General features: G+C 34.7%; 1 protein-coding gene, 1 long non-coding RNA gene and 1 pseudogene across 4 annotated transcripts; 1 reads left to right on the top strand and 2 right to left on the bottom strand.

Annotated features, from left to right (window-relative positions):
• Positions 1 to 53,769: 53,769 nt before the first annotated feature.
• LOC143255008 (histone-lysine N-methyltransferase SETMAR pseudogene) lies at positions 53,770 to 126,891 on the bottom strand (annotated as a pseudogene). 2 transcript variants are annotated; one of them, XR_013030408.1, is made up of 3 exons: positions 126,412 to 126,891; positions 105,719 to 105,864; positions 53,770 to 54,569 (listed from the first exon to the last, which is right to left on the bottom strand). The product of XR_013030408.1 is annotated as a histone-lysine N-methyltransferase SETMAR pseudogene, transcript variant X2 (transcript). The 2 variants fall into 2 exon arrangements; XR_013030407.1 differs by lacking the exon at positions 53,770 to 54,569 and adding an exon at positions 103,500 to 104,021.
• Positions 93,603 to 112,300, top strand: LOC143255006 (beta-1,3-galactosyltransferase 5-like). The gene is made up of 2 exons (XM_076509994.1): positions 93,603 to 93,727; positions 110,682 to 112,300. The coding sequence occupies exons 1-2, from the start codon at positions 93,707 to 93,709 to the stop codon at positions 111,762 to 111,764; spliced, it is 1,104 nt and encodes a 367-aa protein (XP_076366109.1). The 5' UTR covers positions 93,603 to 93,706; the 3' UTR covers positions 111,765 to 112,300.
• On the bottom strand, positions 119,412 to 125,999 carry LOC143255005 (uncharacterized). Its single transcript, XR_013030406.1, has 3 exons — positions 125,867 to 125,999; positions 124,498 to 124,559; positions 119,412 to 124,226 (listed from the first exon to the last, which is right to left on the bottom strand). It is a non-coding gene; the product is annotated as an uncharacterized LOC143255005 (long non-coding RNA).
• Positions 126,892 to 128,439: the final 1,548 nt, after the last annotated feature.

The following is a 128,439-nucleotide window of genomic DNA, read 5'->3' as shown; positions in this document are numbered from 1 at the left end:
CGATCAATCACTTCGGTCTCAGCTCGTCTTACTATAATATTTCATTTGCATTTATTTTTCATAACATATCTTCATTTATACAGAAATCTATATAATGAAATATCTTAATATATACATATATATAATGAAATACCTTAATATGTATATATAATTTCTCTCATTACTCGCTTCGTAACGTTTTTTTTACTTCATAAACCTTGATTCTAGTTATTCGTATTAAACAAAATTAAAAGAAGAGAAAAACGATTTTTTTTTATTATTAGTTCTTGTCAATGCTATTAAGTTATAATGTAAACTACCTGTTGTCGTAGCTTCCAAAAGCGTTAGATAGTTCATCTTTCGGACATGATACACACGTAGATGTTGAATTAATTAGCAGTAACATGGTGCTTTAACCCACAACGTTTCGACTCCTACTTCCTTTCGATGTTAGGTACTTTAACCCACATCGTTTCGACTCCTACTTTCTTTCGATGTTAGGAGTCGGGTACTTTAACCCACAACGTTTCGACTCCTACTTCCTTTCGATGTTAGGAGTCGGGTACTTTAACCCACAACGTTTCGACTCCTACTTCTTTTCGCTGTCTACAGCCAGTTAGGAATAGGCAGCCACTCCTATCTTAAGGCATATAAAAATAACCTTGTATTAAAAATAAACCACTCTCTATTTCTGTACTGTCATACTCCCTACCTGTATTACACATTACAAAATGATATCAAATTAGACAGCCATTTCAATATTTAGGTATAAAAATAGCCACTCAGCGGAAGTAAACCACCCTATTTATATTTTTGTAAGATTACCTTTCTTCACCCTCGTGTTACGTTTGATTTATTAATATACGGGCGAACAGCACTAATCGAATAATTATTTATTTCAAATAACTATTCTTTTATTTCCATCACACAAGTGATAGAAAAGAACAGATTTCCATAACTTTGAGAGAAGAAATCATCTTATTTCTACAACAAATTTCATTATACTTTTTATAAACCAAAGTTCACTCGTTATTAATTAGCATATCAAACAAATATCTTTCGCCTTTAACACAAATTCTTAAATTACAATGATGAAACTGCTTCTATTTCATTATTCTTCCTCTAACAGTGGTTAATCTGACAGTTTCCTTGCTACAGTTTACCGTCCATTAGGCAATCAATATTTGTAGATTTGGTAATTTGTTCCAGGTGCATGATCACCGATCCCGAAGAGAACCATTAACAAGTATAACGTCTCATATTTATTATACCAGAAATAAAAGAATTAGGGGGACCAGATGTTCTATCTCCTTCTGGTCTCCTTAAATTGACTTTACGACATGCACGTTTTTTTGTTGTAAGATAACGAAACATACAAAATTAAAATAAATATAATGTTTACTTAACATATATGGCAAATTGCAACAGTTCAGGCAGATCTGCAGACAAACCATAAAAAGAGCAAAACAGTGAAGCGAAAATAGACATGTTGTAAAACTAGTAATAATGACATGTTGATATTATACATGGGTCATCAGGAGCGTATTCAAATGTGTTTACTTCTGCTTTATTTTATAACAGAAACAAGGTTTCGTCCTAGCTCTCAATAAGGCAACGCATAATTTTACTTAGCTCTCACTAAAATGTAAGGCGACCCAAATTGGTCTTCCAAGAGAGAAATAAACAATTCAAGTCGGTCTTCGAGGTGGAACGAGGCAATTTAAATAGGCCTTCCAAGAAAGAATGAGACGATTAAAACAGGCCTTCCAAGAAAGAAGAAAATGGTTCAAATACGCCTTTCAAGAAAGAATGAGACGATTCAAATAGGCCTTTCAGAAAATTATAAGGCAATTCAAACAGGCCTTCCAAGAAAGAAATCCTTCTTCATAGAAAAGTCAAAAATATTCAAGTAGGTCTTTAAGGAAATAGTGAGACGATTAAAATAGACTTTTCCAGAAAGGGACGATCCAAATAGGTCTTCAAAGAAAGGAAGAGACGATTCAAATAGGCCATTATAGAAAAACAAGACGACTTAAATCGGCCTTCCAGGAGATCGAGGAAATTCAACTCACCTCAGGCCTGTCATGGCTTGATGGTTAGAGCATTCAACTCGCAACCTGAAGGTTGTGCGAATACTGTGAAAGGTGTTGAAAAGCAACCTTCCGTCTGGAAGGACAGCATAGATATTTCTCGAATAGTTTTTCTCAAAGTTAAAAATCAAAATAAATCAACTCAGCTAGAACGAAACTATTCAAATCGACCTTACAATAAAGCGACAGACGAATAAAAATAAATTACGTTGAAACTTGTTGATCGATAAGTACTTTAAACAAATTATTGTTTTGAAATGGAATATATATAAAATATAGGCCAAACGATTGTGACGTTTAATGACGCTCGTAACAAGGGTATCTTTGCCTACGTCCTGTACAAGGGTAGATCTGCTTAGTGAATGATACACACGCACGCCGGCCTGTCATTTCCACGAAGTTACTATAATTAATAATGCGCAAAGCGGGGGTGCACTTACTAATCACAACTTAGTGTCCTCCAAGTGGTTCAGCGAAGAATCTGAAGGCTTATAACGCTAAAACCCGGGTTGAATCCCCGTGACTGGCACACTACAGATAACCCATTGGGTAGGTCTGTGCTTAACAGCGAACAAACAAATAAACAAAAATAAGATAATACACTTAGTGTGCGTGTTTTCTTATAGCAAAGCCACATCGGGCAATCTGCTGTATCTACCAAGGGGGATCGGACCCCTGATTTTAGCGTTGTAAATCCTCAGACTTACCGCTGTCCCAGCAAAAAGCACACTTAATGATAACTATGGAAACCAAAGTTAAGCCAAATAAAAAAGGCATACAGCAACCTGTCAGAAAACCAGTAATCCATATTGAACTAAAAACCTTTCACTTAAATAATAAAGTTAGTTTCTTACGTGTAGTAATTCAGGCAAGATTTTGTTTAATCAACGTTAATCTTCGATCGACGAATGCAAGTCTTGTCAAGTTTATTTTATGCGATATTCCAAATAGTTTGATGGCGTGCGCGTGAGTCGGTGTGCCAATGTTGAGTTTTTGTTTGTTTTTTTACACTATATATATTTGAAGACAACTGTTTCACCAATACTGTTTGAAATTCCTGAGATTGTAACATTACAAACTCTTCATTTCTCTGGCTGTGAAGAGCAGAGTCGTTTTGGGTTAATTATTATTAGAAGTATCGAAAAATAATGTCGCTTTTTTCGTATTTTTTTTTCAATCAACGATCTGTTATTAATGGCAATGCGCCATCTTTCAATCAAATATCAATTCTTCGGTAATAGAAGGAGGCATTCCTTGAGACAAAGAATTATATAATAGCAAATTTGATGCATTAATATTTTTGAACATGTTATCGCTGAGGAAATACTGCATGTATCCGAGCAACTGATAATCTGAAGAGGTAATGTCAGGAGAATGTGGAGGGTTAGGCAGGATTTTTTAATCAAAATACCTGATCTTGTTATGAGTCATTCTTGTAGAATGTGGTCTCATATTGTCATGGTGCAGAATGATCCATTTTATGTTCACCAACGTTGGATGTTTTTATTCAAAGCCTGGTGCAAACGGTACAGCTGTTAACAATAAGGGTCTGCAACTATTGTCTTATTCGTTTCAATAACTTAAAGTGAATTATGTCGACTCTGTTCCCCAAACAGACAACAAAGAGTTCCTGCGGATATATATTTGATTTGACTGTCGGAATTTGGTTCAAGCCAGAGATAAGCACTTGGTGTTGACATAAAGAACCCAGTTCTGATTTCCTGTAACAGTCCGCGAACAAATTTTTTTCTTCTCCTGTATAGTTATCAATGAATTGCAAATTGTTACTCGCTGGGCTTTTTTGCCATCTGACAGTTTACGTGGAACCCACACTCCTTGTCTATTGATCTTGAACGCTAGACCAAGAATAATTAGGTTTTTCTGACAACTGTCAACTTGAATGGTTAGACTTAAATCTAACCCAACCTCTGATTTCTGGAGCTTATTGTCCAACTCTACTGGTCTCTCTAAACAATGGTAATTTGAGAGATCAAAATCACCTGACCTAAATTTTCCGAAACACTGCTGGCGTTTGCGAACACTCAAAGAGTCTTTATAAACCATACAAATGTTTTTATTGCCTCCCTTACCTTGTTACCTTTACAAAACTCATAAAGCATGCAGCGTCAGATGTGATTCTCGTTAGGTTTGTTTGTTTGTTTTGAATTTCGCGCAAAGCTACTCAAGGGCTATCTGCACTAGCCGTCCCTAATTTCCCAGTGTAAAACTAGAGGGAAGGCAGCTAGTCATCACCACCCACCGCCAACTCTTGAGCTACTCTTTTATCAACGAATAATTGGATTGACCGTAACTTTATAACGCCTGCACGACCGAAAGGGCGAGCATGTTTGGTGCGACGGGAATTCCAACCCGCGACCCTCGGATTACGAGTCGGACGCCTTAACCCCCCTGGCCATCCCAGGCCTTCTCATTAGGAATGTGGTCAACCATTTTTTTTTTTTTTGGCTAAAAGAAAACTTTTTTGTTAATGAAAATTAATGAACAAGAGGAGTTAGTTTAGCTACTAAATCAAATTCACTTGAAAATAAAGGAAAACACATAATTAGAAACGTTCGAATTTAGGGTAACAAAAACGAAATTATTCTCCAACAACCCTAATATTAAGCACAAACTTGCACAAAAAGGGCTATCTTTGCTCTTCTCACCAAGAGTATCGAAAACCGATTTTTAGCGTTGTAAGCCTGAAGACTTGCCACTGAACCATTAGGACGTATAAGAGATGATGACCTTCGAATGAATGCCCAAACACTTTACAGCGACTTTATTGAATATAGTATTAAAAAACTACTAAATGTCTTGGTAGTAAATTGTTCAGAACATAGCTCAGTCTTTACAATGTATTATTTCCTACGTTTAAACAAACTGCTACATAAATTAATGGTTGTTCTGCCTCAAAATTAATAGCAGTTAACTTTCCTTTTTTTATATACACGTATGAACAAAGCACCCAAGACTGTTTACCGCTGAAGAAACGTGTACTGAGAAATGAATGAATTTGAATGTTCACATACTGAGAGCCAGCAATAGATTACCTGGCGCCCTAGGGAGAAATTAAGGATGTGCCCCTACTAACGTTGGAACTCCCGAGTACTTGGCGATTTAAGCAGCCGTCTCTGTTGTCTCTCGTTAACGTCTGGTCTGCAGATGTTGTGTTAGAGACACAATGAGTAGACTACAGAACATAACGAGCTATGATAAAATATGATCCTCATAGTTTTGTAAGTTTGACTTGCACAAAAAAAAATGATTACAGAGTACATATGAAAAGCGTCATACAACATTAGCTACTTTTAACATTGATCACGTGATGTAATAACATTGACGTTTCTGATGATAAAATAACTCCAAAGCAGCAATACCAAACGATCATGCAATCCTAGTCGATAGTTGATCAAGTGACGTAATAACATTGAAGTTTCTGATGATAAAATAACTCCAAAGCAGCAATACCTAAAGGTCATGCAATCCTAGTTGATAGTTGCTCAAGTGACGTAATAACATTGAAGTTTCTGATGATAAAATAACTCCAAAGCAGCAATACCAAACGATCATGCAATCTTAGTCGATAGTTGATCAAGTGACGTAATAACGTTAAAGTTTCTGATATAAAATAACTCCAGAGCAGCAATACCAAAAATCATGCAATCTTAGTCGATAGTTGATCATGTGACGTAGTAAAATTGAAGTTTCTGATAATAGAATAACTCCAGAGCAGCAACACCAAACGATCATGCAATCTTAGTCAATAGTTGATCAAGTGACGTAATGACATTGAAGATTCTGATGATAAAATAACTCTAACAGAGTAAGACCAGAGATTTCTAAGGAATTAATTACCCGCCTCATTGTTCCTAGTAAACTTGTGTTACAGGTAATGACATTAGGAAAGGAAATGTAGAGATAACTTTCTTCTTCCTTCATTTATCACAGATAAAACTGTTTGATACATAATGTAAGAAACAGTGTTGACTGAACGTACTTCATAACTTATTGTAACATTCTAATAAAAGTACTGATTACACAGGCCTACAATGGTTTTATTAGCTCACATTTTTACATGTTCTATACTTACTCCCGTACGCTGAGTCTGAAAATAATATCCAGTTATCTTCATCATGTACATATGTTTCACAAAACGTTACATGTACTTTTACATACGTGAACCATATCCACAGAAATCAGATCACATTTTGTTCTGCTTAACATGTTTACAACCACTGTCTATAGATTTCCCTAGACCAGTCGCGACGTCAGAGTCTTGTAGAAGCTCTAGAACTCAAACATAAGAAAGTAATAATAAAAAATGTCAAATGTTGTAAAAGAAATAACGACTGGATCTTAGTAAGAGTTTTTCTTTCCGATCTGTTAAAAAATCCTTGCGTAGCTAAATTATGGAAAATCAGTTAGTGAAAAAAAAAACGTTTATGAAGTTTAAATTCGCAGGTGCGTTATTAGCAAGAATAATTAGGACAATTTATTCACTTATTATTGTGATACTTGTATGTATATTATATAACACATCAGAATGTTTGGTAAGCACGTATCGTAAATACTTTGCATCTACAATTAATCTTAATGCCAAACTTGTACCTGTAAAATTAAAATAATTTAGTAAAATAATTTTATCATTAAAATATTAATAAAGTTTACATTTTAACACAAACAGTGCTTCTCCATTAACCCCTTTTTTTAAAGACAAGTGAAATTATTTAGCTAGTGAACTGAAAGTCCGTAAAGTTGTCACTCGTGTGTTGACCTTATACTGTTTCTATTTGATATTTCTATGTGATTAATGTTATATCTCCACTAATAAAAACATGAAGCATTTTAAGTCTGCTCTTGGCTCGAAAACACGAATAAAATACTGTTGTCGCTCGTTGCATATGCACGTGACTTGTGTGAAATTCAGGCATGAGTAATGAAGCATACCTTTTCTAGTCGCTAATGTCACCATACCGCGTTTACATGAAAATAAAACCCTCTAATAAATAATACTGGCCGAAATAAAAAAGAATAAAACCCACTTTTTCTCTTTTTCCAAATGTTTCAAAGACCACAAATATATGGATAAGTTTTTGTTAATTACAAGTATTATCTGACTGAGAATTTTTTTGGTATCTTAAATAAACCGTAGAAGTTTTTGCGAAATTGTTTGAAGTTAAGCATAAAGATACACAAAGGGCTACCTGTGTTCTGCCAACCACGAGTATTGAAACCCGGTTTCTAGCGTTGTAAGTCCGTAGACATACCACTATGCCACTGAAGAAGGGGGTGGAAATAATGCTTTTTCAGTACAAAGCTTAACAACGGGACAGTGAGCTATCTCGCTGTGTCCTTGACGAGGACTGAATCCAAATTTTTAACATTATAAGTCCTCGGGTTTGCTGCTGAGCCACCATGGGTCAGTTGTTAATTAGTTCACGTGGCTGAGATAGTCTCACTTTCCTTCGCCCATTCCAAAAGTGAAACGCTTGACTGGTATAACAGGTCACCCCCAGCTCTTACATTTTGGTCACTCAAACAGAAAGGTGATTTGTAGCTGTCGTTGTTGTTTTTTCTTCAGAGAAAAACGAAGATAAAATTTACACCCCAAGAAAAGCTATAACCTTGAGAGGAAAACTGCCTCTGTCTAGTCTACCTTGAAATGTTTCTCTCAGCGTTAAGATTAAGTGTTGTTAATAACACCATTTACTTTCATACACGAAGCACAATAAGCTAAGGAATTATATATATATATATTTGTTTTTTTGTACGAATGTTTCTTAGGTTTCTGGTCAAGCAACAATAAACGTGAGAAATTCCCAGACTGGATTTATAACGGGTCGTTCGCCTTAACTTTATTCGAGCAGTTGCTATTCTATTTCATTCTTTTGAAAACTCACAGTTTACACTGAAAATAAAGATGAAAAAAATAAACAGATTTCTCTATTTCCAAATCAGTCCCCCGGTGGGACAGCGGTAAGTCTTCTGGTTTACAATGCTAAAATTAGGGATTCGATTGTCATTTATGGACAAAGCAGATAGATATAAGAAAACACACATCTACAAATAATAAAGTTTAATCGATTGATGAGCGTGTCGTAATGAAAACTGAAAGCTATCTTAATGATACTTGTCCAGATCTTAATCGACGAAATTAGAACATGACCCTATCTTAATCAATGAAAACCATGATTTCACTCAATCTTAGTCAGTTGATCTGAATGCAAGATATCTGGAACCTGTTTCGATCTCAATCAACGAAAACTGGAACCTGTCCTGGTCTTAATCAGCGAAAACTGAAACTTGCCTCTATCACAGTTTGTGACAACTGTAATTTGTTTCTATTTTAGTCAACGAACACTTGAACTTGTCCCTATCATATGTTGTAACAACTGGAATTTGTTCCCATTTTAGTCAACTAAAACTGGAACTTGTCTACTGGATATAAGACTCGAACTTGTCCTGATCTTAATTAGATGTTTTCAGTAATAATTATTGATTTTTCTATTTTTATCATTCTTGTTTTTTAATATCATGAATGCAATAATAAATATTTTGTATCTCAGAACGGCTGGTGTGGGTATTAACATAATACTTTACTAACAAAGCAGAGAACACGTTTTGACCCTCCTAAGTCATCTTCAGTTTAACCTGAAGATACATTTTCATTTCAAGTGGGTTTTTCGTCATCAAAGATAAATACTTTATTAATAAAACATGATTCCCTAATGTCTTTTTTTAGTCTCTACTCTTAGAATTAAGCAAACCATACTGACAACTAAAAAAATGTTGAGGCTTCAAAACTCTGTCTTAATATTAGTGTTATTAACAGATAGCGGCTTTATAGATACTTCAACCCTGTCCCAACTTCACTCATAGGGTCCCTTTAAGTAGCTCAGAACACCTGAGCCAGTTTCTCGTGTATCTGACACGTGTATCACACATATATATATTCATATTTTTAGTGTTATTATATGACTCAACCAGGTGTTTAGCTTTGCATTTTCTCGTCAAAAATAATCGCCTTTCTTTAACGAAAAAAGTTTATTCTCTTTAAACTCAAACGTTTCCCAGTCTTTTACGTTAGCACAATGATTACACTTCAGTCCTGGTGGTATTTTTTGTTTCTGTTTGACTTCAGATTTCTTTTGAACGAGTGTTTATTACCATATAAGATTTAGAAAAGTATAATGATACACTGGGCACTTGTATTTTGCATTCGAAATATCTAGCTATTTTTATTTAAATATATATACATTAAAAAAGTAGTACACCATCAACTTAGGAAGCCGATCATGTTAACAGCAACTCTGTGAAACAAAAATAAAATAATTTTAATATGCAAGTCAACGAATTGCAGTCACAGTCCATATAGAATTGCAGTGAAATGTAATTTATCAGAACTACTTTTTGACAATGTTTGACATTTGTAGATAGTATGTCGCCACAGTAAATTGATCGCTTTTGGGAAGGGTGTGTCACACCTCTTTCCGATAGAGAATAATCGCACCCTTAAGCAATAAAGATATGTTCAAATGGTTATTTAGAATTTCCAAGCCAATGTATCCCTAGTACTTAACGGCATTATAAAATAAAATAATATGAATTAACTTGAGAACCTTAAACATCCAGAAAGAAACCTGCAACAAGTCGTATCCAAGCCGTGGTAAACAAATTATGGCATCTTGTAACAAGTGACAATCCACGAGCATACAAAGGTCAATGGAAAAAAAAGACATCCACGTGCTCCAGACAACGGTACGTAACACAATCAAAGAGGACTTTCGTGTGGCAAATCAACCCAATTCATTATACAAAAGTTGCTTCCACGAATATTCCTTCAACTGGAAAATAAAATAAGTTTTCATACTGATTCACGTAAAGACATACAGGTCAAATGGTCTGTGGATTTTTGTGCGATTCGACTGTTGAACTAAATGCTGGAAAACTGTTGTCCGCGTACACTGGATTGATAACGAAAAACAGAAAGGGAGTAGCAATGTGCTTTGGATATAAGAGCCTTGCAACAAAACCTTTTGAAATGGCAAACACACTCCAGAACTATTGTCAAGATGGACGGTCATCAAACAGAACATCATCAGACGTGGCAACATGAACTATAACTGGCTCGGTGATGACCCACATTTGTTTCAACAGTTCCTTCCACATCATAATATTCCTCCAGAGTATAGCAAAACAATACTGTACCATTCAATTGAAAGCAAATTTAGCTCATAATAGGGTTCGTCTTTCTCCCAAGTTGAAAAAGATGATTTTCGTACAAAAAATATATGTTACTGAGAATACCTGGTTTATCACCTATACCCTAGGGCATCATTACAGTAATAGAAACGTCTCGATTTTCATGTCAGGCTAATATAAAAGTTTTGAAGCTCGCAGAGTCGGTCAGCCTTTAGATTTAAAGTTTGTGGTCCTCCAAATTTCCTTATATATCTTAGCTCTTATTAGGCATAACATAATTTTAAAAATTATTTCTCGCTTTTATTTTCTCTACCACTTACTCTGGGACAGATGAGTACGTTATATTAAAATAATTTTGGAGCCTCATGTCACCACGTCGGGACTTATTCTATCTTACGATCTTGCATCTTGAAAAATCCTGCAACTTAGCTTCCACTACAAAATGCTCTCCTTATAATAAAATCAGCTTCAGTTCATAATTTAATCCACTGATGAAGTTGACAGTGAAGAAATCTGTGGACCACTGATCTTCATAAAGAAGTAAAATTAGCAATAAAGGAACCGCCGAACCAATAAATCTACTGATGAAATTAAGTTGACGGTTAAAGGAGCCGATGGACTGTTTAATCAACTGACTATGTTACATTGAGAATAAAAGTACTTATGGACTATTGAATTTACTGATGAATTTATTAAGTTAGTAACAAAAGAGCTGATAGACCGCTGATGCTACTGATGAAGGTGATAGTAGTTGAACTGATGAAGTTAACATAACAACAAAGGAACTACTGGACCACTGAAGCTACTAATTAAGTTAAGTAGACAGTAAAGGATATGGTAAACCACTGAATCAACTGATGAAGTTAAGTGGACAATAAAGGAGGTGACGGACTGCTGAACATGAGTGTCCCCATAAAGAGAGCAGCTCCATGACAGTTGTCATTCTCACACTGTTCATGATGAGCTCTCTTGACAGAAACAACTCCAGTAAATTTCTTTTTATTTGTTTTCTTTTTTTCTTCTGTAATCGGGATATTCAGTGATAAGAAAAATTGCCTGGGCTCAAATTTCTTCGTCAGGAACAAGTTACTACGACTGTATTATTCCAGAATTACAGTAAACATCAATTGGTCGAAAATAACTGAACTATATAGAGATTAATAAATAATGTTTAAACTTAAAAATTCTAATCGTTAAAAAAGAAACAAATCTAGAATTTCGTGGAATTCGCAGTTCTAATATAAAAGACCCTAGTACCACAGCGATACGTGAGCAGACTTACAATGCTAGAACCCGGGTTTCGATATTAGCACAGATAGTCCATTGTGTTGCTTTGAGCTTAAATCCACACAAACTGATTTTAAAATAATAAACGCACCTCTTGATATGCAAAAATTTTCGTACACTAAATAAAGTTACGAAACAATCCGAAAGAACTTACGACAATCGCCATCTGTGATTGGTTATCAATAATAATAAATGTCTAAAAAAATCCAAATATATATTAAATACCCTCAAAACTTGTAGTGCTTACTGCAGGAACGTAACTTGAAGATAACCTAAGTAGGTCGAAACGCTGTCCTCTGCTTTATTAATAAAAGTATTAATACCCATATCAGCCGTCCTGAGATACATTTTACTTCAAGTGAGTTTCTCGTCATCACAAGTGTAAAGATCGTTTTTCTTTCTAACATTATATATTAACTATTATTATTAATTCCCAAGGCTACGCTTGATTAGGTAATACTGTAAAATAATATCTTCCACATTTGGATATTTACGAGGGAACCTTGTGTTTTTGCTATCACAATGGGTAAATATATATGTGTGTGTATGTATAAAGAGAGAGATAGAAGTGGAATCTTCAAGAAATTGCGAAGTAGGCTTGCATGGTGTTGAACGTGGCTTGCCGTCACAGTAAGCCACTATTAAACTAAACCAATTACACTAACAAATACACTTCATTAGTAGTGGTGGAACAAAGGAAAACTACTCGTAAAACTTAGTATGGGTGAAGAAAAAATAAGAAATCCACGGGAAGAAAATATTCGATAAATTCCTGTTAGCTTTATTCTGCTATCCTTACCTATAGGGTTGTAGTGGGTGGAGAAAGGGAGAGAGTGAAATTCTTTTGTATGACCTACAAGACTTAGTGTAAAGTCATGCGATACCACACTTTGACAATACAGATGTTTCTGAGTCAAAATGAGTTACGTTTAGTTTATAGCCTACAGGATATTTAGACTATCCCAATTATCCAATTGCTGGGTAGTCTGTTTGAAGGGAATAGATCAATGTATGCTTTAATGGAGATTGGCAATTCTTCTAACTCGCAATTTATTTGAATACATAAGATATATACACGCATACATGGATAATCTAATAATACTGTGTTAATTAATAGACATAATTTTAGTAAAAAACTAAAATAATTCATTTTTAACTCATAATTTAGTTCTATTTCCTATCGCCTTACTTCCAAGTTTACATATTGGTTATAAAACGAAAACTATCTTTTTTACCGCTCTTAACTTGGTGATAAGACGTTTGTCTATATTTGTAAGGGGTATGGTGATTTCTTTTCCTCATTTAAATCAGTAACAACTTACAAAACTTTCAGTTACCTACAGAGGTTAACATGCATTGTATAATCTTCCGACTAGTCGTATTTCGTGTAGAATAAATCATTCCTTTGTCTTGTATGACCCTCCGGCTAAGCACTTTTAACATATACTAAACTAGTGCCTAACCTCAGATGACCATGTAAACAGGCACATTTCGTACCAGCTAAAGGAATTTCTTACTCTTTTAACCTTTCTACTGTGGTTGTTTCATATAGTCTAAGCTAATGTCTTACTTTCATGACCTTCAGTCTGGGCTTACTTAAAGTAGGATAAACCAGTGTTTTGTCCTATATAACCTTACTGCTGGAATTCTTTGTCGTAGGATAAACTAGTTCCTTATATTGCATAACCATCCTGCTAGAATTATTAGCTGTAGGATAAGCCAGGCGTTACCTTGTATAAGTTTCTTGTTGGGAGTATGTTTATATATAATAAACTAGCGATTTACCTTGTTTGACACTTTGGCTTCCGTTCGATCACGGTTTACAAAAATAAGTTTTGAATATACCTTATAAAGCTAATGATATCCTTAAGTTATAGATGTATGATATTACGATGAGATAAATCGAAGATAAAGGAGAAGTGTCAAAGTAGGTTGATATTTTTCTATAAAGTCTCTCTCTCTGCTTTACTCAACTTTTTCGTGAAACACTAAATAGAGTTAAAACATAATTATCAGCAAGGCTTCAGTGATTTGTTATCGTGTTGTTTACGGCATAGTAAAAGCTACGTAAGCCGTAACTTTCAGAAGATAAGAATGTAACGCCAGTTGCTGGTTTTGACAGGCCTCACGGACTATAAGATTAAGTCAAGTGTAATTGACATTCCCACTCGAAACGTGATACTGACGTCAAATAGCGATATCAAATTAAACGAAAAGAAGCAATGGAGAGGAGGTTAAGTCTTGTTTAATCTAATCAGAGAAAAGTCTTATTCTATGAGGTTTTAGTTTCATTACTTGTATGTAAAATATCATAAGCTAAGATGGAATTCCAGAGGAAATGTTACAGTAAACACACTGAACTGACGGAATTCCAGAGGAAATGTTACAGTAAACACACTGAACTGGCGGAATTCCAGAGGAAATGTTACAGTAAACACACTGAACTGAGGAGTTCCAGAGGAAATGTTGCAGTAAACACACTGAACTGACGTAATTCCAGAAGAAATGTTACAGTAAACACACTGAACTGCCATACAAGCAATCACACTGTAACAGATTAAATGTCACATGAATGATATCAAAATTTTCACACCTAACTTTTTATTATCAGATTCGTACTCTTAAAATGTCCCATCTATATTGAGCACACTGATCTTCGCTCTTCAGTGGAGATTTATGTTAATTATCTTTCAAAAGGTTATCAAGTCTCAAGACAGTATAACCACTACATTATTATTTTATAGCATTTCGTTCAAACCCTTAAGAAAGAAAAAAACAAAGTGCAGATATACGGAAAGTCAGATATACAGACATACAGATGAAATTAATAATAAAAATAAAGAAATTAAGAAACATTAAATTTAAACCTAAAATAAAAAAGAAATATTGAACAGTTTCCAGTAGTTAAAGTAAAGAAACTTACTTCTTGTATCTCAGAACGGCTGGTATGGGTTTAACACTTAAACTGATATGGGGTTAAACTGAAGATGACCAAGGAAGGTCGAAACGTTATTCTCTCCTTATCAATAAAAGTGTTAATACTCATACCAGCCGCTAAAAACGGGGTTTCGATACCCGTTGTGGGCAGAGCACGTATAGCCCATCGTGTAGCTTTGTGCTTAATTCTAAACTAACTAACAAAACAAAATCAAAGGGTAAATTAAGACGTTTGGTAATGTCATGTGCCAGCTTCCTCTTTACACATCATGTAGAGCAGATATTAAAAAAAATCGAATTGAGAAAAATAAACTAAGGGCATGAAAATAAAAGAAGAAGATATCTCTATTTCTATGTCTATATTTGCTGCTTGTATATCATGTAAGTGTTTTGTCTAAAGTTTTTGATACCATTATCTGACGTATTACTTTGGTTCCATAAAATGCTGAAAGAATAATAAATTACCGCAGTTTTATCATAAATATACTTCTAGAAATCTTTCAGGGTGACTTACAAACATAAGTTACCTTTTTTTAAATCTTAAACTTGTGTGTAGTTTCGGTAAAGACGGTGAACAAATCATGTGCTTTTAGTTTCCTAAAAAACTGGCAAAGACTATGCTCTGATGAACATGTCAAACCAACACTGAATTTGAAAAACTGTTTGTTGTTGTTTACCACAAAGTAATACAATGGTCTGTCTATCTGTGATGCGCCCACCGAGGGTACAGAAATCCGATTTTCAGCGCTGTAAGCACTCAGGTTTACCGCTGAGCCACGGGATCGAATTTGTGTTGTGTTTTTTCGTGAAATTTCACCTACTTTAGTATCATATTACTAATTCTGAATATTATATCTCTTTTAGTCACTATGTTAAAAATAAATAGAGTCAATAAAACGGCTTGACTTAGTGAATTATGAAAAAGTGATGTTTTCTAATGGAATTTGCTATCCGATATTTGTGTAAGGAAAATTTTTATATTGATTTTTTAACTTATTGTCCTCTCGATGGCTCAGCAGTAAGAACGAGGGCTCATAACACGCTTATAATTAGAAATCGATTAGGGAACATAGCGTAGATAGCCAGCCCTCTGTATAGCTCTACGCTTAATAAATAAACATTTTAATTACAAATAACAATCCAATGAAACTACAACAGTGAATTTTAGGTGGTAATAATGTAAAAAGTTAAATAAATCAGTAACCGATTTAAATAGACTAAAATGTCCTCTCGAAAACGTAGTAGTTGTTAGAAATTATAATTTTCAAGTGTTTATTCTACAAGTTTACCTACATACCTCTGTTCTTAACCAGCGAAGCTAATGAGTCCTTGTAAGCCGGGGAAACACCCTATAGTAGTTTCCTTGTAAACCGGGTAATACCGGATAATAATACCCTGTAATGATTATCGATTTTGACCAATGATATAACAACTCTCGGAATGTGAAACTAGAAATATGTTTGCCAAAAAAGGTTGTTGTTCTGTTTCATTCATTAAATGATATAAACTATTCTGAGAAAAGTTAGTAATGCTTCTGTTCTTTAAATTTCTGGACTTAGGAAACAAAAATTGATAATTATACACTCTAAGTGATTCTCTAACATTCTTTTTATTTTTTGTCTGGAATGGACTATGTCCCCCGATAAATAAAACTGGCACAAAAGTACAAGAGATATCCCATCACAATAGCAAATATAACAGTGAAGAAATATCACTTCACAGTAACTACCTAGCAAAACACGGTTTAACTCTCAGTGTAGGTTTAGTAAATGTACTACTTGATAACGACTACGAGTTCTAGTTGTGATAAATGAAGGGCGAGCTGCGTATATTTTGTATGCAAAATAATATTTCATGGCACTTCGTGATGTGGATAACAAACTACACCTTTTTAAAATTAATGTATTTATTTAGGAAATTCTTGCTACTTGAAAACTTTTAATATTTTTTGTAGAGTTGTGCATGTGGAAAGATACTTATTAAGGATCGCGTGTTTGTAATTTTGAGTAGCTTGGGCATAGAATTGAGGTCAGCGTGCTTGGCTGTGGATCGGAAGGTCCAATCCTGAGTTTGTGAAATGTTGCTGAATATACTGTCCACTTTCAGCTATGGGGGAATTGTAAAATTAAGAGTTAACCTGAACATTAGTTTAAGTGTAAATGTGTAGGCGGTGGATACTGCTGGTTTATTGTCCTCCTTCTGTTGAGCTGTTTCTAGAGGCGGTTTCGCCAGAACATTGAGGCCTTTGACCTAGCTGTTTAGCATAACCGTTGTATAAAAACCCGTTGAAGTATCTACAGTTCTAGGTTGACAGAGGTTCTAAATATTTTACAGTCACAAAATTATCAAAATACTTATCTGTAATTTTTAAACTGTTCAAATACAAATGTCGTTAGTGCGAACAAAAGTCAACTTTGAACATTTACTCAAAATCTCCTTTAAGTAAAGTAATAATATTTAGAAACTGAAACAACACTTCTTCGTGCTAAGTGAAACAAAGTGTTTCTTTGAACGAAATGAATGAGGCTATTTTTATATGTTCGATATTTTATCATAGTGATGAGTATAATTGTCTACAAATTATCATTATATAATTAACAGGTTTGAAACAAAATTAGTTTCGTTGTAAAAGAAACTCCCATTCTGAAAGCAGAGCTTACAGTGACAACGTCAGGTGAGCGTTTGTTTGTTTTTGAATTTCGCACAAAGCTACTCGAGGGCTATCTGTGCTAGCCGTCCCTAATTTAGCAGTGTAAGACTAGAGGGAAGACAGCTAGTGATCACCACCCACCGCCAACTCTTGGGCTACCCTTATACCAACGAATAGTTAGATTGACCGTCACATTATAACGCCCACACGGCTGAAAGGGCGAGCATGTTTGGTGCGACGGGGACGCGAACCCGCGACCCTCGGATTACGAGTCGCACGCCTTAACACGCTTGGCCATGCCGGGCCGTGAACGTTTATATAGGCTTGGTATTGTTTCAGACGTTTCGTTGTTTCTTCGATTTTAGTTTTTGGTCACGTTCATTATTCGGAATATTCTACTAAAAACAAAGAAACCAGTATCAGAAGGCGGGAAAGCTTCTATTAAATTTAGAAATAATAGCTGCCTTTCTAGTTTTAAAAAAATGCAAAGATGATAAAAAAAGAAATTATGTTTTGGAAATGATTCATCTTAAAACTATTTCGTTTGATTTATTTTCTAAACCAAAAACAAACCCAATGGTTTGTGACAAACTAAGTTAGAACGCTCTAAATAGAATACAATGCACGAGAAAAAAAAATGTTACGATAAAAGAAACGTCATCAAGAAAATGAAATAAAATAATTTATGAGGTGATTTATCTCCACAATTCTAATTTATGTATATATAATTACCTATCTATTTCTAAACATTACCAAGATAACCCTCTGATTTAAAAGTACGAAGCAGATTGTTATTTGTTTGTTCCATGTAAAGCATAAAACTACAGTGTGGACTATTTGTGCTGTGTCCACCACGAGTATTAAAACCTGTTCTTTTGGGTTTTTTTTACAGCGTGAGCCATCTAACTTGCTGGTGAGACACTGGGAGACACAAAACAGGCACTTAAAGGACTTCACACAGTATGTGATTTTATTAACTCGAATATTAACCAATCAAAGAGAAGCTTAAAGTAAATTAGATAACTAAGAAGTAACGAGTTTATTAAATCACCCTGACTATTAAAGTTTTTTAATAGTGAATTATAATAAATTATAGTGGTTTAGAGCAAAACAAATTTCATAAGTATCCAAAGCATCTGAGATAATTACCTTCTATTTTAAACTACAAACGAATATTCTGACAAAACCAAAACCTAAACATCTGAAGTTAATCAGAAGCTAAGATGTTCAACTAAACGTTTAGAAGAACCTGAGGAATTTCTATGTTGTTTAAGTATACCGTTAATTAGAAAAACATTAGAATTAAATGTCTTGGTAAGTTGTTTTTTATTTTGGTATCAAGTTACTTGGAAATGAAATGTAAGAAAATTACCATACTAAAGCGTTTTCTAGCACTTTAGCTACAGACTTATCAAGATTGGTAAAGAACCTACACAAAATCTCGTAACTTATCAAATAACTTTCCTTTTGATAATTTTGATTGGGAGACAGTTACCTACATGTTAACAGTGTGTACGTGAACCTCAATGAAATAACTTGTGGAAAGGTCCCTCAAGGAAAAGCAACGTTATTAAAAGTGACAACATATTCAATACATCAGAACGTATAATGAGGGGTACACCCTCTGTAAACGGGGTTTTGAAAACATTTCTGATGACTTAAAGGTCAGTAAAACATATCTGAATATTTGTTCGGCTTCTATTCAGTAAAAAAGAAAGATGAATACATTTTCAAGAAAAGTATAAGGTCGTACAAAAAGAAAAACGTCAGTGTATAGATAAATGTTAGTTCTCGTGAATAAATTTATAACGCTGACAAATAAATCGTTGTACACGTGTGTGGCAGCAAATAGGAAGTTGAATTCCAATAACGTATTGCATACCAATGACTTTAGTACTGGTTTAACGAGTTTGATATTTTTAAAACTCGTCCATGTGCATTATCATGACTTGTTTAACCATCGAAATAAATAAACATTCCTTATATCTTCACAACATACCCTTTTCGTTCGAAACTAACAGTGACTTGTCTAGAACAACAATAAGTTAAAGTATTCACTGTTGCCTGTAATAAGTGTCTACCCAGAACAACAATAAGTATCATACAAGTGTTTATTGGTGTCTGTGACAAGCGTTTACCTAGAACAACAATACGTATCATACAAGTGTTCATTAGTGTCTATGACAAGTGTTTACCTAAAACAATACGTATCATACAAGTGTTCATTGTGTCTGTGAAGTGTTTACCTTGAACAACAATACACATCATACAAATGTTCATTAGTGTCTGTGAGTGTTTACCCAGAACAACAATACGTATCATACAAGTGTTTATCGCTGTCTAGGACAAGTGTTTACCTAGAACAACAACATTTATCATGTATGTGACTATTATAGAACTATACTAGTAAAATTCAGTTCATGATCAATTACCATGAAGTTTGACATTAACGTCTTCCAGACGTTCCAGTCTTCTTTCTGCCGAAATCGCAAGAACTGTAACAGTAAAACTACATTTCTTTATTTGATTTACAGCAAAGCCAAACTAAGCTATCTGCTGTGTCCATTGCAAAGAATCGAACCTCGGATCTTAGCGTTAGAAGCCTATAAACTTACCGCTTTCCCACTGGGAGCCAATTAAAGTTATCATATTGCTCAATATAAATGTCTACCAGGTCACCAATCTTGTTTCTGCTGGAAATTGCATGGCTGTTGTAAAACAAATTACATTTAAATGCTACATAAAATATAATGTAAAAAAGCAAAAACAAACTATGTTTTTTTAAATTGAATTACCTAAAAGTCTGACTAATTTCTCAACTTTAACCTTAGACATCCGTTCTCCTATATTTCTTCAGTTTTCTCTTATTTATATCAGTTACACATTTTTTTAATTCAATGAGTATAGGAACTGTGTCTGTTATTTTATTTCACCACATACTCTTGAAAGCAGTGTGATCAGAAATTTCGATAATTTAGGTTTGGTTTTTGTTTTGCTGAATGGATAATAACTTGTATCACTTTTATTATAAACATACTCAAGGCCCGGCATGGCCAGGGGTTTAAGGCATTCGACTCGTAATCCTAGGATCGCGGGTTCGAGTTCCCATCACACCAAAAATGTTCGCCCTTTCAATCGTAGGGGCGTTATAATGTTCGGTCAATCCCATTATTCGTTGGTAAAAGAGTAACCCAAGATTTGACGGCGGGTATTGATGACTAGTTTTACACTGCTAAATTAGAGATGGCTAGCACAAATAGCCCTCATATAACTTTACGCCAAACTCAAAAACAAACAAACATACTTCTCGAAACCGTTTAGGGTAGCTCGTAAATTATCTTTTGAAACCTTAAATTTTGTTCAATTTCTGGAAAGGATATGTCATAAATAAAAGATCCTGAAATTAATTGTTTGTTTATTTGTTTTGACTTTCGCGCAAAGTTACACGAGAGATATCTGCGCTAGCCGTCCCTAATTTAGCAGTGTAAGACTAGAGGGAAGGCAGCTAGTCATCACCACCCATCGTCAACTCTTGGATTACTATTTTACCAACGAATAGAGGGATTGACCGAAACGTATAACGCCCCCACGACTGAAAGGGCGAGCATGTTTGACGTGACGGGAATTCGAACCCGCGACCCTCGGATTACGAGTCAAGTGCCTTAGCCATCTAGTCATGCCGGACCAGACTAGAGGGAAAGCAGTTAGTCATCACCACCCACTGCCAACTCTAGAACTACTCTTTTACCAACGAATAGTGGGGTTTACCGTCACATTATAATGCCCCCACGGCTGAAGAGGCAGTATGTTTGTTGTGAAGAGGATTCAAACTCACGACCCTCGGATTGCGAGTAGTGCCTTATCCACCTGGCCGTGCCAGGTCAAAATTAAATAGAATTTAGAAACTTTGTTTTTTATTTCTCTCAAAGCTACTAAATGGGCAATCTGTCCTTGATCCACCGGAGGTATCAAAACTTAGGTTTCAGCGTTATCAGCCTTTGCCTTACCGCTGAGCCACTTGAAGACCAAACATTCAAAAAACAAAACATAATTATATAAAAACAAACAAAATAAAAATATATAATACTCTGCTACTTGTTGTACATGTATTTAATTTTCAATATTTTATTCTAAACACTAACTGGGATGGACAACGTGTCTTTTCATATGACTACTAAAATGGGTGGGACTCATTTCTCAGGTAACTTGTTCTGCAAGGTGTCAAAACGAATTTGCCGTTCGTCGTATCATACTTTCGTAATTTGTAAATGTCCCTCTTTGATGTTTGAAAACAAATGCAAGTCCGTTATGCACACACACACATCTATATATATACATATATGTAAATGTATATAATAATTTCAGTTAGACAGTGTAGTTACAAAGTTATTTCTAAGTGTCTTACATATATGAAGTCATAAATATTTATTAAAAGAAGAGTTCACGACCTACTGCAGTACTTTGAAGCCGTAGGTGCATTATAGGAGTGATGGTAAAATCCCACTATTCGATCAGACAAAAGTAGCCAAACAGTTGGCGGTGTGCACTGTCCCTTATCTATTTTCCTTTTAATCTACAAGTTCAAAATTAGAGGCTAAAATATAGCTCTTGTGTATCTTTGCATGAAATTCGGAAAAATACAATAAAAAATTTAAAAGATTTTGTTTCGTAGAATTGAATACAGTTATATTAGGAGGGCAAAAAAGAAATTAATATTAAATTTTGTAAGTTGCATTTTAATACTTGTTATGTTTTCTGTTCAACCACTTTCTCGCCGTATTAATTTGTTTCTTTGTTTGTTTTTGGAATTTCGCGCAAAGCTGTGAGTCACTCCCCTCCACTTATGAATTGCGAGGAGTTCGAAAAAAGATAGCAAAAGAGTTGATTTCGTTTTGAACCTCGCGCAAAACCAAGACACGAGGGCTATCTGCGTTAGTTAGTTTGTTTGTTTTTGAATTTCGCGTAAAGCTATTCGAGGGGTATCTACGCTAGCCGTCCCTAATTTAGCAGTGTAAGACTAGAGGGAAGGCAACTAGTCATCACCACCCATCGCCAACTCTTGGGCTACTTTTTTTTACCAACGAATAGTTAGATTGACCGTCACATTATAACGCCCACACGGCTGAAAGGGCGAGCATGTTTGGTGCGACGAGGATTCGAAACCGTGACCCTCAGATTACGAGTCGAGCGACTAAACCACCTGACCATGCTGGGCCTCTTTGTAACTTCAATGAGACGGCGTTTTGCTGAAGAAAAACAAAATAGATTTAATAATTGCGTAGCATATTCCTTTGGTGAATTTTGATGAAGATCATAGTTGGCCATTACTTTGATATAACACCATTTCACTTAAGCAGAATTTTAATAAGGATTTATTAAAATATAGTTCAGTTTACCTGAAATAGAAGCTAGTTTTCACTTATAAACAAAAATTAAAAAGTTATTCAATTTTCAATCAAATATACAAGTATTTCAAATAGAAACAATTGTCATAATTTCTCCTTATGGTAACCTATATTCTTTTAACTGACTGACTTCATTCCGTTCATTAATACAAACAATCACTCTTGTTTCAAAGACGACCACGTGTTAAAAAGAATCTTTAACAGGTCTTTAGCAGTTCTTTGGCGAACTGGTATCCAGGTTGTTTTTAGTTAAACATTCCTTACAATTTATCTTCATATTGTGTCAGAAAAAATAAAAAGATGATATTAGAGAATGAAAGCATTTGTTATAAAAGGATTAGTAAACAAGACGCCGTTTGAGTTCGTAAAGAATAAGCAGACAACATTCTTGAAAAGTGACGCATGTAGCAGCTGGAAATGTTTTATGTTATTTATTCTGTTTATCAGGCAGGATTTTTGTAAATAACAGATGATAGGCATACGTGTGGGAACAAAGGTATACAATAAAAAACTAGACCAACTTCATAAACGCGTTCTTCAATACGTAAGCCTTAAGTTTGAGGAAAGGCCAAGTCGTTGATCAGACAGAGGTTTAGGCTGGAAAGATATGTGTGAAAATTATGAGACTAGTAAAGATATGTGTGGAAATTATGAGACTAGTAAATTTTCATTGATCGACTTTTGTAAAGCCAGTTAGTTTAATAAATTTCTATTGATTTTGGTAATAACGTCAAGGGAAAAGTCATCTAATGGTAAACACTAGTGAGTGAGAAAAATTAAATGATACGTGCAGAGGATGTTGTTCTTACTTTTGTTTGGGTTGGCCTTGTGGTAGAACTATATATATCAGAGGTGATGTGCCGGTGTCCAGTCTGAGCAATACCATAAAATTTTATTCGCTCTTTAAGCCGTGGGTGTATATCATAAGGGTCACAGTCAATCTCTTAGCACAGTTGATGAGTGGTACCGTGCTGCTGACATACTGCCATCTCTCTGGGCAGTAATTAAAAATTGGGGACGCGATAAACAACCTCAGTTGGCTTATCGGACAATGACCATTAAAATAAGAACACTGTCTGTGGTACCCCGCTTGTACAGAGCAAGTCTACGGATTTATAACGCTCAAAATCAGGGGTTCGATTCCCCTCGATGAACTCAGGAGATAGTCGGATGTGGCTTTGATATAAGAAAATACACATACTGTCGGTGCTTGTTGTTTTTTTTCTTATTATAATATTAAGTTTTTACAAGTAATTTTTCACTTACTTTTGAAAACGTTGTGTAAATTATTTTTATAAACTTCTTGACATATTATAATAGTGTGTGTTTCGTTCTTTTTATTATATTTTACTAGTTCCGTGACATTTCGTGTTAGCATTATAACTTTATTTTCTAGTCATAGATGGAACTCAAAAGTTGCCAACTAGTACCGCCTTCTAAACGAGTTCTTGCTTTATGAAACAAACCTTTTCGGTCTGAATGTTTAATTGATTCTTTCTGATTCGTTTGCATCATTCGTAATTTCATAACTTTTATAATAATAATAATAATAAGACCTAGGCGATCGTTTACGTCACTAATTATACCAACAATTGATATTCGATCGCCAACAACTTACCTATAAGTACTCTGTTTCTTTTGATCTTCCGTTAACTCGTAGATAAGCAATATCCCGAAATTGTTTCTGTAAGGTTCATAACAGATAAATGAATATGTAACATCATGATACACCGATCTTTCTCCACGATAAAATACTTTTATTTACGAGCTTTCGGCACTCTTGCCTGAGCCTTTATCAGACAACAATGTATTGGGTTGAGGAATAATTCGTGAGCGTTTTTTCAAGTTAAAAAAATATATTCATAAATGAAACGCTTTCGCAAAATATTTCATGTCATTTGGTAGATATTTTTTTGCTCTAATAGATGGTGTGTTTGATTTTCATATGTCTTTAATTTTTGCTTTCATTTTCAGCTCATTAAATGGAATGTCAAGTGGACAAAATCGAGCATTTTCGACACCATCTGCTTTTCGCATTTAATTTCTTGCAATTTCGTTTAAAACAATGCATACTATATACCTAGGTATTACATGAAATAAAGTATCATAATAAATGTTTTGGGTGTAATGTGTTCATGCATTGAAGTATTGTATAGTCTTGCATGTAATGCTTGAATGAAATTATTTAAAACCCTCACGAATTATTCCTCAACCTAATATATAACATTATTGCCCGATAAATGCTCCAATTAGATGACCCGAAAGCTCGCAAGTATAAGAAAAGTATTTTAACGTAGTAAAAAATCCGTGTATAATTCTACAAAGTATTCCGAAATGTTATATTAGTAGACTAAACATTCCACATATTTTATGATGCTGTTTATTTTTGAGTTTTTTTCGCTTAACACTTTTATTACTTGCACTTGGCACGTTCTTTTCTGCACGAATGCTAATAAAATTACATATAGTAATAGAGTTGTGCTACCAGCCAAGTTTACCGTAAATTAAACTACAGATGTTCTTTTATTTGCTCACGTTTAAGCAAAAAGTTACACAATGGGCTGACTGCACCATGGCCACCTCAGACTTCTAACCGCCTTTCTTTTGGAGTATAAATGTTCCAGCTTACCGCTAAACCACCGAGAGACTACAAACGTTCTAATTAATCAGATCGTAAGAAAACACTTAACATCGTCGTAAGGAGACACAGAAGTAAAGCACACATTCGGGCACATATTTCTCTAACATTGTCATATACTTTCTTGTTTTTCTCTTTTCAGCAGACTTCAGTTTTGGTTTTTTCATGTTTCCAACAGAAGTTGCAAAATCTTTTCGCGTGCAAAGTAGAGAAAAACCTATCTGTGACAGATAAGAACGTAGAGGTATTGTTTGTTTTAAATTTCTCCCAAAGATACATGAAGCTATTTGCCATACCTAATTTATTGGTATAAAACTAGAGGGAAGTCAGCCAGTCATCATCAATTCTTGGGCTACTCTTTTACCAAGGGATAATAATGGGATTGACTAACACACAATAACAATCCTACGGGTGAAAAGACGAACATGTTTGGAAGTGGGGTGATGGGGATTCAAACTGGTGACTTTCATACTCGGTGAGAAGTGCCCTAACTACCTAGCGTCAGGGGCCTCTAAACGGTGAGTAAAGAAAGCTGTAATAATCTAAGGCAGCCATACATAAAAAAGCATTACTTCAAACTAGTCTTATAAAAACCGAAACTTCAGATAAGTTTGTAATCGGTACTAGATTCATGTTGGCATCAGGTTTTTAATCCTTCAACTGCGGTTAACATCATATGATGCAAGCATTTCACGAGCAAAATTTTGAACGACCAGCCGCAAAAAATTCGCGAATATTTCTCGTGGGGTGTTAGGCAGATTTACACAAGCTACAAAAGAAGGGTTACCGTTGCATGAAAACAGCTTAGAACGTAACCCGTTTCTACTCACGAAGTTTAATAAACAGATAAATTCGATTGTAATGATAACTCAAAGAGGTTCTATGATTATTCAGGTATATTATACTAATCGCCCTTATATGAAAGAATAAACTAAAACTCTTCCGAATTAAAATATACGGCATAAGAATAGCGGTCTGGAATTAATATTTAAACTTCTTTTAGGTTAAAAACCAAAGGTAATTTCTTACTATGAAACTAATATGCATTAGTGTCGAGCCTACGTTTCGGCTTACTAACAGACTATGATGCAATAGTGTTAAGCCCATATTCGGTCTCGGTGAAAAAATGTGATGCAGTAGTATTAAACCTATATTCTAGCTTAGAGAGAGACTATAGCGAATATTACCTACATTATTGGTATTCCAACTTTGGTTTGGTTTGTTTTGAATTTCGCACAAAGCTACACAAAGGCTATCTTCGCTAGCCGTCGCTAATTTAGCAGTGTAAGACTAAAGGGAAGGTAGGTCGTCATCACCACCCACTGCCAACTCTTTTATCAACGAATAGTGGGATTGACCGTCACATTATAACACCCCCACGGCTGAAAGGGCGAGCATATTTGGTGCGACGGGGATTCAAACCCGCGACCTTCAGATTATGAGTCAAGCGCCTTAACCACCTGGCCATGTTGGGCACAACCCGATGTGTATATTGTTCTTGAGAATGATCACACTTATGACCAAAACGTTGCATCTGTTTTAAATAATAATCTTAACCACCTGGCCATGTCGGGCCTTGATGATACGCATAAACCTGAAATCAGGATGCCAGGACACAGATACTTTAATTATCCCCAGGGTATGTCAAAACATGAGCATAATATTATTCAATTCATATAAATATGGCTTTAGAATGGCACGAAAACCCAAACGAAATTCTAGGATAAATATTTTTAAAATGAATCTGTGTCTGTCGTTAACAAATCAACATCAAGTCACAAACTTGAAGTTTTCTCGACAATAAAGCTCAATTTATTATTTTAAAACTTAATGTTGTGTTAATTAATTACACAATCAGTTTGAACTTTTCAATATTTTTCTAAGTATTATTACTTTTAATAAACACATTGGGATAAAGTCGAACCCTGAATGTACTAAAATTTTGTCAGAGAGTCTGCATTTAATAAATTATTAAAACATCAGATTTCAACAAATTAATCGTAAACATTTTAGGCATGTGAGAAAACGTCCTGCAAAAAAGAAAAAATACGTCACGGTGTGTTTGTGTTTTCATATTGCAAAGCCACATCGAGCTATCTACTGAACACACCGAGGGGTATCGAACCCCTAATTTTAGCGTTGTAAATCCGTAGATTTACTTCTGTACTATCGGGGGACTACGTCACGGTATAAATAAATAATACCAAAAACAATGGTCCTCCATGGCCAGGTAATTAAGGCACTCGACTTGTTATCTGAAGGTTGGGGACTCGAATCCCCGTCACACCAAACATGCCCGCCCTTTCAGCCGTGGAAGCATAATAATATGACAGTCAATCCCGCTATTCGTTGGTAAAAGAACAGCCCAAGAGTAGCGGTGGATGGTGAGGACTAGCTACCTTCCCTCTAGTCTTACACTGCTAACTTAGGGAGAACTAAAACAGATAGCCCTCATGTAGCTTTGCTCCAAGTTCAAAATCAAACAAACAAACATGTAAAGAAGACTCTCCTAGGAAATGTTATAAATTATGTTATGAAATAATAAATAAATACGTAAGAGAAAGCACGCTAATACCTATATATCTTTTAAGTTAAAAGAAAAATTGTGGAAAATAAATCCGCATCAGAAAATATTAATTAAATCGTTTAAAGTAAACCTACACCAAAAAAAAATATTACGTGAAACATGGGACATCTTGAAAGGTTGATAATGGTGCATTCACTCTAAAAGACGTCTTGTGCGCATATGGGTTAAAGGTGTAGGCCAGTCTCCTAAGGGTCAAACTTAGCTGTCCCTAATTCTGAGTTATTGTCTATAGGAAATTCCATCCTAACGACTTTGTACAAGTTGAAACCGAGCAACGATGTTGTCAGTTCTTCTTCTTATGCTCCATAACCGAAAATATAGAAATTATCCGATGGCGTACCTTAAACAAAACGAAACTAAAAGTTAGTTTCTGGCATATGCTAATGGTTAGGGCACTCAGCACGTTGCGAGTATGAAACCTGTCACTGAACATGCTCGTTCTTATAGATATTGAAGATATATAATGTGACAGTAAAAGCCTATCTGAAAGTATTCGAGGCTCGGCATGGCCAAATGTTTAAGGTACGCGATTCGTAATCCGAGGGTCGCGGGTTCGAATCCCCGTCGCACCAAACATGCTCGCTCTTTCAGTCGTGGGGGCGTTATAATGTTACGGTCAATTCCACTATTCGTTGGTAAAAGAGTAGCCCAAGAGTTGGCAGTGGGTGGTGATGACTAGCAATACCACTATTCGTTGGTAAAAGAGTAGCCCAAGAGTTGGCGGTGGGTGGTGATGACTAGCTGCCTTCCCTCTAGTCTTACACTGTTAAATTAGGAAGACTAACGCAGATAGCTCTTCTGTAGCTTTGCGCAAAATTCAAAACCAAATCAACTCCTTTTGCTATCCTTTTTCGAACTCCCAGCAATTCATCAGAGGAGGGGAGCGACTCACAATTTAAGAACATTCGTATAATATGAATTTAAATAAGATATATACATAGCAATAAAAACAGGGGAATTTTATTTAACGTTTTAGCAGAGAATTCCAGCTTTGCTCATTAAACATGGTATATAAAATTGATTTTACGGGTTCCATTTAGTACCATTAACTGTCTACAAAAACCATTGAAAAAAATAATTATTGTACAAAGATTTTTTGCATGTTCATTTTATTCTCAATATGTCTGTTTACAAAGACAGTTACGATACCAGAACAAAAGGGTGTGTGTGTGTCTTTTCTTTCAGCAAAGCCACATCGGGCTATATGCTGAGCCCACCGAGGGGAATCGAATTCCTGATTTTAGCGTTATAAATCCGTAGACTTACCGCTGTACTAGCGGGGTGGCGAACAAAAGGGCCAACAATGTGTAATAATAATATGCTGGTTAACGTATAATTATGCTACTAGAACAAAAGGGTCAACAATATGAAACACAATAGAAGAATAAATCCACTCATCAGCAATTCTACCAAATTAACACATTTAAAAAAATAATATGAATTACTTAATAACACAAAGAATGTAAAAAGGCAAATCGTTTAACGTTATTAAGTGTAATAAAGCATAACAATAGAGAAAAATAATTATTTTATTCATATTGATAGAATATACACATACCCTTAGACTGGACGTAGACTAGTTGTTAGCTTGCTTGAACTCTGAATACGAGATTTCCTGGTCCTTGTTCCTTACCTTACAAATGCGCATTGCGGTCAGACAAGTGTAGCTCAAGTGTTGGCGGTGGTTGCTGTTGTCTTGATTTTGTACATCTTCTTAGGAGAAACAGAGCGATATGTCTGCGGACTCATACCGCTAGAGACCGAATTTCGAAACCCGTGATGGGCAGAGCACAGACAACTCATTGTGTAGCTTTGTGCTTAACTATAAACAAACAAGCCTTCAATCTAGTCTATCGATTCAATAATAGAGACAGCTATGCTTTGTTTAGCTTTGCGCAAAATTTATGAAACAAAAACACGTGCCTTTAAACAGAGGTAATGAGAGCATGAAGTCAGAGGTTTAACGAATGGCTTTAGCTGTAGGTTTAGAGTGTTTAATGTTGTCCCAAAAGATAGATAGAACATGTTATAACAAAACATTTTTCAGAACACAGTGACCTAATATTTCACTTTGATAACCCTTTAACATTATTTCCAGGAATTGGACAAAAGTAGGACTCCAGATCCAACTTTACAAAAAGATACTTTAACTTTCAACCTGGACCCTGAGGGGTTTTAACATTAAGAGAGATTAACAAATAAATTTATGAACAAAGAGACTCACAGAGGTATGGTATTAAGCAAAGTTTCCTGTTGATTGTTTTTATGATCTTGTTATGAAATTTTTGTCGCTTTACAAACTTTTACGAAACCTTAATATGGATTATCATTTTCATAGTTAAAAACTTATTATTTTATCAGTTTATGGGAACGTAGCTAACCTTGAACTTCAGAATTGCTATCAATAAGTTAGGGATTTCTTTAATGTAACAAGAACTCCGCAATACGTGGGTTTTTTACGCAAATCGTTGAAAATTTTTCTATGTAGGTGTTCTCGTATAAATTCGTTATGTCCTCCGCTGTTACGAATTTGCAACGCTATAATCAGGGATTTGATTCCTCTTGGTGGGCTCAGTAGATAGCCCGATGTGGCTTTGCTATAAAAAAATACACACACAAATTCGTTATGACAATTTTCTTCAGTGATATAAACGTATTTGCTCTTCTACTAATAATTGTAACAAAATTAAAAATAAAGGTATATATATATATATATATATATATATATACAAGTAACAATCTTAAAGCAAGATAGAAGTATGCCTCACTAACCATTTGTAAAGTTAATGTTACAAACTGCTGATTTTTAAACAGATGAAACTCTCTAAGGCCTTGCGTGATATCTTCCCGCTCACCGGTCTACTTACTAACGTTATTTTCTCAGGTCATTTATAGATACTATACAAGTTTGTGTACTGATCTAACATAAACACAGATTATTCAATATCTTGAAACTTTCCTAAAATTACTACTGCATAATAAAAGATATTGAGAGACACTTCTTGCATCTGTGTTGCCGAGACAACGTATTTGATAATCAAAGTATTATATACATACATGACAATGTAAAACATCATTTCTGAAACAAATATATGGAATGCGATGTATTTGAGTATGCTATCCGCGCATTTACACTAATCGCGTATTATAAATTACTAGAAGACACTCGAAAAACGTTTGCTGTCAAATTAACATTTTTATCGCAACAGTATATTTTTAAATACAAGATTTAGAGAATAATGCAAAAGAAATGTAATTTTATACACTTGAATGTGTAAGTCAACTTGTGTTTATGTCGAATTTTATAAAAGCTCAATTAATTTTAGGCCTAAGTTCGATAAAGAGACAAATGTATATTTGTACCGTGTACGTTTTTTTACCTTAGCTTAGTTAGGACTAAAATATAATGACTATACTATAATTAATACTATCTATAAATTTATAATGTTATTCTGGGGCCTACTCTCAGGCGTTTGCCTTTTTAAAACCTTCAAGTTCTTAATATTATTGTACTACATGGTTAATAAAGTATTTACATTCACCTTTTGTTGTTGTTGTTATTCCTTCATTCGTAGAGCAGTTGCAGTGACGTTTTCATTGAACTTTCTAGTTCTCTAACGCAGGCAGGCGCTTGCACTGTTTTTCTGGGTAAACTTATTGCAGTGCATGCTTATAAGGTGTACCGAAAGCAGTATTGTTGTATGAAAAGATCCAGATGTTTGCAATTACAATTATATTGTATTATTCTAAGAATCCTATATTTAAAGGAGTACTGTTGCAATTAAATACTAACCTGAATACAAATGTATTGCGGTTCTCTGTTAGTATATTATAGTAATAGTTTTTTGTCTGTAATTGATAATGTGCGCACTTTACAAACTAATTACGCATTTGCGTAAACGTCATTTCCGTAACACACACACACACAAACAAGCGTATTATCGTATAGACAGAAACATTTTATTACGAAAGGAAACAGTTACTTACCAAAAAATTAGCAGTTTGAAATCAATGTATAACGTATGATATTACTATATATAACATACACTCCACCACTGTATGAAACATAATCTTGATCTAACAATGGGTGGAACTCTCTGAAACCTGTACAATTCACTGAAAAGTTATGAAATGAATGACACATGGGGCTTCGTATTTACTTTCATATTTTAAACAGTTTGTTTGTTTTTTGAATTTCGCGCAAAGCTACTCGAGGGCTATCTGCGCTAACTGTCCCTGATTTAGCAGTGTAAGACTAGAGGGAAGGCAGCTAGTCATCACCACCCACCGCCAACTCTTGGGCTACTCTTTTACCAACGAATAGTGGGATTGACCATCACCTTATAACCGCCCCCACGGCTGAAAGGGCGAGCATGTTTGGCGCGACCGGGATGCGAACCCGCGACCCTCAGATTACGAGTCGCACGCCTTAACCCACCTGGCCATGCCGGGCCATTTTAAACAGACTGTTTGATAAATGATTCAGGAGAATCGATTAGTAACAGCAATGTTACTATATGAATATAGGCTCACTGTAGTAAGTAAAAGACCAACCCAAACCAACTACTGCAGTCAATACTCTGCTTGCCTCTTGGCCGAAGAGAGGGCATAACCCACTGATGGCCTCCCAGTCTCTCCTGGAATGAAATAAAATGACAGAAAAAGTCATCCCTCTGCTGGGCTGTTAGCCCCATGAACTGGAATGAAATTACGTTGGAAAAAAAAATCCTTCAAAGAACCCACCTCTCGTACTCCATTGTTACAAGACCTCCTTCGTCCTTGTGCTACCTGTGGCTATACTTCATGGTTATCAGTCTCTTCTTCTTTACACGAAAGACTTATGGTGCTAAAACACCAAAGATCTCCAAGATGAGTGATCACGTTTCCCAACATTCCTTACCGTCTTCTGAAGTTTCGTATCACATATATCACACGCTGCTTTCGGACTAATGATATCATTCTTGTCAACCTGCTAAACTGCCTGGTTCCTCCTCCACGAAAGGTGTTTCCTCCGGCTGATGTGTGACAGGTCTCTTGATATTTGCTTTAAACATTTTTTGTTTGTTTGTTTTTAAGCGTGGTGTTAAATTATTATACCTCGTTTATTTCTAGGTGTATTATACATTTCAAACATATACATTATTACTTCGGGTGGAACTTTAAATATTTTTGGTAAACCACATATAATGCAAGCGATTTATTTTGATACCCACAAATATTCGAAAAGTTTCACAAAAGAAATCGTTTAGCTCAATTAACGCATTACGTGATTCTGGAACGATTGTGAATTGTATTCAAGTTGTAGTTATTATTTCGCATTCATGTGTATGGGCTTTGATATTAAGAAACCACTAAAACATCTATGATCTTAACAGTAAACACTGCCCTGCTTTAAATTTTTAAGTGAAGTAAATCTATGCAAGTGCATAAGCATAAACTTACAACACACTACTGTAAGAAATATTTTAACAAGTCTTTTATGATAATACTCATATTCTGTCTGTACTGAAAATGCACCAGCGACTTACTATTAAATGCGCATACGCGCGTACCTCATTTCAGCGTATGTAAACGAAAGACGGATATAAATATACTTTATTAAATATTTTCTACATGTTAAAAGTTTAACAAACACTTAACGTTTGTTTATTTTGTAGTTAAGCACAAAGCAACACAATGGGCTATCTGTGTTCTTCTCATCACGGGTATCGAAACCCGGATTCTACTGTTATAAGTCCGCAGACATTCCGCTGTGCCACTGGGGGACTTTTGTTTATATCTTTGTGGAATATAGGTCGTACTTAATTAATGTTAGGCCTAAGGCAAGTGGGCTTGCAGACGTCAGTGTCTGCGATTATAATTTTTTTGCATAATTCAGGATTAGAGGAAAAATCATATTAGTTCCAAATGTTTCGCGGGGTTTCGGCGTTTACGCTGTTAATTGTAAAATATTCCAGAAAGATCGATATTGCGAATCTCTTCAGTCCATACTAATTCTCTCTCTCAACGAGTAACAAGCCAAATTTATCGTAATAAATAAAGAAACTTGAATGTGGTCGACTCAAGTATTAGAACTTTCATCAAAGTAACGCGAAAATTTTCTCCAAACGTTTCAATAAATAACAAAAAAACATAGTAAGTTACATCCTTAAGTTATAAAGATTAAAAAAACAAGAATGAATTAAAAAAGAAATAAAATTACCAGAACTTCGTACTCCTATTCTGCCCCACCGTCCCAAAATCAACACATTTGTTGTTTTTAACAACACACGCACGTGAATATAAGTTTCAAGGACGAGAGTCGTGACGTATCTCTTTCACAACCTGACAAATATTATGATTTAACATGCTGACACAGAGATGGTGTTGCTGCAGTTTCACAGAAGAACATCTAAATTCAAGAAACGGCCAGACAGCTCAATGACTCCTACCTCAACAATAACGATCCCGCTTCCTGTTGAAAGACTCGTCAGAAATAAACCAACTACCCAGGCTACTGAACATTCGAAAACTCGGTTACCTGGATCTACCTGTCGTTTCGCTTTTTAATTATCATACTGAACACATACTAGATTACTCATTTATAATCTGAGGGTCAAGGGTTCGAATTCCCGTTAAACCAAACATGCTCGTCCTTTCAGCCGTGGGGGTGTTATAATGTCACGATCAATTCCATTATTCGTTGTTAAAAGAGTAGTCCAAGAGTTGGCGGTGGATGGTGATGACTAGCTGCCTTCACTCTAGTCTTACACTGCTAAATTAGGGAAGACTGGCGCAGATAGCCTTCATGTAGGTTTGCGCGAAATTCAAAACAAACGAATCCTTTATAAGATTTTTCAGTTACTGGTTAAGTGTATTTTTACGATTATTTAATATAATGTTCACATATTATATTATACATTAGGAAAATAAAATCTGAAGATGAGAAAGCATTAAATCATCAAGTTAATATCATCTAGGTTATTGACACTTGCTGCCATTATCCTAATAAATCACACTTCCACCTTTTAACCACAGCGTCGTGGAACGCTGTCAAATATTCTTCAAAACAAAAGAAACTACACATGGTCATTCAGAGACAAAACCTCTAGGTCAAACAATCATGTATACACGTAGACATAATTGCTTCAAGTGGAAGTAATGTTCCTGTGGGAAGTAATTTTCATTACTTCCGTTCTTATGAAAACAAGAATACCAATCCAGGGGAACATTAATTCCAGTTAGGATAACTATGCTCTCACGTTCAATTGAAATACAAGCCAAGAAAAGGGATAGTTTCTTTAAGATACAATACAACTATCTTGATGCCTAATATAAATACAGGTGGATTTATTGTGCGTTGGTTATAGTTGTGGGTTCAAAAAATTCATATTTATTCTGCTGGTGAGAGATTAATCATCTTCGAAATATTCCCTCAAAATCTTTTTTTCAACTTCCCATTTGCTTAATGAAATCGCAAAAGTCAGTTTGTTTCCTTGTAAGATTATATTACAGAAAGTATTCCATTAGAACCGATAAATCAAAATACATTAGAAGAAAATATAAAGTATATCTTTACACCCGACACCAACTATTCACGGGATAATTTTTTTGTATACCTAACGTAAATGTATCTGTGCCTCACAATGTATAGCATATTCTTATACCATATTCATGTGATGAATGTTATAGAGAAATACCTTCACGAAGTTCGTATTTTATAAAAGAAATCCCGATAAGGGCCTTCTTCTTGTCCTAAAATCCATTAAATACTGAGAAAACAAACAGTACTGTCGGTAATCCTGGTACAGCCTTGGCTACCAGCAAATCAACATAAAAACTTCTGTAGAGTATTTGTAAGTATTGAGTGCATATAACAAAGTTGTTCGCCAAAATCAATCATGTACATGCAAGTGGACTCGATTTTGACATTGAACACATGTATATGCAACTGTAATGTTTGCACAGTATGTGTAAGGGGACAAAAGATGTATATGAAAAGAAGAAGATGTGTCCCCGCGCTCTCAACGTTAGGGACAATAAATATGTCATCACGTACGCTGAAAGGTCAGTAACCGTTATACCTAATATTCATATGTCACTGTGACATCGTGTATTCTCTGACATTTATAACATTGTGGCACCTAACAACCACACACACACATATATATACTATGACATTATATATTAAGATATACTTTTACAATAACAATATTACAACATCGTATGTTTACTGTCATTCATAATATTCTGACATCTAATATTCGCACATACTATGACATCATATATTCTTTGACACGTATAATATTGTGGAACCTAACATCCATATACAATGACCCCTAGTGACACAATGGTATTGTCTGCGAACTTATACTACTAGCAACAGGGTTTCGATACCTGTGGTGTGTAGAGCACAGATAGCCCTTTGTGGAGCTTTGTGTATCCTTAATAACAAACAAACTATATATACCGTGACATCATATGTTCACCGACATTCATAATATCGTGATATCTAATATTCATACATACCGTGGTATGGTATATTCTCTCCGTTCATAAATTCTCTGTATTCATAATAATGTGAAATATAATAATATTTTTTTAAGTTGACCAACAGACATATTTAAATATGACACATCGATCCATCAGCACACATATGGTTTCTGGACACTATTAAGATCACGCCACTTATGCAGCAGTAGTTCTGATGACATGACCGACTTAAGTTCAAGAGACGTCGCAACATGGATATTGTGGATTTGAAAAATACACGTTTTATATGTACTATTCAACGTCACATCCGTGCTCTATGCTCGCCACAACTGTGCTTTCTGTGATCTACAGGAAAAATATTGCATTTCTTTCTCAGTTTTTTCCTTTGTAATACCCTGATAAAGTAACAAAAGCGTTTTTATGTGAAACATGCCAAGCTATTATGAGTCTTCCAACGACTGAAGTTTTTCAAAACATGAGTACATTATACTTGTGGTGTTTTATGTTTCTTTATAGTTAAGCACAAAGCTACGCAATGAGTTATTTGTGCTCTGCGCACCACGAGTATCGAAACTCAGTTTTTAGCAGTCCACAGACATGCTGCTGTGCCAAGGGAGGGGGCAAGAGCACGTTACATGAAAACACTTCTGAAGCCTCATCACGTCGCTATAGTCCACATTAACACGTTCGATCGTGCTTTATCTGACGACAGTGCACCTTGACAATAGCCCTGCAGCGTAATTTTTATTACATAAAAAACTCCATTGTAAGGCTGTTACTTCTAAAGAAGTCCCAAACGGATATCTCGATTAAATTGCGCACTGTAGCCTAAGCTACGTGGACAGTTTAGCCGTTTATATTTTATTTTTATCTTCATGGATTATCATATGTTACAAGACGCTGCACGTTTCTTATTATGGCTGGGTCACGACTTCTAGCGAGAATGTTTCTGGATCATTCTGATTTCCGAACCTGATCCATATTTCTTTTTCTAAGTCCTTGAGTACAAGTAATACCCCACGCCTTAGAAACTCTAAAGTGTATGGATCTTTTGCGTTGTTAAAGCGAACAATTTTCAGTGGCATCACACTATCCAGAAGGCCCGGCATGGCCAGGTGGTTAAGGCACTCGACTCGTTATCCGAGGGTTGCGAGTTTGAATCCCCGTCACTTCAAACATGCTTGCCCTTTCAGCCGTGGGGGTGTTATAATGTGACGGTCAATTCTACTATTCGTTGGTAAAAGAGTAGCCCAAGAGGTGGCGGTAGGTGGTGTTAACTAGCTGTTTTCCCTCTAGTCTACCACTGGTAAATTAGAGACGGCTAACGCAGGTAGTCCTGGTGTAGCTTTGCGTGAAATTTAAAAAGAAATTAAACTTAAACTTTCACTTGTGTGTCTGTCAGCAATATTTCTGGAAAACGGTCGAACGGATTGGGATGAAAGTTGGTATCCATTGGAAATATGGCCCAACTTAGAAATGTTTAGTTTTGAGAGCTCAAGGGCAAGGACCAAGCTCACGAAAATAAGAACAAAATCTCCATCTCTAAATATGAAGACCAATTTTTCACACTAATTTTGCTCTGTTACTTAGTCGAAAGTGATCAGATTTTGAAGAAAATTGGTGGACATATGTAGAATATTATTTGTCATTGTCCTACCAAATATGGTTCATGCCTATTAAAAACTACGGACATACGAACACATGTTCTTATTTTTTGAGGACCAAATATGATCGATTCTGCGTGGTGGCGGTTTGCGCTTTACTGTATGCCCCCTCTAGTTTGTCTTAAGTTTCCAAAGAAACAACCTAAGGACACTCATGACAAATAAAAATATGAAATATCTGTAAAATAGAATAGTTATGCTCAACAGTTTTTACAAAAACACAGTGAGTGATCTAGATATACATATTAGCATCACCAGGTAATAGTTGACCCATCCTTGCCTTAGTACTATTTGGCACTAAGATGTCATAAGAACGTTTGTTTGTTTGTTTTGAATTTCGCGCAAAGCTACACGAGGGCTATCTGCGCTAGCCGTCTCTAATTTAGTAGTGTAAGACTAGAGGGAAGGCAACTAGTCATCACCACCCACCGCCAACTCTTAAGCTACTCTTTTACCAACGAATAGTGGGATTGACCGTCACATTATAACATCCCCACGGCTGAATGGGCGAACATGTTTGATGCGATGCCATAAGAAAGGGAGCTCACAGCCCTTCAAGTATTTCTACCTTCATATTCTTGTCCATGTCAACTGTGAAAAGTGTAGTGACGTGAGATTGGACGTGCTAATATGAAATTTAGTCTAAATATAATTAGTCCTTGGCACATGCAGAATTAGAAATATGCGGTGCTATTAAAAAAAGTGTAATATGAAAAAATGACAATAAATTATGAAAATGTGGAATATACAAAATGTGCTACGATTTAAAAAAGGATATCATATGATAACACTATTATTATTCGTAATTTCATAAGAAGTGTTTTTCTAAATTATGTTTTCATTACATTAAGTGTACAAAACTTGTTTGCTTGTTTTTAAGCACAAATTTGTAGAATGGATTATTTAAGCTTGTATTTGTTGCAGGAATCAAATGCCAAACCCTATCGTTATAAACGCTCAAGCCTGCCGCTGAGCTACGGAAGTGGACATGAAGAAAGCCACTACATTTAAGATTTTTAGAACCTTCGACGTGAAGTTTACCCGAACGGTTTTTCAGAAGTGAGAAAAATGTTCAATCATAATATTTTTTATCGTTTCCAATTTTTCTTTATTCCATACTTTGTTAACCTCTAAGTTCTACACTACAGTTAAGTAGCTGAGTTCTCTTGTTAGATGAGTGAGAATTCAATCCTCATAATAACAAGTGTTAATATAACACTTACTAGCCATTACAGATACAACACTTATTACAGAAGCGTTACTAGCCATTACTCATCTGGTTGCTTGGTATCTGTAATGTTTAGACGTCTAGAAAAAGGTTTTTAAACATAGAGCTTTGTAGATCTATTGATATTTGGCTGTAATAAGGCCGCATTTGAACATCAGTGGCACAGCGGTATGTCTGCGGATTCACACCGCTAAAAACCGGGTTTCGATACCCGTCGTGGGAAAATACACATATCCCATTGTGCTCAGTTCTAAACAAACAAGCAAAAGCCACATTTGACAAACGCCACGTGGAATTTAACCGTAGGTTTTAGACATACAAGGACTAAACGATTCTTAGGAATGTTACTACGGTAAGTGTGTAAAATATCATAATTTCAACATATTGTACTTCACGTGGTGAAACAGTTTGTGAGGTACATAAAACACTTTGACAGGCTAAAAAAATGCAATGTTCAGCAAAACGTCTAACTGATATTAAATAATGTACGTTCCTTTTTATTTAATGAAAAATGTTGTGTTCTGCAAACACGTGTAAATGTGTTTAACGATATAGAATCATTCATTATTTTCTTTGCAGCTTAAAAAAAGACAAATTTTATATAAATAAATAGTTTTGTCGCTTACTTTAATAAATAAGTAATTACTTTCGTCACCCACTTTAAAAGTATTGTTTAAAGTTGCTCACCTAGATTATTGTACATTCGGAACGTGTGAATATTTGAGCGCGAAGAAGAAGGTTTAAAATAAGATACGTTTATATGAATGATTGACAGATGAAAAAAGTCAGACTTTTTATAATATACCTTCACCACAAAAACGAACTTACAATTACTGAGGTCTCCAGCCACATTACAGTCTAGAGTTAAAATGAGGGGTAACATATGTTAGAATGGCAGGCTTACTTGACAATTGTTAACACCTGGAATATACTTAGTATCGAAATGTAGGCAGTGTTGGCATGGCCAGTTGGTTAGAGCACTCGATTCGTAATCTGAGAATCTCTGTCACATCAAACATGCTCACCATTTCAGTCGTGGAGGCGTTATAATGTGACGGTCAATTCCACTATTCGTTGGTAAAAGAGTAGCCCAAGAGTTGGCGGTGGGTGGTGATGACTAGCTGCCTTCTCTCTAGTCTTACACTGCTAAAATAGGGACGGCTAGCGCAGATAGCGCTCGTGTAGCTTTGCGCGAAAATTCAAAAACAATCAGTGAAAGAAAACGTTGGCTTCATGTCGGTAAAGTAACACGCTATCATTTTATGAAGCCTCCTCCTATAAGTCGAATAATAAAAAATGTTTCGCTAAAGTTCATCTCAGCTATAAATTCTATTAATAGAGTAATACAATCTGTCGTTTTGCTGGGAAGCATGTCGTTAAATTAAAGATCATTCATTTTGGTATAAAGTGTTATCCTACTGGGAGTCATCTGAGTAAAATGATAACAACGTTGTTTGCTAGGAGATATATCAGTAAAGTAATAATTTAAAAAATCGTCATTCTTCTTGGAGTCATATCAGTAAAGAAAGAAAAACCGCCCTTTTTTTCTGAGGGTCTTCTCAATAGGGACGTAAAACTATTATTTTCCTGAACTGTCAGCTGAAGGTCATCTGAATATTGCTTTAAATGTCGCAAAGTTATCGTTTTCCAAAAATCCTATGCATATAACATTAAAAACTATCGCTTTGCTGACAGCTATGTCGGAAAAGTAATAAAAATATATAATTTCATCAAGCATCTTATCAGTAAGGTAATTAAAATATACGGGTTTGCTAAGAAACGTTTCAGTGTAGTAATAGAAATCGCCATATGGCTGGTAGTTATAGTAGTAAAAGTGAAAAAAAAACTGTTGCCTGCCAGGTTCATGTCGATAAAGTAATAAAAACTTTGTATTATTTACTATCAATGTATAGTAATAAATGAAGTTGTCTGATTGTGTGTGTGCGTGCGTATGATCTCCAAAAGGAAAGGACCTAAAGATGTGAAACTTTGTACGCTTACTGAGGAGATTTTGAGAGCGTGCACCTGGTTTGTGTTTCTTTTAAATTGAAGTCTTAAAATATTTGATCGATGTTTTGCCATATTTCCCTCAAACCCATGATAGAAAACAATCAAGTTTTTTTTTTTCTAATTCTTGCTTACAAGGTAATTAAGAAGGAGGTTTTTCTGCTAAATACCGTTTTTCAACACAAACATGGGAAGACAAATATAAATATGACAACTAAAAAAAAAGTTGAATTGAACTAAGTTTGGGACGCGATAATAAACAACGGGAGAAAAAATGAATTAGAGAATACTGTAGAATTTGGAAAATAAAAATAATTCAATTAAAACAGAGTAAGAAAAAACGAATCTGAGAAACTATATTAGAACTGTTTGCTTTTAAAATCAGTTGAATTAGGTTCAGAAAATGGCAACAGATAAATCAGCTAAGGAAATGACTCACTGGGGTAGATATAGAAGCTTTTAAGATAATGGAAATGTTGGACCTATAACTTAGGTTTACGTGAATCATATGAGGACCTTACAATCTCGTAGTGTAGCGTAGGTATTTTATTGTAGTAAATTAGTAAAAACTGCCATTTCGCGAAAGATTATGTCACTAAAACTGTAAAAACTTAGTTTAAATAAAAATCATCTCACTAAAAGAAAGAAACTTGATTTCACTGAAAATCATCTCACTAAAACCGTAAAAACTGTCGTTCTGCGAGAAGTCGTGTCAGTAAAATTACATAAGTTACATTTTGCTAATATAGAAGTAAAGTTGGGCCTGGCATGGCTAGATGGTAAAGGCACTCGACTCGTAATTCGAGGGTCGCGGATTTGAATCCCCATCACATCAAACATGCTCACCATTTCAGCCGTGGGGGCGTCAATCCTACTATTCATTGGCAAAAGAGTAGCCCAAGAGTTGGCGGTGAGTGGTGATAACTAGCTGCCTTCCCTATCGTCTTACACTGCAAAATTAGTAAAGTTGTAAAATCAGGCATTTTGCTTGATATATAACCATAAAAATATAGTTTTTTGTAAAAATATTTTCGTAAGGGTCATAGAGCACGAGAAACATAATTTTTCTAAAGATCGTTTCGTAATAGTCACTGAACGTAAAAAAAACATTATTTTTCTAGAGATCATTTCGTAAATCATAGAACAAAAATAAAAAGAGATATCATTTTCCTGAAGATCTTTTTCCTGAAGATCTTTTAATAGAGTTATCGGTTATTTCAGGATCATCTCAATAAACATGGTAATACAAGTTTTACGTGTTGCTAATAATTGTATATTACACAAATGTCTTTTTACCTCTTTGGTTCGTCATTACAGCTGCGAAATTTGTATTGAAAACCATTTTCACAAATAAAAAATATGAATTTTTTATGATTTTCTAAGAAAACAAAGTGAAATAGTTATTATGTAGTAAATTTTTACAATGTCCTAAATACCATTAATAAAGTGTTTGTAAATTGTTTGCTGAAGCAGACGTCTCATCAAGCATTCTTGAAGCCTCTTATAGGGGACATGACGCTATTCACAACAGCTTAATAAAAGTAATAGAAAAGTACCCATTGTTCATGTGGTTAGGCGATATTAGAACGAATTGAAAGAAAAAAAGAATATATATCTTGTGTTATGTTGCTCGAGAGCTGAGGAATCGATCAATTCGATAATAGTTCTAGTACGTAAGTTTGTTACTAGGACAGAAAGATCCAACATGTTAAAAACAAAACAAAAGCAAGCACGTGAAGTATTAAAATACAGATATTTCTTTTTCCAGAAGTAATTATTTATATTGACTCCGAATCCTCTTTGTTTACTCTTACAGTTATCGTAAAACGTTATAGGATTCCAATGGTAAGAACGATAAGGTGACAAGATATATTTCATCAAAACTGGAGATGTTGTGTAAAACGAGGTTAAAGTTTAAGTTAAAACATGTTTCCCTAATTCAAATTTCGAAACATATATTATTGAGTTGAATTAGTCTAAGCACACTAAGTAAAAACAATACAGAGAGAAGATAATATGCTCAGTGAGAACAATGGAGAGAGAAGATGATATGCTAAGACAGAACTATATAGAGAGAAGATAAGATATATAGTTGGCTTGAATTTCATGTTATATTACACTACCTCTTAACAAGAAAAAGTTAAAATAAGCAAACAGTGAGGAATGATGAAACTGCAAACACTTATCTAAGTTTTAGTAATAGTGTACTATTACAGCTAACAAACGTACACTTTGAATTTTTTTTCACAACATAAAAAAGATTATTTTCAACTTAATTTGGCCTCACCGAGAACAGTTTCACAAATAGTTTCTTTTGAGAACACTGTTATTTTAAAACCAAGTTGCTACTCCCCGAAGAAAAAAAAAAGTCATATCATGTATTCGTTGATATCCAAAGTATTCAAATTTTATTTGCCAGAGAAAGTACTATATTTAAAAATATTTAAAATTCTGCGATGAACAGATCTGACTAAACATGCTTTACCTTATGTGGATAGCCAACCACTGTTCTGTCTCTTTTCTGTACACGGGGGCCATCTCTTCAAGTTTCAGCACATTCAGAAAATACTTTTGATACTATCCAATGAAATTCGCTCCCAGAGATTTCTTTTTTGTAAAATATCTTATAGCCAAAGTCTTTGTTTCTGAATAATAACAAAATATCTTTTTGTCTGGAAATCAATTTTGTTATCGCTATCGATGTATAATGATCCTCGTGCAGTATTTTAACGGATTGCACAAATGTGACGCTCCTGGCATGTTATTGTCATAGGTCATCATAACTATATATATTTTCAGCGCGAAAAACATTCGATAACTTGCTGCGTGTGACAGATTAAAATCTTCAGGTTGTAATTGCTGAGTTACACTGACTGCTTTCAACAACGACGATTTCCCAAAGCGAACTGTTCACAAGTTTTACTGGTCGCTGGTAAACTAAGTCACGGTTTGTATTCCTAAATGATCATTATATATCAAACAACAAAGATTTAATTATTGATTATGTATGTAATTGTAAAACCTGTAGGACATCGAGACCTTTATACCTAATGAATGGGTTACGCTTTCACTTTTTCTTTTTTTTTTCAACAGTGTAACGTACTTTTGTTTCGCGGTTTTTAGAGGAAGATAATCGTTTATGATGTCACGATCACATGAATATTGGTGTAACATTGAGTAATGACACAGAACAACTGTGATATATGTCAATGTTAACACGAGAATAAGGGCACAGTTTGACGTCTCTTAAACGTTGATTAAAGGTATTGTTCTGGTCATGATTTTCTTCTAACTTCAACATAAGAGTAGGGAATCATTCCAGTACATCTTTGAACGATCCTTTTGAAATGTTGAAGTTGAATAACAAGAAGCACCTAATAATGTGATCACGATTCTTCGATCCATTATCCATTTTTCGATCATCCGAGACGTTCAATTAAGAACCGATTTTAACTAATTAATCAAATCTATTATCTGTTGTGTTAAGTTGAGGTATAGAAAGTTAAAACAGAAAATAGCAATGCACACCCAAGGGGCATCGTGGAGCACGGCCTGAGTTATCACTGATTTGTATAAAAATATAAAAAACAACAACAACACCCTGAAACAATTGCAATACCACTTAGAATTTTGTTTAGATAGACTTTCTTGTATTCCAGTGGTAACTGCGCTGTAAACTATCACGACAAGGCCCCAAGTAAGATCTTATAGTTCACACGTGTTTTGTGTTAAGGACTATATTCCAAACATTTTTTCAACATCAATAGCATCACTTTATGCATCGTTGTTAGATTACCGTATTTTCGTACCACTAAAAGAACTTTGGATATGTTTAGTTTGGTGTGTTTGGAATTAAACAAAAAGCTACACAATGGACTATCTGTGCTCTGCCCTCCACGGGTAACAAAACCCGGTTTCTGGCAGTGTGAGTCCGCAGACATACCGCTATGCCACTAGAAAGGTCGGAGAGTATAATATGGGACTAAGGTTACATGGATGAGAATAAGGTAAAACTAATATTTTTTTTTAGTCTACATTTCGGTAGCGTTTGTTGCTAAGTCATGGACCACATACATAATTACCTGATAAAGTATCGTGAACTCTGAAGGGAACAAAAAGGCAACATAATTAAAAACTGTCACTCATATTTATTCAAAAATTAAAACGAAAATAATAATTTTTACTATCTACACAAATATTCCCAAGCTCAAAAAATTACCATTGTGTAATATAATTTATATAATCACGGGATGTTTGTTATAGGGCATAGCAGCACAATGGCCTGACTGTGTTGTGTCAACTGCATGGATAGAACCCAGAATTTTAGCTATAAGCCTTCACTCTAGGTATAAATCCCTTCTCTAATGTATAGTAATTAAATGTGTTCAAGATAAATGGTATAGTTTTGTTGCTCAGCTATAAATTATAACCTTACAATTCGGGTTTCGATACATGCGGCTAACAAAACCAACTAGCTTAATGTGTAGCTTTGTGTTTAATAACACAGAAACAAACAAGTTACAGACGTTAACTGAAAACAAACGAAACATATTACAACATCAATCAACACAAAATTAATGCAATCATCCAGGTGTGGTTTGAATTTCGCGCAATGCTACACGAGGGCTATCTGCGCTAGCCGTCCCTAGTTTAGCAATGTAAGACTAGAGGTAAAGCAGCTACCGCTAACTCTTGGGCTACTCTTTTACTAACGAATAGTGGGATTGACCGCCCCATTATAATGTCCCCACGACTTAAAGGGCGAGCACGTTTAGTGTGAATGGTATTCGAACCCGCGACCCTCTGATTACTAGTCGAGTGCCTTAACCACCTGGCTATGCCGGGCCTAATCATCCAGGCAGAATGTCACCAAATAATCACCATCGTTTCTACGCAAACACAAAAATTAAATGATAAAAAAGCTAAGAAGAAAATAGCTCCTAAATGCATAGTTTTGAAGAAAAAAAATACTGAAAATTTAGAAACTTTAATCCCGCACTATATTAGTTTTTACATACTTTTATTTACTGGAAAAAAAATGTGTACTATATGATTATATTAAACTCGTCATACATGTAATTTGCATCTCAAATTCATCGAAATTCGCACTTATCTTCTAATAAAAACTTTAATTAATTTTTGTTTTTCTACTCTATTTTTTAAATTAAATTATGATATCCAGATTTTATAATGTTTCAAAATTTCCGTGAATTTTAGCAAGAACGTCTTGCAAAACTTTCATTAATTGATGTATGATATTTGTAAGATGATGTGAATGATATTAACATTCATCTTTATGAATTACAAACTATCTTAGTACGATGATGTAAAGAATATTCTCAAACCTTTCATGAATTAACACAATGGTGCAAAGTATGTTGTAATCGTGCTGACATCATGTATTAATTCACGGTAGTTTGGACACCATCCTGTACATCATCAGACTGAGATATTCTAGTTATTTCGAAACTAAAATAGAAACTTAAACCAGAAATAGCGAAAAACAACCACAAAATAATCATAATACGAAAACAACGATTTTCAGAGATAGAAATACTTACAGCCAGTTCTACTACACACAAAAAGAAAAAAAACAGATACCAACTATGCTCGTATCCTCTAACCTAAATTTTTCCAATAAGGATTTAAACCAGTTGTTTTTAGTTTTAATTACGTTGACAGAAACATTTGAAGTTTATTTTTATTCTGCTTAAGACAATATGTAAATGTATCTTTATTTTTTAGTCATGGTTACAGTCTCATTTTGTGTCTTCATCTAGCAATGTTCTTCAATAGCGTAAAGTTAACTCCTTATATTTTCAAATTGGCTAATGTATATTTTTGATAGTTTCGGGATAATTACGTTTACACAGAATCGAAAGGCTGTGTAATTAATAAAAAAAAGCATGATAAGGCATTAAATATAAATATTCCGCAATGTTTGACAATAAAGTGACGTTCCAAAGACCGAACGAAAAGTCTTAACTATCTCAGGCCTAGTCAAGCTTGTTCACGAACACATTTCTGACTGTAAACAAATCGGAAGGACATATATATATTCGTGTTATTAGAGGTTTTGTATTATTTGTTTCGGATACTTGTTGAACATTTCATAAGAGCTATCTAAACTCACCTTTCTTATTTTGAACTGATAGATTAGAAGAAAGATAACATCACTTGCACACTTTAAATCGAATATAGTAATTTGACTGTCATTGTTATCCTTATAACGTATCTATAGCTCTTATATAACTGAGCGTAATTTTGTTGTAACCGACAGCGAATCATGGGCCCTTGGATGTTTGTAATTGAGCACAAACCTACACAATGGGCTATCTGTGCTCTGTCCACCACGAGTATTGAAAGCCAGTTTCTAGCGGTGTGAGTCCGTAGATATTCAGCTGAGCCACTAGGAGGAGGAGGGCGAACCCTTGGATTCATAGTCTGGCAAACTAACCACTATCCCACGGTGTGGCCCATATTATCAGGAACGTTAATAGCCCGGCAAACTAGCCACTATCCCACGGTATGGCCCATATTATCAGGAAAGTTAATAGCCCGGCAAACTAACCACTATCCCAAGGTATGGTCTACGCTATCAAAAACATTAATAGCCCAGCAAACTTACCACTATCCAACGGTATGGTCCACGCTAACAAAAACGTTAATAGCCCAGCAAACTGTATGGCCCATGCTATCAGGAACATTAACAGCTCGGTAAATTAACCACTATCCCACGGTATGTCCCATGTTATCAGGAACATTATTTCAGTATAATAAATACAGTTGAAATTTTAATGGTTCAGCTTTTACCACACGTTCTGTAGTTTATCGACGTTTAGCACATATAAATTCGGAATACTTTGAATTAAGGAAATAAAAACTTTGGCCAGTCAAAGTACAACTAGTAAGTAAAAACCACGATTACTAGAAATCGAATAACGAATTTTAGCGTTACAAGTCCCCAAGCTTACTGCTGAATCACTAGAGAGCACTTTAGGGCTATACCACTTTAATCTAAAAGCGAAAAATTACAAATCGGACAGGGTTTTTAATTATTCCTTTTTATTGCATATCCATAAAATTGAGTGCTTTATATGCTAACTACGATAGTTTTCATTTAAAAAATATATAGCCTGGTAAATATGCAGAAATATAACACTCTACAGACACAAAAAAATTAGTACGTGGGTTTCTTTGTGAAATGTTTGCGCCACGTGATTACCGAAAATGAATTTTTGAAACATATGCGTACCGTAAATCATTCTGTAAAACTATTCATGAATGTAAAATGTATAGTTATTAAACATATTATTATAATTGAAACATGAATAAGAAACCTTACTCAATCGTGATAAGTCCTTCTTATACGAGAAGAGTATTATGAGGTAGATGTCCAGTAACAATGGTATTTGTAACAATGACTTTTGCAATAATATAAATTGTGGGAAATATATTATGCCAACTTAAAAATTGTACTAATACAGTATTCTGTTTTTCTCCTTTTATGAGGATAATTTTCTACTCTTTGCTTTTCACTGGTATCGTGTTTTCCAGAGTTCGTTTGTAGCATTAAAAATTCATTTTCATAATAATTGTTATGCCCTAGCCGTCCGATACTTTTAAAATTACGACCTTAAAAAGAAATATATTAGCTGCAAACGAGTATCATAGCAAATAATAAATTAACTTTCTGAAAATTACGTAATTAATTTGTAAAATAAGCCATCTATAATTTTAACTTATGCATCTAAGGTTAGCGTTAGAGGAGGGAGGTACAAGTCGGATAATCAATTCCGTCTGGTTTTACAGTTTGCAAGAGCTACTGATGTGTGATTAAACAGAGCTTTCAGACAGCATATTAAAAATATATCACAACAAACTGGAAAATAATTCATCTAGGATTATTTCTAGGAAAAGGCACCCTACTTCTGATGAAACTTTTGTACTATTGGTGAGAAATGTACATTTTATGTTTAGTTTGAAGATTTAAAAAATACTTACCGTCGTGAGTTTTATGCAATATATAAAAAGGTACCGGCCTTGATTGAAACTGTAAGAATTTTTCACTCCGTTTAAAATGTTCAGTTTAGAGATTCGTAGAAAATACGTTAGTCACTAAGTCTAACTAACGGTTGTGTCTGTGTCTACCACCTAGTAGTTTGTAGTTGAAAGCTGATTACTGTTAGCCTAACCTTTCCATTTCCTTAGCAGTAATGATAACAGTTACTAAGAGCAACAGTTGTTATACAGCGTTCCACAGATCTTTCCAGGCTTAAAAGACCAGAGAAGCCTGGACAACTCTGCAGACAAACATACAATCACACGAAACAGGCATCAGAGTTTTAAGGGGAAACCCCTTAGGAATGCGTTCCACGCATGTTCCTTACCTGGCCCGACTGTCCCGCACGTGCTGAAAGGGGCAGTGCCCTTATGTGCACTGTGAAAAGCTGTAACCTTGTTGCTCCAATGAGAGTGCATCTTGTGCTATATTTTTTATTTATTCAGATTTACACTTCGTACAGAAGTTAAAACCCCTCTCACGATCCACGACTTTTTTCTTCACAGATTCTCCCACTCGTAGTGTAAAGGCTAGTTGTTCCATGATGACAGATGTTAAATTTTAACTATAAGACAGATAGGTCTAGAGAAAAGTGAGATCTGTTTCGTTTTTAAGTTATTCCTAAATGAACGTGATTTTAAAAGCAAAAGGAGGGGATTAACATCTGCTGGACATCTCCGCAAATATTGCAAACCTTGTTAACCTGAAGATGACCTAAGAAGGGCAAAACGTTGTTCTGTATTTTATTTTCATTAACGTTTTAATACCCATACCAGCCGTCTTTAGAATCCATTTGTACTTCAAGTGGGTTTCTCGTCATCAAGATTTCCCCAAATATTGTGTCTGAGCCAAAAACGTTACACATCCGAGTCCTGCATACTTTCCCATCCGTGCTGTTCCTCATTTACGTTTAGCAATTACAATAAATCATTCAAAGTACGTATTGACAAAAGCAGTTTCTCACAGCCGTTACGAGTTGCAAGTAGCTAGTAGACAGCAAGGCTTTGTTCAAGAACATTTTATAACCCGGTTATAGCAATTCCGAAGCATCATAGAATATACAATCGACAGATGATTTATTTGTTATCAAAATTAATGTGATAGCGTGCATTACAAGCTAACCTTACAAAGGTTAATAACAGATAAATAAAAGCCTTGAATATGGTACTGAAACTGGTAAATCGTTCCATGTGATTTTGTTCATACATTTATTTCCATCATTGTAAGACTATTCTAATGCTTTTATGTTAGAAACAGGATAAGATAGGGTACATGTAGTGATATTATGTTGAAAAGTGTATTTGTTAAATTTAACCGAAAGATACAAAAGGACTATCTGCGCTAGCCATTCCTAATCTTTGGAAGACTAGAGGGAAGATATCTAGCTAACACCATCCATTTCACCTTCTTGGGCCACTCTTTTCAAGACCCCAAATACGGAGTGCGTCCCTTTTGTGTGTGAGTGCGGTGATGAGACGTGAACTATTGACCTGCACATCCAAAGTACTGCTCCATGTTTATTAAACTACCCTCAACCCATTTATTGACGGTTTAAAACATTACCTACACGAATTGCTGTTGCTGCTTGTGTTTTGCGTGCCTGAAAGGTTCTCTTCATAAAGACACGTTTTCACTATACAATACTTTTCCTCGGTAGGACAACTGTAACTGAAAACAACTTAAACGGAACTTAAAAGGCTAAAATTCGGGATTCGATTTCCCATGGTGTACATAGCAGATAGCCTAATGTGACTTTGCTCTAAAAAAAACCAAACAAAACCAACATGCATTATATTATAATATTTTCTTCAAAACAAAAGTTTAAAAATTACTTCTCTGATTCTGCAATTTTCAAGAGAGGATGAACACACAGGTAATGTGTGTCCTTTAATGTTAAGCCACAGCCAATCCTAATTTAGAATTTCTGGCCACAGGGAAAGTTACTCTTAGTCAAATATTTGAGTTGGTTCTCATAGCTACACAACTCCCCAGGACTGAAAAAGTGAAGTTAATACAACCTTGGACTGTCTAATTCACAGACACACCGGCCACTAGGTCACTCCTGGCTCTCGTTCTCATGACAAAACAAGAATTTCTGAATTTATTTTGGTAATTAATTCTATACGTAAGAATTTTCTTACATTTACAGAATTGTCTATATCATTGGTAAAAACAGATGATGACACTTTTCTTTTTAATAACAGAAGCTGAGCTGATTATTTGTCAAAACAACATTATTTTTGTACTAAAAACTAATTAAAGTAACTTTCTACTAAACATCATTATAAACGAGAATTGAAAAGAAAGTCCAGGAATTAGACATGAACTTGAAATTGCTCTTAGTTTTTACTAAATTTGACCTTAATTGACAATTACATTTGGGTGTTACAACTTACTACAAATAATATCTTCTTCTTTGATATGATTTTTAAATGAGACCCAAAACTTGAGTGTTTTCGAATAGTTCACTATTCTTCTTCCTGTAGAAAAGTAATAAAGTATACGAAAGTGCTCGAGCTTTAGGCCTCGTTTGAAAACCATTACAACTTTTGTTTGTAGTTCTGGGTGCCTTCTTAATCAGAATCTTCTTTGAAAGACAGTTTAGTCAGAATATACAGACTGAGTTGTCTCTGAAGTGGGTGTCAACTACCCATTATATACTGATGATTATACACTCTACTTATGCTACTCAAGTGTAGAGAAATATTTATAAGAATATACTGATGATTATACACTATATTTATGCTACTCAAGTGTAGAGGGCGATCGACTGGTAATCTGGGGGTCGAGGGTTCGAATCTTCGTCACACCAAACATGATTGCCCTTTCAGCCGTGGAGTATTACAATCAATTCCACAATTTGTTGTTAGAGAATAGTCCAAGAGTTAGCGGTGGGTGGTGATGACTAGATGCTTTCCTTCTAGTCTTACACTGCTAAATTAGGGACGGCTAGCGCAGATAGCCCTCGTGTAGCTCTGCACGAAATTCTAAAAGAAACGAACATCCAAACAAGCTTTTCGCAACTCTTCTGCGTTTCGTCTTCAGATTGAAAAGGAAGAATTTCGAAACTTTTTAACAGGCAGTTGCTACCCATTTCACAGTCAATTTAACATCATATTATCGAAGTGGGCGTTTTCTAGTTGCTTCATTTTCATATCTGCTGGTTCTTATACAATCCTCGTTTTTCAAACATTTTTGTTTTCCTTTCTCTCTCTCTCTCAAAAATACCTCAGTCATAAACAGCCTTGATTTCGGTGTTTTCGGATAATCCAGTATTTTTCGAATTTTAAATAGCAGCGCCCCCTAACCCAGAAATGTTTTCATTGCGTTCTTCCCCGTCACATTAAAGTACTTTTCTTAAGTGATAACAACAGCAGTAAACATTTTCTAAACCTGTTTTTAATATTTTTAAACGAATAAATTCTTGTCAGAAGTAAGTAAAATGCAAGAGCAGAAAAAAAAAAGCTTTGAGAGCAAAGCGACAGTTTCGTTAGGTTATCATTGTCTCCAACTCTTTTGTTTCATCCATCCTTAGTTTTAAGCTCTACCGCCAAAATCCCCCCCCCCATCCCTGCCATGGGTCACGCTTGACAGTGTGGAAAACACTGCGATAGTCACTGACCTGCCCAAAAAATTGCCAAAGTTTTCTACCTAGAACATTTAACATGTCGTTATAATAAGCACAAAAATATAATAAACTAAATCAAAAGCACTATTCTCTCTAACAAGCAGATGAAACGTCAAGAACGGTTATTTATGGAAATAACAAAGGGAAACGGAGTTGCATGAAGAATCACCTGACATAATTAAGGTGGAATATTGTAGTTAACGTTCTGAGAAGATAATTGGAAGCTAATTGTCTTAAGAAACTCTGAAATCGTCGTGAAATTAGGCGGATTGGACTAAAATTGTTGTTTTGCAAAAATAAACCACAATTACTTACGCAGCCAAATTGCTGTATGTGCTTTCGTTTGTCTTGTGTGAAAGTGGATTAAGGCAGACAAAATGCATGTTAAGTTTACTGGTAACGTTGTGTTGTATATATATATATATAACATACTAAACTGGTGAGCTTTTAAATTTAACTTTTAGGATAAAATATTTGTATGTTTTAGTTAATGTATACTTGAGAATGTTAAACTTGTCACGTGACTATAATTACCCCACAGTTGCTCGACCTTATGAGCTATAAATTTTATGGTTGGGTGTCAGACATTCTTCAAACTTGCATGTTTCTAAAGTTACCAAAAGCTAATTACAGAGATTTTTTTGGTCAATATATTATCGACGTTTCCAAACACTGTCTTCACATTTACCGCTAGTGGATTCAAGAATAAAAGGATATAATGAACTATGACACTGGTGCAGACGTTTTCACCTTGCTTTCACTTATCTTTCAACCATCTTCCTAGTTCCCAAGTATGTATGTGTATATATATATATATACACACACACACACAAGCATATACATCTTACTCAGTTCAAACATAATTTAAGCCGGAATGTGTAAACAGTTAACGTAGAAGCAATTTCATTAGAAGTAATGCTCTTATCCGCGTATCTTTATGAGTAAAGAAAGTTTTATTTCAACTAATTGTTTACAAACCACACTTGTAAAGCTGTTTAGATAGTGCCTTACTTGATTCTATTTTCGATTCATAGGAAAATAGATTTTAATTAAGCTTAAAATTAAAATAAAACTCGTTCATAAACTACTCATCTGTCCAATTTCTTCTTCCTCCTTGTGTCTTTATGAGGCTTGCGGGAGTGACATTAACTGATGTAGAAGTCTCCAACAGATGTTTCATTTTTGCCATGAAGCTCAGTGTAAAATCATACATAGACTTTTGCTTTAGTGTGCACGTGTATATTTTCAGGAAGAGAAAATCCTTTTCATTCACTTGGTTGTCATTATACGGCAAGTCGCATTCCGATGTCATTTTTCTTCGCACCATTCACTCATGTGTTTTAATTTAAACAAAACTGTTCTACATCTCAAACCTTGAATATATATATACACACACACACACATATTCTTAACAGATATTGTATTTCCTAATATTAGTTTAGTTACAGTTGAGATCAGTGTCACTTAATTCTTGTTGGTGTTCTATTCAGAATTTTTGCACCAAGTTAATAAAAAACAATCTAGAAGGAAAGTAACTAGTTAACAGCACCCTATGCCAACTCTTGGGTTACTGAAAGTAGAAGTTGACTACCATTCTTACTCAAAGCTCCAAAGTGAATGTATTTTGTACATCAAGAGGACGTGAAACCACGAAACATCAGATTCAGTTTTTAAGTACACTATCCATTGAGCCACGTTAGACCTTTTCATCACTATTCGACAGTCTTCAGCTAAAAATAATAGAATATATTGAGATACTGTATTGTGATCATTTTATAAACTTATGAAAAACAGAAATAAATATAGAAGACAAAAAACATCGAAATATTCACATATTTAATGTTATTACCGGAATGCTTGATCTTTGAGTTCGTGTATTTTCGTTTCCGGTGAAAGACTGTTGTTTTTGGGTTTTTTCATTTCGCGCAAAGATACACTAGGGGTATCTGCGTTAGCCATACCTAATTTAATATTGTAAGACTAGAGTAAAGGCAGCTACTCATTACCACGCTCCGCCAACTCTTAGGCTACTCTTTTACCAACGAATAGTGGTATTGCCCATTAGATTATCCACATTATCACACCATCAGGGCTAACAGGGCGAGCACATTTGGTGGGACGGGGATTCAAACCCGCGACCCTCAGATTATGAGTGGAGCGTCCTAACCACCTGGCCATAGATACTTTCGAGTAACACTCAGCAATTGTTACAGATATTATACAGTTCAGGCCACGTGTATTTTGGTTTTGTTGTTCTAGTTTTTTTGTTTTTTTTCTTATAGCAAAGCCACATCGGGCTATCTGCTCAGCCAACCGAGGGGAATTGAACCCCTGATTTTAGCGTTGTAAGTCCGGAGACATACCGCTGTACTAGCAGGGGGCTTGTTGTTCTAGAGTGTATGTTACTGCTATTCATATTTAAGTAAACATAAATACAAAGTAAACTGTTACATACTTTCAAGCAACATTTAACAAGAGTCACACTTGCTATAAAAATCCAACTACGTGTGTTTTTGTCTTCTTGTTCCAGAGTGTGGGGTACTTACATTCATATTTCAGTAAAATTAAATATAAAATAAACTATTAAATACTTTCAAGCAACATTTACCGACTGTCACAGTTGCTACAGAAATCAAACCACGTATTTTTTTTTTTTTTCCCCTTCAGACAACCTTGAATAGTAATTTCATAAATCTATTTAATGTGTAAAAAAAAATTACATTCATGTGACACAAAGAAAAAAGCCAAAAGATACAGATGGGAATACCCTAGTTGTAAGTAGCACACATAGGGGAAAAAATATCTTTAAATACACGTGGGTTTCTCTTTATAGAACACTGCACGCTCGTACCTTCAGAACAACTGGAAAGGGGAGAGTTAAAGCTAGGGAAATCCCGCTGACCATTTTTGGTTTCTATTTTCCTTCCTCTAATCAGACTGTAGGCATTGCTTTGGTCAGAAGTACTAGTAAAGAACGTTTCACTAAAATAGTTGAAATTTTGAGGGCGTTTCTCTTATATGTACATACGATAATTCCTGAAAACAACAACATATTTTCAACATTGTATTCTATACGAAAATCATAAGTTTCGTGTATGAGACAACTAGAAACGAGACATTATTTTGTTTAATTATAATACATCTATCGACATATATCACTATACCCTGTGAACAAATCGACAATCCTCAATATACTGTTTTTTTAGTGCGAAGGTACAGAGTACTCAGTCTGTGGACCGGATGGAATCAAACTCCACTTGTTTACGTTTTAAGTCTGTAAACTTACTTCTGATACATGAATGAACTGACTCCTCAGTATGAATGCGACTGTTTTAATTAACCATTTGGAAATTCTTATGGGTGGAAAAGTTGTTATACATGAAATAACAAGAATTACAAAATATATGACTCAATTACTTTAATCCAAATCATACTACGACTTTGGGATAAATAATGAAGACAAGTTTTATACACTTAGAAAATGTAGAAATTATGTAAATAATTATTAACAAAACAACCACAAACTTAACGAATATCAAAATATTTAATGAACATTTCGAAAGACACACATTCCATCTTTACGTTCTCCTGATGGGACAGCGGTAAGTCTATGGAGTTACAACGCTAAAATTCGGGATTCACGTGCATTTACACAGTAAATATAAAACTATAATTACAAATACTATCGTAAACAGAAGCTTATGCACTACAATACACATTTGTAAGGAAAATGTTGAGACTCGGAGGTGCGTGGGGGGATTGTAAAATCCGGTATGTGAATACGTAAGCAGACCCACACCAAAAATAGATAGTAAATATATCTATATAGCTAATAGGAACAAAGTAACAGAAGCGTAACTTATTACTAAGTTCAGGAGATTTTATTTAATAAATAGACTTTTTAATTAAAAGTTCCAAATCCTTGTTGACAAAATTATTTTCCAGTAATTTAGCTATGTGTGTAGATATCAGATGTGTTGATACATCATAAAGAGTGAACAGTTATGTATGAAATACCCATTTGCTCATGGGTACGTAAATGATGTTGGTCTGGCCAAAGTAGGCAGTTTCGCAGCTGTCATATATGAATGATCCACGAACAAACAATCACAAGAATTCAGTCTTCTAATTGAAAAGAAGTTATTAAAGACAGTTCTTACTGGATATTCGTGTCTAATACTTATGTGACAATTTAGTGAGTTGATTAGGAATTAAGCTCTGTTTATGTAAGTAAGAAAAGCATAAATATACAAAGTTCTCACTGGATATTCGTTTCTAATACTTATGTGACAATTTAGTGAGTTGATTTTTTGGAATGAATTAAGCTCTGTTTATGTAAGTAAGAAAAGCATAAATATACAAAGACAGTTCTCACTGGATATTCGTTTCTAATACTTATGTGACAATTTAGTGAGTTGATTTTTAGGAATTAAGCTCTGTTTGTGTAAGTAAGAAAAGCATAAATATACAAAGCATTTAGGTACAAGTCATTCATTTAGAAGTGAGATTTTCATTAAAAAATCCCAAGTGATCTTTGACACCGTAATCCTTAAAAGAAATATGTACAAATTTTTGTTTGATTTCGCGCAAAGTTACGCGAGGACTATATGCATTAACCGTTCCTACTTTTAAAATGGCAGACTAGAGAGACAGCAATTAGTTGTATTTACCACCAACTGCTAACTCTCGAGTTGCTCTTGATACACTAAAGAATAGGATTTGATCGCTAATCTTATAACACACCTATGACCTCAATATTCGGAACATAATTTTTTTGTATTTGGTAAAGGGGCACGACTTATGGTACAGAAGCTCCACAGAGCCGTACGCAAGTCATTGGGCTACGTTCGATCCAATTATTTATGAAAATCTGAACACTTGAGCTAATTTATAAAATATCAATACGTGTAAAGATATGATGTTAACTAAACACACTTTCTAGAATAACTACTTATATACATCGATCAGGAAAACCAGTAACTAGAACAAAGTCTGTTGTTAAACAAAACACAGTAAAAACACAATGTATAGGTTTAACAAGTAATAAATAAATATATTTATATACGTGCGAATAGGCTTAAGGTCACACGTGACTACATACGATTGTTTTTCAAAACTCTCATCCTGTTATCTAGTTTATTATAGATCCTGAATCACAAGCGTGTGAAATCTCTTGTTGCTATTCCTGAAAAGCCTCATTGCTTCGCCAGCTCAGGCGTTTTGTACCACAACATAAATGGACTCACGTTAGTGGAATTATCTATAAAATTTTTTAGGCTAAACAACAGCAACGTTTCTAATTCTATGCGCTCGGTCTTAACGATATTTGAGTAACAAAAAAGTTAGTACTGTTGACAAAAAAAACAATTAAACAAGAACTATCTTTAAATGTAGTTTTTATTGTTCGGGTAAGATAAAATTAAAATCTTCACACTTCGGTTCCTTCTAGTTTTTCACTGACAGACAGAATGTTTTAAGAAAATTGCGTCGCTGTACTAAAAGTGCTAAAGTGCACTTAACAGCGATAGTAAAATTTGGTATTGATTTCCAAGTGTCATTCAGTTAAATGGAAGTGCAGAGGGGCCTTTGAAACATTTCATTTCAATGAGTCAGAGATCTTGTTTGATCTACAGGTCCTTCTTTACACAATTATACTTCATACCCTAAAATAAACCTATCATGTCCTCGACAAAGAAAAATAAATTGGAAAAATATATGCCAGTTTTTAATATATATATAAAATATGTTTATTAAAATATTATCACCCGACATTATTTTATGACCATGTTACCCATTTGTAATGTCAAGCTTGAAAGGTCTTTAGGCGACACATGGACAAAATACCCGTATCAAGAACCACCTAATGTTTACGTACAGTAATCTCCAATTTAGAACTGCTTGCCATAGAGTGGAACCAGACAACAATACTCGTCGCTATGTGGATGTTCTAAACCGGATAAATACATTGATTAATCAAAGCCATAAAGCTCCACCATCTAGAAATTTAGAACCCTGTATGGTCAGTGGAAGAGGCAACGAAATATATTATACTGGTGTGTTTATAATCAGTTAAAATGTACCAGTGATCATAATATATATATATATACAACATTATTCGTCACGCGCTACTGTGACCGTATTTGATTCTACCAGTCTTAAAATACATCAGTAGTTTATACAACTAGTTGAAGGCCAATATGTTGTTTGTGTGTTTGTGAATTCCTCACACTGCAACATGACCCTTATAATTTTACACACGTAAAGGTAGGTAAACATAGATGTGTAAGCATAAGGAAAAGTGTTATTGATGGTCAAACGTATTACATGTTTCAACAGAAGACACTTCAAATATTATGATCCACCATCAATAAACTTTTTCCTTATGCTTATAAATTGTTGTTTGATTGCCCAATATTATATTAGCATAATGTTCTTCCTTACTGAAGCATGCGTAAAGGTACTCGTTTAACTTAGAATTAATAATAATATTTTCCACAACAGCTCAGTTCCTAACTCAAACAAATACAATACACCCTCAGTGGTGTTCTCTTCAAAAGTAGACGTCTAGGGTTTTTATCCATTTTTTTATAACAAAGTAATAAACGCCTGTTTAAGGTTAAGCAGTATTAGAAAGGACGTATTCGGGATTAAAGAAAGGAGTGAGGAAATTTTGAACTAGAATATAAAATTTATGATATATATATATATATGTGTGTGTGTGTGTGTGTAGTTGTGATGCTGCATGTAATTCCTTAATATGTTAATTAATAAAATTAATACATAATTACTTCTTTAATAATATTGTTATTATTGAAGGATATTTCCTTCCGATTTCCGTTGGTTGTACTGAATAGTTATCGGTTATCTTCAGAGCTTCGTGAACTGATTTACGAAGTCTCAATACCTGATATAATTTGTGCTCTGTAAAAAGGGGGGTGCTGACCCACTGGACTCCTGTATCCGCTGATTAAAGGAGAACTGAGACAGAAAAGACTAACACTTTACTTAATATTTCATTGTGACAAATGTGTTTTATAATATTCAACAGATCTCATTTCATCCAGTTCACAAATCGCTAATTCTCAATACGAACGCACAAATTATCATAATTGTGGTTTGGTTTGTATTGAATTTTGCGCAAAGCTAAACGAGGGCTAATTGCGCTAGCCGTCCCTAATTTTGCAGTGTAAAACTAAAGGGAAGGCAGCTAGTGATCACCACCGATTCTCGGGCTACTCTTTTACCAACAAATAGTGCGATTGACCGTCACATTATAACGCCTCCACGGCTGAAAGGGCAAGCATGTTTGGTGTGACGAGGATTCGAACCCGCGACCCTCATAATTGTAAGAGCTTAAGTATGAAATGGATTGTTCGTGACTCATTTTTCAGTTCATTCTAAATTTCAGCCTTATTGGTCATATAAGTGCCTGAAATGGTATGTTTGACGCTGATCATTTCTATTAGTCTAAAAACGTGATTATATTTACTAGCTTTTGATAGCTGCTTCTGATTTTGTAAAATCTTATTTGATAACGACCGCGAGTTATTTTGTGCATTTTCATATCAGCGACGTGTGGTTAGTTCACACTTACACCCAGTGAGTAAATAGGCATCCAACAATTTACAGCCATGTTTGATTTGTTTAATTTGGTTCACTTGGTAAGGTAATCAGTTCGGGAAGAACTGTAATGAAAGATCATCATCTCCGGTAGACAGTTCCGTCTCAGCGCCCTCTAGTTGTTTTCCTCGTCCCTATGACGTGAGTTACGTCTAGCTAATGATAGAAGACTGGGGCTCTTTGTTTGCGTTAATATAATTTGACACAAATGTACGCAAACTTGTTATCTGTAATGACGACGAAAGCACATGTGTAACAATAAGTGTTAACCAAGTATTATTATAAAGACATTTCCACTGAGAGTATCTTGATAAATTCCGTGATCTCAAATACAAAAGCAGTTTCTCACCAATCTTCCCCGCAAGTGACCAAGTTACATACTGTAACACGAAACAGTAACTTCACATCACTCAACATAACTCAAACCATGACCGCTTTACACAATAATTTTACAAAAACGAAATGCTCAAAAACCTGTCTGGACAGTTCCTTTGATTTCCATCTTTAGGGTAAAGCTGTACACTATGTAGAGTCGTCTCTAGCCTTGAACTGATAAACTATAGGAACAGCAACTAGTCAACTGTACCTTCAGTTATTTTTGTCTAATCGTCGTTCTTATAGCCCACCTACGGTCCCAAAGCTTGAAGCTTCTTTATGCGGCAGTGAGAATTGAACCATGAATCTTAGGATTCAAAGTCACGACACTCTGAACATTAGGCTAAGCCCCACTCTAGATGGGCAGTCTCAAACGCTCGGAAGAGGATAATTTCAACATAGAGGAAAACATAACATTGTAACATAAATAAAGCATAAGCAGTCCCGATTCCAATTTTTATTATCTTTGGGAAGATAGAAAGCAATAAGACATATACTACGGTAAATATATGTAACATTATATCAATGAATGGTATAAACTTGGAGGATCAGAGATATTTTAAGAGATCTGCGCCCCCGCTAGTGGCACAAAACTGAGCATGCACGATGACTGATAAGAAGCTAGATAGTTTGTAGATTCAAGTAAACTTAGATGTATATTTTAAATTCACACATTCACAACACAAAACAAGAAATATTCAAACACAGAGTATTTTGCATATTGGCGGTTACACAGAGTATTCTACATATTGGCGGTTACACAGAGTATTCTACATATTAACTGTTACACAGAGTATTCTACATATTAACGGTTACACAGAGTATTCTACATATTAACGGTTACACAGAGTACTCTACATATTAGCGGTTACACAGAGTATTCTACATATTAACGGTTACACAGAGTATTCTACATATTAGCGGTTACACAGAGTATTCTACATATTGGTGGTTACACAGAGTATTCTACATATTAACGGTTACACAGAGTATTCTACGTATTGGCGGTTACACAGAGTATTCTACATATTAACGGTTACACAGAGTATTCTACATATTAACGGTTACACAGAGTATTCTACATATTAACGGTTACGTGCTGTATTATTCAGTGTTCTGATCTTTACATAAAAGAATTAAATATATGTTTAAAACGATAATTCTTGGTAAAAGATTTATATTGTTTCTGGCCAAACACATAGATGTGAGTTTTTTTCAGTCGTGACTTGGCTATAATAGCTTTCTTCTGAACCTTAAGATCGTACATCTAAAAAGCATTCTTTATTGGTTGTCGTATTTGGCTGTGAATCAAACAACTTGTAGTCCATAATATGTTGCTGTAAAAAAAATGTGTTCCGCGCTTTGGGGCTGTGAGGTTGAAGGTCAAATTCAACTATTCAGTCAGACGAAAGTATTTCAAGAGTTGGCGGTGGGCTGTGTTAATTAGCTAGCTGCCTTTCCTTTATTCTATCATATCCATATTAGTGACGACCATGCGCATGTAGTCCTAGTACAGTGCAATTTTGTGCTAAAGTTTTAAATAAACAAATCTCTACTTCTATGAAAGAAGCTAGACACATAACTCCAACTTTCAAGCATAGTGTTGTCCTTCTGAAACTAGACCCATGACACCAGCTTTAAAACATAGCATTGTTCTCCTGAAACTAGGCCAGCTTTGAAACATAACGTTGTTCTCCTGAAAATAGACCCATGACACCAGCTTTGAAACATAGCATTTTTCTCCTGAAGCTAGACCATGACAAAATCTTGAAACATAGCGTTGACCTATTTTTTTATAACTACTAGACTCACAGTGCAAATAGTTTACATGAATAGCAATAAAATTTTGATACGATGTAAACATGGAATGTAACAGTTCAGTAAGATTATTAAAACATAAACATTTGCAACTTTTATTGTTCTGGTTATTAAAATCATCGTACTGGAATTTATGAACTTTTCAGATAGCTGCATGCGTATATGGAGACAATTATGGTAGCTGACATTGTATTTCTTAAGAATACGCCTACTTCAATACACTAACACTCACATACTATCCATCAAACCTGCCACTTGTAACATTCGTTACTGATAGTTTAGTATGGGTGCAATTTTATTGCATGATGTGTTTGTAATTTTGTTACATTTATAAGGCAAACCAATGGTAAGTTGCCAACCTTCATGCAGACAATCGAGTTAATTAAAGTTATTCGGTCCATTCAATTTGTCTATATACTTACACACTGGAAACGGTATCAGTGCAGGTTTCTATTCTCATTTAAATAAAAAAAAAAAATTAATCAAACTGCCCTACAAAATACACTTTGCCAACTTATAATGACTAAAATTATAGAAGTGTGAAATTATTGTAATACTAAAGTATGTAAATGACTGGTTTTAGTCTTGTTTCTTGAGGTCATCACAAATGTCAGATTACAATTTGGTTGCTTTCTAAAAAGTAATATAACAAGGACCTATATTGTCACATGAGACCTCTATTATTACATGTAATTCTATTTTCTGCATTTATATATAAAAGTAGCACGTGATGGACCCTACTATAGAACAGTCGCTATGCACAAGATTAATGATTTGTATACGCTAATGCAGTAGGTGTGAACTATGGAGCCATAGATGATATATTTAATGCAAATATATTTGATCCGTGTCGAAATTTTTGACCATTCGACAATTCACTGTCGACATGGATAGATTTTTGATATAATATTTTCGAATAAGGAGTTTTTGAATGCCCCTCGTGGAAGTAACAAAACTCGCCTAGTAATTGGCTCATAAAAGACACTACAAGCCAATTAGAAGCTACCTCCTCATTCAACAAAAACGTGGTTATAAAAAGCATTATCCTCCGACCCAAAATTTCAATGTGGTAAAGTTTAACTTATCTCGTTGAATCAATAATAAAATAACAAGAACTGATTTGCATTCGTCTAAGTCTCATAAGTGTAAAGTTTCCAAGCTTTCAGTCACATCTCAAGTCCAACTGTTGTTTTCATGAGAAAATGCTCGAAGATTCAGGAATCACAGATATATCAGTAGCCATTAGATCACACATACACAATTCTCTGATGTTACTTAAATAGACTATTATGCCTTTGATCTGCTTAAAAGTGGAGTTAAGAACAAACAGTGAAAGGTTTTTAAAATTTTCAAAATATAGGAACTAAGAAAAATTTCGCCATCATTCTCAGAAGCTGTTTATTCAATACTGCTCAAAGTTACTTGCAAGCTACCTGCGCTAGCCGTCTCCAGTTTAAGTATCATAGATTAAAGGGAAGGAAACAACTCAATAACACACACTGCCATCTCTCGATCTATTGTTATCTGACTCATTAGTGGAGTTTGACTCTCCCTCTTTTTGTAGTGCAACCCCGGCCCCAAACTGCAGAGCGCGTTTCTGGGACAACGCAACTATAACCATAAAATTTTCAGGTTCACAGTCCAAGCACGCTAATTTTAAGATGAAACATTTACAGGTATCAAACAATTATAAAAGAAACTATCAAAATACAAAAGCTGTGAGAAGAGATGGAATTATAGACGTTGAATGACTGTTCTGCTCCGTACAAATATATAACATGTCTTCTCTTTAGGTCCCGCCCCTAGTGGCACAATAATACGCCTGTGAACTTATACCGATATATACCGGGTTTCGATACCAGTGGTGGGCAGAGCACAGAAAGCCCTTAGTGTAGCTTTGTACGAAATAACAAACAACAACAATTCTTCAGGTTCTACACATTTTTCATTACATTAAGCTTCCAAGTATTGAAATAAAACATTCTGCTAGTAAGATTTCAGAATACATGTGCTATGATTTGAATTTTGTTTTTTGTTGTTTTTCATTACGCACAAAGCTAAGCTAGTTTGTGCTCTGCCCACCGCGGGTACCGAAACTCGATTTTTAATGTTATTAATCCTGACACTTCCCGCTGAACCAGCGGGATCTTTCATTTGGATATCCGAAGGAATATATTGGTTTTTCTAAAAGAAACACTTAGCCTTTTCTAGTTATACTGTATAAAAATACCGAAAACTTTTGTGCAAAAAACAACCAGATATGATACTCACATTCATAGAAATACCATATCTGTTATTTACATTCCTAGAAATACCAGATCTGTCACTTGCATTCCTGGAAATAACAGATCTGTCACTCATATTCCTAGAAATAACAGATCTGTTACTCACATTCATAGAAATACAAGATTTATTATTTACATTCCTAGAAATAACAAATCTGTTACCTACATTCCTAGAAATACCAGATCTATTACTTACATTCCTAGAAATAACAAATCTGTTACCTACATTCCTATAAATACCAGATCTATTGCTTACATTCCTAGAAATAACAAATCTGTTACTCACATTCATAGAAATACCAGATCTATTACTTACATTCCTAGAAATAATAGATCTGTTACTCACATTCATAGAAATGCCAGATCTATTACTAACATTCCTAGAAATAATAGATCTGTTACTCACATTCCTAGAAATAACAAACCTTTTACTCGTATTCCTAGAAATAGCAAATCTGTTACTTATATTCATAGAAAATACCGGATCTGTTATTTATATTCCTAGGAAATATTAGGCTTATCACTAAAACCCTAGAAACTACCAGGTTTGTTTCTCATACTCCTATATATTTCTCCCCTGCCCCAATAACACAGCGACTTGTCTGCCGACGTACAACACTAGAATCCGGATTTCGACAGCCGTGGTAATTCTGTACCTTTGTGCTTAATTACAAAGAGTCAACTAATCTTAGATAATATCAGACCACTTACTAACATTCCTAAACATATCAGATATGTTATTCACGTTCCTATAAAATAATGAGTTCATTTTATCGTTTCTATTACATACCAGGTTTACAACTCATTTCTTAAAACCCTTATACAAGAACAATACCAAATTAACCATCATTTTTACTCATATTTCATCAGTGATAAACTTTTTATGATATTAACAAACTGCTCTGATGATGTTCCTCACGAGAAAGGTCGATAGCACAGTATAAAATTATTTATATAAACTAATAAATCGGAAACATACTTCTTAAAAAATAAAACATTGGTCTACATATGTTTAAGTAATTGACTTTCTAATCTGCTGCTATACAAAATGGCTTAGTATAATGTTTTAAATCGTAACAAACGAAAGAAACAGTAGGAACTTAACAATTTTTTGCCTTCTTTCCCAGTGGCACAACTGTAAGTCAGAGGGATTATGACCCATAGTAGATATATCTGAATTAATTTGAGAAAATCGTCTTTGTTTAGTTGGTACATTAAAATCTGCATCAAATAACTTGGTAAAATATGTAACTAAAACTTCATTAAGACGCCTACATCTTCAAAATTGGCATAAAAAACAAAACTATCGAATGTATGATAAATTAAGTGTTAATATTCCATCAAAAAAAAAATATTTTGTGATACTGATGTAGGCATTTGCACGTCTACGTGTTTTGTAAAATCAAACAAAAACATCAGTTTTATTATTAGTTTAGTCTAGGTATATCGTAAATTAAGTGTACATAACCCGTAAGTATATATAGTGGACGTTCTACAGTCTTTCTCTACCCACAACTGAGACGTTTTTTAAAACTACCTCCCTCAGGTTTAATTTAGTTATGCGATGTACGCTAGTGCAAAAAACTGAGCTTTGTTTGTTTTAAAATAATTTTTGCTCACTGGAATATTTGATAAACCTGAAAATATGATTCTCGAAATAAACTAAGAAACTATAGTCGTTTTCCAATGTTTTATGTAAAAGAGTAAAATAACCTTTCCTTCAACGTCCCATTTTATCATTCTGCTCACTAAGTGGCCTATCTCTGCTTTATTAAGAATTTTTTTGTTTGTTCTTAAGCACAAAGCTACACAATTGACTATCTATGCTAAGCCTATTTTAGCTATTTACTTTAACAGTGTTCCACCCCAAGCGGTAGATCTGTGGACTTACAATCCAGATTTCAATACCTGTGGTGGGTATAGTACAGATAGCCTATTGTGTGGCTCTGTGCTTAATTACAAACTAACAAATAAAATGAATTATTACATTCTCAAGCTGTACACAAATGATGTATATTTACTTTTGATTTGGTTGATGTTTTAATGTAAAAGACATTTCCTTCTTGCTTTAATTTTATTTGTTCTCTCCGTTTATAAATTCAACGATTTTAACCACCCAATAAAATCCACAGATTCTCATACGAAGATTGATTTTTTGTGTGATAATAATTATCTATAAGTATCTAAGATAATTTTGAATTGCGTTATTATTTTAATACCAATTTTTACACTTATAAAGATTATATTGCATTTTTAGTTTATGGATTCAGGACTAAAAGTTGAAAATTTCGCTAAAAGTTACATAATTGACGAATTAATGCACTATAATAATTCGAGGTTTCAGTCTCCTTGCGCAGTTCCGTACAGTTTGTCTGTTTCACTACTTTATAACATACCTTTTAGTTTGTTCGAAATATTTTATTTACTTTCGCCAGTTTTATCCTAAAATAATTTTGAATTATTTCAATCTACTACTAAAATTATCCAAGAAATAAACACTGTTCCAACTGTACAACTATGCGTGAATTTTTCTATTAACATTTAGTTACGCCAAATATGTTCAAATGTTGTTTTTACTGCATTTGAAAGTGTGTGTTTGTTTTAGAACAAAGCTTTTGCGCAAAGTTGAATAACAGTAATAACATGGTGATTATGAATGTCGTAAAAACACTGAACTTGAAATTATTGCAGTTTATTACCATTATATAATGTTAGATTGATAATTGTTAGAGAAAAAGTAGGGCTATCCCTCCAACATCACGGTGTTAAGTCTGTGGGCTTATAAAACTAAAAATTAGGTTTTGATACCCGTGATGGGCGTAGCACAGATACTACATTATGTAGTTTATGTTAAATAGCTATAACACGGATTATCTGCAATTTTGAACTAGCATACTAAAAGGAGTGTATGTGTATGTTTTATTATAGCAAAGCCATATTGGACTATCTTCTGAATCCACCGAGAAGAATCGAATGCTTGATTTTAGCGTTGTAAATCCGTAGACTTACCGCTGTACCAGCGGGGGACTACTAGAGGGAAGAAAGCCAGTTACCAAAACCCACCGCCAACTCTTGGGCTGCTGTTGTCTGTTTGAAGAGTGGTATTTCACCACTAATCTTGTAGTGTACTTGATCTCCAACGTTCGAAGTATGTTTGGTGACAACGAGACACTTGATTGTGTTAAGTAGCCCTGAACCATAAAACACTACAATAACATAACTCACGTCGTAAAATCTAGTGAAAAAAATCAAAATCAAAAGTGTAAAGTACGTAATCAAATTCCAAAGCTTAGTTTGACAATTTACAACAACAAAACGTATCACAATTTCAGACCTTATTAAATTTCAGCAAAAACAAAGTTGTCAGTTCTTAAACAAAGTATCCAAGTAAAACACAAGAAAATGTTTAAAATATTTACTCATCATGAAACAAAATTAATAAATGAAATAAATAAATATAATCGTAGTATATCCTTAACAAAAAAACCTATAAAGAAATCAAATGGTTTCTACTTTGACTGAGTTCACGAATTTAACAAATGCAGAAATAATAAATAAACATAATCGAAGTTCACCGTTAAGCTGAGTTTCCTAAAAAAAACGTATAAAGGCAAAATTATTTTGTTTCTACTTTAACTGAACTCACGCCTTTAACAACTACAAAAAAAAATAGTAAACAAGTCTAAGAGAAGTGTACCTTTAAAGTTAGATATCCTCCAAAAATCGTATGGAAGCAAAATGTTTCGTTTCAACTTTGACTGAATTCACGTCTTTAACAACTACAGAAATGGTGGGTCGTGCTAATAAATCTATGTAGTTGTTTCTTGTTCTTAGAAATTTAGATACTGACCTATTAAGCGCAACTGTAAATACATTTAAATTTAAATGGAAACACGACAAAGAACTGTTTAGTGAACTAAAGCACAGGAATAATTGGCTTTTCTTTTTTTTCTTCTACGTTGTCTTCTGTTTCTTGGAATTCTTTCTTATTAACAAAACAGAAATACCTCTTAAATGAGACACGATATTTTTCCCTTTTAGCACCTTTTAGCTTTCTAAAATTGCAGGAAGCCCTTCACCTCATTTTGATACCACATACTTTATCATACAAGTACTTGGTTTGAACACGCCCTCTATAGATCGTCTGTTCGCATTTTTACTGTTAACTATGAAAAGTAAAATATATCTGAGATTGGGGTTCAATGTACTTTTTCATTGAAGAATGAACCCTAAACATCTGTTGAAAGCTTTATTCTTTATTAATATTTTGATGGATTATCAGATGAGTTTAGTCCAATCTTATAAGATAATAAAATTCGTAATATTACTTATTTTATAGCTGAATTCGTTGTGCTACAGTACTTGATGCTAAATGGCGAAACGTTTGATTCATGTTAGTGATTGGGTTATTAAATAGTTCTAATAACACATTGCACCTCTAGTGGTACAGCGGTAAGTCTGAAGGCTTATCGCGCTAAAATACGAGTTTCTATGCTTGTAGTAGATACAGCACAAATAGCCCATTGTGTAGTTTTGTGCTTAACTTCAAGCAAACAAAAACTAATAACATATTGTTCTGACACTGATCTAAGTTCGATAAATGTTTATGTTTGACATTACAATTTAAGCAATTAAAATCTCAATAAAAGTAAAAAAAATCACAAATTATTTTCTTACTAAAGCGATATTTTAGTTTTATCCCTGAATGCAGAAAAAAAAATGATTTCATTATAAATAAACTAAACAGGTTTGACGAAAAACAATATATCGTAAGATCAAATCCAGCGAATGAACGACATTTCTTGGAAGTTGTCATCTTTTAACTCATTAATTTTTAGGTTGAATTCCTCTCGTGTTTCATTAAAAGTTAAGTTAACTGTATCGAAGTATGTGTCAGTTATCTGAAATATCAAGATTGCCTGCATTACTACTATACACGAGGTATACACTATTGTTCATTTTAAGTTTACTGCAGGAGATTGCTCAACTTATATTGCGTGAGCTTTAAAGTAAGTTAGCAAAAGCGAATGTAAAAGTGAAGTCAGACAAAATTTTAGCTTAACCATAACTGGCGATTTTTAAAGTGAGTTTCACAGCTTATATTGTAAGAACAGAAATATAGGAGAACAATTTGTCTTGTCAAAAGATGTTCTAAAGTAAATGAATCCGCCTGTGTAAGCTTTCACGAAAATGAGACAATCACATGAAATTCCGAATACAACTATTATAGTGTAACGAATTATTATATATACGTTTTACTTATTTTGAATATATTATGTGCTGGCCGTTTATTGTTGAAATGTATCGTCAGTAAATCACAGACATCTACTGTAAAGAATCCTTGGCCCAATAAAACCTGACATGCATCAATTCATTAGTATAACATTCACAAAACTAACTGATATTGTAGATTACTTTTTAGTAGCCCTCCTAAACAAAAGACATATGAAGCAACAGCTAACTACAATACAATGCTGTCTCAAAATGCCACTTAGGCTGGGCACAAAAATATTATAATTTTAGCACATCTCCACCTGTAATGAGCTCTAGGGTTTTATTCTTGCCATTTACTATATTAACGTATTATGTACTTGATAGATTCAGGTTCTTGTCAATACATTCCAAGAACTTATTCTATAATCGATACACTCAGGTTAATTCACTATATTCACTATAAAGGTGACCAAACTTTCAGTAAAACGTACTCAAGATACGTTACGAATCTATTATACACACAGTATCAGATGTGTATTACAAAAGCATTTGTACTCGAAATACGTCCGTGAATTCACGACGTCATTCTGATTCAGATAAGTTGAATTGCAACGTGATGTTCATGGGAAGAATAAAAATACTTTTGCTCATTGCACAGTTTGAACATTAATGTGTTTAACCTGCATAGCTACAGTTTTCTCAATACTCTGGTATATATAGTACTTACTTTCCTCTACCACGAACTGTCGCTAAGTGAGTAATGTAAGGTAACTTAAGATGTTGATAATGTTGCCATCAGATGCATAACATCATACTGAATGACATTCTGTAAAAGGTCGTGACATACACAGTTTGACCCCAAACTATGCACATAGGGTTAATCCTTTAAACCAGTTTTATCAAAACTGATATTTCATTTTTAGTGGGCGTCAGTTAACCAGTTTTTAATAAAGTACTACTAATCAAACAGTCAATATTTAGCAACCATAAGTGAGAAATTCTTTCCTTAGCTTATTGTTACTAATCTTGTACTAAAGTGCAAAAACCATAGTTTGGAGTTCCCTTTTATGTGTTATTTCACACGTCTCCGTCGGGTGAATTTGGTGGGGCAAAAATCATCAGGTTTCCAAAGCGAAAGTCCTTTCTATGTAGTGCTCAAATTGAACGAGGAATTTCGTTACATGTCTAGAAGAGGCGGATTGATTAGACGGGGAATTCCACCATCCAGCGTTCTACGCTGGCAATTAGAGTTTGAAAAAAATAAAATAAAAGGAATAACTGGTGCGTATGTCTCTAGCAAAATGATGACAGTAAGGACTGGATTTCCTTTAACACATTGATTCATTTAGTTTTTATCATTATATGATCATTTCCACCATGATCAGAAAAGTTTGTTGTTAACATAAAATATCTGAAATATAACTGTACATGCACGACAGGTTTCATTAGTTCACAAGCATAAAAAGATTAAATTAGGCCTGGATTTTGGTTTGGTTGAAGACTTCTGTGCAATCTCCAGTTCTCATCGAACGTTTGAAACTAGACAGTGATGTGGTAAAACTCCATATTCAGATAAGATTTGTTTGTTTTAAATTAAGCAGAAAGCTACACAATGGACCATCTGTGCTTTGCTCACCACATGTATCGAAACCCGGCATGGGGTACAGATGATAAAATCTCATACAGTGTTCTGAGACAGCTCTGTATTCAGATGATAAGATCTCATACCTTAAAAGTTTGAAGCCAAACAATGTTGTGGTACAACTCCGTATTCAGATGATGAGATCTTAGACATCGAAAGTTTTAACCAAGACAGGTTGTGGTACAACTCCATATTCAGATGATAAGATCTTAAACATCGAAAGTTTTAACCATGACAGGTTGTGGTACAACTCCATATTCAGATGATAAGATCTTAAACATCGAAAGTTTTAACCATGACAGGTTGTGGTACAACTCCATATTCAGATGATAAGATATTAAACATTGAAAGTTTGAAACAAGACAGGTTGTGGTATAACTCCGTATTCAAGTGATAAGATCTCATACATTGAAATCTTGAAACACAACAGTGTTATTTCATTGTTAATGCAAGATATGTATTGTAGCTACTGTAAATCCTGAACTACAATTTGTTTAATGCTTTTACATAAATACCTAAGCAGCAAATTTATTTTTGTTGTTTCGTTCTTTACTTCTTTGGTATCGTACGTTTCGCAGGTTGAGCAAAGTAATTTGTATAAACACGTAAAAAGGTAATTGATTTGGGTCAATGACCGAATCCTAAGACTGAATGTATATATATATATATAAACAGTCTATTCACATCGCTTCGCCATGTTAATTTGGTATACTTATATTTAGATAGGCTACACGTGGCGCTTCCCAATGTTAACATTACTCCTTCACGTATATAGCATAAACAGTGAGCACACTGCTCTTAATTACGTTGTTGTGACATTATCACTTATATAAGCAGTTTACGAGGGCTGTTCAAAAAATACGCGGACTGACGTCATAAAACAAAATGTACTTCATTTAGAAGTTACAGGTCTGGGACCCCTTCAAAGTACTCTCCTCCCCAACGCACACACTTATCCCAACGGTGTTTCCACTTGTTGAAACAGTCCTGGTACGCTTCTTTTGTAATGTCCTCCAGCTCCTTCATCGCATTTGCCTTAATCTCGGGAATCGTCTCAAATCTTCTTCCTTTCAAGAGTCTTTTGAGTATGGGGAACAAGAGAAAATCGCAAGGAGCAAGGTCAGGTGAGTAGGGGGGATGGGGTAGAACAGTGATCGAGTGTTTGGCCAAAAACTCACGAGTTCTGAGGCACAAATTTCGCAGCAACGCGGTGCATCTTCAATTTTTCGGTCAAAATCTCGTAACAAGATCCAACTGATATCCCACACTCTTCAGCAAGCTCCCTGACAGTCAGGCGTTGATTTGCCCGCACCAGGGTGTTGTTTTGTCGACGTGTGGGTCGTCAGTTGACGTGGAAGGACGTCCAGGACGCTCATCATCTTCAATGGACTGTCGACCATCCTTAAAACGTTCATGCCACTTGAAACATGCCGTACGCTTCCTAGCAAAATCACCGTAGGCCGTGTTAAGCATAGCAAAAGTTTCAGTCGCAGATTTTCCAAGCTTAACACAAATTTCACAGTAAGTCGTTGCTCCTTCAGGTCATTCATTCTGAAATCCGCCAAACGAGAAAATCGCACTTCACTTAAAATCGCGTAGCTAATACACAAATGACGATATCTGCAATCGAGAAATGGCGTCGTAATCAGCTGATCTGTGCAAACCTAGCGACACCAAGCGGATTCCCCTGGAACCAACTGGAGCCGCGCAATTCAAACAGTCCGCGTATTTTTTGAACAGACCTCGTACACACATTTTAACGTGGCATTAGCCTAATATAACCAATTTACAAATAGCTATTCACCATGTTAATGTGACATCATCACGTATATAAATAAACATTCTACTCACTTTGTTTTACCACGTTAACGTTCAGATAATATTACTAGTGGGTATACAATGTTAAGATTGATTTGCGGGAAACTTTCCCATCATTATGTTTATTTTTTTTTTTCCAATTTCAGTTTACTCCTTTTTCATGGGTTATTAATAAGTGTGATTTATCCACAAAAGTAAAAGTGTTTCATGTCAATGTTTTTTCATTATTTAAAATTAAGCCTTACACTTTTAAAGAAGCTTTCACACTGTAAAAATGGATGTTTATCCACTTCCAAGTCTGAAATTAAAGTTACAACTGGGTTGGCCATAATTTGAAAGGACCAGAAACTGTCGTGAGAGGGGAGTCTAAGGTTCGTCTCCAGGGAAATGTTTGAAATTTGTAGACATTTTCACGGAAAAATGTAATGTTTTTAAGAAAAGGCTTAGCATCAAAGCGTAACTTACTTTTCACTTATCATTACAAATGTGGAGAACATGGACAAAGTACTGTCCCGAATAAGTGGTGACATTTTTTTTTATGAATCTGGTTTGTAATAATCAATTAAGAGCTTATTGAAAAGATGAACAAATGAAAATCTGTCTGTAGTCGTCCTTAATTCTGAACTCGTGGACTACAGAAGAAGACAACAGTACCCACCGTTAACTCTTGGGCTACTTAACGAATTATATATAATAAATTCTACCTGCTGTCCTTATAATTCAAAACAAACTTGGATTAAAAGCAGGACCAATTGGATCTTTTCATACTTAACAGCGCCGTAGTTAGTAACGTGTCTGAAATTAAGAAAAACTGCAAATTACCTATAGTTCCAGACTTTATGGACAACCTGTAATAAGATTTAACTATCATGTCATGTCCGCGACCCCCAAGGGCGAAGGGTATTTTTGTGGTAAAAATATAATTTATTAAAACAAACTTAGCACTCAGTTAACCAAAGAACTGATTTATTGTCTGAAGACTAATACTGTCTAGTTATCTTAATGCGTGAGGAAACAATGCTCATTTCCTAATATAAGGAAATTTTCTGTTGTTGTGATGAGAACGCGATATGGCTACCAGTGGCACAACAGTATGTATGCGGACTTACAGTGCTAAAATTCTGGTTGCCATACCCGTGGTACGCAGAACACAGATAGTTTACTGTGTAGCTTTATGCGTAATTACAAAAAAACAATGCGATGTTAAACGTCACGTTACTAAACCTCTCCCGTTCAGCATTAAACACGAAAAGTTAAAAGTCGAAAGACAGTTCTTCCGTTATGAGTTAACTTTGGGTTCGGTTTAGTCTAAGAAAAATGTTTGACTCTTAAAAAAGATAGTATGGGAAAAGAAGAGAGTACCTCCAATACACAGGAGTCACTTCGAGGCTTAAGATTTGGCATCTTATACATCACAAATATATTTAAAAACGAAAAAACAAATATAAATTAATTAACACGGAAAAACATTATTTGTTTGGTTTGTTTTGAATTTCGCGCAAAGCTGCTCGAGAGTTATCTGCTCTAGCCGTTCCCAATTTAGCAGTGTAAGACTAGAGGGAAGGCAGCTAGTCATCGCCACCCACCGCCAACTCTTGGGCTACTCTTTTATCCAAAGAATAGTGGGACTGACCATAACATTATAACGCCCCCACGGCTAAACGGACGAGCATGTTTGGTGTGACGGGATTTCGAACTCGCGACCCTCAGATTACGAGTCGAGTGCCTTAACCACCTGGCCATGCCGGGCCTGCTTTAGTTGTACAAAGCTGTTTCAGTTGATGAAGAAACAAAACATAGAATCAGTAAATGTAACTTAATCCCTTTCTTTACTTATCAGTTTTGATGTATATGTGTTATATATATATATAAAGTTAATATTTTGTTTTCTAATTTTCATCTTCCTTTACATGTTAAGTTTCTTTAGTGTTACACCTGGCAAATCTACATTTTTTTTCTCTCTATAGGAACGTAAAGACAATAACTATAAAGTGCGTGATGGATGCTACTTTAGAAGTTAGAGTCTTGATAAAGTCAGAATTTTATTTCAAACAAGTTACATTTATTGTTGTACATGTTTTATACATACCTGAAGGGTTGAATTTTGAAGTGCGGTTGCACTCGCACAACCTCTACGTCCCTCTTTCCCTGCGCGCATGCTCTCTGTCTGTCTCTTGCGGCTGGAAGTCATGTTTTCTCCAACTACTGGCCTACTTTGCAATTCCAAACTTATTGTCGTAAAAATTATAACCAATTATCGTCATATTTCTATGAGAGGACTAAAGTTGTCGTGTTCCATATTCACACTTAATTAACCACGCGATATGTAATATGACTTTTATAAGATAAAGCGTTGCGCTTACAGTTATTGCCATTATATAATACATTTTAAAAAAACGCCTATCTTTAAACAATATAAGAAATGTAGCTTTCAAACGTCCTTTATAGTTCTAAATTTCTGACATGTCAGGCCCTACTTTAGGCACTCCTAAATTATTATGGCAATTAGAAATAATACTTGGCGTTACAGAAGCTAAAAGTGAATTAATTCGAGGAACTGTAGACAGGTTTCCTTACAGTTATACGCGAAGAAAATAAGAAGTTGGCGATTTCTGTGATATTTCCGCTCAGGCGCCAAATTCTTCCTTACACATCGAGATAAGTATTTTATTCGTTTCTTTTGGATTTCGCGCAAAGCTACACGTGGGCTATCTGTGCCGGACTGCCCCTAATTTAACAATGTAGGACTAGAGGGAAGTCAGCTCGTCATCACCACCCACCTGCCAACTCTTTTATCCAACGAATAGTGATTGGCCGTCACATTATAACGCCCTTCCGCTAAAATGATAAGCATGGGTGGAACGACGTGGGTTGGAACCCGCGCCCCTCATATTACGAGTGAGCGCTCTAACCACCTAGCAATAGCGGGTAGATAAACAATTTCATTATTCTTTTTATTTCACATAAAAACTTGGGTGAATAACGAATTAATTTTGACACAAATCTAATAAAAGAATATTTTCGTCCATATGTACAGGTATTTTTACACCTGCCATTGTCTTATCTACAAGTCATTTAACTGCTTCATCAGGAAATTCGACGTGTTCAGTTTTCCAATTCATTGAGTAAAATTATTTTTATAAAACAGCCTTTCTTCGAGGATAAGTTAAAGTTGTTGTCGATTAGGTAGTTTGTTATGTTTTTGTTTATTTTTAAAAGGAAAGATACTCAAGAAACTGTCTGTACTCAGCCTACCACGCGGACTCGAACCCTAAGTTTCTTAACGCTGTAACTCGTCTTGGGTAATCCCTCTTATGTAATAACCTTTGACAACTAACTAACAAAATGCGCTAAGGACCAATATGACTCGTAATCCGAGGGTCTCGGGTTCGAATCCCAGTCACACCAAACATGCTCGCCCTTTCAGCCGTGGGGGCGTTATAATGTTACAATCAATACCACAATTTGTTGGATAAAAAAGTACCCCAAGAGTTGGCGGTGGGTGGTGATAACTATCTGCCTTATCTCTTGTCTCACACTGCTAAATTAGAGATGGCTAGCGCAGATAGCCCTTGTGTTACTTTACGCGAAATTCAAAACAAACCGAGGACCAAAATGACCGTGATGACAAATCAGCTTTTTCACATGATGTAAACTGATAATATTGTTTTTTTTTCGAAAAACTGCTTTACACAAGGAATTGATTCGTTAAGAAGTGTTCTGCTTTAGAGTGTAAATCACTCTGAAGAGATTATAGAACTCCAAAGTAGTCAAGAACAATTACCTGCAAAACGGTAAGTACAAGAGTTCGATAGTTACTAAACACATAACAATTATATGGTGTAGAATTCTACAACCAGAGGCGTTACGATTTGTTTTGGTTTTTTTTTTAATTTCGCGCAAAGCTACTCGAGGGCTATCTGCGCTAGCCATCCCTAATTTAGCAGTGTAAGACTACAGGGAAGGCAGCTAATCATCACCACCCACCGCCAACTCTTGGTCCACTTTTTTACCAACGAGTATAGGGATTGACCGTCACTTTATAACGCCCTCAGGGCGAGCATATTTGGTGCGACGGGGATGCGAACCCGCGACCCTCAGATTACGAGTCGCACGCCTTAACCAACCTGGCCATGCCGGGCCGAGGCGTTACGATCGTGTAGCAATGGGAACAAATTGGCCTAATATTTGTGAAGCTTCTATAATTGAAATATACTGAACAGTAATTAAAAATTATCAATTATCTAAAACATAGAATATATTAAACAGTTTCCTGGTGTACAATTTGACAATCAAATGCATTCTATAGCGCTATAATTAAAATATACAATACAATAATTAAACGTTTTTATTAGTTTAATCAACAGTCATATTTTATACAATTCAAAAATAAGAAATGTTCTGTAGTTCTAAATGTTTGTAATCATAAAGCAGGGTTATACAACTTAAATCATATAGTTAAACAGATGCTTTTTGTTTTATTTCGCGTAAAGCTAAACGAGGGCTATCTGCATAGCCATCCCTAATTTAGCAGACTAAAGTGAAAGCAATTAGTCATCACCACCCACCATCAACTCTTGGGCTACTCTTTTACCAAACGAATAATGAGATTGACCGCCACATTATAACGTCCCCACGGCTAAAAGGGCGAGCATGTTTGGTGTGACGGGGACTCGAACCCTCAGCTCTCATATTAGGAGTCAAGCGCTCTAATCACCTGAGCATGCCGAGCCTATGTTATATTTTTATCAATTATATTTGTCATAAGACATTATGTTAGGACTAGTATATTTTAACACAACGTTTCTAATCTAGTCCCTTACTGGCTTTTAGAAACAGTTTATCGTCTAATTAAATCATTTCACATGCATCTCTATTCGGAACATAATCTCGGTTTTAAAATATTAAGAGGAATCAAAAATATAGATTATTGGTAGTCTTGACACATCCCCTCCCTGCTCTTACTTTACTGTCCTGGTGGATTTAATGTAAATTTCAGTCTTGAGTGTTCTGAGGTTCTCTACGTTTTTCTACACGAACTCTAGAAATTATTCAATTACTCTACTAAATCATGCCTTGGATGTTGATAGAGCATTTGAACTTACACAGAAGAGTTTTTATTTGTTTTTATAATAACTACTTCATGCTAAAATTAGTGTAAAATAGAAGCAACAGAACAACGTTATATCGCATGAAATCAAAACTCTAATGATTGAAAACCGAATTTAGCGAAAAATATTTTGTCGGAGTAATACATTTTCATTGTTTGAATTTATGCGATTTAAAACTTAGTTCTTCCCTTCCTTTTCTTCAGAGAACGTACATTAGAAGACGGATTACGAAAAGACGAAAACTTACAATGTATGTTTCTGATTATTTTAGCTAAATATTGCATTATGACTGTTAGGAAAATTTGTTTAGCCAAAAATATCCATTTAAACCTGTTGTACTTTTATAATAAAATAAGTTTTGATTATTCGACAGATGTTATTCGTAATAATATTGATGCTTTCTTTCAATTTTATTTTAAACTTGTTCGTCCTTGTTCAGAACGCGATACTATTGTTTGTCCTTTGCTATGAACTATCACGTAGGTGCATTTAAATTTACAAAAGTGTTTATTTGATCTTTGTACATGTCTTGTTTATAATATATGTAATTATGAGGCCTCTTCAGGAGGATTCTTGAATAAAAAACTACTAACTTGATTTTTCAAATGTAAAACATTAAGAAATTTGCCTCTCGCAAGAAATTTTGAATGCTTTACGAGAATACTATGTATATAGTTATAAAACCATTATGATTGTTTTAGTAAAAATTACGGTAATGTTTTATGACGAGAAAGTTATAAGTGTTGTACACATCCGTAATATTATTAGAAATAAAAAAATTCTCCTTGTGGTTCAGTGATAAGCTTATCACCCCAAAAGGTCAGATTTCGATACACGTTGTGAACACTTAAAACACAGTCCCTGTTTAGCTGTCTACAAAAATCGGATAATTTATTACTAAAAATTCTAAAAGTACCACACTAGTTCAATAAAAGAATTTGTTTTATTTGGTAAAAAAGTAATTTCTTTTTACATTTGTAGTAGAGCCCTGAGAGCGAATAATATTAATTAAGTCTGTACAAATATTCAATACCCAAGAGTTATCGAAATCATCCAAAAATAGATGTGGTTGCACAAAAGAAAAACACTCTTACTGAGCAGTACAATAAAAATACATGACAAATGACAACAGGATAGAACTTGCATAAACCAAATTTATTATTCATCAGAAAACCTATATTAGATAAACTTTTGATTCGAGTGTGGCCTAATGATCACAATGCCATGCTGTGAATCCAATGATCCATGATTTATATCCCATTACTGCAATGTATATGTATATACATATATATATATATATATAACACTTTGGAGTCGTAAGTGCGTTATAAAAGTGGCAGTCAAGCCCTTTCTTCAATCTGCGTAACCTAAGAGGTAGCGATGGGTGCCATTAGCTAGCTATTTTAATTCGAGTCTATCAACTGAAACAAACATATTTCTCCAAAAATTATGTGTTTACAAGTTAAATGTATGAGTAATTCACACGCTTCTTCGAAAACAGTAATTGTTTCATTTTTGTAGAGCTTTCTCTGTTAAGACAGAGTTTGGTTAAGTTTACATGGCAACCTCACATTACTCGCTTGGGTTTATATATTTCTCTGTTTCTACTTGTACTTCGGCTCTCGACAACCGTGTAGACAAATGAAATCTCTACGGTGAAGGAACTAATGCTAATAATGAATAATTTGGTTCTTCCACCTAGACAAAGTGTAACAATTTGAGGATTAACACCCCGTATGAAAAAACTGAAAACTAATCTTAGTTATCCCAGTTATGGATAACAAAATGCAATTTACCTAGCATTGATTCTCTTGTTTGTTTGTTGTTGTTTTTTCTCGAAACCATAATGCGGTTATATGCGTGTAGTGTTCTTTTTGTATTGATAATAGAGGAAAGGTAGCTAGTTAAATGTACCTATCGCCAACTATTTGGCTACAAAATTTTTTTGGCTCAAAAGTGGAATTTGTCCGTTACTCCTATGATGATTAAGGGCTACCACGTGTGAATAGCGATTTTGCGGAAACACGACACGAATTTTGAACCCACGGATTCACAGTCTGAGCACAGGTTAACCACTAGGCCATGCCAAGCCATACACTTCACTGCTTGTAATTGCAAGAGAAATATGATAGTTATACGCAGCGATAAAAACTACCATTAAGTTTCCATTCAAACTTCATGAGAGGTTTGAAATATTTTTAAACTAACCCTTGCGAAAGTTTCTCAAATGCCATTATCAAAACACATTACAATTATTTTTACTTGCGTAGCAGTTTTGGAAAAGAATTTATCATTAAGTATATTTCACTCATTCACATGTGTATATCTAGATTAATTAATTATTTTCCATCGTACTTTTTTGTTAAACTATTGATTAATTATATCTGCGTTCTTTTGGCACATCAACGTTCACAACTTAATTATAGGAAAGTCTCGGCTTCCACTCATACTTTTAGGTTTTATCGATACAAGAGAATTTCAGTTTGTAGTATTTTAATTTAAATACATCCTGTTGATGGAAAATAAGCTTTCCAACATAATATTTTTGGTTGTTTTTTTTTAATATCGCGCAAAGTTACATGAGGACTATCTGTGCTAACCATCCCTAATTTAACAATGTAAGACTAGAAGGAAAACAAATAGTCATCACCACCCACCACTTGTTCTTTTATTGCCAATGAACAGTGGGATTGAACATTATGTTATAAATAACGCCCCTACCGTTGAAAGGGTGAGCATGTGTGGTGTAATACGGAGTCGAGCGCCATAACCACTTCTCCATGTCGAGCCTCTTTATATTTTTCTATCAACAAAGTTAGTATTTGTTCATGGTTCTCCCTGAGTTATCGACTACATTTATTCTTTTGCATGTAAAGTTATAAGCGTATATTAAACGTTAAATGTGACTGAAGGCCACTGTGTGACTCTCCCTACAGGTGATTCCAATGGTTACATAAAACTAAGTACAGTAAAACTTAGCTGATACTTTTTGATTCGATAATTAGTTGTGTACAGTAATATAACTGTGTGTAAAGCTAACTTTATGTCACTAATCGAAACTAAAAGTGGTAAAGTATTAAAATTTATTGATTTCTATAACTACAACTTATCGTATACGAAATGACAAGATGATTTTAAACATTTAACTTAATTTTTTATATCTATGGGACGCTATCTACGGGCAAAGTATGAACTAATCACAATAAAAGTTTCTCGACTTCCACAAGTAGTATCGTATGTAATGCGAAACTAATACGATTAAGATAATACAATTTTTCGATGTCAATTCCAAAGTAAAAATTGTTGTTTTCTAGAAAAAAAATTCCCTAAAATGGCCGCGAATCACTCTAAAATACCATTGCATTTATTTTTCCTTTTTATTTATTTCTATGAAGTTTGTAGCCATAATACATTAGAAGTAAACATTCAGGTAACTTTATTATTATTATCATTACTAGCTTAAGTATTGTGTTGTCATATAAAGAAGCTAGTGTATACACCATAATATAATGTTGAATGTACAATAGAATGTTTTTCCTATGCTATTTTAAAACAGTAAAATTTCAAAAGAAATAACACTCACCAGGGTAATTCAACTGACCCTAATACATTAAGCGCCCCCTACTGCTAGAGACTAAAGGTACGAGCTTTTATATAATTCTCACCCGTTTTGATTTACAAAATGGCCCACTTTAGGTTAAGAGCAATTTAGTTTTATCTAATAAACAAGAATTTTAACATCAAATGACTGATGACAACTAGAATATTTCCAATGAATATTAACATATACAAAATGGTAAAACCAAAAAGAAAAATACATCTGCATCATATTAGAGAAATATAAAATTAATAATGGAATAAATTAGTACAGTTAGATATCACTGCCAAAGTCAATATAATGTTTAATATTTTCACAACGAAAAGTGTTTAAAATTGATTTCCTTTCTCGTTGATTTTTACATGTTTTCGTATCGAAATTAGTATATATCAGCTGTTATCTGTCAGCGACATCTAGTGCCCATATCTCAATTACCTGTAATAAAACTCTTAGATTCGTTATGCACTAAACTGGGCACCGCAGGGATCGAGCCCCGAAATTAATATAATCCCGTTATAATCCTTCAAGCTCAGCTACCAGAGGACTCCTGTGTAAGAAAACTTTTGGGTAAATCGGTATAAATTCTGTATAATTAGTGTTTACTTCAAAACCTTAGTACATATTATTAGTTTACAAACCTAAGAAGCTCAAACCAGTGACTTGAGCTTGATTCAATCAATTTGTTGGTAATACAAAATGAACAAAATAATAAATTATTTACACAGTGTGACGTTAAATTAAACCATCTGTTTCCTCTGAATATATTTTGTGCCTCAGTTAGTTCTTCACCTTGGTTTCTTGAAGAATATTGAATCCACACAAGTTTCACTTATTTAAAACCTATTCTCCAATTAGCTTACTGAGTCTCTTAAAACAAAATCTAGCTTGCAATTAAGAATCGTAACCTCTTAAACTTCCAAGACCTGGAGTGACATAACTATTAAAATGTCTAACAATTAATCTGGGAATTCCTGACTCGCATCTCTTTTTTGAAAATGCGCTCCGCACTCTACGATCGTCAATGCACTATAAAAGTAAGAGTCAAATCCTTCATTTTGATTATAATACTACAAGAATTGATAATGGCTGGTGTTGAAAAAACATATTTACTGAGACAAATTGTATGTCATTTTGAAAATATGCCCAAATATCGCTATGGAATAACAACGCTGCTACTGATCTTGTATGAATATATTAAGAGGGAGAAATCGTTGGTGCATATCTGGTTGCAACAATATCCTTTATCTTAAATAATAATGAGAATTAGTGCGGGTTTTCTTTCCCTCCAGAAACTTCGACATTAAATATTTTATCTAGCTCTTAATGAATGTTACTTAACAGATAATAATATAAAAATAAACATAAAATTAATGGAAGCATTACTATTACCATCATATAATACAATATTATACAATAATATAAAAATAAACATAAAATTAATGGAAGCATTACTATTACCATCAAACACCAAAGAAGTACCCTAAAGAAGATTACATTGCTAATACCCTTGATACATGCACGTACTCGTATACTATTGAAGATAATTATCACTTTTTACGCCATTTCTTGAACAAAAATGTATTTCATAAACAGAGGCAAGACCTTCATATCATACACACAATATTCCATTTATACATAGCCATCTATACTCAAGGGGTGAACCCAAATCAGGTTTTGCTATATGATGAGACTTTCACACCTTTGCTTGTCATAATGTCCAAAAGCTGTTTTCGTACTGAGAAAGCTTTTGTAGAAAGTCTTTCTTTGCTATCCTACAGTGCTTCTTCTAACATTTCCAAGATGCTAAAATTTTTGTTCCAAATCTATTCCAGACAGAGCTGTCAGATCAGAGAAATATTTTAGCTGCCTTACTAGTTTCTTAATCGGTGACTTTTATATTTTGTCAAACCTACAGCATTTCATGAAGTATGGTACAGAAAGTACCAACTCTTATCTGAACATTATGTAACAACTCCGATTTCTATCGAGAATCATCAGTTTCTGATCCGAATCCTCAGTTGGTGTCTTGAAAAATCAGAATATAAATTCATGATCAGTATCATATTAAAGCGCAGAAAATTCCCGCACCTATGAGACCGACACCTACATCTTTTAAGTATCCAGAAGCGTCACTGCAATGAACAAAAACTTATAGACACCTGTAGCTAAAAGGCAGTTAATTAACACACAATTTAATAATTTCTTCTACTTGTCATTGGTTGAAGAAACATCTTTTTCTGAAATGAGTCAATGACCCTACATAAAATGAGTAATTAAGCAATCAGTAAGAGAACGAAATAATAATCTTAATATAACTAAATATAAAAAAATTGGCTACTGATTAAAATTAACAATAAACAATGTGTATTACATTTTCACATGCTGAAAATTTGCACACAATGTGGCCAAAGTGATTTTATAGTAGATGTCTTTTATCAGCGATGTCCGAAGGTTACAGCTTCACTGCAGTCACAACTATTAAAAGAATACTACCTTTATTAGGATAAATAATGTTATTTGTACATTTCAGTCAATCAAACTCTGAAAATATAGTACATTCTAGTGTTTTCCACTCGATAATGCCTAAATTATGAGTAGTTGACTAGTTGTCAGAAATCCAACTCCCATCTCTGTGTGGACGAGTAACACTGCACAACAATTTTTTTGAAAAGTTTTTGCTGATTGTGACAGGTATCTGGTGGGTATGCACAAATATAGTTTTAGTTTTGCTTCATTACGTAGGAACTCTGAGAAATAAACAATTAACTGTTTACCGGCAATAACGTATTTAATTGCGTTTATATTTCTAATACGCTATTAAGTTCAACATAATTGAAAGTGTTTTACTCCTGATGTTCGTTTGTATTCAATATCTGGTGCATCATGTTGCAGTGTCCAACAGCAGTCAGCAAGCATTGACGGATTCCAGTTGCCCTGATATCGTTTTTCCATTGTAGCAATGTCCTGGTTAAACCTTTCACCGTGTTCGTCACTGACAGCACCGAGATTTGCGGGTAAGAAGTCCAAGTGTAAGTGGAGGAAATGAATTTTGAGTGACATGTTGCACTTCATTGTTTTGTATGCTTTGAGAAGTTTGTCTACCAGCTGAATGTGGCTCTGTAATTCCCAAGAAAATTGTCAACAACGTCTTTGAAGGCTTTCCAGGCAATCTTTTCCGGCCCAACTAACAGATCTTCGAACCGCTTGTCACTCATAACATGTCTGATCTGAGGGCCAACAAAAATGCCCTCTTTGATCTTGGCCTCAGATATTCTTGGGAACATCTGTCTTAAATAACGAAAACCTTCGCCTTCTTTGTTCATTGCCTTCATTGTCCCAATTTTATGTGAAGAGGAGGCAAACAAATCTTTGCCGGGTCGACAAGCGGTTCATGCGTCACATTTTTCTGTCCAGGAACTAACTTTTTACGGAGTGGTCAGCTCTGTCTAGAATAATGTGACTCTTTGGCACGACTGTCTCATTCACAGATGAAACAACAGTACATTGTATTGCCAAGCTGCAGTCCCAGTATCAGAGCAACGACTTTCAGATCTCCACAGATATACCAGTTGTACTCGCTGTACTGGATGTGCTTCAGCAACATTTCCATATTCTCGAAGGTTTCTTTCATGTGTACTGCATACCCAACAGGTACTGAATGGTGAACGTTGTCATTGTGTAACAGAACAGCTTTGAGGCTTAGCGCTGATGAATCAATAAAGGGACGCCACTCTTGCAGGTCATGGTCACAACCCAAAGTAGAGAGCAATCCTTCGATGTCAACACAGAAACAGAAACTGTAAACTTGTGCAAAGAATTTGATTATATCATCTTGGCGGCTTTGGAAAACAGAAATGTTCGCACCTGGTGACAGCAAACACCTTTTCTGCAGTCTCGAACCCAGCAATTCGGCTTTTTCATTTGACAGACCCAAATCTCTGACCAGATCGTTTAATTCTCACTGTGTTTTGAGATGTGGATCCCCTGAGATGCACGGTTCCAAATCCGGATCAATGTCACTGCCAGTTTCCTGCATTGCAGTTTCTTCATCTGGTTGGTCTAAGGTCCATTCTTCTGGTGGTTTCGGAATTGGAAGACTGTCGTCATGTGGCACGGGTCTCATTGCTGAAGGCAGATTAGGGTATTCAATTGACTTCTTGTTTTTGGCAGAGAAACCAGACACATTAGTCAAACAGAAGTAACAGTCCGTCACATGGTATTCTGTTCTCGCCGTATCATCGGAACAGCAAACGGCATTGTCTTTCGAGTGCCTCTGAGCCAAACTCTCAGACAGACAGCACATGTCGCACAACAAATGTGAGGCGCCAATTTCTGGTCTTGATCACCAATTTTACAGCCGAAATACAGATGATATGCTTTCTTCACAATAGCAGTCACTGAGTGTCTCTGATGAACAAGCGTATACTCGCCACAAATGTAGCAGAATGTGTCGCGGCTGTTACAACATTGACGAGACGTATCGACCGACACCAATCGTCCTGTAAAATGTCTATGACATCTAGCTTACTTGTTACAGTGCTACTAAGGCAATGCTATATTCTGAAACAATACGTACACACTATAAGGTCTATATTAATCTAATGAGCAGCATCTGTGTATGCAAGCCACTTTTATAGCATGCTAATACAGTGCCAAGCTGTCCCGGGCTGCATACTTCCACAGAACAGCTTCCAACCTGGCCTGATTTCATGCCTGGACATGCCCAGACTGCACAAAACATTGTTCATAGATCTCTTACAGAAACGAAATTTTTTTGACACAAATAGAAGAAAAAAACATGGCAAAACTGAAGATTTCGATAGAACGGTACGTGATGGGCAAATTTGGATGTGATTTTCATGTCAGCAGCCAAAAATCTATAAGGAACATCCAACAGTGTTCAAAAAGCAAAACCTTTGTTGTGCCGTGTAATTGAATAACTATACTACATTCAGGACAATGCTTTTACAGATGAACAGTTGCCTAGCTATATGACGTTCAGAAAATCAGCTGGTAAGCCTGCATACAGATAATTAGTTGACTGGATATACAACGTTCACTATGTTTTTACAGGCAATTACTTGGTTACATATGTGACATTGAGAACATCGAGACTTACAGTAGGTGGACGAAAAAAGTGATCCCCTAGAAAGTGTTGTTATATCTTTTATTACGTAGCAGAAAACTACATGTTTTAGAACGCACTCGAAGAGATCTGTTCAAATATGATCTAATCCTAATTTAAACACTGGCTTTCATAAAAACTGTACTTTTCATGATTTTAGTTACATTTTTTCACAAAAAATGTTGTGCACTTGCTGTAGTTTCTTAGATATTTTTATTCCAGTTAGTCTACAAAATGATCAGACAAGTTCATTTGTAATTATTCAGTCGTTAAAAGATATCTTAGAAATAAGAGAACTGATGTTACTGAATAGCCAGATCAATCACCTGACATCAATCCGATTCAAAAATTATGGGCTGAGTTAAACCGATTAACAAAGTCAAACACAGAAGATGAACTTTTTGATGTATTCCAAGAAGGATGTCAGTCAATTATTCGGGAATATCTGAACAAACTCACTGAAAGCGTGTGAAGCAGTACTGAAATCCAAGTGAATGCTAAACAAATATTAGCTTGTGAAACTGGTTTGTGTTATTTTGAGTTTCATTTTTACGTTCGATTGTTGCAAAGAAACTTGTTAAATCATTTTTTAAGCTAACTGAAATAAAAAGATCTAAGAACCTATAGCAGGTGCACAGCTTTTTATGAGAAAATGTAACTAAAATCATGAAAAATTCAGGTTTGTGAAAACTAGTGTTAAAATTAGTATTTGTGATCATATTTGAACATATCTCGTTGAATGTTTTCTAAAAATGTGTAGTTTTATATATTTTTCTGTTATATAATAAAAAATATACTCTTCAAAACAAGAAACGCAAAAGGGATATTTTTTTTTATTTTAAAGAGAAATATATGTAATAACGTTACAAGCTTAGAGTATGTGATGTTACACGTGTTAAGGCACTGATTGTCAAACCAAAATGACAATAAAAGTTGTGCACTTTGAAAACGGAGGAAAACATCGGATTTTTCGCCAAAACGCATGCGTGTCCAATAAATTTGTTTGAGAGATCTGCATGTCCAGCAAGTGCAACACGTGCAAAATCCCTATAAAAGTGACGGGTTCTCGGTTTCCATAGCTCAGTGTTAAGCCACCGACACGCAATACAGTTACGCCAAGACTGACTGAAGCACAACGCAACAACGCCATTGGTCGCTTGGAAGCAGGCGAATCTCGATCAGATGTTGCCAAAGCTGTGAATATCCACCCAAGCATCATCACAAGGCTATGGAATCGTCACCAACAACATGGATCAACTCGTGACCGTCCACGATCTGGCAGACCTCGTGTGACCACGCCCGCACAAGATCGCTACATCCGGTTACGTCACCTTCGGGATAGGACCACCACTGCGACATCTACTGCCTCAACCATACCAGGGCTGCGTAGGATTTCCGATCAGACCGTACGCAACCGTCTACGAGATGCAGGAATCCGACCTCGACGTCCAGTCAGAGGCGTCATCCTCACCCAGCAACATTGTCAAGCACGGCTGCAGTGGACTCGGGCACATCGGGTATGGCCTCATCGACGATGGAGGCATGTTTGGTTCAGCGATGAATTATGTTTTATGCTTCGTAGGCAGGATGGAAGGACCCGTGTTTACCCTCGCCGAGGTGAACGTTTTGCAGCAAATTGTGTGCAGGATGTTGACAGATATGGTGGTGGCAACGTCATGATGTGGGCTTCCATCGCCTACAATGCCAGAACAGACCTTTTGCACATTCGAGGGTATCTTACGACTCAACGATACGTCGACGAGATTCTTAGGTCCCATGTGCAACCCATCATGGTGAACGTCAACGACGTTTTTCAACATGACAACGCCCGTCCTCACACAGCCCGACTCACCACTGTCTTCCTGAGACACCACAACATCAACGTTCTTCCCTGGCCCTCCAAATCACCGGATTTAAACCCCATCAAACATCTTTGGGACGAGTTGGACCGACGTCTGCGACGGCGACAACCTCAACCGCAGACTCTATCTCAGCTTGCAGCAGCTTTGCAGGCTAAGTGGACAGCCATTCCACAGGATGTGATTCATCGTCTCATCGCTTCCATTGGCAGGAGATGCCAAGCAGTTATTGATGCTCACAGGGGGCATACTCGTTATTGACGTTGAGTGACGTTAAACTTCCCCTAGTGAGCGTGGACTTCGCTTTTGCAGACTTGGGATGTTCAGCAGTGAATGTGCAAAGTTTCACACATGTTATACAGAACTACCCGGAATAAACTTGTTAACAATTTGTCTCATATTTTGCCTTTTGCGTTTCTTTTTTTGAAGAGTATATAACAAATTAACAACATTTTCAGGTGAGGCACTTTTTGTACACCCATCTATGTCTGTTGAGATTAATAGTTGCTTAGCTATACAACATTTCAGAAAACAAGCTCCTATGTCTGTACAAATGAATATGACTAGATATGCAACTTTAATATATAAAGTGTTTTATTAGGATTTAATGTAATTTCATGAAAATAAACATCAGATGACTCAAAATACGAATATCTGTGTTACTCTCACACTTCCACTTAGCAAAAGACAGAGGTATTGTTCAGTTGAAAACTAGGAGCCAGACAAACTTATTTCATCGTGATCACTGTACCAAGATATTACCTCACTTAATAACATGTCTCCTTACGACATATTCAACAAGTGTGGAAAGTATTTGGTACATTTACGTTTACTAAATATCAACGTGTCAGGAAAATTAAATAAAATACTTATCAACTTCGTTCTTTTTATCTTTTCTTTTCACAAAGGGCCGGGCGTGGATTATGATTAATATGTCCGATTGTGAATTCGAGGGCCCATGCTATGTGTCCACTTGTCACAATATTGCGCTCCACAATTTGTGGCTGTGGGTGCATTATAAGTGTAACACTAATACTCAAATCCCATTATTCGACTAGAAAAGCACTAGAATTGGTGCTGTCAAGTAGCTGTTTTCAAATAGTTTTCTTCCTTCTTCTAGTCTTAACAGTTTCAAAATATGGTAGGTTAACGTAGACGGCCCTTGTGTAACTTTGTAGGAAAACTTACTAAAGTCTATTTAATCGTCTAAGTATTTTTTTTTTGTTTTAATAAAAAAATGATTAAAAGCAATCTGATTTATTTTAGTTTTTGTGAAAGATAATGACGAGAAATAATCTGTTTAATTATATTTTTTACAATAAACTGATTTGTTCAATTGTTTTTAAGTATAAATATATTGATTAAAAATATACTGGTTAACTATTTTTAATAAAAATATATTGATTGGAAATAACCTATTTAGTTGCATTTTATAAAATAAATGGAACAGAAAGTGTCTGGTTAATTGTTTTTATAAAATAATCGAATAAACTTTCTCTTATTCGAATATTTAAAATTTTTGTTAGGAAAGTCAATAAAAGCTATTTGCTATTCATCTCTTCCGAGTAAATGTTCAACATGATGGTCAATAACCTCGAGTATTTTTATTGAACGATCATGGACATTGTCTTGAAAGGCTGTGAATTTTCAGTTTTATACATCCCACAACACCGATAAGAAAAATAAATATGTTTTGTTCTTGTTGTTTTTTGTTGTGTATATATTTATTGATACACGTTGTAATAATATCAATGGTAATCATTCTACGTCCCAGCATGGCCAAGCGTGTTAAGGCGTGCGACTCGTAATTTGAGGCTCACGGGTTCGAATCCGCGTCGCACCAAACATGTTCGCCCTTTCAGCCGTGAATGCGTTATAATGTTACGGCCAATCCCACTATTCGTTGATAAAAGAATAGCCCCAGAGTTGGCTGTGGGTAGTAATGACTAGCTGCCTTCCCTCTAGCCTTACACTGCTAAATTACGGACGGCTAGCACAGATAACACTCGAGTAGCTTTGTGTGAAATTAAAAAAAACAACAAACAAACAAAGGTAATCATTATTAAAAAGTAGACTGGGCCGACATACACGTCAATGGTCCTGCATGGCCAGGTGGATTAATGCGTTCGACTCGTAATCTGAGGGTTACGGGTTCGAATCCCCGTTACACCAAACATGTTCGTCCTTTCAGCCGTGGGTGCGTTATAATGTGACGGTAAATCCCTCTATTCGTTGATAAAAAGGTAGCCCAAGAGTTGGCTGTGGGTAGTAATGACTAGCTACTTTCCCTCTAGCCTTACACTGCTAAATTACGGACGGGTAGCACAGATAGCCCTCGTGTAGTTTTGCGCAAAATTCAAAACAAGCCAAACCATAGACGTAGATGTGCCCGGACTTTGAAATCCGAGTGTTTATGGTTCGCGATCGATTAAAGAAACCCCCCACCACCACCTTCCTGAAGCCGCGTCTGCGCTATAACAATGATGGTCAAAGCTCAACATTTGATAAAACAGCCGTAGTCTAAGTGTTGACGGCAGGTATTATTAACTACTTCCCTTCCTCTAGTTTTTCAATTCACGATTATGGTCGACTCTGCGCATGTAGCTCTTGTGTGCAAATTCCGAATTAAACACACAGAAAAATGTATATGGGTATATATTTCTGTTATAAATGTTTGTACAATAACGTGGATTGATGTACATATATATTTTTATAAGCTGGCCTTATTGCCAATCATTACCTACTGTCAACTCTTGGACTACTATTTTCCCAACGAATAGTCGGGCTAACCGCCACACATAACGTCCTCACGACTGAAAGGGTGAGCATGTTTGAGTGGGACGGGGGATTCGAATTTACTAGTATCTCTAAGTGCCTGGCTATGCCGTACCTCTAGTTTTTTGGTTTAAGTGACTTGTTAGCAAGAGTATGATTCATATTTCTACAGAAATATTTTAAGATGGTTTAAGAAAAGAACTGGTATTCGTGGGTTCCCTAAATAAGTTATACTACACTGTTTTGTTGTTTATGCATTTAGTTAACAATAATAGTTACAACAGTAATTACAAAAGTAATTAATTTTTATTTTTATTTATTGTTTACTATTATACTTGTATTATGAAAATACTCTTCTGTTACTGACTTCGATTTCGGACTAACCTAAATTTCCTAAGCTAGCCGAACCTCGTGTGATATTTATATGCAAAAACGGCTCGTTTGGGTTGAGAAAATATTTTACGTAGAAGAGCGAACAAGTTTCGACCTTCTTTGTGAACCTGACGTTGACCGAAGAAGGTCGAAACGTTGTTCACTCTTCTACGTAAAATATTTTCTCAACCCAAACGAGCCGTTTTTGCATATATATTTCTCTACAAGTGGGTTTTCTCGACATCACTGATTATCACCTCGTGTGATCTTATTGGAATTACGGCAACAGCTAAAGTATCCCACTAATTCAACAAATATTTATGTCTCCGGTGGGACAGCAGTAAGTTCATGAACTCACAACGCTAAAATCTGAGGCTCGATTCCCCGCAATGGATACAGCAAATATAGCTTTATTATAAAAAGTAAATGGATATTTATAAGTATAAACGTGAGAAAAGCATATTTAATAAGCCCTACTGATGGGCAGATTGATATCTAGTTTCGCTCTAAGTAAACAACTTACTTTGATCTGAAGTTATTATTTATCAAGTGCTGCGAGTTTTGGCAATTTATTGCTTTCCTCAAACCGGTTTATTGTATACATCAAAACGGTGCAGTGATCAGCAGGGCTATAAATCCTATCAGAATATACGTGTATATTTCTTTATGGCATATTCTTGACACTACAGTGTATAGCATTAAAACAAGCGCTAGCGACAGGTTATTATAAAATGGAATCTCTTCTACAAAACTCTTGGAATCTTCTAAAGTTATTATTCCACCAAGAATGCCCTCATGTGAGTTTATTGTTGAAATGCTCCTAGAAATCGGACGTTTGTAATCAACTAATACTGATAACGGGTTAGCTTTCCTAGTCTTTATGTAATGGGATTCTGGAAGAGTTTGGCAATACAGAAATATATTGACTTTATAGCGTGTGTATAAACGTGCAAACATGTTTGTGTTTACAACTACTGCTATGGTAACAGTTTAACAGTTTTTCAATTACGTCTGTGTTATTCAAATCTTAAAAGTTGATCTGATTGGCTGACTTGTAGTGCAGTAATACACAACAATACAACTTGCACACATAGACGTGTGTTATTATAATTGTCATAGCAACATTAAAATACAACACTCTAGCTGAGGTAAGAAGGTGCATAACAGTCGGTCCAAAAATAGAACGTCGCTACATAAACAAGTGCGCGAACTTCTGGATTTTCATATTGTTAAGTTGCAGGATAAGCGTCGTATTATGAAGCGACATTACTTCAGAGTAAGTTGAAATAACTGTCCAACACACATCCGTAACGAAGTGTTTTTGTCTACGTTTATGCACATATTTTGTGAGTAAGTTAAGAAATACGAAAGTTTTATTCTTCGTAAATATTTCTACATTTAAACATAAAATTATTGAAGTACATAAAAATTCATCGTCAATTTTAAGTCGTGAAAACTAACACGTTTGTTTATATGTAGTCAAGCACAAGACTACACCAATGGTTATATATACTCTATCCGTCACGGCTATGGTATTCAAACCGGATTTGTAGTATTGTAAGTGTGCAGACATACCGCTGTGCTATTGGAGAACGTTAATTTATAGATAGTGTTGTATGTAATAAACGTAGAATATATATTTATTAAAGTTTTCTTCTTGTTAGAATACGTCCCATACATTTTTTGTTAATCTTGTAAAAATTACTTAATTATCTTCAATACGTAAGCCAGGTGTTTGTTTGTTTGAAAGTTCTAACTTTTTCAATCCAAATTTACGAGACAAACACTGATGATTGCTCCTCCTTTTATCTGCAGTAGCACATAAGATTTTACATAAACTACAATATGTGTATGTAATTACGTGTATCACAAAGACGTTTGATTTTTATGTGTTTGAAACAAAAGATGAACAAATATTCTGTAAAATTTTTGTATCATTATTTTGTATTGAACTGTGTTCTTAACAATCATTAATCTGCTAACTATATTACTGAAGCCATATAATAGCCTAAGTTATTAAAAAAACCATTTAAAACATTCTTAAGGCAACACTTACACTACTGTTAAAGAAAACCTAAACCACTGTTAAAACAACACTTATACTATTGTTGATTAAACATCTAAACCACGGTCAAAATAGCATTTGCACCATTGTTAAAGAAGCATGTAAATCATTGTTAAAAACACTTATATTATTGCTAAAGAAACACGCAAACCATTGTTAAAATTACACTTATATTATTGTTAAAGAAACACGCCAGCCACTGTTAAAATAACATTTACGCCATTGTTAGAGAAACATGTGAACCATTGTTAAAACAACACTTATACTACTGTTAATAAAACATCTAAACCAATTAAAACAACATTTACACCATTGTTAAAACAACACTTATTCTATTGTTAATTAAACATCTAAACCACTGTTAAAACAACATTTGCACCATTGTTAAAAACATGTGAACCATTGTTAAAACAACACTTGTACTGTTGTTAATGAAACATCTAAACCACTGTTAAAACAACATTTACACTATTGTTAATGAAACATGCATACCATTGTTAAAACAACACTTATACCATTGTTAAAGAAACATGCAAACCATTGTTAAAACAACACTTATACTATTGTTAATGAAACATCTAAACCAGTTAAAATAACATTTACACCATTGTTAAAACAACACTTATACTATTGTTAATTAAACACCTAAACCACTGTTAAAACAACATTTACACCATTGTCAATATAACACTTACACTGTGTTAATGAAACACCTAAACCATTAACACCAGAGTTCCTCAAGGATCTATGTTTTTATCTCTCTTTTACATTCCCTATGCTGCAGATGTGCCTCGATCTAAGTTTCCTGTTCAGTTGTACCAGTTTGTCAATGATACTACTTTGGTTGCCCACTGTCAGACCATGTCTACTCCGAATAAGGTTTTACAGTCTGCTGTCAATTCACTTTCGGATGTGTGTTGTCGCAAACATCGCACCCTCAGTCAGACAAGGGGTTTTCTTATTCGGTATTCGTATTCCAATGTATTTGAATACAGCTTTGGGAGTATTCGTACTTAATATTGTACGAGTAAACGTGACTTTTGTATCCATCTAATCATATTATTACATCAACAGCATTATAAATCATATTAATACTCTCCAACTACCTTAACAATTATTATATTATATGGTTATTAATCCAGTCAAGTCACTTGAAAGAATTCGATATTACTAAACTGCATTCAGTGGTACGCAGACACTTCATACTTCCTACCACTAGATCTGGTCACATAAAGGCAAAGTGTAAATATTGCGAATGTTATTATTTCTACTTCGAATATAAAACTACTTCTAACCTGCTGATACATCTGAAGACAGACCTTTTTATTACTTTTGTTAATATATTCTTGGTAAATTATACATAATATAGGTAAACTAAATTTCTCATACGTATTAAACTATATTTTGTATTATTTTCGTTTATTTAGTTTTATATAGTTTTATTATTTTTGCTATAAACTATATTATATAACTAAAACGTTTACCTATTATAATTTATTATTGTAAACTGCATCATACAATTAAACTAAATTTATCATGTTTTGAGCTATATTCATATTGTTATTTATTATTATGCTTTTATTATAAACAATATTCAATACATATAACTGAAATATCGTTTTCTTATTTCTAGCATATATATGAGGCAGAGCTACACATGTCTAAAGCTGACTCTATTAATTTCGCCCAGGTGCAGCATCCTGAAATAGCAGCTTGTTGTTCACAATCAACTAAATATAAATAAACAAATCCTGGTCATAAACACATCACTAGCACACTTTTCAATTTTATTACTGGTACTACAACCCTCCTCAGTAGTGGAATCAAAAGATTTTCAAGATTTAATGGCAGCCATGGATTCTCACTATACTCTTCACAGTCGCATTTTCTCCAAATGCCATCTTTCTACTGTAACTTGTACCCAACATCACTGTTACTACAGATATTTGGAGCAGCAAACAAATGCACAACTTTCTTGGAGTCACTGTAAATTTTATACTTGAATTAAAAAATGCAAACAGTCCTGTTAGCATGTTGGTGTTTCTGGTAATACTGCAGCTCAGTATGATCAAATAATAATATCTCTTTCACATCAACAATAAGGTGACATATGTAATACCTAATAACCCGTACAACATGATCAAGGCTTTCTGCCTGTCTGGGTTTGAACCGTAAACACTATCTACTGTAACAAATGCTGATAACTCATCTACAGGTAGTGATTCAGAAAACGAACTTTTGAATAAATCTAAATCAGTAGACAATTTATACAAATTTATTTCTTAACATGACCTCTGTTTTATCTACACGCTACAGTTTGTGGTCACGGATGGTATGAAAGAAGCCAGACCACTGCTGAAAGTAATTTCCAAAGTATCAGCCAATGTGTCCTACATTCGAAAATCAACGCCAGCAACTGACCTATTTGAGGGAGAAGCCAGAGTTCAGTTGGTAACACCAACACGATGGAACTCAGAAATTAAAGTGATTGTCTTTTTTGAAGATTCTCCAGAAGAGATTAGATAATTTAGATACTAGTATGTCGAAAATTACTCTTCGTGATTTATCTGTGATTGTACATTTAGTGATGACAGTACTGAAACCCTTTGAAGAGGCGATAGATTTCACCAAGGGTCAAAACACTGTTACCTCCAGTTATATATGCCATGTGCTTATGGGCTGATGATTGAAACTTACAGCATTTAATCCAGATGTAATTTTAATCTTGTCTCTGCAGAAAAAAAAAACCTGTTCACACACTGTTAGCTCAGCATGAGTTTCTTTTGGTTGACTGTAGCATTGGATCCCAGATTTAAACTTCACTACTGTTTCACTAGACCCATGTTCTATGAACTCAATCGAATGTTCCTGCATCAAGAAGTCTAGAAAGTTTCCTCAACAAATAAATGTTACAACCACGGAACCATAACAAAACTAAATCTCCCCCTCAAAAAGTAAGCTCATTAGTTTCTTTGTTGCCTCCAAGAAACCAACCATCTCACCTTCAGAGGATACAGATGTCAATGCCTACCTCGAGGGCCCTTGCATTCATGAAGAAGTCAACTCTCTACACCAGTGTTTTCCAACCTTTTTTAACCACAGCACCTCCTTCAACAAACAATGAGTGCTTGTGCCTTCTTGTCACTCACGTTCATTGTCGGGTTTTTAGGTCGTTCAGGACTTGGGAAGGCCTGATACATTTTCCACTTCTTTCTCACCTGAATTAGTGATTTAGGAACTATCAAAAGATGCTGAAAATATTCTAACACAAAACACTGATTCAACTTCTTCGCCTTTTCAGGACCATTTCCTTAAACATAATGCTAATAGCATTGTTTGTCATCTTAAATTATCCACTTTATTCTGTCACATATACTCACAAGTATTTCGCACCGTAGTATTTCGCCTCTTTTGGTTGTGTTAGATCACAAACAGTTCGGAAATCAAATTATCCTTTTTCACAAGAGATATTCACCACTGCGTGTTTATACATAAAAAAAACCTTTTTATATACTACAATGATATCTAATTCTCAGTAAAATATTTTGTATTTCTAGTGCAAGTGATCTTATTTTTAACATAGAAATATAATAATAAGAGGCACTTAGCCTTATCAATATCATGTATGATATAGCGGTCTATTTCTGTTGACAAATCGTTTTTTGTATAAATTTCCATTAAATTAGCGGAACTATTAATCTATCAGTTAGTGGGGTTAGATTTATATAATAATGTAAATATGTCAAGTTCGTGGTTTTTGGTACTCTGAAAGTTGTTGTGAGTATTGAATTTTGAATTATTTATAATTCCTTAAGATTTGTTTTTGCTACATTTAACTATAATAGGCATGCATATTTTGTTAAATTGTTTATAAATTTTAATAATGTTTTTATTGTCTGTTAGCCTTTTCAGATAGTTTGCTCGTTGCCACAGTTTTTTTTGTAATTTCTAATATACATTTTCTCCAAGTTAATTTTGAATCATACTTTAGGGTTAAAAATCTTGCTGATGAACTGTTATCAAGAAGAGCTCCGTTCGGATATAATTTAGAAGGATTTCTACGTACTTTAAGTGTTTTTTCGAATTAAATTAATTTTGTTTTCGGTATATTACTTTCGATTCTATATTTCTGACAGCACTCAATTACTTGATTTAAAATTGTTTGTAAATTGTTTGATGCTATTAAGGGTATGTTTGAGCTCTTCCATATGGCCACATCATCAGTAAACTGTAAAACTGAACTACAATTAATATCATTTAATGGCATATCACTCACATACGTGATGTACAGAACAGGGTTAACTACCTCTCCCTGAGAAAAACCCGCTTCTGGAATAAAATACTCCAAGCAGATACCCTCAACACTTACTCTACATTTTAAATTATTAAGAAAGTTAGATAACTAGCGAATAACTCCTGTTATTAATTCCTTTTCTTTCAATTTGAATCTTAAACCATTTTACCATACAGTGTTAAATGCTTTCTCGATATAAGCGACAGTGAATTTCTTTTGGTTAAAGCTATCTATTACAATTTTCAGTAAGCCTAACTAACTAAAATCAATAAATTATCATTTGTTTACTGACATTTTGTGAAACCATTTTGAACTTCAAGTAATTTTGATGTGATATTAAGAAAATTTGAGATCCTATTGCTAATTATTCTCTCTAAAATTTTGCCTAGACAACTGGTTAAACTTATCAGTCTGTAATTTTCCGGCTTATTCACTGATTTTCCTTCCTTCAAGAACATAAATGCATTCTAAGGTCATGAATCTATTACGAATTTAAGGACAGATTAAATAAAGCTGTTCAGTGATCAAACAATTTATAATACCTTTCGTAAACAGTATTGTTTGTATTTGATCTTTTCCTGGTGCCTTGATTTTTTATAAATAGTATAACCATGGGTTTAGTTGTTATGTTTATGATTTTTTGTGGTGGGTCGTGATTATTATTTTGGAGGATTGTTGTAGTGGGTGGAGATTTTGGTGTATATATGTCTTGATTTACATGTACATGTTCACTTACTTTATTGTAGAAATAGTTATTCATGTCTTGTTCTTGATGTGTTTAAAAAGTTTTGTTCAATTGGTCTTTAGAAGCTTCTGCTTTCTGTTTATTTTTGTAAACTGTTTTATCACTATAGTGTAATGTCCGATATTTGTGAATGTTTTGATTGTTTGTGAATCTCTTTAAATGTGTCCAAATTTTCTTAGAGTCAGTATATTCATAAGGTTGGAACAGTAACTGTACCAGCTACCTTGTTTTAATTGTTTGATTTCATTTCTAATTTTATTTTTTATAAAGTTAATTTGTTTTTAATAATTGGATCTGCTGTATCCATGTATCGCCTTCTGAGTAACCTTCTTCTTTAAAGATATTTTGGTCTTTTTGTAGACCACGTTCATTAAGACCTCTTCGTCCTGTCAGAAATGTTTTTTTTTCATGTGAATATTTATGATGATACGACATGAGTAAACAGCACTTGCTCAGGGCAACTTGTGTAGGTTTTACGGTCTAGTATTAAGTTGCCTTATAAAATTTCTATAACATATGTTAAAAGGTGAGAGGAACTTAGGCTTATTTCCATCATGTATATAGTAGCAATTAAGTTCACAAAGCATGTCGTTCTTTTGTTAGTTTTCTCAAAGTAATTTAGAAAATTATGCAAGAATTCAGCAGTAATGGTTTGTATGTTTGCTTAATTGTACATAAATGTTGATGATATTCTACGGGGAACTTTTAATGCTGTAGTAATTAGACAGTTGTGTGTTGATTACAGTTTATTTATGTTTAGGTGCTGTATTTATCAATGTGGGGCATAGATGTTTGATGATGAGACGTATATGTTTTGTATATTTTTATGATATTGTCTAGTGAGGTTCCTTAGTCTTTTGCCAGTTAGGCTTCTTCCATAATTTGTGTGTTTCCAAATTTTTGTTTCTATACTATTTGTGTGGTTTACCCACGTTTGCTCTGGGTCGAAGGTTAATCGTAAAAAAAATTGCCAAGGTTGCAGTCTGGGAAAGTGTTCCATTTATCTATAATTTGTTTTTTTATGTTTTATTTTGTGAAGGTTAAAAATAGGTTTTGGTGAACATTTATTTTTATGCGATATTCATAATTGTTCAATATGTGGATGGAGCGGGGGCACTTTTCTAGACCTCAACATTATCCGCGAATTGTGATGCATACTCAAATTCTGGGTCTTTTAAGGGCAAATTGCTGATATACATTATGAATAGAATAGGGCTAACCACCTCTCCTTTGGGGTAAATGACTCAGAAAAGGTTCCCCTAACACTTATTTTACAACTTCTATTTTCCAGGGAGTTGGATAGCCACCAAATAATTCCCCGCGATAGTTCCATTTCTGTTATGCAAAACCTAAGACCACACAATGTCGAAAGTTGTCTCGATATCGAGAAAGCAGGTGACAGTGTAATCGTTTTTGTTGAAACTATCTACAATTGTTTCTTTTAGTCTGACCAAATAATCTTTTTATATTTTCTAAATCCATTTTAAATTTCTGGTAAGTTTGAAGCTATTTCTGAGAAACTTGAGTGTCTATTCACTCTGTTGTTTGTTATTCTTTCAAAACATTTTCTCTATACAGCTGGTCGGGTGGTAGTTGTTTAGTTTATTTGCTGGCTTTCCTTCTTTATGGAACAAAAAAAAAAACAATTGCTTGCTTCCAAAAAACCAGGATGTATCCAGAATTTAGTAATAGGTTAAAGAGTGTTGTCAAGTGTTCATACAGTCTCCAAGTGCTTTTTTTCAGGCAGATGTATTGTATGCTATCTTCTTTTGGTACTTTGTTTTTGTATCTTTTATAACTAGTTCTACTTTTGTTTCTGTGTTTTGTTTGGGAATTTCGCACAAAGCTACTCGAGGGCTATCTGTGCTAGCCGTCCCTAATTTAGCAGTGTAAGACTAGAGGGAAGGCAGCTAGTCATCACCACCCACCGCCAACTCTTGGGCTACTCTTTTACCAACGAATAGTGGGATTGACCGTCACATTATACACCCCCACGGCTGGGAGGGCGAGCATGTTTAGCACGACGCGGGCGCGAACTCGCGACCCTCGGATTGCGAGTCGCACGCCTTACGCGCTAGGCCATGCCGGGCCATTGTTTCTGTGAACTGATGAGTGATTGATTTTTCTATTTCGTCGATATTTATTGTTATATTTTGTGTGTTAACAGGAGATTTTAGTGTGTAAAGGTTTTGTTTAGTGTTACGATGTCATTGACTATTGAAAAGTGTGTATTCATATCTGGGTCTTACTGTTTTTTAAACATGTTTAAAGGCTTTCTTTAAATAATTTTGTCTTTTAAGTGTTTGTATGTACTATTTTGTTTTTGAAGATGGATAATTAATGTTTGGGTTACCTGTGTTAGTGAATCATTTCAACATAATCAGAATTATTTTGAGTCAGTTTTGTCATTTAGTTGTGAACAAAAATTGTCCTAGCTGTCTTGTTTTAGTCGACGGACTTGGTTTCTTAATGTTATTTGTATTTTCAGTGCGATATCTCTGCTCTATATGAACTGTCTTCTTATCTTCCTTCTGTCTTTTATTATTTCTATTAGTTCTGCGTGAAGTTGCCATGTTTGTATTGTTATTGGTGAAGTTTTAGAATAATTTGCTTTGCTACGGGTTTTAAGCATTCAGTGATTGTATGATAATAAACATCTATTTCGAATGTGCCCTTGGCGTTATTCACGTTTTCTTTCGGTAGAATTTTGTCTAGGATTGATTGATATTTGATTCAGTTAGCTTTATTATAGTCGAATATTTTCGGTTTCTATTGATTTATTTAAAGTTGAGTGAAACAGAATATATGCTAAACAGATAAACGATCACAGTCAATATCTTGTCTTACGTTTTGACTCACGTGATACGAACATAGGCATATGTATCTCAATACGGTTGGTATGGGTATTAGCACTTTAATTAAAGAAGGTTTTGTTAACCTGAAGATGACCTAAGAAGGTCAAAACGTTGTTCTGTACTTTATTTTAATAAAAGTGCTAATACCCACACCAGCCATCCTGTGAATACGTTTTTACTTCAAGAGGGTTTCTTGTCATCACGGAACACAGGCATAGATCCAGCATATCATTAGTACAATGTCATCATTAAGTAATACAGTGTTGGTGTCTTATAGCTAATTATATAAAATTCCGCCATTCGCATTTGTTGATTTACAATTAAATAATAATGCTTACTTTAAATCTCACCAGTTATTATAATATTATGGTTATGATTACTTATATAACTTAATAAGTTTGTATCTATATTTTATTCGGTGAGCAATATATACCTGCTACCATTATATTTATTGCACTTTCGGTTTGTAAATCTGTAAAAATATCACGTGATCCCTTAAGTAATGCCCGATTTTAGGTTCGGAGAAAGGTAAAAGATTTCGAACACTTCTAATGTTATTTAATCAATAATGTATGTTCCATTATTATTAATTACTTCCTACCAACGATTAATAAGCTCCTAAATGCCACTTCTATAAAATTCTTGTGGTTTGGAGGGAAAGAATGTAGAGAGGGTAGTTTTAACATCTTCATGCGTTCCAAGCTCTTTTCCACCAAGATAGTTCTGCAAACTTCGGAATAGATGATAATCAGATGGAGCAGGATCTGGAGAATAAGGAGGATGTGGAAGTTTTTCCCAGTCTAGCTCTTCAATCTTTGCAGATGTGATTCTTGCTGTATGGGACCGTACGTTATCCTGGTGTAACACAACACCTTTACAATTCATCAAAGCAGGCCTCTTTTCTTTCAGTGCACCATTCAAGCACTCCAACTGTTGACAATAGAAGTCTGATGTAATCGTTACATTGAGTGGCAGCAACTCAAAATGGATCACACCAACAATATCTCACCAAACGCTTAACAAGACTTTCCTGGCATGGAGGTCCCTTTTGGGCTGTGTTTTAGCCAGTTTACCTGCACTGAGCCATTGTCTGTTAACATTTTTATAAAATATCCATTTTCATCTCCAGTCATTAGTAGTCTGTTTAAAAAAGGTGAATTACGTTCATGAGAGTGCAGAGAAGTGCAAATGTCCACTCTTGCTCTAAGGTTGGCTTCTGTTAAATCATGGAGGACCTATTTTCCAAGTTTTGACATCTTTCCAAGTTGTTGCAGATGAAGGTGAACTACTGAATGGGTTGAATTAAGCTTCTGTGCTAGTTCTTCAACTGTTACAGCACAATCTTCACCAAGTGGAGCTAGCAGCATGTCATCGTTAAACTCAACAGGATGACCTGAACGTGGCGCATCACTTAAGCTGTAGTCACCTGATCTGAACTTCTGAAACCACCTTCGACATTTTCTTTCATTGAGAGACTCCACATTATAAACACTTTGAATGTTTCGTGTAGTTTCTGCTGCGCTATTGCCTTTTTTAAACTCATAAAGCATTACACGCCTAATGTGCTCCTCAGACACATCCATCTCCATAAGGGTTTATTTGATTAATGATCTGAAAAAGTGGAGTTGGGTTAGTATTTTTCCTTTGTCTGAACATTTTTATACACGTCCTACCATATATTTTAGTCATTAAAGCCTTCTACAAAGAAAGAAACGATGATGCACTTTCTATATTAAATTTTCGGACATTACTTATGGAATGACCTGAAACAATAATTTGTGGAAGTTGTTAAAGAGGTGCAAACAGTTCCGATTTATATAACAGAAGTACGGACTGTTGAGGTTACTTTTATTTGTTCGATCTCTTCTAATAATTGGGTAACCTTTTATTTTAAATCGGTGTGACATATAAATAATTTTAACTAATTACAAATATATCTGGTTTAAAGCTTTTGGTTGTATCTTCAGTCTCGTGTTTCTTGGAAACAAGTGCACCCTGACGTTGACATATCACAGTGAATTTATTTTGCTACTTAGCCTTCAACTGATAGTATAATTTGTGGGAGATATGTCTGTATCTTTTGTGTTATTATGTTTATTAATATTTATATGCATTTGTTGGTTTTGAGAATTCTGCCACAAATTCTGTAATTATGGTTTCTAGAACTTCAATCAGTGTAGTTTCAGTTTTTTGTTCATTAGATTATGTGGTTGTTTTTGGCGTTTCTTTAGTTGTTGTGGAATTTTCTAATGGTTCGGCCCCCTTCTTGTAAACTTTTAAAGAAAAATACCGAAAATAATGCCAAAAGAGATACGCTGAATGAATAGACGAGAAACATTAAGGTGGGTGTCGCTTGCCACAAACACACCCACACAGTAACTTTTGTTTGCTCAAACGTGTTAAAAAACATATTTCTTATGGTTTAAACCCTCAAAATTTCTGTCCGTCCACATGCTGCTCCCTTAAAGTTTACTGCCCCTCTGAATTTTAAAAGCGACCAATAAGGGGCGGTACCACCCAAGCTGGGAAACATTGTTCTAGATTACTGAAAGATCCGCGAAACAAAACCTTTTCTATCATATATATACTAGCCAACTACTACATGACTGTTTCAGTATATATTTAGCATCGGGGCAAAAACCCCAAATCTAGTCGCTGCTGCCTCACTGGCAGTTATATTACCTATAAGTCTCGTTTAAAAATATATTGTCGTTCTAAATTTCTGTTACTGCTTTTTGAAAAGTAAAAATATTGAAATGTTAATATTTGTTCAAATTTTACTGGTTTTCATTTTCAAAAAGTTTGTCTCGTAAAATAAAAATATTGAAATCATATCGTCTGCTATCTTACCATTACTGCATATTCCCTGATAAAGTATTCTATAATACAATCCTATGTATTCGTATTTAAATATTTAACATTTTTTCTGTATTCGTTTTCGTATTCATAAAAATATGAATTTTTCGTATTTGTAGTCGTCCTCTGCACGCCCTCCTAGTGGAGCAGCGGTATGTATATAGACTTACAACGCTAGAAACCGGGTTTCAATACCGTACGACGATAACACCTATTGATCGTATTTTAAACCTGGTATATCATCTCACTTACGCTGGACAATCTCAATCATGACTATTTCCCTATATCTCATTTATTCTCTTCTATTTATCGAGTGACTTAATACGTCTAGAATTCATTAAAAATACTTCAAACCGTACATAAAAGGTGAGACAAAAATCAGCCAACATATATTACCAAAATAAATTTCTCTTAAAACGCGTCACTTATCTATCTCGACATACTGTAGTCACCGTCTAGCATTTTTCTAATTTTCAGTCGTGACACCAAAGCACTCTCTCTGTGTTTAACTTCAAACTTTTACACATCGCTTACGTTGATGGTTCATTCCTTCTTTATTATCGTTTTCGACTCTGAAGACCCGCCACTCGTCCATAAGCTGAAGTGAAATGACAAAAATATATATATTTATTGATCAATTAACACTTAAATCAATGTTCAAGAAACACCTAAACCATTGCTAAAGAAACTAACTGTTGTTTTGAGAAAAGATTTCGGTTCTTCAAATTGTCTTTACAGCTTATACAACATTTTCCATACAAGATTTACATGTATATCTTAGTGATTTTAACTATAAGTCTGGGATAATCACACAAAATTATAAACAAACAGCTGGTAAGAAAAGCAAAGAAACAGCAGCGTTCCTAAAGTAATTGGCACCCGGAACAGATCCTTCTTTTAACACCCACACCCACAAGTAATTTAAAAATGTAAACACACACAAAAATATGTTATGTTTGCAAGTAGCTTTTTTTAAACAGTACAATGCTGTAAAAGCAAATTGGAAATAAGAAAAATGCAAGATATTAAAAATTCAGTGAACAGAAAATAACGCATTTTATTGTTTGTTTGTTTGTTTTTTGAATTTCGCGCAAAGCTACACGAGGGCTATCTGCGCTAGCCGTCCCTAATTCAGCAGTGTAAGACTAGAGGGAGGCAGCTAGTAATCACCACCCACCGCCAACTCTTGGGCTACTCTTTCATGAACGAATAGTGGGATTGATCGTCACATTATAACGCCTCCACGGCTGAAAGGGCGAGCATGTTTGGTGCGACGGGGATTTGAACCCGCGATCCTCATATTACGAGTCGAATGCCTTAACCCACCCAGCCATGCCTGTCCTATTTTATTTTATACAAAAAACAGGAAATTTTGTCTAAGCGCTAAGCCTGATCTTCAAAGATAAATAAAGAGAATTCACAGTCTCTGCTTTCGAGCCTTAATTTTTGCAAATTTATCAATAACCTCATCAAAATTCACTTTCTTTGAATATTCATGTTCAATTTAAAGTAAAGCCAGATTTGTCAGTCTTGTCTGACTTATGGTCGAGCGAAAGAAATGTTCAAACAATTTCAACTTGAAAAAAACAACAACTTCTTTCACATGAAGCAACAGACACAGAAACAGTGAAAATCCTCCTGTGAAGATACTTCTTGTATTTGCCCTTCAAATTCTCCAGAATATCTTCAGAACTTTCTCCTTTAGCACTTGACGTTAAAAGCGTCACACACTTCAAAACTGATCCAGACATTGTCTGAGTCGCCTGTTCTCTTGTCGTATCTTCATTTTTCTTTGTCGGAATTCACTGGGTTCGATTTCGCTTCATATAGAATGTTTTTTGCAAAATTTCAAAATCAAAAGGTATAAAGCACAACCATGCTCAACAGCATGTACTATTATGACTTGAAATACATTAACTGAACAAATTATCTGTGATTATTATTATTAATATCTTTATTTTTTGGAAGGAGAGGGGTTAAGTACAAACACGACTCCTAAAAAAAGTAGAAAAATATGAGTATTACACACAAATAACTAGACCACTGAAAAAAAAAAATAAAATTAACAGGATATCCAGTGGATAAAGAAATAAAAAAGGATTACAAAAGAAAATCTTCAAATCAGATACCCATTGAGCTATCAGATTGTCAACTCAGACAAGCAGAAACAATTGATTATCAATGCTATTGCATTAACACTAATTCAATATAGCATGGTATAATGATATAAATATAATCTATATCATTATTTATTAAACAGTAAGCATTAACAATATGTTAAACATACAGTGATACTATACTGGACATTGTAAAACTGCTGAAACTAATATTGGCTTTACTGAGCCAATAAGCACTAGTACAGTTACTAGGCTGTAATTGACATTCAAGTCTTGTTCACTTGACCCTGTGACTCCGCATGCATGAGGTATGTTTCATTAAATAATTATGATAAAGCATTAAGTGCTGGTGTTTATAAAGGCGTCGTCATGTTATAGAAACTCGTGTCATACACATCATCGTTACCTCAGTAGTCATGGTTGTAGGAAAAAAGTTAAGTCTAAAGTTTAGTGTAAAGTGTGACTTTCTACTAATCACCAATAGTCACAGGGACCGCCATTCATAAACATGAGTTTCTTTAGCATGACGACACATTTATAAACAGCTAAACATCACTATGATACTACGTTGTCAAGAATTACTGGACACTGGTATAAGTACCATGATACTGTCATAAACACCAGCACATAATGCTTTATCATAATTATTTAATGAAGCATACCTCATGCATGCGTAGTCACAGGGTTAAGTGAACAAGACTTGGAATGTCAGTTACAGCCAGCTGGCTATGTTCAACAAACTGATGACTAAAACGTCAAAAAACGTTCACCTTTATATGTAATTTTTATCAAATATTTAACATTTCGTTTGTAAATTTTGTATTACCAATAAAATTACAAATTTATTTTATAGCGGAAATTAATATTAAGTTTCTGTAATAGTTTGAACATTTTTATTTTCTTAATTTGGCGGATTCTTCATTTGGTTTGAAAACTTGTACTGATATTTTAACTCTCCCGATGACATCCCCCTCCTGAGTGTAACCCGGGCGGACCGTTCCCTTAGAGAAGGTGTCGTGGTCTTGTTCCGAAAGTTCTGAAGTTCGAAACCCAGGCAACCAATACCAATATTTGTCTTAACTTTGAGATGACTGAAGGGTGGTTAAATACGAATTCATACAACCAATTATCTTGGAACTTACTTTTGTTATAGAATATAGTAAGTTGAAATATATGTACGGGTGTGCTGGGCTAATTACTTTACAATAGATGTCTAAGACTTTCTAACGATAAATTCGACGTAAATAAACAACACACACTCTCTTGTTTTGAAATAATGTATTAAAAAGAATACAAACAAAAAATTATTTACAATATTTATACCATTATTGTATCTTAAATACTATACAATTCCCTTGTTGTTGTCAAATGTCCATTTAAGCCAATTCAACTGCTTTAGAATTCTGTTGACAAGCCAACTATCTTTCTCTATTTTTATTCTAAAACACTATCAGTGTATAATTCACTTAACGCTGGATTGTAAGTTACCGCATTTGTGTCCTGAACTTCTGATACTCGCCTACATATTCGTATTTAGGTCTAGTTCCAATAAACGTCTGTTTTTCGCATATAGGCCTATTTCCAAATAACCTATGCATTTTGTCAAAGTCCATACAGACACGTTAAATTACCTTAGAACACCCTTTGATGAGAAAATTATTATGTTAAAATGTCAGAAAACTATTAATATCACTTCAATATGTCAACCTTTAGGATCTTCACTCCTACAAGAGTTAACTTTACATTCTCTAACCTTTGACTGAAACTCGTTCTCTTCCCGTTTTGTTTTTACGTCTGCTTGTCGCTCTTTATACATCTATCACTTAACACTCCTACGAAAAGTGGGGCCTAATAGGCTCCAGAGCAACTTGATTTCATTTCATTAAATGAAATGGCAATTTCATTTAAATACAAAATTATTAGCCTAATATTAATAACCTTTCAAGTTGCTCTGGGGCCTATTAGGTCCCACATTTCGTAGGAGTGTTAAACCTTCTAAACTTTTCCGTATCCTCAACATTAATGGATTGCACACGACGTTCGATAACCTCGACATCAATAACTTACAAACACAACTTCCAACAATCGTCTGCTTTTAATTCTCTTATTACAAAAAAAACAACAAAACTAAACTACCATGACATATTTACTCATAAAATAAATTAATTAATACTACACACCCTAAACAGTCTTTTACATCTGACATCAGTACTAACGTTAGTGTGAAGAATTGTTAAATTTGAATCTGAGGTAACCAGAACTAACACTAATCTAAAGAGTCATAAGTATGTCATAAGTTCGGATCAAGGCAACTAGTAGTAACGTTCTTCAAAAGGTCTATAAGCTCGAAACGTCGGGAGTCTAAACCAGTAGCAGAGTTGTTTAAATATATCAGTGTGGGAAACTCAGGTAACCAGTGCAGCGCGCTCTCCTGCAATATTATTTATCACGATTTTGAATTATTCAAGCATGTTCATGTTTCAACTGTAGTAACACAATCGCGTTTTCAAACTGATTTCAAGTTGCTTTAATATGTAAACTAACTTCTATCATAGGGTATGATATGTTAACTTTTACTGAAAAATATTCAAGGTAAGCAATGGCTTCTTTGCTTTTCACAAGGTCCTGTTCAGGTTTAAAGTCTGACAATATTTATATTACAAATCATCTTTCCAGTATGCGTGGTTTTCAATCACAACCTCTGTTCATCAGAGGTACCTTCTTAAAACTGAAAAGACAATTTACTTTACCCTCAGCTGTCACTACTTCATCACTTGGTTCTCGAGGGATATTTTACTGGATTTTGTTTACCGCTGATTCACCGTGGGGATATTTTACTAGTAATATGTTATGCCACTTTTCATATTGAATATGGGGATTTCCTGAATTAAAAAGAGAAAGAAAAAAACCTATTCTTAAATTTTGATTTCATTGTTCAAACTTGTTATGTCCATTTTCATTCTTAGTTAAACCATACGTTAGGTCAGAAAATCGGCCTTATCAAACTGCTACTATTGTAACTGTGTATTATAACAAAGCGGGGACTTTTTTATAACTCAAAAGTAAAGCTTCCAGGTAATTTTGCATAGCTTTTTTATCGTGATGGTTTAGTTTTTATTTCCAGGATGCGAACGGAATGAGCCGATTCCTTTGAAAGAACATTTTTTTCATCTCGAAAATTGTTTCCGATGCATTTGAAATCAACATTCGAAACTTTTATACATATAGTGTTCCGTGTGATGTATTTTCATACGTATTTATGAATATTATACTAACAAATTTTGTTTGTTTATTTTAGGTGAACCAATATTCGTTGGCTACGTTAAGAAAATACTTTCTACTGGGTAGTACCGCCGTGATTTTGACTTATCTATCAGCCTACGGATCTCTTTTTAGTGTAATTTACATTACACCTAAGCCTAAGGTTACGAGCTTGGCTCAAAGAAACAGTCAAAATTTATCCAGCCAAGAATTTAAATCGTTTCTCAATATCGAACCGTCACTACCCTTCCTAAAACATATGAATAAAATCCCCTATCTTAGAGTGCAGCAGTTCCAGTTTATCATAAACCAACCCAAACTGTGTGACGGTATCTATGGGAACCAGGAGAAAGCCATAATAGTTGTGTGCAGTGCTATATCAAACTTTTTACTGAGAGAAGCAGCTAGAAGAACTTGGACGTCGCAGGCAACGGCTCACGGAAACTTCAGTTCAATGCGTGTGGTTTTCTTAGTCGGCGTGTCAACCGATAATAAAACTGAAAAGTTAATACACAGAGAGAGCGTCAAGTATTCAGATATAATTCAAGGAAACTTTATTGATTCGTATAAAAACTTGACTTTGAAATCAGTTCTGATGCTACGGTGGGTGACAGAATTTTGCGACAATGTCAACGTTTTGGTAAAAACAGATGATGACATATTTTTAAATCTTCGGAAGCTTGTCAAAACATTCCGTTCTACCCATTCCACTCACTCGCTCAAAATTCATGGACTAATTTACAGAAAATCAAGACCGGTACGGAAAAGAAATAATAAATGGTTTGTGTCGGTAAAGGAATTTCCTTACCGACGCTATCCTGAATATGCTTCGGGTCCAATGTATTTCATGCCAGTTGAGACTGCTCGTCGGTTGTACGGCGTTGTTCAAACTACTCGCTATGTCTCAATGGAAGACGTGTTCGTGACAGGTCTTTGTGCAGATAAAGTCGGCATCAAGAGAGCGAATGTAGCCAGGATAAAAACCCTTAGAAGCGCATCATTCTCGTTACATGAATGTTCCTTCTCTCGAGAATTAGCTATACATCATGTCACTTATCAAATGCTCATTACGAGTTGGAAATCTTTTGAACAAGTAAACGGCAGGTGCAAAAGTCATTAAATGTATCGCAAAGATGCGTTTGTTCATGTAAAAAAGGTTCTGACTGGTGATTTATATATACACCTGGTTTCACAGGATGCTAACTTGTCAGACTATATCATTATTTCACACAGCAAATTAAAATAATACATATATTTTCTGCTTCACCCATAAATGTTTTATAGCCTATATATCGAAAGTGGATTTTCTAAAACACGAATTAAAATTATTTAGTTAATCCTGATAATAAGAATATTTAATAAAATTTATTTAGACTTTTAGTTCCTTGTTAGTTCCAAACTGGTATGATAACATAGCCAACTGGCGGTTTCCTTGGGTATAGTTTATTAGCTTATTTTTCGTTTCTAAAGCCAATACCAGGTTTTATCCTCGCTCTTCTTCATTTACAGCAGTTAATAATTAAATTACTTTTCTAATTCCTACATGTTAACCCTAGTCAAAGCACTATAAGCATTGTTAAGTTTGTAGCCTTAGCACTTTTAATGCGTTTCAGCCATATTGTGTTTTATTATCCAGTTTTATCAAAAATAAAAGGTCTGAACACAATTTAAGCCTGCCTTTTACTAGGGTCATAGAAAGTAGAATTTTAAATATAACACACACACACGTACAAAAATGCAACACGTCAAAAGGTAACAAGTCAACAGGCATATTATCTCCCATGGATGTTTGAAATTATTCAAAGACATCAACATTTTAAAACATATTTTACACAGATTCTTAATATTAGAGTGCGTCGTGTGTTTTTTCCCCACATCAAAGTTCGATGAGTTACCACTGGAGGTCGTAAAAATAAATTGTTAATTTTAATTTACTGATAATCTATTTATTTGTTTTTATACGTTGAAAACAAATATATAACTTGCCAAAATCAAAACAACACATTTATTAATATCACATCGTCCAAGTCTAAAACTATGGTTATATAGTTTGTTTTACATATACAGACCCGGCATGGCTTGAAATCTGAAGGTCGCGGGTTCGAATCTCCGTCAAACTAAACTTGCTCGCCATTTAAGCCTTGAGAGCATTATAAAGGTACGGTCAATTCCATTATTCGTTGGTAAAAGAGTAGCCTGAAGTTAGCGGTGGGTGGTGATGACTAACTGCATTCCCTCTAGTCTTACACTACTAAATTAGGGACGGCTAATGCAGATAGCCCTCGTGTGGCTTTGCGTGAAATTAAAACAACAACAAACAAACAATACTGATTCTTATATCCGGTCTAGAACTGGATTATTGACAATTGTCCAGGTCCACGACGAACAATGTAAATCTGAGTTGATATTGTCATACCTCGCTTCAGCTAACGCTGACTTTTCTTGTCTAGCTTCATTCCCTTGCAAGCTGACTTTTTCTGATGAAGATACTTAATCAGTATCCTCGTAGATAATATTGTCCGAAGTAATTCGCTGAAGTTGAATAGTTTGTAATGTTCGAAACCTATAAACGCTCCTAGTCAAATTATGTATTTTTTACAATTAATAGGAGTTCGTCACAACTATAATTTCCGAGGCCGAAAGTACACTGACTGAAATTGTCCAATAATAGTAATCTTCTTTCTTTTGCCGCGTAGACTCAAACTTTTTTAGGAGACGTTCTCGAAAGTTCACTTGCAACAATACTGTCAATGACTAATATTACATACACACCTAGTACATTGTTGATTCTTACGCTCGAGAATATTCCACAAATTTAGAAAACAGGGGAGACTTGTGCAATACAAGCCAACAAATACATCACATGAAAAAAAAGAAAACTACAGTGAAGCAAACGTAAGTAACAAAATAAACGTATAACGATAAATCCGTTACAGTATATATATATTCATGGGTATGCATATAAAAAATTTGAGAGACACTCATGCATGCTCATACAAACTTGATGGATTTTTTTAAATCTAATTCACAACAGAGTAGCAACAGTTAATAAACATAATAAAATGTGTTTTTTTTTTTTTACTACAAGTTTCGTAGATCATGCACTTTACTTTGGACATGTAACTCAGCGACTTCTGTAATTACACGCTATACATATAATGCTTTAATTTTGATGCTTACTGGAGAAAGTTAATCTTTACTTCATGATCTAGAAGTTTCGTGTAATAAATAGAATGCAAGTAATGATATAAATGTTAGTTATTTAGTGTGTGAAGTAGTGATTCAATGATATTTTCAGTTCGGTATTAGTAGTGAGCTAAATAATGAGAGTTAGTGCGTCTGTTTGTCAATACGTTAGATAGCATATTTATTTATCGAATGATTAGCAAATATTTTCTGGAGATAACATAATAAGTAAGTTAGACATATCTGCCATTATTCTCATAATTTTTGTTGAAATGTTGTTTATGAAGTTAAGCCTGTAAGTGAACGTTACCTGCTTGTTTGTTTGTTTTGGAATTTCGCACAAAGCTACTCGAGTGCTATCTGTGCTAGCCGTCCCTAATTTAGCAGTGTAAGACTAGAGGGAAGGCAGCTAGTGATCACCACCCATCGCCAACTCTTGGACTACTCTTTTACCAACGAATAGTGGGATTGAGCGTAACATTATAACGCCCCCACGGCTGGGAGGGCGAGCATGTTTGGCGCGACTCGGGCGCGAACCCGCGACCCTCAGATTACGAAGCGCACGCCTTAACGCGCTAGGCCATGCCAGGCCGAACGTTACCTGCATCGTAGCAAATGTCAATGAAAAAACAACAAAAAAACAACAAATTAATTCGTTGTCGTTACGTATGAATATCGGCCTTGGCAATATTTTTTATCGAATAATCAACGATAGAATATATTACAACAATATTTATAATAGTACATTTTACGCAAAGGCCAGCTTTTATATAATTATTATTCAAAATTATAGCAAATATAATTTTAATATATATTTCCATTGTGCTCAAAATGAAATTTTTAAACACGTGCTCTCAATTTGAATAGTTCCAACACGAGTAAAATCAATAAAAACCCTCATGTAGAAAGGAGAAACTTAATCATGTTTCTCTCATAATACAGTGTAGAAACAATGCACATAGAATTTGATTTTATTTGTAGGCATCACGCGTTTTGTAAAGTTATACAGAATTTTGAAATAGGATTGATATATGTCTTGTACATTAGAAATAACATTAATTTTGTTTGTTTGTTTGTTTTGGAATTTCGCACAAAGCTACTCGAGGGCTATCTGTGCTAGTCGTCCCTAATTTAGCAGTGTAAGACTAGAGGGAAGGCAGCTAGTCATCACCACCCACCGCCAACTCTTGGGCTACTCTTTTACCAACGAAAAGTGGGATTGACCGTCACATTATAACGCCCCCACAGCTGGGAGGGTGAGCATGTTTTGGCGCGACTCGGGCGCGAACCCGCGATCCCTCAGATTACGAAGTGCACGCCTTAACGCGCTAGGCCATGCCAGGCCAACATTAATATGAAAGAAATATATTTTTTTACAAACGTATATACATTGATAGCTCGTAAGTATTGTGTTCACAGAAAACAATGAATACTATTTAGATGGAATTAAAATGTTATAGCGTCACGATAAATATTTTGAAAATTAACACCAACAAATTTCGACTTAATTATTATACAAGTATAGTTAGAGCAGAATATTAAAGAAGTGTCTGTGTGTGTTTTCTTATACCCAAGCCACATCAGGCTATCTGCTGAGCCTACCGAGGGAAATTGAACCTCTTATTTTAGCGTTGTAAATCAGTAGACTTACCGCTGTATTAGCGGAGGGTATTAAAGAAGTATTAATGTTTTTACAAGGCATCTGACAATAACAATCGCATGCAACACTTTGCAACAACCATAAACATTAAAAAAGCAATTTGATATCTTGTTTCGCTAATTAAACGTGCCTTATACTAATGGAAAACAACAGAATAGCATTATATTTCATGTAATAAACCTGAAATGCTTAATCTGTAGAATAATATAATCAATAAAAATATTTATAAGAGGATATTGTTACAAAAATTGTATCATTGGGTGAATTCTTTTGGATTATTTGAAGACAAAAAGCCAAGTCCAGTCCAAGCAATGATAATGAAATAATTTATTTCTTTGACACTTTCGCTTGTGAGCCTAATTTTGTAAACAAATACTTCAGCATAAAATTCCAAAACTAATATAAGCCTAACTTCAAATACAAAGCTTCAACTGATACTGTGATACTAATGTTATTTATCCCTAACTTACAAAATAAAGCGGTCTGGCATGGCCAAGCGTGATAAGGCGTGCGACTCGTAATCTGAGGGTCGCGGGTTCGCATCCCCATCGCGCCAAACATGCTCGCCCTTTCAGCCGTGGGTGCGTTCTAATGTGATGGTCAATCCCACTATTCGTTGGTAAAAGAGTAGCGCAAGAGTTGGCGGTGGGTGGTGATGACTAGTTGCCTTCCCTCTAGTCTTGCACTACTAAATTAGGGACCGCTAGCACATATAGCCCTCGAGTAGTTTTGTGCGAAATTGAAAAACAAACAAACAAAATAAATTCATATATCGAATTCCTTGCTCATAAATGCGATAACTCTCAGAAATAACACTAAACTGAAGCAATCATTAAATAATCGACTCACTGACTTCTCACTTATTACTTATTGATTCACTATTTCGCTTTACTCAAAGCGCAGATAGCCCTCGAACAGCTTTGCGCTATATTCAACACAAATAAAGCTTTACCCGTATATGTCGGAGAAAGAGGTCGACGAACCCTGACCCAAATAACTATAAAACAGAGATATCGTATTTGTACCGTCTCCATCTTCTCAATAAATGAGTCTGTCTAACTGTAATATTCTATGCCCTCTCGCAAACAAAGAAAATAAAGTTTACAATAATATTACGTAATTTAATTAATTATAGAAACATAACATTGTACGATATAATGTACAAAACATTGAATAATGAGTTGTTACATAATTTGATAAGCCATAGATGCTAACCTTTTGCACAATATAATCTATAATGTTGAGAAATAAGTTATCATATCATTTAATAAATGTTCGTTTGCCGCATTTTCTAGCAATTCCCCAACTTGGGAAGAAAGAAACGCATACTGAAAACGTTCTGGATATATATATGTAATAACTGGGTGAAAGATTTCTTACAAATTCCTATAGCACTTATATCGATAAGTTTGATAGAACATATTTCTTTTCAACAATATAGTCCCCCACTTGTTTAGATACGACTAAGCTGTTACTATACTAGCCATTAAAATCAACATAAATAACAGATTAAGTAAAATTTACACATTTCTCTACCCGGTTTGTTTAGAAAACACTGAAATGATAGTATACCAAAGAGTAAATTATGATCAAATAATTGAAGGAAGAATAATAAAAAATATCATAATATTTAACCCATTTTTTATGATAAACAATACTGCGTAACTCACAACTCGCATTTAGTAGTTAGCGATATCTTGTTCTTCTGTAGTTTTCCTTATAAATATGCAAATCATTCGTTTACTATAATGTCACATTTTTATAGGGCCGCGATTCTTAACAGTATGTGCCTATGAGTTGTTGGCGATAATATTAACCGATAAATAAATAGCATGCAATCCAGTTGTTTTAAAATAATATGTTAAAGCAAGTCAAACATATATACAAATGTTCGTTACACAGTTAATCACCACAGTAGAATCCAGAGTTTTAAATAATTTTCTTTTTCGTCAAAAGTCCACACAGGCTGGTTCAATTACTTTAGAATCCAGTTGGCAAGATAAATTATTTTACTATATATTGCCATCACGATACAATATTAGCTTTAAATGAAACAGTCGTGTATATCTAACATGCAAGTTAACCTGTTAATCACACTATGACAACTGTTACCTTTTTATAATTAACAAAATAAATATAAAGCCCAATATATCATTAATTTAACACTTGTTACAGCGTCATACCGGTGTAGGGAGGAATCGTTTTCACATCACCACATTTGTTCAACTTTTAACTTGGTCTGCAAATTCTAGCACAAAGTATTTTGTTCAGACATATAATTAATGCATACAGCAAATGAAACAAAGGTATATTTTGTCGAATATAAACAGATAAATCGAGTTTATTTTTCACTGTAACTGGGGTATTATTAGTCACCACTTCATGCTGTTAAATGTAATATAGCGGCATAATTTATGAGTGCACATTGTGCAACCAGCTCTTTTATTGTACAACAGCTTATCATAATGCAAGTTTTTTTAAAAAATGTACTGTAATTTGACTTTATCCTACTATTTTCTTTATGACGACAACGAAAACAACTTTGGTGTATAATACAACCTGAACACTGATTACCTTTCTTTTTTCTTTCTGAACAAGTTTCGCCAATAATTGTGATTGCGTGAGGTCACTGTTCGATGCGATGTATATTCATTGTCATGCTACAGGCCTTTACGATTGAATATTAATTGTAGTTTCCAGAATACAACAGGTGAAGGCCGATTTCACAGTGTACTTTTATTTATCACGAGGTGGCAGTATAAAATTGATTCGAAATTAATATGCTGCATTTCTGTTTCTTTCAGTATTTAACTGGAAGCACTTGTGAGGTATTGTTTATTGTTTACAGCACTAGGCTTAACTATTCCTCTAATTTCTCTATAGAAATTAATATTATAAAACTTAAGGGTATTTTTTATTTAAGTTTTCGAGTGAGACTACGTAATGGTTATCTATGTAAAGCCTTTACTACTTTAGAACTGATCTTATAATATATAAAAAGCTCGACATGGCCAAATGGGTTAAGGCGTTCGACTCGTAATTCGAGGGTCGCTGGTTCGAATCCCTGTCGCACCAAACATGCTCGCCCTTTCAGCCGTGGGTGCATTATAATGTGATGGTCAATCCCACTATTCGTTGGTAAAGGAGTAGCCCAAGATATGGCGGTAGGTGGTGATGACTAGTTGCCTTCTCTCTTGTCTTACATTGCTAAATTAGGGACGGCTAACGCATATAGTCCTTGAGTAGCTTTGCGCGAAATTCAAAACAAACAAACAAACGAACGTAAGAATAGAATGACATGTCTATTAGTCTGTGTGTGACTGTCATAGCTCCAAAAGGAAAGAATTTACAAACTTGAAATTTTGCAAACATACTAAGTGGACCCTGAGGGTGTGCACCTGTGTATTATTACTTCTCTTGTCTACGTGCGTGCGCGCATGTGCATCTTTTTAGTCAGGAAAACTAACCAAAAATCACATAAAAAAGAAGTGGTTCCTTATATTACAAATAGAAATCAAAGACAGACAATCACTCACCTGTTTACGTAGGCTCGTATCTGTGTAATGTGATCGTCATATTTTCAAGAGGAAAGAACACAGAAATTTGAAATCTTGCACCTATCCTAAAATGACATGAGGGCATGCTCCTGGACATATTATTACTTAGTTGCGTGCGCACGTGCACATCTTTTAATGGGAAAATCTCGTTTGGTTTGGTGTTTGAATTTCGCACAAAGCTACTCGTGGGCTATCTGCGCTAGCCGTCCCTAATTTAGCAGTGTAAGAATAGAGGGAAGGCAGCTAGTCATCACCACTCACCGCCAACTCTTGGGCTACTATTGTACCAACAAATAGTGAGATTGACCGTCACATTATATCGCTTCCACGGCTGTAAGGGCGAGCATGTTTGGTGTAACGAGAATTCGAACCCGCGATTCTCGGATTACGAGTCGAGAGCCTTAACCACCTGGCCACACTGGGCCATCAGCGGGGGACTACACGAGGGTTATCTGCGCTAGCCGTCTCTAATTCAGCAATCAAAGAGGAAGGGCAGCTAATCATCACCACCCACTGCCAACTCTATAATGAACAGTAGGATTGACTGTCACATATAACTCACCCCTCCGCTAAAAAGGCGATCATGTTTAGTGTGACGGAGGTTCAAACTCGTGACCCTTAGATCACGAATCAAGCGCCCTAAATACCTGGCCATATCATTCCTATAGCAGAACTATGATACCAAACCATAACCGTGAATCCTTTAATTTATCGTAAGGGTGCGTTAACCTTTAGGCCACACCTAGTCCAAAAACTTACGTGTTTCAATTTTATAAATGAATTTGTTACAGCAATCACACTTAATTGTCCCAGCATGGTCAGGTGGTTAAAAAACTCGACTCGTTATCCGAGGGTCGCAGGTTCGAATCCCCATCGCACCACACATACTCGCCCTTTCAGCCATGAAGACATTATAATGTGCCAGTCAATCTCACTATTCGTTGGTAAAAGAGTAGCCCAAGAATAGGCGGTGGGTGGTGATGACTAACTGCCTTCTCTCTAATCCTACACTGCTAAATTAGGGACGACTAGCGCAAATAGCCCTCGTATAGCTTTGCGCGAAATTCAAAACAAACATATTTAGTTTGTTTTTCAAATAGAAGTACTGAATGGACCAAATTTATTAAATTATGATTATATGATACTCTATACAAATCCAAAATCTCTTAGTATTCACAAACTGACATTATTTAGCCCTAGTTCTTAATAAGTGTGAGCGAAAGTAGATTTAGAAAAAACAACATGTGAATATTGCGAGAATGATATAGTGTAATTGTCTGTATCCGTTTTTTAAAATTAGCAAGTTTTATTGTTTCCTAATTAAAATAATTTAATTGAAGTTCTCGTAAGCAGTGCTGTTTGACTTACATCAAACTTAGGTCATATCCCCAATACTTGCTAGTTATATTTCTCTTGTATTATATCATCCTTTTATCTATTTGGAATTCTTGTGCAGCGATAAAAATGTAAAACTAGTTTTGGTTAACAACTTTATTAAAACAAGCAAATGGAGGAGGAAAGAAAATCATTTAATGGTAAATATACATGAAACCTTTATGAACGTTCATCGCACCAAGTGAGTCGATGTCGTTGTTAAAATCAACTTGTTTTACAGCTCACAAATCAGTAAACTACAAAGTCTCGCGTTGAACAATAAGAAGTTTGGGTCGTTGAGTTTTTCTGGCCCTATAATGCACGATTCAATATTTCCTTCAATTGTAACTGACAAGGGTGAAGACTCCCATACTCCACTCAAAGAAAGGAGGGTGACAGTGCAGTGGTGAGTTCCGAGGAACGTCATCACCAAAGACAGTGAAATGAGTGACCATAAAACTTTATTCTGAAAAGCAGACCATACAGAGGTATTCACTCCAGATATGGCAGCATCCCCTTCTGTTCTACCCAGACAGTCTATGACTGATACAATTCAGGCATGTTTATGAAACAAAATATTGTGAGGTTATTCCCCATTAAATGAACTTGTGGAACACAGCATCTTCACAGTGAGTGAGAGAAGCTATGGGAGATAAAGACCAAGTCAACATGGCTGTACAGTGCAAATTTATGGTTAAAGAATACCTGATCAGGCACCACCTGCCACAGAATGGGATCCACATTATAAAAAGTAGGCAAAGGCTCCCGAAAGAAAGTATGAATAAAAACCTACCAGTTGTAGTAGTATCAAAGTCTGAAGAACAGACTTATCTACAATAAGTCGTAGATGAGATCCTGACAATAAATAAATTACAATATGATAGAGACAGTGGGAGGCAAATGTACTAAGTGTGATCCACATGCTAGATTGCAGAATCTCCTCCATTGGAAGATGAAGACAAGAAGCAAGGAAAAAGGTGAAGTGTCAGATCTGATAGGAGGACACCTGGAACAAAGTCTGGAGGGAAGAAGGTAAAAAAAATTGGGCCAATAAATGACTCCTTTCTTCCATATGAGTATACTATTTAAGATTTGCAGAATGATACAAGACACTTTTATTAAAGCAATAGTGCATATTAACTTATCTATAAATACTAATCCTTTAAGGTATGGCTGTAAAGAAAAATGACTACAAGTAGATACACATTAAATGTGCAACAACCTTCTTGTGTAGTATTATTGAAAAGATGCATGACAACTGCAACTGATACAAAATTGCAGTGCAATAGCACATACAAAAACTACATTTTGACACTGCTTAGCATTATGTAAGTAGTCTGATTCCACTTAATAACTGACTGATTTTGAGAAGGCTGTACAAAAGCCCTTTCCAACAAAAAGTATTTATATAATCAAATTGTAAAGATGTGTTTAGATGAGGGATCTAGAATTTCTAAGACAGGTGTATCTCTTGTACTTAATGGTACCAGAAAATAAGAAATGGATCAAACTGGGGACCGAAGTGCCATGTAGAAAGAGACATGTAACAAGTTACACCCCAGGCACGATAAGCAAAGTGCATCATATTGTAACAGGTAAGAATCCACGAACACAAAGGTCAGTGGAAAAAGCCTCAGTGTGAAAAAATGACACAACTACTCCCACAAGATAACTGTTCAGCCAATGCAATATTCAAGCAGCAGAAGAATGAAATGGATATTCATATTAATCATACTAGTCACATCTTTGGACAAAACACCTATGGGTTTACATGCAATTTAACTGTTGAAATGTGCAATAGGAAACCATCAGCCACATATACCAGGTGTATGCTTTGGACACAATAACCTTATAAATTAAACTTTACAACAGAAATTACATTAATATTTTTATTACACAGTTGTCAGACAGTGTGAGATTTGATACAGAAAAATAACTTTGACAATCTTAAATCATTTTAATATAATATATTCAATTTCTGTAATATACAAAATGTTCTTTAGCCCCATGCAAAGGGTAAGATCCAAGTGCACATAGAATTACTTTTTCTCCACCATGAACTCTGAGTCACATAATGCATCTGATTTCCAAATTTATATTTTATTTTTACCCTTATATGTATATTTCAGCATGTCCAACAAATTTGACACACAAGTACTATAAATATTGACAAGTTATGTATAAAACCTGAACTCACAATCTTCTTGCATTATTGAGCTATCAATCTTTGTGTCACACCCACATATACATATACAGGGAAGGCAACTAGTCATCACCACCCACTGCCACCTCTTGGGCCACTCTTTTATCTAACGATTAGTGGGATTAACTCACATTATAAAACCCCCACGGCTGAAAGGCCATTCATGTTAAGATTGAAAATACTCTTTCCATCATCTCAAATATTATTTGTATAATCTCTAAAATCTCCTAAATATATTTCAAACATTTTTTTTCAGTAAACCTTCATATTTTATCATTCTTTTCTCCATACTAACTCAATATAAGGTTAATCAATTTGACTAAGTTCATAATCACCAGAAAGAAAATATTGAAATAAATCTAAATTATCAATTTTGTTTTCTAAAATTACTTCAAACTATAACATGAAACTAAATTTATCTTAAATAGCTTTAAATTCATACCAGTATACATCTATTTACTTTGAAATTTTATTGTTATATTACTCTTTGAACCATTTGTAAACTACTTATATTATTCACACCATTATATTTGGTAAATCACTAAAGGCTCATGTTATACTATAAGTCATTCCATGTCAAATCATCCAGGGGGCTGCAGGTGACCCCCACAGAATGCCTTGAAAAAATTCACGTGCTCATCTACCCATATAATGACAAAAAGTAGGTTGAACGCCATCTTGATTTTTTTTGTAGATCATATTCAGAGATGTAAGAATATATGATTAAATATGAAAAGGCTGAATAACTGGTGACATGGTCAAACTGTGGCTTGAAGTAGGGCTATTTTTAGCTAAATCATAAAAAGATGCATGCAACTACATTTTTTTTACAGATCTAATAGACTTTTAATTACAACAATTCCTGACTTATTAACTGATATGTTACAGGAAATTTGAAAACAAAATTCAGCTTTGTATCATATTAAGTCTTAGAGCTATGGCTTATTAAATAAACCAATGTTTTTTACAATTTTGGGTTTTCAGGTAAATTTACAGCCTCACTTTTATCTCAAGTGGGTTTCTTGTCATCACAAATCATTTACAGTATTACACCTCACAGTAAATGATAACAAATAGTGGAAGTCAACAAACTGGAGAAAACTGAAAGATAGATACATACATGAAATAACAATGATGGATTTTTCAGTCTAATTTAGATACAAATGTCTTTTACTAGTGGAACATTAAAATTTTGTTATAAGGTTAAAATGTATGTGATTGGTGTTAAAATACATCACAGATCAAAATGTTCTTAGAAATTAAGTACTCTTACAAACATATGGTTCATTTCAGCAATTTAAATCAAAGAGAAGCAACACCAAATGTTGGCTTTACAGAAACAGGTACAATAAAAAAGCATTGCCCCATTGGACATAACAAAGTACATGATTGTGACCACAACTCTAGGTCACAGACATTCCAAATAATTTTTATATCTGGAACACATTACACTGTAACAATTTTGTGAAGAGTGGATACAAACAATAAATTTAGAATCCTATGATAAAGGTTACTGGATCGCATGAGCTGAACAAATCCACACCTGTTGCTAAGGGCCTCACACTTGTACCCCACTGAACCTGCACAGCACTGCCACCAAATCTTAAAAGGTTAACAAAATAATTATTAATACCATAAATGACAATCTATAAAGAATGGACATAACACAAGCATGGAATATTAACGTAAACAACTCTTTGGTGACTAATGTTCTATTAATAATCATAATTTACTTGAATCTGAAAACATTGGTGGCCTCTTATCATACAATAATGTTTTGTTTTTGAGCTATTAGGTGATTCTGTCTTATTATATCTTTTATCATTCTTGATTGAACATGGATATCTTACATAGATATTTCTCAATGAAGTACCTTAAAGTCTGCAAGTACAAGTCTTTCATGGTTAACCATCATCACATGCTTTAGTGTCAAATCTAAAAAATTTAATACATCAGTGAATATCCAGACATTCAAAAATAATATGAAGGTACAGAAGTAAAAACAGGTTAAATAATGAAAAATGAAAGTGACAAGTGAAGTACAGAATATCTTATAAATACATGAAATTTCATACACCAAAATTCCAGCGTAGTGTAAAAGCTGGAAAACAAAATTACAGCAGACCACAATATTCAGTAAAGAAATTAGGAAATAAGTAAATATTTTTATTAACTATGTAATAAGTATTTAAAAATATATATTTATTAGTAAATATACATAAATATTATATTCAACATGCTTCATGAGACATCACGCCTTACAGTATTTTAGAGCAAATAGGTTCTAGAGTGGTCATTTTCAAGGGGTCTGTTACAATCTTGAATAGGTACATGCACACATGTCAAATGATATATAAGTATATTGGTCTAATTGTTAGACTATTCACTTGTGGCTCACTATGTTATTAATCTACTAGAATTGTTATCAAATCCAATTACAAAATTAGTACTTCATTATATTTAATATGGTTTTGTGATCAAAAGTGAATCAATACACTTTTATTCTATCTGAATAAATAACAGTTCATCAGTTTAAAACTTAATAATACTACATCATGTTTCAGTGGTTCTCGTTTATAACTGGATCTTTATTATAATGGCTTTCTATTCATCAATTCTTTTATCACATCCACGTCTCAAGTTTAAATCTTCAAAAATTACACATATAGTAATTTTAATTCATCTAAATTACGTGATCAACTCTCTCTCTCTCTCTTTCATCTATAACATAAATACACTAACTGAAATCTAAAAATAATAATCCAAGAAAGCCACATATCACATTCTAATTTACTCTTTTAGATTCTAAACTAAAAATACATACTTTTGTATGTTTTTCATCCACTTAAGCTAAACATTAAGCTTAAAGCAAAAACTATATATTAAAAAAAAAGTTTATCAATAAGTTTACTACTATATAATTCTAGTAATACGAAAAGTATTTTCACATGTTGTTTGAGTTTCAAAGTCAATGGCTAGTTCTACTGTTATTAATACTTAGGTCTGATGGTAGAAAGTAATCTGCCCTAGTAGTAGAACCATTTTAAGGCCTAAATTCTACTCAAGATGCAACTTGAACAAAACTATATCATACATGCTACTTCTAATTTTGTTTTAACTTATATATTAAATAAATATAATGGAACAAGCTTCACAGTATATTTAAATTTCTAGTCATGTTTGTACCCACATAAACTGTTTCTGTATTACACGCCAAATTGTATAAATACATAAATTAGTACCTATCTGTTTTACCCACAAATAACACTATTTCAGTTTTATTTTTACTCCGATTCCATTTATTTTTCATGTACTAAATACGATATAAAATTAATCTACAAGCAATACTAATCTTTTCAAACAATTGACACTTTACAATAGATTACGTTTAAAGTTTTATATAAAGTTAAAAGTTAAATAAACAGGAATATTACAGAGATTTTAAGTCAATAACAAAAGCAGATATTTATTCAAAAAGTTTTAAAAATTGTTGTTTCCCTCTTAGATATGAAACAAAATTTTAATAAACTATATTGTGGTATCTGGTGGCGAATGTTTGCTAATACAACTGTCGTTTTAAAAAACATTCATGTACCTCATTTAAAAGTTTTTATTTGGAAGTATGCAGGAATTGTATTCGACCATGAAAAATAAATTAAGTTTATTTTAAAACAGTAAAATATCACTGCATGATTTGCTTTGTTTTGAATTTCGCGCAAGGCTACATGAAAGTCATCTGTCCCTAATTTAGCGGTAAAAGACTACATGGAAAGCATTTAGTACTTACCACTCACTGCTACCTGCCTGAATGCATAGTGCCAACTGTAAAGTTATGTGGAGGAGGAATAATGGTCTTGGGATTTTTTCATGGTTTGGGCTAGGCTTTTTAGTTCCAGTGAAGGGAAATCGTAATGCTACAGCATAAAATGATATTCTAGAGGTTTGTGTGCTTTCAACTTTGTGGCAACAGTTTGGGGAAAGCTCCTTTTTTGTTTCAGTATGGCAATGTCCCCGTGCACAAAGCTAGGCCCATAAAGACGTGGTTTGCCGAAACTGATGTGGAAGAACTTGGCTGGCCTGCACAGAGCTCTGACCCTTCAAACACCTTTGGGATGAATTGGAAAGTCGACTGCGAGCTAGGCATTCTCGCCCGACCTCACTAATGCTCTTGTGGCTGAATAGGAGCGAATCCCCTCAGACATGTTTCAAATTTTAGTGGAAAGTTTTCCAAAAAGAGTGGAGGCTGCTATAGCAGTAAAATGGGGACCAACTCCATATTAATGCCCATAGTTTTGGAATGAGATATTCAACAAGTACATATGGGTGTGACGGTCGGGTATCCACGTACTTTTGGCCATGGAGTGCATCTTTTATACAAGAAAATACGTCTAATGACTAATAAGGATGATCTTGATTCCATGCACGACTAAAATAAGGAAACCTTAAAGTGTTCTTTTGATTGGAATTCCGATTTGTCTTTCTACCTATTAATTAACATGGTAACATACATATGGTATTGCTCTGTACCACATTTCTCATTTAAATTTCCCATACCACATTTAAAATATTTAATTTTGGAATATCTCTTTTGCTTCTTCTGTGTGGGTATTTGGGTATGTTAATTTTTAGATACCCAGGAGAGTCAGGTACACGAGACCTCTTCCTCTATTCCTAACTTTTATGTCGTCTACTTGTTGGAATGTGAATGTAGCTTTTCATGGGACAACAAGCACAAATAGTCCTCGCGTAGCTTTGCGCGAAATTCAAAAACAAATTAACGAATATAGCTTTTCATGTTTATTAGTTTGTTTTTTAATTTCGCGCAAAGCTCCACGAGGACTATCTGCGCTAGTTGTCCCTAATTTAGCAATGTAAGACTAGAGGGAAGGCAGCTAGACATCACCACCAACAGCCAACTCTTGGGCTACTTTTTTACCAAAGAATTGTGGAATTGACCGTCACATTATAACTCCCCCATGGCTGGAAGGGTAAGCGTGTTTGGTGTGACGGGAATTCGATTCCGCGACCCTCGGATTGAGAGTCGAGTGTCTTAACCACCTGGCCATGCCGAGACCAGCTTTTCATGTACACAGAATTTTTTATTTTAAAATGAAAACTATCGATAGATTTAGGAAGGGGGTCTGCAAAACAATTTGTAATTAAATAGGAGTTTTATGGTTATTAAAGTAGTTTGAGAACAATCGATTTAGCAATAATTGCTGAACTATCAATCAGAAGGTATACATTAAGGTTGTAATTTTTCTTAACAAAAATGTACTTCATATGGGTATTTCCCTTCATTTGTGAACTTTTTGAACGCATACCACAAGCCTTTTTCATTCCAGTTATCCAAAGCTCAAACATGTCTCTCATGCAAATCATTATGTATCACCTTTCCACCAACAGGAGGCACTCTATAATGTGACTCCTTCTAGACCCACTACCAAATTATCACTCTGAAGTCTGGAAGAAGATGCAAGCACCAAAAATATCTGTTAAGGAAGGGTGGGAAATACGAGACGAGGAAAGTACTTATCGTAAATACATTTTCATTTAAGAAAATTAAAACTTCTGATAAAATACTCTCCCTCCTCTTACAAAATTAGCTTGAATATCACATTGAAACGTAAGAAAAACTGGTGTGAGGGAAGTACATGCGCATTCCCCAGAAGCGTCCGAAGGACACACCCTAAAAGAGAGGAACAGATCATATGATAGAGGAGGGGCACTGCAACTCATTTAAGGAGGTATCTCTTTGTCTTCAAAAACGAAGTAGCCAGGAGAACCAGACATGGCGGAACATGTAGGGAACACA

This window comes from Tachypleus tridentatus, chromosome 7, assembly GCF_004210375.1.
Source record: "Tachypleus tridentatus isolate NWPU-2018 chromosome 7, ASM421037v1, whole genome shotgun sequence".
Lineage (NCBI taxonomy): Eukaryota > Metazoa > Arthropoda > Merostomata > Xiphosura > Limulidae > Tachypleus > Tachypleus tridentatus.
This window is presented reverse-complemented; position numbering and strand designations above follow the sequence as displayed.

What these genes read in the sequence shown, in the direction of transcription:
- LOC143255006 (XM_076509994.1), top strand. Translation starts at nt 93,707, where the DNA reads ATGAAGCGACATTACTTCAGA. An exon ending in TGAAGCGACATTACTTCAGA is followed by an intron (nt 93,728 to 110,681) that starts GTAAGTTGAAAT and finishes TGTTTATTTTAG; the next exon opens with GTGAACCAATATTCGTTGGC.